The sequence below is a fragment of the Cyprinus carpio genome, chromosome A8 (assembly GCF_018340385.1).
Source record: "Cyprinus carpio isolate SPL01 chromosome A8, ASM1834038v1, whole genome shotgun sequence".
Taxonomy (NCBI): Eukaryota; Metazoa; Chordata; class Actinopteri; order Cypriniformes; family Cyprinidae; genus Cyprinus; species Cyprinus carpio.
The window spans coordinates 5,414,049-5,558,227 of NC_056579.1; the positions used below are offsets into that span (position 1 = coordinate 5,414,049).

General features: G+C 35.7%; 2 protein-coding genes and 1 pseudogene across 3 annotated transcripts; 2 read left to right on the forward strand and 1 right to left on the reverse strand.

Annotated features, from left to right (window-relative positions):
* Positions 1-13,935: 13,935 nt before the first annotated feature.
* LOC109071283 (potassium voltage-gated channel subfamily D member 1-like) lies at positions 13,936-68,408 on the forward strand. Its single transcript, XM_042761752.1, has 7 exons — positions 13,936-14,108; positions 15,037-16,852; positions 54,195-54,357; positions 56,270-56,353; positions 64,281-64,373; positions 64,503-64,741; positions 65,789-68,408. Exons 2-7 carry the CDS (start codon positions 15,738-15,740, stop codon positions 65,991-65,993), a joined length of 1,899 nt encoding a protein of 632 aa, XP_042617686.1. The 5' UTR covers positions 13,936-14,108; positions 15,037-15,737; the 3' UTR covers positions 65,994-68,408.
* An 8,672-nt stretch (positions 68,409-77,080) lies between these two features.
* LOC109071295 (scavenger receptor cysteine-rich type 1 protein M130-like) lies at positions 77,081-88,749 on the forward strand. Of its 2 annotated transcripts, none has more exons than XM_042761754.1 (17): positions 77,081-77,394; positions 77,528-77,635; positions 78,308-78,499; positions 78,782-78,973; positions 79,566-79,853; positions 79,940-80,260; positions 81,300-81,500; positions 81,655-81,966; positions 83,104-83,418; positions 83,536-83,835; positions 84,194-84,460; positions 84,798-85,082; positions 85,248-85,367; positions 85,585-85,665; positions 86,089-86,133; positions 86,687-86,839; positions 86,933-88,749. In XM_042761754.1, exons 1-17 carry the CDS (start codon positions 77,244-77,246, stop codon positions 87,136-87,138), a joined length of 3,537 nt encoding a protein of 1,178 aa, XP_042617688.1. In that variant the 5' UTR covers positions 77,081-77,243; the 3' UTR covers positions 87,139-88,749. The 2 variants fall into 2 exon arrangements, with proteins under 2 accessions (XP_042617688.1, XP_042617687.1); XM_042761753.1 differs by having other exon boundaries at positions 86,059-86,133; positions 86,933-88,748.
* Positions 88,750-95,806: 7,057 nt separating this feature from the next.
* On the reverse strand, positions 95,807-141,007 carry LOC109071307 (annotated as a pseudogene).
* Between the last annotated feature and the right edge of the window lie 3,172 nt (positions 141,008-144,179).

Sequence of the window (144,179 nt, forward strand, 5' to 3'; positions counted from 1 at the left end):
AAAGAGATGTTAGATGGATGTTGTGGTGCTCTTTTCCATAATGAAAGTGAATGAGGACAAGGCTCCCAAAATTACAAAAGGTACAACAGAACAACAACAAAAAAGAGTCCATATAAGTTTCACACTATATTTCACTTCTTCTAAAGCCATGCAGTAACCAAATGTCATTGGTTCTCGCATATCTTGAGATGTAGGTTTCACAGTACCAAACTTTCATGTATTGCCACACCATTACCATTTCACTGGTATTGGGGTATTCAAATTACCATGGCAAAACAATAAATTTTTATAAATATTAAATTTATTTTTATTTTTTTAGTTTATGTTATTTTTGTTTTAAATTTAATGTACTTTTTTATGCTTTAAATTAGTGTTTTAAAATAAATTTTATTTAAATTATTATTTAAAGTACTTGTTTTATGCTTTGAATTTCAGTATTTTAAATTTCATTTAATTGAATTTGTATGTTTTGAATGAATGAATGAATTTTTGACATCTTAATTTTAATTGAATTGAACTAAAATGAACTGAAGTGAATTGATTTTTTATACTTTGAATTTTTGTCATTTTTTTTTACATTTGAATTATTTTTATGCTTTGAATTTTTGATTTCATTTTATTTGATTTTTATGCTTTGAATTTCAGCCTTTTTAATTTGAATATAATTTAAATTTCAGTTTCTTTAATTTATTAAATTAAAATTAAATTAAGTAAAAAGATTTTAAAAGGCTGAAATTCAAAGTGTAAAAATAACTATTAAAAATTAAATTTAAAAATGATTATTTAAATGACTTATGGTTTGAATTTCATTTTTTATGACATATTTATGCTTTGAATTTCATGTTTGTATTGTTTTAGAAAACTTAAAATATAGTAACTAGTATAGTCCTACAGACTATAAGCATGGTGCTTTTTTTATCGACATTCTCAGTCCCCATTTACTTTGACTGTATGAATAGCAGCATGAATTAAAATGCTTATTTTGTGTTTCACAGAAGAAAGTAAGTTGTGCATGTTTTGAAGCAATGTTAGGGTAAGTAAATGATGACATCAAATAAAAAGTGTAAAAGAATAATACATTTTTGGGTGAACTCTGCATACATTTCAGTGTAAACCTCCACAATCGATGTCCTACAAATGAGTTGAGCAGTGATTTTGTTTGCTGTGCTCTCCTCCTTCGTCTTTGTGCTCTAGCAGGTGTAGTGTAAAGCTGTAAAAGGATGTATTGATTCTCCTCATCTGGATGTCAGTGTGTAAGAAAATCTGCCGGATGGAACACACAGCGTGTCATTGCAGCAGTGGGATAGGACACAGGAAAAGGAAGATCCTCTTAATTGAGATTGGATGAATCGAGGTACTGTAGGTTTAAATCTGTTCCTGGAGAACCATTTATCTGAGTCTAAATTGAGAAAAAAGATGAAATCTATCCTGAAACAGCCCCATTTTTGTGCAACTGATCCTATACGTCAGTCCAGAAGAGATAGTGGGAGGCTTTTTCTCTGGGTTTTGATATGAAGTCACACATAGACAGTGGTAATGAATGAAACCTTTGGTTGTGCTTAAAAGCCAGTAAGATAAGAGTTCAAAGTTCATTTCATATAAATCAAATGCACATTATCTTATACTGCTTTCTATTCAAAGCCAGATGTGGGATTTTCTTACTTGACTTCCAACCATATGGGTAAATCTCATAAACTCTGGGTCATATTTCAGCAAAATCATAAAAATAAATAAATGTACATAATCATTGTATTACATTGCATTATATGCCCACCCCCTCAAAAAATAAATAAATAAATTCCAGATTATTGATTATGAAACTAATCATTTAAATATCATCTTACTAAGATATATTATTGGGATCTAATTAGTGACGATTGATATTTTTATGCATTTTTTATTAGTTTGCTATACTGTTATAAAGATCTCATTGCTTTACATTACAAGCGATCTGAATTTCGTCTTATTTTTTTGTCTACATAAAAACCAGCATCTGCGTCAAAATGCATATTTCTGCTCTGTTTAGAACTCTGAATACATTTATTCCATATTCTCCTATAACATCCTATATGTGCCTTAAAAGCTTGATGTATCAAATATGATTCAATAGGTTCAATAAACTGTTCCATTTCAAAACGTTAGGTTTTTCTGACTATTATGTGTCAGGCTTCAGAGTATCAAAACATTGCTTTGACTACAGCTTTAAAATAATGTTTGTATAACGTTATAAAAAACATCTCACACAGCCTATTCAGTCAAAATACAGTACATTTTCCTGTTTCCTCCATGATCCAGATGTTGTTTTGTGTGTGGCTGTTGTGTGAATTTTAAAACTGCAGCCTGTCGGTTTGAACCAGGCCGCTGAAACAAAAAGCTGCCCGTACATTCATCGTCCAAAATGAATACCGACAATCTGATTCGGTTTAATCTCCGAAGCCCAAACCTACATGCTCTGTCAGCAGCTCTGGAGGTGTTAGTCTTTGAAACATCTCCTAATCCTCGCTTTTGTGCACCAGCATCGCAGCTGCCGGCGGTTAGCTGCTTATAGATGCCACTGCAAGGATGCTGCTGAATGTATTTCTTTCTCTTTCCAGTCCTTTGTGAAGGAAGGAGGGCCTCATCGTGGGATGGAATTTCAGCTCTTGGCTCGTCATCTCTGAAGTGGCCAGAGATTATCTGTTTGTTTGGGGTATTGATCCGTCACTTGAGCCTGCTTGTTGGAACTGTATACACGTTCAGATGGGACTTTCACCGGGGTTAAATTCAGACCTCCGAGGCCCCGCTGCTTAACTCTGAGCGACAGCATTTAGAACTTAATGACAAGCGTCTTAGAGTCCGTACGGGATGACTAATTCAACTCGATGGTCAGTTTTAACTCACAGAAGTGCCCTCTTCACTTCCCTTCTCCATGTGAGCTGTTCACCCTGTCCAATTCATTAGCCACTGTGGGTGCTTGTAAAACCGTGACCCATGATGCACCGGTGCAGAGCTTCTATTGATGGTGACAGTCCATTAAATTCTCCATCAAGGGCCAGTTCGATGCCCAGAAGTCCTCGGTTAATCATAGCACTGTCTGACCAGAGCAACCGGGCTCTGTTTACCTTTAAACCAAACAGTGTTTTGTTAGGGTGCAGAGCAATACTGTGCATTGACTCTAACTATTTTACAAATGCCAGTTGCATTGCAAAATTAGCTTCTTTATATGTTTTTCAATTAGGCTTTTTTAACTTTTTGACTTAGTTTAAATAACTAAAATGTCCATGTAACAAGAAGTGTAAGATTTGTTTTTAGAAAATGTATTGTTAATGCGAGTTTATTTTGTCTTATTGCACTGGCAGATTTTTGCACTTGTTTTACATATAAACAATGACAGAATTTACATTTTTGTGTGAACTAACCCTTTAAGCAATGTTGCTTCTCAAAAATGTTATTGCAGTATTATTTAGATACTATTATAGTATTTATTCATATTTTGAATGAGCTCTTATGTTTATTCTCTCAGTTTTTATTTTAATTTGAATTTAAAGTGATTTTAAAATGAAGATTTAATTTCCAAGGCAACATTTATATATATTTTTAAGTTTTATAAAATAAAAAATATTATGTTATTACAGCCTTTTCTGCTATTTCAGTTAACAAAACTGGTTTTAATAGTTTTAGCTGGGGTTTTAGTTAACATCCAGGTTTATTATTGTTCACTCAAACTAAAACTAAGACCATAGAAAAAAACTTGAAATAAATTTAAACTGAAATGAAATCATATTAAATATATATATATATATATATATATATATATATATATATATATATATATATATATATATATATATATATATATATTACATTTAGATATTTTAACTGGAAAATAGGACAAAATGCTATTTAAGAGTGTGATTTTTTTAAAATTGTGGCTTCTTCGTAGACTTGTTGCTGGTAATGTAGTACAAGACCTAATCTGTAGGCCTAGTCAGATTCCCATTTGGAAGCAATGAGTGAATTAACACTTCATGTTTTTATTACTTTTCTCTATACCAAAGTTACATTTTCAAATAAATAGCAGTTTACTTTTCTCATTATTTAATTGAAAGGGTTAGTTCACTCCAAAATGCAAATTCTGTCATTATTTACTCATTGTCATGTTGTTCTAAACTGGTTTTCAATATGTATCCATTGCTCTTGCCATGTAGTCAGAGTTTATCATGACTGTGGCTCAAAAAAACATTATAAAAGTGGTCAGTGTGACATGTTCCAAGTCCTCTGTAGTCATGAAATAGCTTTTGTTACTTGTATTAGGAATAATGCATGTCTTTTCTCCTAAAGGTGATGATGGGACAGGAATCTCTTTGTGCAACTGAAATTTGACCAGGCACTTACTCAAACAGTCATTATTTCTATTTAGTGATGCTTCAGTATTTCCTCTTTGGGCTCACACTGTGTGTCCCGGTTCAGTGGTACAGTGAAGATCCTTTTGACCAGATTCGACAAACACTAAATGCTTTTTGCATCAAGCAGCAGCAGTGGGAAATTAAATTGCGTTGTGGCAGTGGCGGCACACTCAGTCTGTGGCTCCATCCATTATCTATCATCTAACTGATGCTTAAGAAAAGCTGACATGCCACAGCCAGACATGATAATGAAAGAGATACGGGACCAGTGCTGACGAGGGGTCAGTGAACAGCCCTGAATCGGGTTCATATTGATTTCACAACGAGATCTGCCTTTTCATGCTACATTGTGCTGTCCTGATAAAGTTGATGCTGCATTTAGACAAAATGTCCAGTGCAAACAAATAAAGCTCATGATTCCCATTTCAGTCAGATGGATGGATGGATCAAGTCATGCTACTGATGCGCAATTGGATGCTTCAACCCCACTGACATTCATATAATAGGCATGTCTAAGACATTATTCCAAAACAAATCATGGCTTGACCAGAAACCGCTCTCAGATTACTAAGCCGTTTATACAGTCAAAGAAGCTGATATGTGAGCCACTATAATACTTGACCCAGTTTCCAATGGCAATATGAATACATGCACAAATTTTCCTGCATGCATTGTTGTGTCTGATTGCGTCAATTAAAGGTACTGCACGATCCAAAAGGACTGTGACCTGTTTAAAGAACTGCCATCTTTTTAAGCGTGTTTAAAGAAGAGCCCTCCATAAATATCCAGAGCTTTTGGTAAACATTTGTCAGAAACATTCAAGTAATTGGCCCTGAAACATCCTTACTGGCTGATGTCATGGGGTTGAATTAGCTTTATCATCTGTGGGGCCCTTAGAGTGGTTCATCTCGCAGATAGAAGTGGCTGTTTTTTATCTATTGCCCACTAACAGCCTTAAAAGCTGGCTTTCTCTAACAGAAGGTTTTTCTGTAGATTTCAAAATGATTATTTTTCAGTTAATGACTTTAGAATGTGGTTAGATTCTTGCTCGGTTTGGCAAGTCCTAGTTTAACTCTTTATGGTTTGATGTTGCCATACAGTATGTTTTCATTCTCTCTCTCCCTCCTTCTCTCTCTCTCTTTCTCTCTCTCTCTCTGTCTCTCACACACACACACACACACACACACACACACACACACACACACACACACACACACACACACACACACATTCTATTTGCAACATTGATAGATTAAAGTTTTTCACAGAGCAACTGTTTAAAGTTTTAAATTGAGAAAATATGAATGCTTTAAAACTGCAGTAATGCATTTCTGGTTTGTAATTTTTTATAGACGGTGACATTGATTATATTACTGCAGTTATTTATTTTGAATTGCTTATTGTAATATGATTGTATTTATGTATAAATGATTTCTGATTTATGTTTCATGTCTTTAGAAAAGGCCAGACGAGTTGCACAATGGATTTGAACAATGTGGATGAGTCAGGCTTTTAAGACCATTAACTGAAGATAATTGCTAATGATTCACTCAGTTTGAGTTTGTAGGAGTTCCAGATTCCAAGAGTTTTAAATATGTAAGTTGATAAACAAGTGTGAATTCACATGAGAGGAGAAAATAATACTTTTGAAGATTCACTTTGAATGCAGCTATGAAAGATATGTTTATAAAGTCAATCAATTGGGTCTCAACCTCGGATTTGTGATTGGTCAATACAATTTTCCGGTCAAGCTGATCTATATATGTATATGTATATAATAAAATTGATGACACAAAGTACATATAAAGAAAACATCTTTGTTTCTAACAACTCTGACCTATGTAAGCATTTTCTTCAGAATTAGTTAGGATGTCTGTTTCCCTCCCTCTACAGATGTAGAATAGTCCTCACCAAACTAAAAATGGAAGCAACAGGAAAAATAGCAGGACTTCACAGTGGACTACTACCCAACAGTCCATGCGGTAAATCGTAGACTCTGTGGAGGACGGTGAAGGCAGAGGCTGGTGTTTGGGACCAGGTAGGATATGTTTGACCTCCTACTACTGCAGAGTCAGTGCCAGGGCACCTCCAAATTTCTAGAAGGGGAAGTGGGTACACGGTAACTCATTTGCGAATGACTCCCCCTTAGCACCGGTCCTGTACTACCCTATATGTTCAGTCTTCACCTCCTATGCCAGATTTACCCAATCCCAAAGGTATTGGAAGTGTTCTTGGTCACTTTACATCCCACTTTCTGTCTAATTGGGCGTTTCATAGCTAGAATAAGCTGCAATATGGACCAGACCTCATATTTATATGATAATGATCCTCAAACAGCACTGTAGCCGCATTGATGTTTTGCTGTAGAGAATAAAAATGACAGAGGAGAAATATAGAGAGGGTAAATGAGAGTGGCCATTAAAAGAAGGAACTCTATGTGGTAATAGGGATCATTATAGAGTCATCATGAATAAATAATATTTCCTGTTTCTTTCCTTTATATTCAGCTATCTTTGTCTCTCTCTATCTCTCAGTCAATAATCGACTCAGCAGGGTTTCCTCTCGCTAGCTTTCAGTCCATCCTGGAAAGGGGGGCAAGGGTGGCGTAATTGAAATCCAATCAAGTTGATGAGTCAAGAGAGGAGAACTTGCATGAGAGAAACACTCCTTCGCATGAGAAAGAGATGGGGTTGATGGGAAAGCGGAGGGATTTTTCTCTAGAGTCAGTATAGAGGAGTATGTGTGTGTGTTTTGAACCTGCTAATGTACATCATTATAAAACATCTGAATCACTGGAGAAGAAATAACCCTTGTTCTCTTAGAAAGATCTGAACCATGGCAACTAGAACCAACATCTTTAGCAACTTAGTCTGTATACTAAGAATAAATGCGAAGGACAATAATGTCTTGTTTTTCTGCATTCTCTCTGAAGTTAATGTGCACATTTAGGCGAAAGAATGGAGCTAAAGTTTATAGAGTTTTACTTTCCTAAGTTTTGTTTTAATTTTCTCTGGTTGTTGTTTTTTTCTAAATTATCTTGTAGAGTTGCACTCAAAGCACTTTCCATTGCTTTACCATTAATAACGGAAATATTGCCATCAAATGTTATTAGGCAGGGAGCTTATCTGCACAGCCTTCTGTAAAATATCCCAGCATCCCAGAATGTACATCATCTCTTATGCTAGCTTATTACGCTTTGTTCATATTATGAGGTATCGTACAAAAATCACTATTGGTTTTTGCCAGCATATAAGTTAATGAATAATGATTTTATTTCAGATCCTCTGATCATACAAAGTTCAGTATTGCATTTTGCATGTATTGCATCGCACCTTGTGCTGCATACACTACTGTTAAAAAGTTTGGATGATAACTATTTATTATACTCACCAAGGCTGCATTTATTTGATCCAAAAACATAGTAAAAACAGTAACATTGTGAACATTTGTTACAACAAAATGAGAGTTTTCTATTCAAATATATTTGAAAATGTAATTCATTTTTTTGTGATGCAAAGCTGAATTTTCAGCATCATTACTCCAGTCTTCAGTGTCACGTGATCATTCAGAAATCATGCGTACATTAAAAAAACCCCTCAAATTATGTATCTTCTTTCCTATTATGTAATCTGAAGGAAGCACATGAAGACCAGAAAAGTGTAGCGATTTGGAGATTTGTCTTTTGATGGGAATATGAAAATAACCACATGGCAACTTGCTAAGAAAACACTTAGAACAGCTTAGCTACCACATGGCAACCACAAAGAACATGCTAGCATTGTGGTGAATTTTGGTAAACTGGTATTAGCTGGTTATGTCATCAAAATATAAAATAAAAATTATAGGAAAAATTGTGAAGGCATTATGCACTGTTTATAAGAGGCACATATTATTTATTATACTGTGAAGTATATTTACTGTATTTACATTTATTCATTTAGCAGACATAGTAAGGAAGTAGTAAGAAAACTTTTTAGTTAAAGCATTTTTTTAAATTAGTTACCATAATTTGAAAGTGTATCTAAAGAGAAAATTATTATTATTATTGCTATTATTATCAACAACAATAACAATAATGCATTTATTATTTGTATAATAATTTTAGATTTATATAATATGAAATGAGTATAAATAGATAAATGATAAAAATACATTAGAAAATACATTTTAAACAACTACGTAATTCTAAAAAATAATTGTAAATTATAATTTTATAGATGTACCTCTATTTTATAATGATGGTTTATATTAATGGTACATGGTGTATATTATAATGATAAATATATATATGTGTATGTGTGTGTGTGTATGCTAATTTATGTATATATATATATATATTCTGAAAGCTTCAATATGTTGTTATTTTTATGGATTTTTATTTAAAAACAATATTTTTTTTGCTGTTAATAAATAATAATGCTCTGTGCTTTAGCAAAGCTTCCTGTGACAAGCAAACAGTGCTTGTGTAAAGAGCCGGCCCTTGAATGAAGAGTCCCTTCAGAGAGGTAAAAATGTGACAAGCAAGCGAAAGTTTATGTGTTCCCCTGCACCCCAGAGTCCTCGGTGCCACCCATCGCTCATTCACAGCACATGATAACAGTCCCTGTAATAACATCTGCAGCAGGCCTGGTGCTTTTTATCTGCATAAAAGTGTGGACTACACACATCCATCAATTAGATGGATTTGGAGGGCAGAGAGAAACTCTCCAGCAGCATTGCAGCAGAGATTAAACTTTTATTCAAGATGCACTTTCATTTTATTGGTGGCTAAATTTATACTGCCGGTCAAACTCAGATTTGTATCTCTGTTTTAGTGCACAGATCATCATTACTAATTCTATTTACATAATATTGTATATGGTATAATAGTTCTAGCTGTGTGTTTTGAGTTATTTTTGTTTTAAATCATATAATGCCACAGCTTTCTAATGTCACATATGATGATACAGAAGAAATTCAAGTGAGTTTAGCAGTAACCAAGCAGGTATTTATTGACTTATGACTTACAAGAGTTTTAAGTTGAAAGCAAATTACATTTATACATAGGTTTACTGCTTTTAACCACTCATATATCACATTTATTCTTTTAGTCTTTATATAAATAATTGTAATAAATAAATAACAAAAACATATAAAACATTGTATCATAAGTGTTTGTCATACTGACCCATCTAAGATATGTTATATATTTATATGCTATAAGTTGAAAACTTAGATTTATACATACGTAGGTTTACTGCTTTCAACCACTTAATCACATGGCATTTTAATGTCACATTTTTATTCGTTTACTCTTTATATAAATGTAATAAATTAAAAATACCACATATAACATTACCATAAAAATCACACGCACAAAAATTATATAAACGTTTGTCTCATAGACTTATCTAAAATATTTCTAGGCTATAAATACATGAAATATTTTTGAGTCATTATACATTGAAAACAATTGACATTTATAAATTTGCTGCTTTTAATCGCTGTATCACATGCCATTTTATACAGTCACATTTTAATCTCTTTTAGTCTTTATATAAATAGTTGTAATAAAAAGACTATATAAAAGATTGTATCATAACTTTCATTGATTTAGATTGAATCCTTCTGAAGGCATAAAAATATCATTTAATGTGAGAATATTTCACTGGCTGTTTATCAAAGTGAAAAAGGATTTTTGCTGTGGGATTCTGGGTAATATACAAGCAGCACCAGTTCAGAATGACATAAATATATAGTCAAGTACGACTGTACCTTGTTTCAAAACACATTCCACTAACCAACACACTTCACTAGCATTCTTTAAGCTGTGTTTTATACTGGCGCTGCTTCTTGTCTCTGTTACTAATATTTATCTTGGCGACGGTGAGGACAGTCTGACTTTATAGGGTGAGTGTTGAATGTGTATTAGTGCTTGACTTCTGCAGTTGTCGCATAAATGGATCCAGTGTTGTGCTGGTTGTCTTCTCAAAGGACTAGTAGATTTAGAAGGCTGTGCTCTGAATTTTAAACACGTGCTGTCAAATGCTATCTCGACCACATTCCCAATCCCATATTCAGGGCTTTTAACTGTTAAGTTGGCAGAATTTTTACCCTTTCTGAGTTGCGAGCTTTCACATTTCATTTCTCAATAGTATCGTCACTGATGCTCTGACCGCCACACAAATATATTATGGACAGTAATCTGGATTTGGAGTATTTGCTTCCCAAAGTGCAATTTAGCTCGACCTTATAACCTTACCTGTGTAATATGTCGAACTTGTGCACATCCATTAATGATATGGATGATGTCTAAATTCTAATGTCCCTGAACTATTCCTGCACTTCATTGACATCCTATAAGGTATGAAAAATACACATTTACAACAAAGTAGCACCACACCTCTATAAAAGCTTTCCATGTTCATTTCAGAGCAGCCCTCGTATAAATGTTCTTATCACTCTGCTATGATACATTTTAGAGTGTGAGCTGCTGTTATATGTAGTTTGTAAGCCATAGTTATTGAAAAATGGGTGTTACTTAATTGCTTTAAAAAGTAATTTGCTTTGCAGTGGGTTTCAGAGAGATATATAAACATTTCAGTTGCATTCAGAATACATTTAGAGCACATTTGTTAGCGTCTTACAGTATTTTGGCCTCCATTGTGGAGTGAAGTATTGCAGTAAAGTGGAGAGACCTGGAGGAAAGCTTTTCCCCCATCTTCTTTAATCATTCATAGAAAGACTCCAGAAGTATGACGCAACGGCTCTCACTGTAATTCCAACCTCTCCAACAATAATTCATTTCTCTATGTGTGGAGCAACTAACTCAGTGTTGTGTTTTTGTTGTTTCTCTTATAAAGAAGAGAATGATAATAAATGATTGTGGATTGAATTGATAAAATTGATGGCTTTCTGTGGAACATGTAAGAAGGAATTTTGAAGTAAGTTGCAGTGAACCCAGCCTGTCAAGCTTCAAAAAGGACTAAAAGTGCATTGAATATATATTACATTTGAGACACATTTTCAATGAATAAAGACATAAATGTTGTTCTTATTTTCCCACAGAGCAATCAAATGAGTTCAGATAACTTGAACTTAAGTGCAAGAGTCATTTGGACCAATTATTGGTGTTGATGGAGTCCTTTTTTTTTTTTTTTTACTTAGATAAGCATTTCTACCAGAAATGTTCTACGGGTAAGACAGAAAGTAGAAGAGATTCATTTTTTGGTAAACTATTCATCCAATAAACTGTGACTGTAAATGCAGAGAAAATGGGTAATTAGATGTAAAAAATACACAAAACAAGCCCAGTTAATATAACATTGTCATTCATTAATATGACAGTGTGTTGAACGCATGAGCAATCTGTTTTCTTTAGTTAATGCAAACATTTGACTGTTTCAGAGACCATGAGACTGACAGGAAGTGGAAACTTGAAGATTTGGAAATTAAATCTACTCATCAAAATACAAACAAACCTGAGGTCCTGTTCATTTTCTTTTCTTTTTCATCTTTCATCCGGGTTTCGACCTCATTGCTTTCATAACACAGATGATTTTTCTAAAATCAGTGAATTATTGATGTTTTTGTACAGATCTGCTCTTGTACTCCGTGCACTACTGCTCTTCTGTTCTCGATGTGTCCCTACATGGAGCAAAATTTCATCAGTTAGTCTGTAATAATCTCATTCTGATGATGCACAATGTGCAAATCTAAACATCTAAATTAAAATAAAGAGTTGCAGCATATTTTGCAGTTATTTGTTACTCTTACTAAGACAGCATGCAACTATAATGCACGATAACACTAACACAGCTCTGTTCTCTTTATTTCTAAACTAACCTCTTGCATTCTTGACCTGTTTTGCTCCCAGGATTCCTTTGAAGACTCCAGCTGTAACACATCCATTGATTTGAGCATCCAGGAATCAATTCCGCCATCATCTTGGCTTACTTCACTCTATTCCAGTGTGCTGGAGTTCCTCTTATGTGAGACTGCCTATTTTTTCAACCTGTATATCGAAATTGCAATATTTCCACAGAATCAATCATTATGCCCTGAAAACTCAATCCTCATAACAAATGCTATCACTGGGAATTACAGTAGCAACTGTTTCTTTGCTCAAGTAGGCCAAGAGAGTGTTTCATTTTAAAGTAAGGTTTGATCGAAAGGATTGACATGCCAACAGAGTCTATAAATGCATCATGGAGGTGATGTGTATAATTTTTGCGCCACTAGTGGCTACAAATGGAATTGCACATCTTGTCAAGCTGTCCCCACCGTGACACTTCGCTGAGAAATTGAATGCCTGCTCTATAATTGAAACCAGACAATGTTTACGTGCATGCGTGTACAGTATGCCATTACATTAAATGGTTAATTCCACAGGGTAAACAGATATAAATATAAATACCAATGTGATCAAATCCCTCTATTTTAGGTGGAGCACAACAAGCCATCGGAGACCCCAGTCGCATGTGTGTTGCATTCGCATGACAGCAGTGGAAAGCACATTTGTTATAAATGCTACACGAATGAGTGTCAGGCTGCTGAATTCAGCCTTTGTCCTCATGAATAATACAGTATGTAGACTAAAGAACAGTTTGTGAATGTAAACTATAGTGGTTGGCTGATATGGGTTTTCAATGTATGTACACTTCTTGGCTGCTTTTGCTTTTTTTTAACAATTTGAACATTAGTTTTGAAATAATATATATGCCATTACAAACAATTTTGAAGCATTTCAGAAGCTTTCAAATAAGTGATTTTCAACCATTTTTGACAAGACGTTACCCCATTGTTTTCAAATAAGTGATTTGTGTGTGTGTTGTATAAACTGTTTTTATATATATACATATTATTGTAGTTTAGTCACAATAATTTGATACAATTTTAAGCTCTATTTTTTATGTGGTGTGTGTGTGTGTATATATATATATATATATATATGTTTTTTCCAAGGAACCCTGTTTTCTTCCTATATATATTATATATATATATATATATATATATATGTTTGTGTGTGTCTGTGTGTGTGTGTTTGTGTAGATGTGTGTTTAGTCACAATTAATTGATACAATTTTAAGCTCTATTTTTTAGAGCTTGGCAATCAAACTGTAAATAAGTAAGCAAATAAATAAACACAAATTAATTAATTATAATGTATATCCAATACCAATTCTCCTTACAGACTGCTTTCAGAAATGTGATGGCAGCAGTTGAGGAAACTGAAATAAGAATGAAATTCTAGTGCTACTCCCACTGCTGAGAGAGGTGGAGCAACATGAAACGATCTGTTGAAAGAGGAGAGGATGCGATGTGTCTGAATGCAGTAAGCTGCAACAAAGGGCACAAGTAGACTGTGTGATCTAGTATTGTCAGGTTGTGTGAAACCTGAGCTATTGCCTCGTTCTCTATGACCCATTGTAGGGCAGGATGCATTTGCAAGAGGTATTAAGCTTTAAATGGATGTGTATAAGTGTAGAGAGAGAGTGAGAGAGAGAAAGAGGGTGGGGAGGTTGAGCAAGCAAATGAGAGAGAGTGAAAGAGAGAGAGAGGCAGCGCACGAATGCAACAGAGCAGTGGATGAGAGGAGAGGGAGGCAAGGAGGACTAGGCGTTACGGTCACTCCTTCACAAGCTGCATGTGAGATGCCAGGACTGCTGCAGAGAGATTGCCTTTTTCTTTCTTTCATCAGCTTTCTGTCACATTGAACTCTTCCTCCTCTCATCTGTCTCAGAGGTAACAAGTCTTTAAAGATAAATCATTACTTATCATTACTGCTGGCAACTTGCTTGACTTTTTTATGTCATTTTATTTACAGCTCTCATTGATTTTGGGAGTCACTTTAGGGACGTGCAAATTTAGGAGCACCTATATTTGCGTTTGCACCCCTTTCTGACGTGTTTAAGTCAAAAAATAAGTTGGTTAATGTGTTGTGCTATAGAGCTGCATTAGTGCTAAAGTCCCATCATTTACTGTTCATCTTCTACGTGCATGGTCTTGCGCATGGTGCAGGAGGTGTAGAGTAATGCATTATTGATTTTTGATTGTGGGGGCATGTTGTATGCATTATGTTGGGACTGGGCTGGGTCACCTGTCCTCCAACAAGACCCTTAAGGGCAACCGTGTGGTTATGTGATGATACCCTAAAAAGTTTGTGTAGGTTTTCAATCTGATTCTGGATTAGGGAGGTTCTTCATACTGAGACATTTAGATGCAACAGGAAGTTGCATTAGCTTAGAAGTGGGGAAACACATTATTGATTGACTTTATACGTTGCATATTGATTTTTGTGAACCTGAACACACACACAAAAATCACAAAAAAAGTAGCCTGATTGCATTAAAAAATGATAGTTCTCTGTGCAAAGTATTTTTATTATCTATAAAGTAGCATAAATATATATGTATTTATATGCAATTTATGAATGTATTTATTATACTGTGTAGTATATTATACTATTTTATATATGTAAAATGTACTGGAACATGTTTTCTGTGTAGTGGAAAGTGTGAATGACTTTAGCGTGCGAGAGCTCTCATAAACAGACTGTGAAGCTTGTTTATTTTAACAGTCTCTGACGTAAAACAAGCTGGTGAAAGTAGCTACTGTATCCCATGTTGCTTTCAGATGTCATCTAAAGATTTGTTGTGTTGTTTCATGACAGGTGGATGAAGGAATGTCCATAAGTGAAGTCCAGGTGGCTGTGGTTCTGCATTTTTTTAAATCTTCTCAGCCTCTTGTGAGATTGAGTAGCCACTTGAAGCTTGAAGAAAGGAAAGAAAAATAAAGGCAAGAGTCTTGAAATTGAATAAAAAGGAGGGAGAAGCCTTCAAATGAAAGAATGGATGCAGTAGAGGAGAAATAGTCTTCTTGCTAACTTCAGAAAAGCCTCATCACAGACTAATAAAAATTTGAAACAGCACAGCAACAAATCAGTATTCTCCGGCAGAGCCTGCAAGAAATGGCCAAGAGGGTTAACCCTTTAAATGGCTGAAATGATTCTTTGAACAGCCACATTCTGCAAATTAAGACTTGAGCTAATGAATTTTAATGGGTCATTTCAGAATCTTTTTTGATATATGGAGATCCTGAGATTCAAATGGTTTTGACACTTTGACAGCCTCATGTTTTTGTAGCAGATAATGAAAACATTTGTCTACTTCAATTTACCTCACAGGATTCTTTCCTAGCATATTAAATGTGCAGACAAATCAAGGAACTAGTCTGAGATCCTCAGCTCGGATGATTAGGTTGGAAACACTCTTTCTGGTCCAAAAAGGTTCAGAAAAGCTTCTCAAGACTGACAGGCATTTCCTCCCACTGGTGTATTTGATTCGTTAACGGCATTTAGCCACCAAATTAAACATGGCTGCTGGAGTGGCAACATGGTTACCATTTGCCAGGGCAGCAGCCGTTGGCTGGCTTCCTCTGGCCAAGAAAACCATGCCCAAACCGCCCGTGGACAAAAAAAGCCGCAACGACGAAATCCTGTTCGTAAATGTGAGCGGCCTCCGCTTCCAGACATGGAAAAACACATTGGACCGCTATCCTGACACTCTGCTGGGCAGCTCGGAAAAGGAGTTTTTCTTCAACGAGGACACTCAGGAGTATTTCTTCGACAGGGACCCGGAGATGTTTCGGCACATTTTGAACTTCTACCGCACCGGCAAGCTTCACTACCCGAGGCAGGAGTGCATTCAGGCCTTCGATGAGGAGCTGGCGTTTTACGGCATCGTGCCGGACATTATTGGTGACTGCTGTATGGAAGAGTACAGGGATCGCAAGAAAGAGAACCAGGAACGTTTAGCCGAGGACACGGAGGCTGAGATGGCAACGGACACCCCTTTGCCACCGGACAGCACACATCGGGAACGTTTATGGCGTGCCTTTGAAAACCCCCATACGAGCACCATGGCTCTCGTTTTCTACTATGTCACAGGTTTCTTCATTGCCGTCTCGGTTATAGCAAACGTGGTGGAAACTGTCCCCTGCCGACCCCTCAAAGGCAGCAAGAAAGACTTGCCATGCGGCGAGAAGTACTCGTTGGCATTTTTCTGCATGGACACGGCCTGTGTCCTCATCTTTACATTTGAGTACCTCATGAGACTTTTCGCTGCGCCCAGCCGCTGCAAGTTCATGCGTTCGGTCATGAGTGTAATTGATGTCGTTGCCATCATGCCCTACTACATCGGCCTGGTCATGCCTGAGAACGAGGACGTGAGTGGCGCATTCGTCACGCTGAGGGTGTTCCGCGTCTTCCGGATCTTCAAGTTCTCGCGTCACTCTCAGGGCCTGCGAATCCTGGGTTATACTCTAAAGAGCTGTGCTTCCGAGTTGGGCTTCCTCCTGTTTTCCCTCACCATGGCCATCATCATATTTGCCACCGTCATGTTCTACGCCGAGAAAGGCACCAAGGGAACCAACTTCACCAGCATCCCAGCCTCCTTCTGGTACACCATAGTCACCATGACAACACTTGGGTAAGTCCATTCCCTTTTTATCTGCAGCTTGTGATGTTTTGAATATGCGACAGATTGGTCTTCTCTACACAGAGAGGTCTTCTATGACTGTCAACTGGCGTTTGTTTGGACTGCAGTGAAACTGGTTCCATGGTAGTATTTAAAAAGCAAAGGAAGGACTAGATGAGGTCCATTAAGAACTTTCTGGAAAATTCCCATGTGATCCAAACCACTTAGTGCTTCATTGCTCATTTATAATGCTGACAGTGTGCTTGTATATAAGTTCAAACAAAACTTTTGCAGTGAAGAATGAACAGGGTTATGTCTTAAAGTTATAGCAATTTTTTTTTAAAGTTTGATTAAACTGAACATTGATTTGCTTACCAGCATTCAAGTTTAGTATTGCAGCAGTCTTTTGTTAAGATGTCTTGTCTCACCAAAAACGTTATTATTATAATATATTTTAAAAAATTTATATATATATATATATATATATATATATAATTCTAAATAGTAAATAAATAAAACAAATACTTAATAATCTTTACAATTATTTCTATTATTTTTATGTATAAAATAAAAATAATGGTTCTTGAAACAGGGTGAGTTTTTTTCTGCTCACTTCCATTTAGGTAAGAAACCTGCCTATATGTTAAAAAATGCAAATTTTCAAGTTTAGTGAAACTTAAATCACCCCTGGCTATAAAACCAGTATATGTACCTTTGATTCCTCCAGTTATGCCATGAAACCTCTCTTACAGTTCTCTGTAGTGAGTCATTTACCTATAAACTGAGCTGTGAATGAGTTATGTTTCTACACAATAGTATTCAGCCACATCTCTGGCCATTGGTTTGCTGTCAGGCTTTAGGGAAGCAGAAATGACAGAGTCCAGTTTTCCCTTGATTATTGATACAGTTTAATCCCTCAGAGTGATGGATGAAGAATGGAACGCTGTGTCACTGCGGTCCAGAGCAGAGGATGAGGAGGATAGATGAAGCATAGTCATTTTATGTATATATGTGTGTGTTTCTCCAACTTTGTCCTGAAGCATTTGGTTGTTTTGCAAAATATCTCAATATGGTTTCTTTTTTCCATGTTGATGTTGGGTAGAAAACACCCACACAGATGCAATGAGAATAATTCAGATGTTACACAGTATTGTGATGTAGATTATAGCACATGTAGGCTGTGTTCCCAATGTCATACTGTCATACCATACTGCTATTTTTTCAGTATTTTGTAAGTATACTCCACAAAGTATGCCTGTTTTCTGTATGCATGGAACACCTGAATGAGCTGCTACATTTGGCAAAAAGCGCAGTATACACCCATAACAAACAGTGAAATACCATATCCCATCTATCTATCTATCTATCTATCTATCTATCTATCTATCTATCTATCTATCTATCTATCTATCTGATTTTGAGCTTCTCTGAGTCAGTATCTATCTATCTATCTATCTATCTATCTATCTATCTGTCTGTCTGTCTGTCTGTCTGTCTGTCTGTCTGTCTGTCTGTCTGTCTGTCCGTCCGTCCGTCCGTCCGTCCGTCCGTCCGTCCGTCCGTCCGTCCGTCTGTCTATCTATCTATCTAGTCACAGTTGCACTTTGTATCATAGTGACTTGGGGGTTATGATCCAAACTTGTATTTGTAATGTATATTGTTGCATACTTCATATGGTTTCACATACTATTTTTACTTGCAGCCAGTATACACTGGATACTTTGATGCACAACATTGTGTTTGTATTTGGTACAACCGCATTTCTGTTGCTCTTGGGAAGGGGGCGAATGATGATGGTCTGTAACAATAGTGGACAGGTTTAGCTATCACATTCACATTAGTGTTAATGACTTCTTCCTATGCATTATGTAAATGTAGGAAATAGCACCATATTACTCATAATATCTGAGCTTATCGTGCAAATGTCAGGAGCTGCGTATTAACTCTCCCAAGCAATACATCATCCTGCTTACATGATCATCGCACACACATGTATATTACCTGCTATCAGGTTTAAGCAGTTTTTCATCAAATGGCATGCACACTTCAAACATTAATCTTTCTGCAGGGATGTTGATCATAGGAAGATGGTGATTACTGAGCAGAGTTGTTGCTATCTAGAAGTCTACATATTTTATGTGAAATTGTGTACATATTGAACTGTCTATAAGATGATTTCTTCCACCTGTTATAGAAAGCTAAATATATAACCTGCATTATATTATTAGATTTGCTCACTTCATGAAGAGCAGCTCCAAACAAATGGTTCTCATTAACGTTAGCGGTTCAGACTTTGATCTATTATGGTTTCAGTCTATCTGTATATATGCAGTGATGCGGACTATTGTGTCTTGAAGGCATCTATATGTGCTTATTAGTAGTAATCTAGTAGTAGTTGCTATTGCTCATAGTTTGAACAAGTATTTAACCTTTGTCACACATCTTTCATGTGTGATGGTTCAAATTGTGTGGTTTGTTGACATATGGTGTGGTATTGTTTCTAAGTGATTCAGTTTTATGATATTCCCCCTGGCGAATGATCATATAGATCAAAATGTCCTGTAGATCTCATAGTAGTTTTGTTTAGGCAAGTGCAACTCACTAGTTTAGATGTGCAGCAGGGGTGTCCAACCTGGGTCCTGGAGGGCCAGTGTCCTGCTGAGTTTAGCTCCAACTTACCTCAACACACCTGCCTGGACGTTTTTAGTAAACTTGATTAGCAGCTTCAGGTGTTTTTAATGGGGCTGGAGCTAAACTTTGCAGGACAGTGGCCCTCCAGGAGCAGGACTGGATACCCCTGATGTACAATTATGATCAAGGATGCATTTAAACTGATTGACCTTAAAGGTGCATTAAGCAATTTCTGAGAAATGCTGCTGATATTTGAAATAGCTCAAATAATAGCTTGGAATAGCTTTATGGCTCCACCCCAAAACTCACATACTATGTAACACAGGTAACTCCCCCATCATGAGTTTTGCTTGAGGAATTTCTTATTTATTTCTTCTTATTTATTTATTTTTGCTTGAGGAATTTTTTTCTTTGTAAAAGTTTTTTTTGCATTTCAATTGCATTTCTTTTTTAAACTAACAAAACATACAAGCAAAAGAATTATATTATTTTTCACCCTCATGTTGTTCTAAAATCTATTTGATTTTTGTCAAATCACTGTAGCCGGCACGTTTGAATATGTGGTAATGCAAATGAGATTTGAGAACAAATTATGATGTAAAGGAAGTTTGTGTCTGGAGAATAAGTCTGTGACACCATCCAGCAACTTCAAAACCTAATCAGTGACATTTCACCCTCAAACTAATTACTTTTACATAGACCCGGCTATGTGACCATTCTATAGTCTCCAAAGAAAATCAAATCTGGAAGCAGTCATGTTGGAACAGCAAAAGTAATGTTCAGTTTTCAAATTCAGTAGTTTCTGTTTGCATTTATATGTTAATATGAAAAACAGAGCGAAAAGAAATATGGCATTATAAACCCTATAATCATATTTTCCAAATATAATTATGCACTTCTGTGGTTTGGAAATCCTGGGCAATGAAAAGGCAAATAACTCCATCAGGTTGCATGCTTCAGCGTGCATGTTAATGAATGTCTGAATTGAATAAATGAATACATTTGTGTGTGTTTCTAAAGATGCAGCACAGAGATCACCTGATCCAGTAATGTTTTATTCTGGGTTGGGTTGACTGGCCATGTTCCCTCTGGAGATAGCTAGTTAAACGCTCAGCTTTAGCCTTGATGTGCAGAAAGAAATGCATGTGTGCAGATCAAAGGAGCGAGCAAAGACTCTTTAGAGACTTTCAGTGAGTGCAAGTTTCGATTAGTCGGTCTGTGGTGGCAACCGAGTGGACTTTACATTACCAGGATTTAATATGAAACTTTACGCTTCCTCTCCTTTGACCTTGACAGGGCAGCATCTGGATGTCTGCTTTGTTCCATTTGGATACTGTGTTAAATGTTTAATGCACCCTCTAAGTTATTATTTAATACAACCTGGGAGAAAGCAGGATACAATAGCACAGTGTGAAAAATTACAGAACTGCTCGTAAACGAGGTGATCTTGGCAGAAGCAGTTAATGCTTTGAGTTTTTTAAAATATGCAGAAAATAAGAAGAAATTTAATTTGATCACCAACAGAATGCAGAATATAAATTTCAATCAGTAAAACTGTTGTTTTTAATTAAGCGTTGAGACAACTTAATTGAGGTTACGCCTACATTCTCCACTGGAATGCCACTCTCTCGAGAGTACATGTATGACAGTTAGTGACGTATGGCTTTTTTGTGCTCTGCATTTAACCCATCCAAGTGCAAGCACACAGTAGTGAACACACATACATACATACACACACACACACACCTGGAGCAGTGGGCAGCCATATTGCTGCGGTGCCCAGGGAGCAGGTGAGGGTTTGGTACCTTGCTCAAGGGTCTCACCTCAGTCGTGGTATGGAGGGTGGAAGAGAGCTCCCCCCACTTACAATGCCTGCCGAACCTGAGCCATGAACCCTCAATCTTTGGGTTACAAGTCCGACTTTCTAACCATTAGGCCACTGCCCCCAAGCAAGAGATTATGGTTTATGAAGTTGTAAATATGGATATTTTTCTTACACAAATGCATTGATTCGCTTCAGGAGGCCTTTATTAACCCCCCGGAGCCACGAGGAGCATTTTTTTATGATGGATGGACACAGTTTATTGGACTTCTGTTGGACTACTGAATATCACCACCCATTCGCTGCCATTATAAAGCTTGGAAGAGCCAGGACATTTTTTTAATATAACTCCAATTGTATTAGTCTAAAAGAAAAAAGTCATGTAAATCAAGGGGTAATTTTCATTTCTGGGTGAACTATCCCTTTAACTATAATAACCCTGACTGACTGACTGATTAATTAAAATAGATGCATTACCTGTGTTGAATTTCTTTGAATTGCATTTCCTTTTCATGTCATTCTAATGCAACACTTATCTGTATTATTTGTAGTCTTAGTATTATTATTATTATTTATTTATTTAGATAAATAAATATACATAATATTTTATAATTTACTATTATTATTTTTTTGGCCTTTCATTTCAAGGAAAGTGGAATGTAGACAAAATAGGAAAATAGGATGAGAGAAGGTGAATGGGACTGGGACATGACCCAGGTCAAACTTAAACTTGGGTCCCTGTGGGCGAGCAGGTCTTATGTCCTAACATGTGCACAGTGCACTGCACTGCAGCGCTGACACTAACAGTTATATTTTTTGCATAGAATATATACTACATTTAAACATTCTTATAGCTCTCAAAGTGAACATTAGGGAAGATATAGAATTGCATGTTTTTTCAATCAAAAATATGAAATTAAATATGTGTAATCTAAAACAATATTTACAGATTAATTGGTTTTCAAATGAGTTTCAGTCACTGTACCATGGTACAACCACAGTGTGTTTGTTAAATGTTTTTTGCTTGTTTCATCATTTATCATTAACAGATGTGATGGGCTGTTCAAAATTTTTCCAGTTGGGGAGTAGCGGTAATCTGTTCCTTTACAAGAGGACTAAACTTGTTGTCCCAAGGTGTCAGCTTCCCTCTCTAGAGTCCACACTCACCATCTGCTTTTGGCTTATATAAGTGTCTTGTGGGAAAAGTGTCGTCCTTGAACAATGCAAGACCCAAGAGACCTCACAGCAGCTTCGCTAAGCGCTAATGTCTGTGACAGAAACCACTCAACTTATCACTTCATTGAAGCTGTCAGGCTGCGTGATGGGATTGGGCCTCTTATTTTATTATTTTATTTTTTTTCTCCTCAGACTGATGACCTGTCAGAATTATGTATTAGTGATGTAATATGATTCTGGTCTTGGTTCAGTTCACATAATTCATCTCGTGCTGGTGGCAGCAGGAACCACATGTTTTTTTGGCATGTAAAGGTGGGCTGTGATTGGCTAGGGGATTTGACTGTGGCATAAGAGATAATGCTGGCTGAGCACAGATTGAATTCAGGTGTGGATATGGTGCAGTTCAATGAAGGATTTATAATTTTTACTCATTTTCACATGATGGGTCAGATGTCTTTTATGAGTGTGAGTCAAAGCATACCCTGGCAACCTTCCAGAACACCTTAGATACCACATAGTAACTCACTAAAAACTCCCAGAACAGCTTAGCTAAAATAACTAAACATAACTAAAAATATCCAGATCACCTTAGCAACCGCATAACAACACACAGTCACACCATTCCAGAATTGTTGCAGTTTTGCCCGAGGAATCACTATTCACATTTACTTCAGAAAAGTCACTTTTTTGCACTTTGTTAAAAACTTAAAGACCCCCTAAGGTAAATATCAAGTTTTTGAACTTGATTACATGTCTGCCTTGTGTTTTTAATATGCTTAAAGACAAACCATATGCAAATTCATCTGTCAGCACCATTGCGAGTATTTTCTCCTTAAAACTGCAGTTTACCAAAGACAATCTCAAAAAACGTGATTTGAAATCGCCCCTGTTTTCTGTTTGTAACCAATCACATCAAAATGCAGGGCGGGGCTTTTCATATTTGGTCAAAGGTTTCTATTTACAATGTGTTTTTGCAACGTTGAGTACTATAGTCAATCACAGACATGTCTGTTGATTTTTTTCTGAACACAACTGACAATCAGAGGCATTTAAAGTCAGTGCAAAGGCAATTCAAATAATTATTTCTAAACACATTATAAATGTTAGAAATATATTGCTGAAAACACGTTACTAAGACTGTGAACTATGTAGTATTGAATTGTGGAGTTACATTCACACTATAATAAGTAGAGCACATCAGTTTTTTGCCTGCTCACTCGTGTTATCATTACTACAGCCTACAGTTTGCTTGCTAGCTATACGTTTGTCACCTAAATTCATATTACCAAATATGTACCATTACATGGCTGTGCAAATCCAATTAAGCTGCTAGAGGGAGCATCCATTCAGGTTGTATCAGTATTTGACAGTTAAAAGAGAGATGGCAGCATTCATGTAAGTGGGCGTGGTTTCAACGGCAATGTCGAGAGCGGACACACCCTTAGTATTTGAGAGCAGAGAATACTGCTTATTTTTTCAATGAATATACAGAAATGCAAATGAGATTTGAGAGGTTCAGCGGAAGGGAAGATTTTACTTTTGGGTTCCTTCCTCACACAAATATGGCTTCAGAAGGCTTGGAATATAGCGCAAGTCTTGTATGAACTGCTTTTAAGGTCATTTAATGTTGCTTTTTTTTCTATTTTGACAGTATTCTTCCGCATTTACTTTTGTGTTTTGCAGAAAAAAAGAAAGGGTTTGAATCAGTGTGAGGATGAGTAAATGATGACAGAATTAAAATATTTGGCTGAACTCTACCTTTAACTTATTTCCTCCAGAGATAAGTCTGTTGACCTTTTTTTGATTTTGTTTTGTTTTTGACATTCTGTGTTTTATAATTTAGCGGGATGTCATATACTGATGGATGTTTAAGTAAATTTATTCAACCACTTAATCAAAGCAAATCAACTTCCTCCCTGCAAATGAATTTGAACTCCTCTGATCTGGAATAAATCCAATATCATCAGCTGCCTGCAGGCTCTTCCCGTCTGTAATTATGGTGTGCCTGTCAGGTGTCTTAGGCTATCTGACTCGTAGAGATTGCTCTTAAAAGCACAAGCAATGTCTGAAATGTTCTGCCAATTCCACCACACTTCCAGCTCCTGCATCTAGGTTAGATACTGTCAGCTTTTTAATGGCACAGTCTTTGTGTGATGTGTGTGGTTTCTGGTTAAAACTGTATGGCTGCAGTTCTCAAAATTTTTTAAATATTATACAGTTTGTATATTTGCAAAAGCTAACAAATGCACAATTGAGTAAGTCACAACAGCCCATCTGTTTTCCAGCCACTCATCTTGACATATTTTTGCCATTTCTTGTGTCTTTTTATGCTGTTTGTCTGTGATTCATAAACTCTAATGCTTTTTTTCATACTGCCAGTCCAATTTAGTCATCAAATCTAAACTTTGTGCAGTCAATTAAAATAAGTATATATAAGTATATATATATTAGACTAATTGGAGTCTGATATTCTGATTCAGATAAGTCTGATTTTTGAAAAACATAATTGTTATATAATTGTATAATTATTTATATTTTGCATTAATATTTATTCATGTTTTATCTTAAGAACTAATAAGATTTGATAAAGAAACTCCAAAAAGTCTGAACATTTAAATTTTAAATTTTCCCTCTCTCTCTCTCTCTCTCTCTCTCTCTCTCTCTCTCTCTCTCTCTCTCTCTCTCCAGGCTAATCAGATTTTGATTTAGACACTCCAAAGAAGTTTTTTTTTTTTTCTGCCTGTCTGAACAAAGCTTAAAGTACTTGTATTGAACCCTGTAGTTCACACTCATGCCAGCTTCCTGACAGTTCTCAGGGTCCAGACAATAACAGGCAATTCATAATCTTACAGGGAAAAGAGATCACACCTGGATTGGCTGCAGATAAAGGGATTTGTTGAGGTCTACAGAGTCATGTGGTGCCATATGATGGATTGGAGTGAAAATGCCTCTCAGCTGTATCCCATGGTGATTATTTGTCATTTCATTCAGATGTTTAAAATGATAAACAACTTTACGGCATAAGGAATAATGATTCAGTGAAATTTCAGAGGTCTGATTTTACCTTGCCTATGAGGTTGCAGGTTATCACATACATGAGAACAGAATATTAAATGTCAAAAGGTCATATGTAAATATCATATTTATTGTGCGGAGACAGCAGAGGTGATGACACAAGTGCAAATATCCTTGGCGTTAAGGTGCTGAGCATGTATTATCCTTGTAGTTTAGTAAATCTTAGGATAAGGGTCAGTGGTCAGGAAGAGGGAGATATTTTAAATCCATTTGACAGTAATAATAATAGCGGGCCCAGGACAGAGCCATGAGACACTCCCATCAGAACTAGCTTTGTGTCACAATACTGGGATTGAACGAAAGATCAAATAGACATTCCCATTGCCTTTCACGTGTTTTATGAAGGACAAGGGATAATGGAGAACTTTCTGAGTCATAGATTTATAGCTAACACATCATTCAGAAAGTCAACTCACGGTCAGGAAATCCAACTCTTTGAAGTTACAAGATGATTATATTTTTTCCCATGCATGTAATTCTCATCAGACACATCTATGAATGTGAAGGTTGGTTATGGTTACAGTGACCCAGATTAATCATCACAAGTATATAAACCATTAAAACTGTCATACCGAGAGGCATTGCTTAATCAAAGTGTTCGTAAGAAATGATAGCTCTTTACAAAATTTGTCTCTGTGGTGCAGTTGCAAAAATGCTCCCTCCTATTCTCCAGCACTCCTGACATGATTTGGCCAACTTACACCTCCCTCCTATCCAAAAATAATCATAGCTGCTCAGTCAGGTGGCCCCTGGCTGTGGTCCTTCTGTGTGCATGAGCCTGACCCATTTACCGCCTTTGTGGAGAAAAATGACAAAGCTGACATCATTTCCTCCCTTGCTTGTGCTTGTGGCGAGGTCCACACCTTTCCCATAGGAGCTTGAGGGAAAGGGAAGACTGCGGCACTAGACTGAAGTGCAGTATCAAGTTTGCATGTGCATCATAGAGTCTGTTGTTATGTTTGATTCTTAATGAGCCGCTTGCCTTCCAGGCAGGTCTTAATGTGTCATTGTACTGACAGATAAGAATTAACAATTCCAAACGTTCACTTAACAGGGTCATATGATGAATAATCAAATTTACCTTAATTATTATTTTGAGATAAAGCAAATATGATAAAAAAAGAATACCCATGAAGAATAAAAACAGGAATTGTTACTCATGCTTATGATTTGAGATGATTACAAGATAGTGCAAGCAATATTGTTCATATGTATAAGGTAGTAATTATAATGTAGATGTTTATGAATGAGTTTTTATGTTTTTTTTTATGATTTGTTGGTGAGGTCAGGATTCCGTAGATCTTCAGACTGGGATTGTTCGTCAGGTCATGTCTTTGAATCACTGAGCATATTTGCATGAAGAAAAGCTCTTACGCTCAAATGTGCTGGAAGGGAATCAATTGTCCTTGGACCGTTCCGCACACAAACCTGTGGGTCCCTGAAAGTACAAATCCATTTACGCGCTGAGAGCTGCATGTGCGCTGTGTGAAGGTGTGTATCCGCTGTGTATAAGTTTGAAAATGTGGTATGATAGTTTCCCGAACATGAGGCTCAAGTGAGAGCACTTGACAGAATATATGATGGATAATTGTCTAACTGAGAGATGCAGATGACTTCCTGTGTTTTTTTCTGTGTAGAAAATTGTTTTTGTCACACTTTATAAATTACCATGAGACGAGCGAATCACTCTATTCTAAATCAGACTAAGAAATAGAAATTTAATGCAAAATAAGATTTTAAACTCTTAAAGGGATATGGCCTAGTTCACCCCCCAAAAATTAATTATTTTTTCTCTCCTTTTGTGTTCCTCAGAAGAAAGTAAGTCATACAGGTTTGGAATGACATGAGGGTAAATGATGACAGGATTTTCATTTTTTTTCTGAACTATCCCTTTAATTTGTCATCACTTTGCCCAAAATCCTATACGTTTCATGGTTAAAGGTGTTCAATCCCTGAGAGCAAGAAACGACCCATGAATTATCACTACTGTGCACTTGAGGAAGTCACTTAACCCCAGGTTGCTCCAGGGGGATTGTCCTTTTTATAGGGGGATGTTAAATTCATTTTAGGTCAAGAGCTGAATTGGAAAAAATCACTTTATGTGGGCCAATTTTTTTGGACTAAAAAATTATAGTTTGGAAGACATTTCAAGACCCTGGTTGTCTGGTAACATTCTATGTCTAGTCTAGTCTAGTCTAGTCTAGTCTAGTCTAGTCTAGTCTAGTCTAGTCTAGTCCAGTCCAGTCCAGTCCAGTCCAGTCCAGTCTGGTTTATTAGCAAACCCAGTGTTCATCTCCCACTCCCATTTCTGTTCCTACTTTTTCTCTCATTATTAACTAGTCATTAATTTTCTCTCTGATAGTTAATCACGTTAATCATCTAGAGAACTGTTCATTGTTCATTGTGCTTTTGATTTATAGCCCACTAAACATGTCCAGTTCTGGGAGGGGAAATCAGAGCTCAATGTCACCTGTAAGAGAGCCACCTTTATATTGACTTTAATATGGTTTTTAATGTACATTCGGGCATTTCAATAGCATGTAATGTCAGAAAACAGTATAATTTTTTAAGAAGTCAAAAGATATTTCAGATTTTTTTTTTTTTACTTTATAGAGTACAGGACTAGTTGTCACATGGGCTGTTTCTCAGGAAAGTTTTGACTCAAAATATATACAGAACCGTAACAAAGAATTTTTATTTCATTTAATTTTTTTTTTTATTATTATTATTATTTTTTTTTTTATGAAGAATATGTTCAGGCAAGTGGCCACATATCTTTTATGTATTGTAATCTGAAGTATAATACATTAGCATTAATTTCTGCTGACCAAAAGAGTTTGATATTTTAATAAATTTCACATTTTGCCACTTTCACTGTAATAAATAAACAAAATAAATAAATAAATAAAATCTTGTATTACTTAAAGAATGAAATTGAAATTGTTTTAATTTATTTGATGAGTTAAAGTAATGGAAAAATATGCTGACAACTTATTGATCATATTTTTACAGTTTTTGTTTTTATATTTATTTTATTGTTTAATTTTGCTTAAAACTTTACAACAGCATGTTTAATGACAAATTGCCCCATTGAGTGAAGAAAAAAATCTGTGTATTAAATGAACCATAATCTAACTGTAAATTGAACGGGAATTGCTTATTTTAAGCTAATTTTTTGTGCATACAAAATAAATAAATAATTAAAAAATTAAAAAGACGTTGAAAAATAACCCCATCTGGAGAAATATTCACTAGAGGAAAAAGTGTGACAACCAGACCTGGTCTCCTCTATATCATAGCACCAACAGCCATAATTTTGCGAACAAAGATTTAGTGTTGACCTGATTATGCAACAATGTGTTATGAATTAAATATACCTTGAGAAATTTATATATTTGCTATATTTAGGTCTCATGAGCAACATGGTATTAGAAAAGAGAAAGAGTGCTTCTACATGTTCACTTCATCAGCTTTAAAACGGGGTGCACTTTATAATTTTAGCCCAAGAGCTCTCATTGTGTTCCAGAATGAGCAGACATCATTACTTTTTCCATGTTTGCATAGCAACATGGATTATCTGAGTATAAATTGTTCATGGTCTAATATGCTAAAAATGCTTAAGAGTTGAGTCTAACGGGCACATTGAGCTCTGGTCGCATGTGTGCAGTACATAGATCTTTAATTAGACGTTTCTACAGCTTCCAGTGTGGAGTCAAATTAAGTCCCTGCCAGTTCCCCTCATCCCAGAGACCATTATCACCTTTCTGCATGATTGGAAAAGACTTTTATTTACAGCCTCAGCTCTATCTGACGGTAATCATGACGAATGTCAGCTGTGCAACCTTTGTTATTTTGAGCGCATGTACGACTGGGCTGGACTGTGTTCCTATGTTCCTGGCCAGCCATGGCAGCTTTAATTTAAAGTGTTGATGCATGTTCTTGACTGTCTGCACAATAGCCAACATGTGTGCAGGGAGAAACCTGACAGATCCATGCATCGACAAAATAGCCTTTTTTTTATTTTGGCTTATATGCTTCTTTAGGTCCTACTGTAGCTTTCTATATCTGAAAACAGTCATATAATAAATTTATGTAGCATGTTAGGTCTCTTTCCCCCCACTTTTTAATGTTAAGATTTAATTTTCTTTTTATTTACTGCCTCTAAACCTCAAGGGAGTAGTTCACCCAATAATGAAAATTAGCTGAAAATTTACTCTCCCTCAAGCTATCCAGGATTTGGGTTTGAAGTTAAAAAGTCTTTATGATGGATTTGTTTATTACAAACACACAACATGTAGATTACTTATATTACTTGTGAATTATTTCAATTTTTTTTTTGTCAGATGTTTGGGCTCGCATCCTGATGGCACCCATTCATTGCAGAGGATTTAGTTCCATTGGTGAGAGAGTGATGCTAAATTTCTTCAAATCTATTTCCATGAAGTAACAAACTCATCTACATCCTAAATACCAAGGTTGGAAAATTCATCATTTCAATGCTTCAAAGCTTTTGAACAAAATAACTGAACAAACCTAACTTTTAATTGTTAAATTCAGATTTTTATATTTTTGGCAATTTATATTTTTAACTTTTAAAACCTTATTACATTTTTTTCTCCTGGACAAAAAAAGCTGGAACATTTCAATAGCTTTGGGTAAACAAGACTTTAAGGTGTGTGCATGTACTAAAATTGGATTAATTGAATCAGTTCAATTTGTACATTCCTGGACAGCACAATATGTTCACAATATATATTTGGACAAACACACACACTGTGGTGTGAAACAGGTCATACAAATTTCTTTTGCTACCGTACCTTTAAGACTTCTAGTTGTATATGACCCTTTGCATGTGACAAATGGTCAATTTCCTAATTAGGCATTGATGAACATGGGCTGTGACATCATTTTTTATGTGGTTTCCATAAATGAGAATAGACTGAGCTTTGTGTTATGAGCAACATGTATGTATGTTCAAGTAAAAACATATTTATTTTGTATGTACACCACAAGCAAATTTAAAGGAATATATACAGTCTATATATATGAAGAGTTCAGATGCAAAAGGCTATAAGTATAGGAGCCTGATAAAAATGCTTATTTTAGATTAAAATTTCCAGATAGTACTTAGAGGCTTTTGCATATGAAACTCTTGATACTGTTCTCCTGTTTGTGCACTGGGCTCATAAACTGAAGCACTGAGATTAGACTTAAGTGTAGCATATGGATCATACAGATGCAGTTATTAGCTGATGTTGGTTTTGTGCAGCTTTTTAATGGGGCAAGTGGTGTAAACAATCAACTATCAGGGGATGAAGGAAGAACATGAATTCCCAATCCATTCTCTTGTAATTTTAATGTACTTCCCATTAATAAATCATCACAAAATATCGCACATACTTGATGAGGTAAATCTAAAGCCAAGAGGCAGCTTTGTATGTGCTGAGTTTCGGTGAAGCCACTGTTCACATGTTTCTGAACTTGTTAATCATCGTCTTATCATTTCAAAACAATGTTTTCTGTACTTGATATGAAAAAAAAATTGTAGTGGGATGGGTAGATTTTTATGTATGAACAAGGCAGACAGTTGAGATTTTCAGATTTTGTATTCTTTGGTTAATAAAAAGTTAAATAGAAAAGCATTTTTTAAAATCTTTTATCTTTAAATATCTTTAATCTTTTAATATCTTTTATCTTTAAAAAAAACTTTAAATCTTTTGTAACAATATACACACCGCTCAAAAGTTTGGGATCAGTAAAATTATTTTTGAAAGAAACTAATACTTTTATTCAGCATGTATGTTTTAATTTGATAAAAAGTGATAGTAAAGACTTTAATAAATGCTGTTCATTTAACTTTTTATTCATCAAAGGATCCTGAAAAAGTATCACAGTTTCTAAAAAATATTAAGCAGCACAACTGTTTTCAACACTGATAATAAATCAGCATATCAGAGTGATTTCTAAAGGATCATATGACACTGAAGACTGGAGTAATGATGCTGAAAATTCAGCTTTTCATCACAGGATTAAATTATATTTTAAAGTACGTTAAACTAGAAAACCATTATTTTAAATTGTAATAATATTTCAAAATATTACAGTTTATTTCTGTATTTTTGATTAAATAAATGCAGTCTTGATGAGCATTAAAGACTTATATATATATATAAAAAAAAATCTTACTGATCCCAAACTTTTGAATGGCAGTGTAAATATAAAATACATAGTTAAAAAAAATTTAAAATTAAAATTTATATATATATATACATAAAGTGCTCATATAAAAATACTATTTCTACGAAATATATGTATATATTTCTTTGAAATAGTCTTTTCACAAAATTTCTTCATATCCTTGATTGCTTTGGTTTTTGTCTCTCTCTAAGAGTTCAAGCTCCTTTTAGTTCAGCATTTCTCTGGCCAAATCTTCAATAGAAGGACACTTTTTCACTCAATTAAATTTATGTCCATTCTTATATTACAGATGGATGGAGGTCTGATGACGGAATAGGGAATGAATTTTCATCTATTAAACTGAAACTGCAGGGTATGGAGTCTTTTCAGCTTGGCTGGGTTTGATAAATTTTGGAAGACTTGTTCAATATTTCATCTGTCTTGCGTCAACATTAAATCAGAATGGACCCTATTTACTTTCCAAACACTTGTTCCCAGTCTTACTGTCAATATGTCATTGGTGCATTTTATTCCAAAGAAATCTTAGTTTCTCAGGACAGGATGCTGCTCATCTAAAGGCACAATACCGCACATACTGTAGTTGAATAAATTATTAATATTATGCTTTTCACTACTGATTGAAATGTAAGTTTCTTTTTTATTAATACATTCCACTTTCTCCACCATATTGGCTTTGTTTTTTTACACTGAGCCCCGTTGCAATGCATTTTGGTATGTCATGCTGCCTTAGAATTTCATTAAAATAAGGGCTGCAATCAAAATCACACACTCTCTTGAGTTGGTACTTATTTTGAATAAGTAATTATTTCACGACTGGTAAAAAAAAATATGTTCTGTATGAATGTGTGTGGTATGAATATAATCTGTTACATTCACTTTGTTGTCATTATCACGTGACCTTCCAGCATCAGTTGTGTCGCTTCACTGGCATTCACAAATCCTCTCTTGTGGCCTCATGGGATAGTAAAATGTCCTTCTTATGCACACTTCAAAATCTCACTGGAAGATGTAGGTCGTCTGGGGACATACTACTCTTGCCATGCACTGTTTTTGACCTACTATATAGTAGGGAAGTATGTGATTTCAGATACAGCTGGGGTGTCATATGAGGCAGGATAATTAACATTTGAAACATTGTTTATGTCAGGAACACTCCCATGATGCCTGATAACTATGCAGGGTCATTATAGGTAACTAAAACCTTAAGTAAAACTAAAGCCATAAAAAAAAAAAAAAAACTTTTTTCATCACTTTCATCACTTCAGCTCAAATAAACAAAATAGAAAAAACTTTATTTCAGCTAGTTACCAAGGCAACATTTTTCACTGATTTTCTGACTGATGTACTAAAATAAATAAAAATAATAAAACGATAACAAAATGAATAAAAGCTATATAGACATGAAAACTAAATATGAGAAACATAAAATTATTTAAACTTTAAATTTTCAATGAAAACAGAAAATATAAATATAAAAAACTCTAATAGTATCTAAACAATGCTAAAATAACACTGATAGTATGCAGCACATCACGTTTTGCTAGTGTTCTTTAGATTTTCACTATATAATTTATACTGTCACTCCTTATTCCCATATCTCATAACCTAGCAGTTTTAAATCACACATTTGATATTTGTAGATTGCATAATAAAATCCCAGTGTTTTTGAAGAGCTCTTCTCTCTTGTTTCTGAGGCCTGCTTTCCGTTCGAGAATAAACCAAAGCTTTTTACTCTCTTTAGTTTTCTACACTGATGATGTTTGTGAACGGGTTGTCCGTTTAACCTGTGGATGCTGCATATATATCTCACGGACGAGGCCTTTCAGCACACTGGCAGCATCAGTGTTGGCTTTCCATTTATGGAGGTCTGCTGGAAGTCAGGCCTATGATTAGTTCTGTTTGTTTAGCTTCAAAGCTTTGATAAAAAAGGAAAGAATGTGAAACAGCAGATGGATCCTAATTGGTGCTCTGTCAAATGTCTCAATAGGTGGAATGCCAGCAGAGATCAGAAACAGGAGACTGAACCTGGCCCAAAAGCTTTTATAGTAAGTTACTATTTAATGCACACAGAATCCAAAAATAATGACCCCATGGGTGATTCTCCAGTTGTTTTCTGCTGACATAACTTATTCCCTGATGGTTTATTGATGTTGTGGGCACAGGAGCTGCTAAATAAACCCAGTGTCTATAAATAGCTTTAATTTCTGTTGTTCTCCCTGTGAAGAGATTAGGTTCGGAGCAGAACTATCATTTCTCACTTTCTCAGGTGCGTTTGATGCCTCTCTCTGCTGCAGTTGTCTCCGCCGGAGTCTAATCTTCCTGATCACATGATGCATGAAAACCAGTCAAAAACCTGTTTTTTCAGATTCTGACATCTCCATAGAACCGTATTCCCATCTGAAGCTCTCTGGTGAAACAGTGCAGCTGTAATTTGTTGATATCTGGAGTTTATTATGAATCCAAACTGTACGCTTTTCCAGATGCATTGTCTGTGAGTATGTTGTCCTGTTGTAACCTCAGTGTCTTTATAACAAATGAGCTTCACAGTTTATTTGACCTTCCTTGTTTCTGAAAATATGGGCAGAAAAAGAACAGCAGCACACTAGCATATTCACTTCACATGAACATTTTGCCAAATTTTGTGAAATTTTACTGGCCATAAATATTTACCACTGGCTTTGAAACTAGTTTTTGTCCCTGACATTGGACATTTTGCATTCAAGTTCCTAACAAAGTTAATGGGCAACGTTTATTTATGCACCAAAGCCATAATTCTCTTTCTCTGAGTGACTGTTTGCTTTGCATCCTCATTTTATTGTTTTGTTTTATTTTATTTTATTTTATTTTATTTTATTTTATGCATTCTGAGTGAAAAGCTGAGATTTTCAAAACCACAGATTTTCACTATTGTCTCTTGCATTTGACCCTACTGTAAATATTACATATTTCTTTTGGTGCATTTCACATATACTTTTCAGCACAACTGCATTAACATGATATGGTTTAATGAATATAAACATAAGATTTTATTGCAAAGCTTATTATGTCCTATTTAAGATATATGGATTGATTTAAGTACATGAATTCAATCCATGTTATGGGTGGGAAAAACTGTGAAGTAGCAGCATATAATTGCTTCTCTTGCCATATTGCCATTGGCAAATATTGCAAAAAATACAGCTTGGGAATCAGCTTTTAAAGCAACATTACCAGATATAAAAAATAAAATAGATCTGAGTGCACGGTTTGATAAGTGACATATGTGCTTCTCCACTCACCACTGAACTACATGATTATCATTTTCATATACCATGGAACTACCTAGGTTGCTTTAAAGAATATCCTGGTATTCCCTTCATCATAGTGTGCAAAAGCCAAGGTATTACCATTGTATCATCTCCAGCAAATCGATGGTGGGCTTTGGTAATTTTGTGCAGGTGTACTTTCTCCTGAAGTAGTGAAGTGTGGGGGTGCTTTGTTCCGATCACATGTGCGTCACCCAGAGGACTAGAGATACATCAGACAGGCAGCTGTGTACTGGCACCTCTGACTTTCTCTTTACTGGCCTATTCTTCCTATTAGCACGATCACAGAAGCACTTTTGAACATCAGCTTAATTTCCACTCTTCCTTCCTCTGATCCACAATCTCTCTCATCTGATCCTTCAAAACCCATTAGCTCATTCATAAGGGAAAACGTTGAGAAGATTTTCTTTTTCTGCTTAGCTAAGTAGTGGTCATTATTATGCTTTCTCAAACTTAAGTATTAAACTTTAGTGCATGACTTACCCAACACTTTTTTTTCCCCATTCATTTAATTTTCTTAATCTACATTATTGTCTTGTTTTCCAGTAAAACATATCTGAATATCTAAGATTCGTTTATTTGAAAAGCAAAAGTGTGAAAAACTTGTTTTGCATAAATAAAATAGTGATTATGTTTGGTTGGTTAGCACTAAAAACAATAAGCCACTATTCTGAAATCACATCTTATGCTGTAATTGTACAAAATATGTTCATGTTCTTTAAAGGATGTCTTGATATCACACCACACACCACACACAAATAACAATTAGGAAAAGTCTAATCATTCACATTTTCATACAGAACATGTAAAAAAAAAAAAAAAAAAAGTTGTAGTTACCATTGTATTTACCTGCAATTCCTCCTCAGGATTTATTTTTTTGCATCTTTTGGACCACCTTTGTTTCTTGCAACATTCTGTGATCATTTCTCTCTGCCGTTCCTGTTCTCCGGCACTCTTTCTCTGCTGTCCTCTGTGGTAGGTGTGATGGCTTCCGGGCCTGATTGAGCTCAGATAATGACTTCAGCTCTCGTCTCCACATACTGCCGTTTAACTGTGTCTTATCGACAGGCAGAGGTCAGTCACAGCCAGGGGAGACTTCCAAGACCATCGGAGAGACAGAAAGTGGACAGAAATGTTCAGGGCAAACACCCCTCACCGCTGAATAATTGCAGTCTCAGGGATGGACTGGATTTGCTCTGTTATGTAGAGATCCAAGAGATGACAAATAGACTCAGACAAGAAACTAGGGAGTAAGTTTTTAACCCTGTAAAGCCTGACATATGAAATAATAGCAGTCTGAGAAATACTTTATATTATACTTTTTATTTAATAAAAATTATAAACCACCAATCAGACCACAAAAGACATGCCGAAGATTATGTACAACATATTTTTCAGCAAAGTTTTGATTGTGTTGATAATTTAGATGCATTATAAATTCACATATCAAATATGATACCATATATGGCATTATAGGGTTTAAATGCTGTTGTCTTGATGAACCATAAGAACAGGTGTGTTGTAGGTTAACTTCCTAGACTAGAATGCCAGAACTTTAAGGATGTGGTTGGAATTCTGAGGATTTTTAGAATTCTGCTCAGATCCAATAATCTGTATATCTTTCATATTGTGTTTTGCTCTTAGTTATGGATTCCAAGGTTTGTCCTGATGGCTGATTGTTGGCCATTACGAGCACTAGCGCATTTTTGACATTGATGTATAGTTTTGTCCTGTCTGAACTCTTTACACTTTACACCCTGAAGGTAGTTTTAAAGAGTTACCACCTCAATGACGTACATAATGACTTATAGAGCTAAAAATAATGAAGATGCTCATTTCCAAGTTTTATAGAGAACATTTATGGGTTTGAGAAAAAAATAACTGGGATCAATTATGAGACTCAGACACCAGTGTTATTTTAGTATCATTCAAATACTATATTTAAATATTTGTAATTAGTTTTTAATTTTATTTATTTTGTTTTCATATTAATTAAAAATTTTAGTAATTTTGTTATTATTATTATTATTATTTTCTTTTTAATATGCCTTTATAAATGTATTTGCTTTAGTCGTTTTATTAGTATTTTAGTAAAGTTTAAGTAAAGAATAGGAAATGTTGCATTGGCAATTAGCTGAAATAAAATACATACATATTATTTATTAGTGCTGTCAAAATGAATGTTTTTTTTTTTCAGTTTAACACGTTAAAAATATTTAATGCAAACAGAGGGGCGGAGCTAGGGTTAACCACCCCACTCACAACTGCTGCTTCAGTCTCGTTTTTCTTGACAAGAATTGCATCTAAGTATCTAAGTGTTTGTTATATATGAGTCAGATTTAAGAACATGTTTCTGAAGTGCAGTGGTTTTCAAAACGGCCCTGGAGCAGCCCAGAACAGTCTCCCTCGTTCATCTTACACACCCGATTCAATTCCTCAGCGCATTAGTAGAGACTTTAAGAGCTGAAGTGGGTCAGGAAAGGTAAAGAGTTGTGAGAAAATATGATATGTTTCATGAAATGTAATGTCCCAAAAGTGTCCAAAGCACCTCCATGCTGGTGTGTTTAACTGAACATTAAAATTGGTATTGTGTATGTGAAAATATCTATATATATCAAAAGAAGTTCTTATTAATAATTTCAAATTTGAGTTATTTTGAGATTTTTTTTTTTTTGTCCATACAATGGAGGTCAATGGACTCTGATGTTGTTTGGTTCCTAGCATTCTTCAAAATATCATCTTATGTGTTCTGCAGTAGAAAGAAAGTCATAGGTTTGATGTAGATATGAGAGTTAGTAAATTTCACCCCCGGAAGATGATTTTAAATGCGAAAAAGTCTAATCTAAACCAAATGTGACTTCAACCGCGGGGCACCCCTCAGATCTGATTTGTGTTACCTCAGATTCAATTTGACCCTGTGCAACCCCCAAAACACGTTGATTTTAAGCATTTAATGCAGACTATCACTGGTGTATTTAGAACATTTACTGCTAAATTCAAATGCTTTGTCTGGCGCAATTCAGTGTTTTCAACCACATAAAATGTATTGTAGGTTTCAGACATTTCAATTAATAGCTAGAAAAAATTCATTTTTTTAAATAAATACACACTGATGTTTGTGAGTTTGTTAAATACACTGCTGTCTAAGGAAAGCGCCAATAATAATCCTTTCAATTCAAATCTGACGATGTGTTTTATCCATATAGGAACACGTTGTGTGTAGGTAACTGTAAAGTTAACTCTATTCTTCTCCTAGTTTAACGGTGAATTACAGTACTTTAATGTATTTCTGGAGAAATGGGTGAATTTACATTATGTTAACTAAAGATCCAAATCACCCCCACCCCCCTCGCGGACCACCCCCCCCCCATACCCCCCTCCCAGAATCAAGCCCCCCAGGTCGTGTGTCGTGGTGCCAGGACTGTGGCTAAACGTCTAACATGACGTGTAAATGCACATGTCGTGTTTTTCTTCGTAATATATGTTAACTGACCTTTGCTCCAAATAGCTTGTGGGAGAGGTCAGACAGCGGCTCTGCAGTTTCTCCAGCCGTCTGCTCCGGGCTGTTAGCCAAGCATTCGGCATCGTCTTGGGTTGCATTTTCCCCTCCTGAAACAGGGGTACAGTGAAGGGCAAGGCTAAAAGCCACACAAATATGGTTCTGCATTCTGTATCCTGTAATCCATTATTCATGGTTAGTGGTACACAAAGAAAATTCATCTGAGCTGTTATGAGGTGGAAGGGATTTTTGTGGAGTGGAGTGATTACTGGTGAAGCACAGGTAGAGATTCCATTATGCCTTGTCATCTACACGGCTTTCTGCTTCAAGACAGTTGGACAAGCCAGGCTAGATTTACTGAACGCAGCTGCCTGTTTACGGCTGATTTCTGTGATTCCTGTGAGGATAGACATCACTTTATTCAGTTAATTATTAGTAAAATAATTTAGAAAATGAGAATGAATTCTGAAGCGGTTTAGACAAATGTGCACCTTAAAAAACATTTATACTACCTTTGACAAATTTAAAAGGTAGTTGAGTGTAGTCCATTGAATTATTGAAAATGAATGTGCACTCAAGATACTAATGTGGCCATGATGTAAAAAGGAGTGGGCATTAAAGCTCTGGTGTGCATTCATTTTCAATAATTCAGTAGCACAGAGTCAGTTGTTCTGGTTGCCACATACACATGTCTATGTAATGGGTTTATCTCAAGAAATTTTTTCAGGTTTACATGCCTAAACTGCTGTTGTGTGTAGTTTAAAACATCTTTATTATTGCAGACCAGAATATCACAGAGAGGCTCTTTTGACTGTGGCACTTTATTATTTAATTTTTTTTTGTGTGTGTTTATGATTTTATTTAGCTTTACTGTAATTCTGCACCCAAGTGTTAAAGTTTTAATACAAGATGCACTTACTTGAAACAACACTGTGTAAGATATTAAAACTATTTAAGTTATTTAACTTTTTAATTATAAATAAATTAAAAACAAGTGAAAAAAAATTCTGCCATTGATGTGAGACAAAGTACAAAAAAAGTTGAATAAGACTAATTAAAAACATTATTACCATGCATTAGTTATTTAGGAAGATGAATAAGTTTCAGTGAAACATGAACAAAAATAGTTAGTGCACCTTTAATGGTAGCTAAAGGATGAATAGTTGAGACAATATGTTTCTGCACCACAAACATAACCAATTCTAAAGGTAAAATAATTAGTTTTTTTTTTTTTTTTAACTGTCTATAAAATGTCATTCACTAAGAGATACTTTAATTCTGTCACTGAATGCCAATTAGCTCTTCCCATGCACTCACAGAAGTCTTGAATGACAGTTTTACAGGCCCAACCGCCAACATATGCTGTAAATAGATGTCTATGAATCACTAACATCTTCGAGCGTTTCCTGTTACCTCATTCTAAGTTTCTTTAGCTCTGCTCACGCAAAACCTCACCAATAATATGTCAAAGTTCTTCCTTGCCTTTTTTGCGCTCGATTAAAGTGGGATTTCAACAATCCCCTTCAATCTCATAATATGTAAAACCATGGAGAACTTCCTCCTCCTGCTTATCATTTGGCTCAGGGGCGTATTGTTCCACCTCACACAGTTCCGGCAATAATACATATCTCTAGCGCATATCACTTTCTTCTTATTAGATAAGGGAGCTTCATATTCCTCCTCCTGCCAGTATCTCTAAGCAGAGTGAGTTCTTCCCAGATGTCAGCTGTCCTACAGGTAACATTTAGCTAGCAAAACTCACAAAACTCTGTATTGACTCATCCATTTCCCTCTGTAAAGATGTCAGTGGTTGGTGATGCATGTAATTTTATGGCTATAGAAATAAAACACTTTATAATAGTGTACACTAGTGTTCATTAGCAAAGTCTCCACTGCTTGCACACTTCTCAGAAATGATCAAATATATGCAAATGATAAACATTCCAACATAAATTATTTTAAAGTATATTAAAGTAGAAAACCTGTTATTTGAAATTGTAATAATATTTCACAATATTAGTGTTTTTACTGTATTTTTATCATCAAATAAATGCAGCCATGAGCATAAGAAACTTCTTTAAAAAACATTATAAATCTTACTGAACTCAAATTTTGAACGGTAGTGTTTATGTAATTCTTTGTAATTATTATTTATATTTTTATTATTTCATTTTTATGTTAATTTATTTATTTATTTTTTTATTATGTTTATTTTTTATTTTTTTTTGCAGCATACAGGAGTTTGGGGTCGAAAGAAGGCTGCATTCATTTGATCCAAAAATACCGTAAAAACAGTAGTATTGTGAAATAAGTTCTAATATGTTGATTTGGTGTTTAAGAAACAATTATTATTTTATTATTATTATTATGTTGAAAACAGTGCATAATATTTTTGTGGTTTTTTTCCTTTTTTAGAATTCTTTGATTAATATAAAGTTCAAAAGTATTCAAATAGAAATCTTTTTAACATTATGAATGTCTTTACTGTCACTTTTGATCAATTTAATGCATCCTTGCTGAATAAAAAAATTAATTTCATTTAAATAAATAAAACTTACAGACTTTTGAACAGCATAAACTGTAAAGTCTGGGTTATGAAACCAGTTGCAAACCACTCATCTAGACTTTTACAAAATGATCATAATTTATTTGATTAGGGATCATCTGACAAATCAGAAAATATGGATTTGCAAATGCCACTGAGACATTCCTGTTTATCAAAGCTGGGTTTCTCTACTAATTTTTTTGTATCTCCCTGTTTTGAAGATATTTTGAAATGGTTCATTCGTGATTTGTGCGGTAGACAAGAAACATGAGGCTTAGTTGCCAAGGCTGCGTGGTCTAGGAGGGTGGATGATAAATATAGCTCTCAGTCCAATAGGGATGACATCTGACCCCAAACTCCTGGCTCATCGTGCTCAGCCTTGCCGAACAGCGCTGCATAGCTGGCTAATTGAATGTTAACAGTGGCTTTTCACACCAGCAAGGCAAGAGATCTAAACCTGAAGCATGCAGAGAAAAACGGATTGGTTTAATGTAATCTCCTGGAGGGTGTTTTTCCTGTCACACTCGACTGGTGTAATCCAGTGTTTGGTTTCCTTTCTTCCAGAGCCAAAATTGCAAATGAAAGTGCAAAATAGTCACACGCTTAAAAGAGTGTTTTTAACCAGTGATGCTGCCTCTAAATATCTGCAGCATATTTTTTTTTTTTCTTGTATGCTGCACATATTGAGCATTCACACTTTTGGTGTTAAAGTAAACGTGGGTGTTTTTACCAGATGGATTTAATCTGGTGCTGCACATTGTACTTTGGTGTTCGATCAACAAATGTAGGATGCAGAAAATGCTAATTCAGGCATCACTATTGCTCAAAGTGAACAAAGCTCTGAACCTGAGAATTTAACTTCTGTGTGTAACTTCTGTTCTGCACCGTTTGTGCTACAGACATGAATGGTACATTATGAGTGTGAATTTGAATTGACCACAATAACACTGAATGGGAATTTACAATCGAATGACAGAAAGAAGAATCTGTCTGTCCATCCCTGTCTAATCTATCTTTCATTATCTATCTATCTGTCATTCTTTCTATTGTCCTGTCATTCTGTCGTTCCTTCAATATTTCCCAATTAACACTCCCATCGCTTTACATTGACAGACCTGAGGCAAATCTAGAATCCAGAATATCATAGTCTTGGTGGTTGGCTCTGTTGACTTCTCCTGGGCCAGTTTTTTGACTCTCTTGACTCCTTTCCTCTGCTTGAAGTTATTCTAGTCCTTTCAATCAGTTGCTTTAGAAATGGAGTTAGATCTCTCGTTAATGAATTTCTATTGACTGCCCGTGTTCTCTGCCAATTGGAGCTCTTTTTTTTTCATGAACAAGGGAGACGGACTGATTTGCTCTAGATTAGAGATCTAACTCCATTTCATGCCCCAGACGGTCAAGTAAAGACAGACAGTATTTTACTTTGAATGGTTTTGTACCTGTTTGTTATTATCTGGGGATCTCATCTTCAAGAATTATTTGACTTTTCCTTCAGAGACAAATGCAAAGGTCTTCTTCTTGCACAGAGCAAAACACAACCTATTACTGCAGAGATGAGCTGTGATACTTGTCTGGGTGTTGCTGCTGTTGAGCTGGTGTATTTGGAAAGGTTAGTTGTCTCTTAGAAGAGATATGGTTGCTTTTAAAGCCGTAGAATGACAGTGAGCACTAAATTATGTGCTTTTTTTGTTGGGGTCAAGGTTTTATTGTCTGCAGCTCTGGTAAACCAGGTACAACATGTGCAATTGAAAGTCTTAAAATCCCCATAAGATTGGAGTTTTGAGGATTTTTATAGGCTATCTATATGCTAGTGTACTTCTAAGCGTTGATAAAATTAGGTTTTAGCAGATAAATTAATTTCTCTTAGAGGAAAACTAAATTTAAAATAAGAATGATATTTATAAAATATATCTTAATACAAAGTTTTATATATATATATATATATATATATAAGTAGTATAGTATATATATGATTATTATATTTAAGGATTTTTAAATCGGATAAGTGTTTTATGCTCATCAAGGCTGCAGTTATTTAATGAAAAATACATTAAAATTGAAAAATTTTAACAATTTAATATAATGGTTTTCTATTTTAATATACTTTAAAATATAATCTATTTTTGTGGTGGCAAAGCTAAATGTTCATCCACCATTACTCCAGTTTTCAGTGTCACATGATCCTTCAGAAATCATTCTAATATGCTGATTTATTATCAATATTGGAAACAGTTGTGCTGCTTAATATTTTTTAAGCATTTATATATATAAAGAACAGCATTTATTCAAATTAGAAATCTTTTGTAACAATATAATTCATTACTATCACCTTTTATCAATTTAATATATCCTTGCTGAAAAAAAGTAACATTTCTTTAAAAATAAATAAACAAACAAACAAATAAATAAATAAATAAATATGAGTCCCAAACGGACAGGCACAATTCAGGAGAAAGATACACACTCACACACAGACACACACAAATTTCGAATGCTTATTAATGCCTATAGAAGCATGAAGTTTATTATTAAGAAGTGGAAGGCATTTGGTACAACACAGACCCTTCCTGGATCAGGACGTGGCTTTAAACTGGATGAAAGAGTCAGGAGGAAACTGGTCAGAGAGGCGACCAAGAGGCCTACAGCAACTCTGAAGCAGTTGCAGGAATACAGTATATGACAAAGAGTGGTCATTGTGTGCATTTGACAACAGTATCACAAATTCTCCACTAATGTGGCTTGTATGGGAGGATTGCAAGAAAAATCCACTCCGCAAGAAAGGCCACAAGCAGTCAGACTGAGCTTTGCCAAAACGCACCATGAAGATTACGAGGCAGATGAGACTAAAATTGAATTATTTGGCCTCAACACCAAACGATATGTCTGGCGGAAATCCAATAAAGCTCACCATCCAAATAACAGCATTCCTCCAGTAAAGAGATGAGTAATATCCTGTTCTGGGGTGTTTCTCTGCAGCAGGGACCAGCACACTTGTCAGGACAGAAGGAAAAATGGATGGGGCCAAATACTGTCAAATTCTTGAGAAAAACCTGCTGTCTTCTGCCAGAAAGTAGTCAGTGGGAAGAAGAACCTTTCAACATGACAATGACCCAAAAGCACACAGCAAAACTGAGCACACAGTGGTTGAAGGAGAAAAAGCTGAATGTCCTTGCATGGCCTCATCAGAGCCCAGTCTTAAACCTCATTGAAAACCTGTGGAATGACTTGGAGACTGCAGTCCACAAACGCTCACCATCAAATTGAACTGAACTTGAGCAGTTGTACAAAGAAGAGTGTGCAAGAGTATTGCAGTCTAAATGTGCAAAGTTAGTAGAGATAGAGACATATCCCAACAGACTAAAGGCTGTAATTAAAGCAAAAGGTGGTTCAACAAAATACTGACACAAGGGGGTGATCCTCAGTGGTTCTGTGTTTTTTTTTTTTCATGACATTTTGGTGTTATATCTTTCACTTAGATGTTATAACCAGCACTGAGTAAATATAGCTGGATAAAACAAAAATTGTGGCCTTCTTCATTTCAGGGAGCAAAGAAATGTGATTATTTTAAAGGGGGTGATTCTTTTCTATATCCACTGTATGTATGTACAGTATGTATATATATGTATATGCAAAATTATAGAATATTTGTCTATATAATATACAAAACTACCTCACAAAACTTTAAAACTACCTTTATATAAAAAAAAAAACTACCTGAGATTTTTTTTTTTTTTACACTCCCAATCCATCCAGCCAATTGACCCAACCAACTCCTGATTTTTAGCTTGCTCTCTATTTTGATCTGTTTATGACCACTGTTAGATACAAGCGTAACAGCATATACACATGTGAACATTGAAGCAGGTGGATGTTCACCATCATTCTGGTTTAATGTTTTCATTCAGCCTGCATCAGCGTGATGCTGGGCACAAACTCGTAAATCTGGAGCTGAATGTGAGATACGTGGACATAATCACTTGAATTTCTCTGTATTTTGCGGGAAGACATATATCCCGGTTGGCACAGCTGAATGCACTCGGCCAGAAACAGTTTCAGAATGAGCATCAAGCCACTATCGGAGACCCAGAACATCCACCCTATCATTACCACAAAGAATTACAGTGTTGGAGTCAGTCTGCCTCCAGGACATTACAACTGTGAAGTTAACCCACATAGACCAGCTGTATTGTACTTCTTATAATGCACTACCTGACAAAATTTGGTACATGCTTGACGAAACTTAGCTTTCTTGTGGTCTTAAGAACAGCTTATGCTTATGCTAGTTTTGTGGACAAATATAAATCGTGCCTATGTATGAATTTCAGTGAACCTGTTTTTAGTGGCCTTTTGTTTTGGAAAGGAAAATGGTCCAGAGCACAACAACTCCTTCTATTTCATAAGCTAGCCTCTTTTTTTATTATTATTATTAAAAATAGTTTTTGAAATGGATAAGTTGGACTGGATAAGTAAAACAAGTGGCCGGCAAACAGGTATGGAAGCGTATTCTTCCTCAGTTTAGTGAGATTAATCTTAATGTGAGATTAAGTTGTAATTTGAACACAGTTCAAAGTTAAAGTTGGAGCTGTGAGAAATACCGTTCAGATAAAATGGCTTAGTGATGAGATATAAAAATTCCAAATTAAGAGCAATAAAGTTATAATATGAAATATTTGAAATGAAATGGCTCTATTAGTGAGAGGTGAAGTCATATTGTGAGTTCTAAAGTCACATTGTGTGAGATTTAAATCAAAACTGTGAGACATAAAGTAAAAATTGTAAGATATAATGTCACAATGATGAAATAAATTTGCAGTTGTGAGAAATAAGATGTAGATTATCACGTCTCCATTCTGAGATAAAGTCATTATTGAGGGATATAATGCTAATCATGAGAAATATTATTCAGATATGATACTTCTCAATTATAAGATGTAAAGTTCCAAGTAACAGCTTTAAAGTTAATTGTAATATTAATTGTAATATTGTCAAGTTTTAAAATATGAAATAGTTAATAATTATCAGATTTAAACTCATTGTCAGTTATGAGTTAAAGTTTATTGTGATATTGGTTGTGATATTGTCAAGTTTTAAAGTCACAATTATGAGAAATAAAGTTGCAATTGTGAGAAATAAGATTTAGAGAAGATAGGTCTTAATTATGAGAAGATTATAATAAATAGATATAAAATATGTATATGTCTCAATTATAGGATCTAGAGTCCTAATTGAGAGATATATTGCTACAATTATGAGAAATAAAACATTTTTCTTTTCTCTGCATTGGGAATGGGATTGTTTAAATTACCATTTAAAAAGCATTCTCATTAAGGTAGTCCACGTTTTTGAATGGCAGTTTATGTGTCTTCACAATATCCATTATTCATGATGCAATAATCCAGTCAATATCCTTGACTGGTTCTAACTCTAGACTGGGTTCCCAAAATATCATTTCTTTTCTCTGAAATATATGTACTGATGCGGTTACATGGCTTAAATAATCATACAGACAATAGCTACATGATATAGCGCAGAACACTCGATCATCTCAGGTTTATCCAAAGGTTATGGCGATCTGTCCCTACGGTGAATGATACAGGGCTTTATGAGTGTTTAGCATGCTCACGGTGACCAGGTGTTGCTAAGCAGAGATGATTAATGATATTAGCACACTGTGTGGAAACTTCAACACCTCATTTAATTTTCAACACACGCTGACAGTTGCCCATTCATAATTGAATCAGTAATTACTTAACTGTGATTAAATCTGAGTGGGAAGGATTTGAGAGATCGGCTTTTGAACGGGAATGTTTGGCATGTCAAGTGGCAATTTTGGACACGTCAGTTGCTTAAAGAGAGTGTGTCAGCTGTGGAACACTAAAGTGCTCGATAATTAGGACTGTCAGGCGTAATCGTTGGCCGAGTCAAAACACATTCATTTCTGTTTTGCTCGGGTTAGCTGTTAGGCCTTACAGCTGATGTATTCAGTCGTGAAGTGAACTAAATGAAGTGTTATGTTTAATCAGAGAGTGTTTCAGAGTTTACGGTACACACACATCCCGCGAACGCTGAGTTTGTAATTGTAGGCGGACTCCTCATGAATATTTGATGTACATTTAAAATGTCTGTGTCAGGCTAACATGGTCTGTGCTTTGTCAACATGGATGCTATCTTGCTGAGAAAAACTTGTTGTGCGGTTGCCATCATATTCATTATTTGATGTTTATGTATTGACTAGGGCAGTGGTTCCCAATCCTGGTCCTGGAGAACCCCCAACACTGCACATTTAAGATGTTTTCTAATCAAGCACACCTGATTCAACCCAATCAGCTCATTAGTAAAGACTCCAAGATCTCAAATGTGTGTTTCAGATAAAAGAGACACCAAAAACGTGCAGTGTTGGGGGTTCTCCTGGACCAGGGTTGGGAACCACTGGCCTAGGGTATGAAAACATCAAAGATGTGTGAGAGTTGACTTGTGGTTGTAAGATCTGGTACAGGAATCTGGTACAGGAGAAAGTCATGGATTTTTTTGAAAGTAACATTTTTATAGCAAATATACAATATGGTTAATGTTTTTCTTTTTATTTTTTGTTTAATATGCTGCTGTTTAACAGTTTGGAGTAAGAATCAAGACATTTATAACAGTAAAGGTGTTTAAATTGTTACAAAAGATTTCTATTTTGAATAAATGCTGTTCTTTTAAACTTTCTATTCATAAATGTAGGCGTTCTCAACCCTGGACCTCGATGTCTACTTTCCTGCAGAGTTTACCTCCAATCCTAATCAAACAATCCTGAACAAGCTAATCAAGATCTTCAGGATTGCTAGAAAGTTATGGGCAGGTGAGTTTGATCAAGGTTGAAGGTAAACTCTGCAGGAAAGTGGATCTAGAGGGCCAGAGTTAAGAACCCCTGCACTAAAGAATCCTGTTTTTTTTTTTTTTATGGTTTTCACAAAAATACAAAGATGCACAACATTGATATTAATAAGAAATGTTTCTTAAAGGGTTACTCCACCCCAAAATGAAAATTTTGTCATTAATTACTTACCCCCATGTCGTTCCAAACCCATAAAGGCTTCGTTCATCTTTGGAACACAATTTTAGATATTTTGGATGAAAACAGGGAGGTTTGTGACTGTCTCATAGACTACCAAGTAAAATACAATGTCAAGGTCAAGAAAAGTATGAAAAGCATTGTCAGAATAGTCCATCTGCCATCAGTGATTCAACCGTAACGTTATGAAGTTTTTTGGATACTTTTTGTACACGAAGAAAACAAAAATAACGACTTTATTCAATAATTCCTCTCCTCTGTGTCTCTCCAAATGACACAGAAGAGAGTACGCCGCCTGCGTACAGTTCAGAATTGCCAAAATGGCACTACGCTGATTTGGAGAGACACAGAGGAGAGGAATTGTTGAATAAAGTCATTATTTTTGTTTTCTTCGTGTACACAAAGTATTCTCATCGCTTCATAATGTTACGGTTCCACCACTAATGGCAGATGGACTATTCTGATGATGCTTTGCAGACTTTCCTGGACCTTGACACTGTTATTTATTTGGCAGTCTATGGGAGAGTCTAACGTTTTCATCCATAATATCTTAAATTGTGTTCCGAAGATGAACGAAGCTTTTACGGTTTTGGAACGACATGGGGGTAAGTGATTAATGACAAAATTTTCATTTTGAGGTGGACTATCCCTTTAAGCAGCAAATCAGCATATTAAATGATCATGTGACACTGAAGACTTGAGTAATATCTATAAACAAGGACTAATATGTATAGCATCTTTCCCTTCTCAGATTATATAATCTTTTCATGCAAAAAGGATAACTGGATGCCATTTATTAGATTATAAACTTGTTGGTTTAAAGATGCAAGACATTTTTAGCTTGAGTTATTTTTTTCCTGGTAGTTGTCATGGATACGACACCTAGTGGTGTGGAGGCAGCATCACCCAAAAACAAAGTTTTTAGTTTGTAGCCGTTTGTAGAAATGCACATTTTGTTATTTGAAGTCATTTTAATTGTCCAGTTTCAAATAGCAAAAATGGACCTTTTACATGCTGCATATCTTACATATCATATGATTTTACAGGACCTATTCATTTCGTTTTGTAAAACCTTTTTAATAAGGAACAAATTACTGAGTGCAGATAAACTCGTTAATTTCGTTTTGTAAAACCTTTTTTTTTTTTTTTTTTTTTTTGCAGTGATGCTATTGAAGGAGCTTTTTTGTTTCCCCAAAGAATCTTTCAGTGAACAGTTCTTACAAGACCTTTTTATTCTGAGCTTAAAATACATTTTAATAACATACGGTAAATAATATTTTCAACTATAAAGAAGAAAAGGTTCCATGGATGTTAAAGGTTCTTCACTGAACCATAGATGACAATAAAAAACCTTTATTTTTTTAATTGTGTGGAAGATAGATTTTGGGTTGTGTAGAGGAACTATTTTTTAACTGTTCTTTAGATGTTCAGTTTTTTGTTGGTGTAATGGTTTTTAAGAACCTTTTTTTTTATTGGTGTTTTGATTGTTTTTTTAGGTTTATTAATTGTATATTAGTTGCCAATAAAGAACCTTCATTTTTAAGAGTGTACTGTTTTCTTAAATAGCATGCATGCATGCATGCAGTATACGGTATATGCTATGCTGCAAGCAGTACATTAGCAGTCATTTCTACACATTGCCCTTGTGTTTATGTGATGGTGTACTCGTCATGCTGTGAAGGATTCTAGGATGACGTGCTCCTAATTGTGATTGTACAACCGCTGCTATTCATAGCTGAATTTTGCTAAGTTTAAAGTGATATTGTGTTTCAGTGCCAGGGAAACAGGATTGTATCAGATTTGCAGGGCAAAAATAGACATGTTTGAGGAAGCTGTATTTTGGGCTCTCTAAATTCTGTCCTCCTGTACCTAATCGTCCTTTTTATCTCCAGCAAGATTTCCGCGAGAAAGAGAGAGAGAGTGTAAGCGGTGATGTCCTGGCACTGGAGCCTCAGGAGGGGAGGAAAAACTCAGCATCAGCAGTCGTGAAAACAGCTGTTTGCTGTTTTTCCTCTGATCTTTTCCATGCTGTTGCTGTTTAATCTTTCGTCCTGTTTCTGCTCGATGTTCTCCATGAACTTCTGGCAAACCTCCTTGACCCCTTTCCAGACCGTCATCTAGGCCAGGCAGCCTCGTTCTTGCCCAGGGGACATCTGTCTAAGACTTTCTATAATGGGAAAATTAAAGGGAAAGTGAGCTCTCCTGGATAATGTCTGAACGATATGCACAAATTTATGCTGCCTAGTAAAAAAAAGTGATGCTGCCTTGTTACATTTCCTTATCCTTTTCGGAGCAAATTTTACTGTTTGTGTAGCAGTTTTATGGTTTCATGTTTCAAACCAAACTTATCAGCATCCTCCTCATGTAGATAATGAGGCTTTTGCTCTTGCAACTGTTTTTTCTTTCTTTCTCACTAACTGCTGATCACTGCTTTATAACTGAATAACACTAATAAACAGCAGAATGAACGAGAAACTAAGAACCATTGGAGAGATAATAGGCATTGTCATCAAACAAATCTGCTTCATGCCCTCCTTGTGCACCTGGGGTCTGCCAGTGCCAAAATGTGGACATTTACCAGTGGGCTGGGTCGATGTGGATCAGTCCCGGAAGCACGGTTTGTCCTGAGGGGCTGACAAATAAGGGATGATGGAAAGGGTTTGTGGGTAGGGTGTGTGTGTTTGAGTCTCTCATCTGATCAGGCTCTTATGAGAAATCCCATATCAGTCTGATATGTCAATAAAACATTATAGAGAGTCATGATAGAGATAATGTACAATGTTTTGATCATCATGAGAACTGATGTGTTTTGGCAATTTTTTAATTTAACACAAGCCACATTGAGAGAAATGTTTTCTATGTAATACATTAACATAATTAGTAAAATGTAACATTTTATTTATGAATATTTAATTCATAATTAAAGTTCTTTATTATAAATTTTAATTAAGAATGTATTTATTATTTGTCATATTTATATGGAGCCCCTAATGAGACATGGTGATAGAAAAAAATATATATTACAAGGGAGGAAGACATATATTTCAGTACTTTTGCATTTTCTCAATGTTTTGCATTCCTCCAAGAAACTTCACAAAACCTTTATTATCCTTCTTCTGTGAAACACTAAAGGACATTTTTGATCTTGGAGATGCTTTGTTCATGCAGCAAAAAGATTAATAAGTAAGATTTTTTTTTTCTAAAAATAATCATCATTAGTTGAATTTATTTAAATTTACATTTAATTATTAATTAACATTTTATTATTATTATTATTATTATTTTATTATTATTATTATTATTATTATTATTATTATTATTATTATTATTATATTTAAATGGAGCTCCTCATGGGGCATGGTGATGAAAAAAAAATTATAAGAGAGCAAAAAAAAAGTTTAAATGTTTTTGCTAATATTTTGCATTTCCCAAGTAATTTTGCATTTGCTTACAAAAACTTTATTTTACTTCTGTGTAAGAAGTAGTAAAATAAAGAAAGTGTTTTTGCTCATGCAATAAAAGTGGGTGATTTTTGTGAAAGGGTTGAATTGTAATTGGTGACATGACATAGTATGTCATTTAGCAATTTTTAAATTTAAAACAAACATGAATGTTTTAAGCAATAAATAAGCATAATCAAAAATGTCATTTTATTAACTTTATTATTTTATTTAATTATTGTATTTATGTATATATTTATTTCCGTAACGGACAACCTTGAGTGGCTTATACAGCACTCCTGTAGCTCAAACAGTGAATCATGATGCTAGCAACACCATGGGTTAGATTGCCAGGGAATGTTCAGACAGTTCAGACAGTTTCAGTCTGGTGATGCTGTAGACAGGATACAAGTGCAGAACATCAACACTGCTGTAAAAACAAATATTGGTTTAATTTACGCCACCTGCAGATCGGTCTCCTGTGAAGGGATGGACCATGATGTGAATTTGAATGTGCCTTATGATGATTGCATTTTCTCTCTCTCTTGTTGTGTTGTCAGTGGCTAATCCTAAATGCAGAGTGCGCCTCAGAGAAATGTTTATTGCACCAGGAACCTTTCAAAAACATCAGAGAATGCAATTTCAAAAGTGTCGCTGTCTGCATGTAAAGGTGTAAATAATTGTTCATTGGCTGTTTCATGCTTCACTGTCCAAAAACTATATTCTGCTTTGGATGTTATTGGTGTAGTTGGCTGCACTTTTTGCATATTTTTCTCCGTTTGAGTTATAAAAGAGCTTGATGTACCTGCTTTAAAAAATATATAGTAACTTTCAGAACTCTGATCTTCCTTTCTAGTCAAGAATGAGCATTTATTGAATCTAAATGGCAAAAAAGTATTTTTTTCTCTTTCTCTGTTTTCTTTTCTATCAAGAATGACTTGATTAGACTTGTCCAATTTTAACCATACTTAGAACAGCCTGAAAAGCCCCCCCCCCCCCTTTTTGTCAGAGAAAAAAAAAGTTTAATTATATGTCATATATAATCAAGTCAAAATAAGTCATTAAGGAAAAGGGTTGCCTCAGATTTATTTCAGAAAGTAATGAACAATTTATTTTAATAAAATAAATTTATATAAATATTTTCTTAATATAATATTTTATACATATTTTTTTTAAATGTGAAAATAAAAACATTTTTAAGTAAATCCTAACAATAACTCCTACTGTTTCACATACATTAATTTTACACATGCACACAGACATTATGTGTGTGTGTCTGTGTGTGTGTGTGTGTGTGTGTAGCAACAAAAATGTAATCTTTGCAAAAGCCTAGAAACACCTATGTTCTAATTCTTATGAATTATGTTGTAGTTTAACTCTTTATTTGACTGTTAAATTTCCATTTGTCATTGACTAATATAACTTTATAAATATACTGTATTATTATATTAACTTTATTTTATTCTCTTTATATTGCATTTAAACAATAATATATACGACGGCGTTTTAGTGCCACATTAAAACATTTTTTTTCAATCTTAGATTACAAGATTAAAAGCATAATATTTTGAGAAAAAAGTCAAAACTATGAGCATAAAGTCAAAGCAATACGAGAATAAAGTCAAAATATTTTGAGAATAAAGTCATAATATAAAGTCAAAATTACAATACTTTATTTTCATTATTTTGACATTATTCTCAAAATATTTTGACTTTATTCACTTAATTTCGACTTTATTCTCAAAATATTTGACTTTATTCTTATAATTTTGACTTTAATCTTGTAATCTTCTTCTTCTTCTTCTTCTTCTTCTTATTATTATTATTAACATGGCAGTAAAACGCCATTGTAAATATGAGTGGTATGTAGTTGTGAATTTAGCGAATGTAGTGTATTTTTATACAAATTTTTTTTTAGCAGTCAGATCTAATAATGGCCAGGAAAGTAAAAAGAAAATCACAGTTGTTGGAAATGCAAAGTCAAACTGAGTGTGATGCATTGTGGAATATAGTATTTCACAATCTGTACACCTTCACTAATGTCATCCAGGAATTGCATGCATATAGAAAATGTGCATATTGTGCACAGTATGCATACTGTAAAAAATCATATGAGTAATATCATACTATGCCATTCCAAACATACTTATAGTGTTTCCACGCAGACATTTATGAGTTACATCTTAACCATGACCACCCTTGTATATGAGTTAAACCTCATGCAATGTGTAGGTGGACAGCGGTGATTATGGCTGCTGCAGTACTGCGGTGTGTGTGAGTGTTTATGAGAAGCACGTCACCTTTATAGTGTTCTACAATTCTTTGATGGTATATTCTGCTAATAAACATGGGTAATGGGTTGTGTTAGGGGTCTTTTTGAGCCCCAAGGGCATCAGAGATGAGCTTTGAAGCCTTGCAAATTGATATACGCATGCACTTTTCCAAACTAATTTACACAGTTACATTAAATGCGACTGCAAAATAGATTCTGAGCAAGCACTGGTCATTAAATCAGCATAATCATATTCACACAAACTGCCATTCTCTTTCTCACACACACACACATATTGAGTTGTTAAGTGTCTGACTGACGTTGGTGTTTGTTGCAGGTATGGAGACATGGTTCCAAACACCATCGCCGGAAAGATCTTCGGCTCTATCTGCTCTCTCAGTGGCGTGCTGGTTATCGCCCTCCCTGTACCTGTCATCGTGTCCAACTTCAGCCGAATCTACCATCAGAACCAGAGAGCTGACAAGATGCGAGCCCAGCAGGTACTAAAGAACCTCTTCATCTCAATCTAGATTTGTTCCGGGTATGCTTATGGTTTTAGTTCATCCACAAATAAGTCATTGCCAAATAAGTTTTTCTATTAGAAATATGTCATGGCAAATCTAGAGTCAAGTCAAGTCACGTTTATTTATATAGCACTTTATGCAATACAGATTGTGTCAAAGCAGCTTTACAGTGTCAAACACGAAAACAGTTTGTCAATAATGCAAGAGGACAATAACAAAACAGTACAATTTTCAGTTAAAGTCAGTTAATTGATAATTCAGTGATGTCTTCATCCAGTTCAGATCCCTTCCAACAGACAAAACGAGGATGGTGTGGTGTGGAAGACTAGAAAATGATCCGAGATATCATCACTCTGCTGCAGAATTTCAATGTCATTAGCATCAATTCAGTGTGACAGTATTAAATCTAAACTATGATTATGACAATGAGTAGGTCCTGGCACGTGTTGTCTAACCCCATTAGAGTTTAGAATATCTTTGAATTCTGATTGCAATGCGAATATTACAATCACAAAAAAAAAAAAAAAAAAAAAAACACCTTATCTGCAGCCAGCACTAACTCAGATAGAAAATCACCAAATTCTTTTATACATTTTTATGGTGCCCTGGGGGCCTGTATACAGTAGCCAGTACAAACGATTTATCATTAACACTTATTTCTCTAAATAATTTTATATGAACCACCATTACTTCAAATAACTTGATTACTTGATTGGATGCTTTGTTTTAACCTGTTAACTTTTTTGATTTTAGGGTTAAGGTTTTTAATTTTATTTATCACAGCCTGAAAATGAGACACTTTGTGAAATGTTTTTGCCTAAGAAAGAATGTAATATTTCGGTTTAGTCATTTAATTTTCCAGTCATTAAGTGAAATGGTTGACTCAAATGTATTTTGTAAAAAATCAACCTTTTAAAATATTTGGATTAAATATGTTCATATTTTCAAAATATTAAAATTTTGTAAAACAAATGTATTTTTTTATTGTATTGTATATATTATAATACATACTATTATATATATTATACACATTATAAATATATTAATTATGGTATATAAAGAGATTATATTATAACAAATATAACAATCAAAAGAAAATATATAATTAAAAAATACAAATGAAAACAAAACATTTCAGTACGTTTTAAAAGGTTTATTATTTACTAAATAAATTGTAGCCATCACTTTCACTTAATGACTGAAAAATTAAATGATTAGGCTAAATAACTTAATTCTTTCTGACAAAAAATAAATTCTCACATTTCACTGCTGGTTATATATGCTCTATATAATCGTGTATGTGACGAATAAAAATCTTGAATCTTGTATATATATTGTTTTTTGTTTCGGGTTGTGATATTTAATTTTGATTAAGATGAATTTTGGAATAAAATAAATCATGCTGTTTCAAAAGAAATCTATAGGACACACACACACACACCCACACACGCACACACACACACACACACACACACACACATACACACATCCACACACACACACACACACACACACACACACACATATATATATATATATATATATAAATTTATATAATACTTCAATTCTATAGTAAAAAAAACAAAAAACATTTGATTGTTATATTTCCATTTGTCATTGATTATCAATGTGGGTTGTCTGCTAAAGATTAACTGGTTAAAAATAAATAAATAAATAATGTTGTCAGAGCGTTTGTTTTTGATGCAATGAACTGTCTCGAGTTTAACCAATTAATGCATCCCTTTTCTCGTTCTTCTTTGCAATAGTAACCAAAAGGCCAAAAATAGCATTAAGCAATCCTTGATGTAAATGAACAGCATCACTAGTATCATTACTACTCTGAGTTGCTGACAGGATCGATTCAAATAAATTCTCTTTTATTTTACAGAAAGTCCGTCTTGCCAGGATTCGCTTGGCCAAGAAGGGAACCACCAATGCCTTCCTACAATACAAAGAAGAAGGAGGATTTCATGTGAGACTTTTTCATGAGTAGTTTTGCTTTTCATTAAGGCATGTGTTTGTGACCCATATGACTTTCTTGCTTCAAAACAAAAGGGGGAGGACAGCAGTGATTATTGATTACTGTCTTGCTCCAAAGAACCCAAAATACCATAAAAGTAGTCAGTGCAAACTGTGGCTTTGTGTCTGTTATGCTCACTAAGGCTGCGTGTATTTGATACAAATTATACTGTTGTGAAAAAAAAAAAAAAAAAAAAAAAAAACTACAATTTAAAAGAAGTTAGATGATTAAGAAACATTTATTATTATTATCAATGTTGAAAGCAGTTGTAATGCTTAATATTTTTGTGGGAACTGATTTTTTTCTTCTTTAAGGAACAGAAATGTAAAAGAACAGCATTTATTTGACACAGAAATGTTACTTGTGTAACATTATAAATGTCAGTTTTGATTAATTTAATGCAGCCTTGCTGAATAAAACTATTCAATTCTATTCAACTTTTGAACCACAGTATACACACACTAAAATTAAAATCTGTCTGTTGTACATCATTAAAGTAAATTTGTATATAAATAAACAGACCAGGGTAGAATAAAATTTCAGTCTGTTCCAAAACACAAAGCTATCATATAACTTCCAAATCAGTACACAAATCATATGGACTACTTTTATGATACTTTTATGTCCTTTTTGGAGCACCCATCGTTTGTTTAAATTCTTCACAATATCTCTTTTTATGTTCATTGTAAGAAAGAAAATCATACAAGTTTGGTACAATGTGAGGGTGAGTAAATGACATACCTTTCATTTTGGTGTGAACTATATTTGTAACTATATTTAACTAACAATATATTTAAATTATCTGTAGACCTGAAGTCTTTATCAGTCTCCCAGGCTGCTTCACAGGATTTGACAAAGTTTGCCTGACATCAAATCTCTAAAAGATACACAGAGTTTTGTAACATAAGGGGAATCTTTCAGCACAGACATTAAACATCTGACTGTGAGTCTAGGGAGAAATAGACAGTAATGTTTGTGTGTATTCTGGGAAGTCGTATTGTTGAGAAGAAATCATTAAGTGTTCTCTCAACTACAGTTAGTACTGTGTCTGCTTACACAGAGTGTAATAGATGCTGTAATAATTCTCCAGCAGAAATTATTGAAATGGGATCTGCCATAATAAGATGGTTTTCTGTTTAAAGACTAACATGAGCATCTCGCTTGACAGCAATTTTAAGAATGAAAACCATCAAAACAATTCATGCACATTTCTAGCCAAGTTGGTGAAGCTTTTAATCTTAAATGCACACATTTTGTTCAATAGATACTCAAAGGGACAGTTTGTGCATGTTCCAACTTTCACAGCTCAGAACTGCAACAGAAATCTAATTTCTCAGATTTAAAAAGCATAAAACTATAAAAGTTTAATACAACACATTAAATCACAGTCAAACCCAGCAACAAGATCATCTCAGCTCCAGCATAGAAGTATTCATATTCACAGCATGACACAAAGGGTCATTAAAGTACAGCACACCAGCTCATAAAGAGTACAGTATATTATTTGGCTGCCAGCGTGCTGCTAAGCACAGAACAGATTTCTGAGATATTAATGATCATACAGTCTTTTCGATCTCATCAAGCAGTTTTACAGTATGTGTAAAGGTCAGTCATTTGGCCTCTGAGAATGTGTCAGTCCCACAAGTGCCTTGCAATAACAGCTTTTTCATATGGCTGCTGACATTCAGAGTCAGCTAAATGCGGTTTCAGGGCTGTGCCCAGGGCGCCGCATCCTTGCTGTGAGGAAATAGCAATTAACAACATAGGGAATGTAGGACAGGTGATGCTGGACAGGTGGGATGCACGGCAGTAATTACAGCGACCCTTTAAGGCGAGTCGGTTCACTTGACACTCATCTTGGTAAAACCCCCAGGAAGCTTTTTTTCAAGGGGTCAGGTTCAGGTTAGCATGGTTCGGTTAGCCTCCTGCTGGTAGATGCCGTAACTACACCATCTGGAGGCCCGTAAGAACCAAAGATCCAGGAAAATGTAGCTTTGACCTGGTCCTCCTTCTTGGGTCGTTTCATGATGTGCTTTACCTCATGAAGTCATTTATCACAGTATGATTCAGCTGATATTTCAGATTTTTTTTCTCTTTCCAGCATGTGGGTATGCTGAAAGAAAAGCATTTACTCACCTTCATGTCATTGAGGAAACTTTATGACTTTTTTCCTTCTGCTGAATAGAAAATATATGTATATTTTTTTAAGAATGTTGATAACCGTTTCGGTTTGCATTGACTTCCATAGTATTTTTGGTTCATACAGTCGAAGTCAATGGGAACCAAAACTGCTACCAACATTCTGCAAAATATCATCTTTTGTGTTCATGTATGCATTTATTTTCTTCTGCTGAACAAAAAATATATTTTGAAGAATGTCAACAGCCAAACAATTTCGGTTTTGTATTTTTTTTTTTACCAACATTCTTCAGAATATCTTATTTTGTGTTCCTGTATGCATTTATTTCTTCTGCTGAATACAGAAATGGATATTTTGAAGAATTTTGACAATCAAACAGTTTTGGTTCCCGTTGACATCCATAGTATTTTCAGTCCATACAATGGAAGTCAATGGGGACTGAAAATGTTTTGTTATCATCATTCTTCAAAATGTCTTCTTTTGTGTTCCTGTATGCAATTTTTTTTTTTCTGCTGAACAAACAAGACAATATTTTGAAGAATTTTGGTAACCAAACAATTTTGGTTCCCATTCCATAGTATTTTTTTGTCCATACAATGGAAGTAAATGGGAACTGAAACTGTGGAGTTACCAACATTCTTCAAAATTTCTTCTTTTATGTTCCACAAAAGAAAGAAAGTCTTACAGGTTTGGAATGACTTGAGTGGAATAAATGATGACAGAATTTTGCCGTGAAGTATCTCTTAAACATTCTCAAATAGCATTTTCTCTGCTGCATTAAGTGATATTAAGTACAATGATTATTCCAATGGAAACAATCTCTTGCCCTTTTCCAATCACTGCCTTCATGAGGAAGCCCTGGTTATCATTATTCTGTGGTAATTGCCATTGCAGGGAAAACAAACCTGTTTAAATGTCTGTTTCTCTTTGTGGTTTTATGTAATTATTGCACTCGTTGCAGTTCCTCAAACTCTTGGGTGTGTTTACTGTGCATGTCGTTGATTGTGTTGCTCTTGTAATACATTCTGAATATAGAGTCTACGGTTAAAGGCGGAAAATGAAGATATACAGTGTAAATAACAGCGTATGGATTTTCCCATTTGTTTAACACAAATTCAAATTTGCTTAAAGACTAAAAAAGTATCAAAGCAAGTATATATCATATATCAAATATCTAAACTTTCTTAAATCAAGATAAAGATAACATTTTCATAAAACAAGAAAAAAAAATGTGCAATAAGGAAATGTGTTTGTATCATATACATACAGTACCTGTAAATGCTTTTAATGTGCATTTGTTGGGGATTGTTTAAGTATGCACTTTGCACAATAGTGGTGTTGTCTTAGTAAGAACCTCTAATAAAACAAGTTTAACCTTAAAAGTACTATTTACTTATAGGTATTTATAATCAATTTATTTAAAGCTAGGTATAAGTGGGATAGTTCACCCAAAAAGAAAAGTTCTGTCATTACTTACCCTCATTTTGTTCCAAATGTGTACACTTTTATTTAATGTGTTATTGTCCAAGCTGTTTTTCCATAAAATCAAAGTCAATGTTGACCACTTCTGTCAGATAACTAATCTAGATACCTTATTTTATGTTCTACTGTTTCTTGAAAGTAAGATTTACAACTAGCAGGATTTTTTGAAGTATGTTGTGGCGTGTCTGTCTTGAAATCCTATCTGCCGCAGACTCATGGCCTGTCAGTTTATAAGATGATAACTACAGGGATTAAAGCAGAGCTCTGTTCCATCAACACACCTTTTCCCACTGCTGAAATCCATCTTCACCATGCAGGAAAAGTAGCTGTATTCAAAGCGGGGCAAAAAAACATAGCATTTTTCATCTACTCTGAAACCTTATTTTAAAACAATGTTATTTTACTATTATTGAGGTACTATCATAGCTTTTGTTTGTTGTTTGAGCTGGCACGGTGCTGCTTTGTGTACAGAAATTCACCAACAGAATTTCTGCTGTTCCTCAAGTGCCACCTCCTGTCAAAGAATGAACTTGCATTTCAGCATCACAGATCAAAGAAAAAATCTGATGATCTTTTACATGGCGAACGCGCAGTGTTATAAAACACTGAACTGGTCGATGGAAAATAAGCTAATGTGCGCTCTAAAATCTAAACCATTCGGATAATAAGATATCTAGAATTATTCTCATATTTTGAAGTGCCCATGATACAATACTGTTCATGTTCATTACCATTGTTACACTGGCACAGCGCATCATCAAAGAGCACACAAAATGCCGAATTAAACAGATAAGACACGATCCAGCAACTGCCATTTCAATTTTCAAAATGCACCCTTATCTTGCTCACTTTCTTTTATCTTTTTCCACCTCTCTTCACCAGTTGTATAGTGCCACCTCTTCATTATCAAACACACATGACTGATAAATGGAAACTTCATCAAAATTATTATTACCAAGCATTACTGTCTGACATGAGGGCCCCCTGGTAGCCACGGGGCCCTATGCAACAGCTTATACCGCTTATTAGGTGATTTCAGTGATTCAAAGCAAGAGAGAGAGATTCAATCTGCATCTTTACTAATGCAGCAGGTAGAGTTCTTCAGAATCTTCTCAGGTAGTGAAACCCACAATAATCCAATATTTACAATCCCCGAGTGAGGGGTATTTTTTTCATCGTGGATCTATAAACCCATTACTAACAGGCCTGCAGTGCTATTTATAACTCTTCAGCCTATTCTGGCTTTGAATTTCTACTTAGGTCTTACTTTTGTGTCTGCACACCGTCATTCAGCACTCAAGAGTCTTTGCTAAGGTCATTAGCAAATGTTTGTGTGCTTTATGTATGATTTACCTGTTATAAATTATAAATTATACTTGCCTTAGTAAGTGGCACTGAATTTAATAGTGCATTTTCAATAACAACAACAATAATAATTATAATAATGTATGGACTGAAATGTTCAAAATTATAGAACAAAAATAATCCTTCATGCAAAATAGTATTTTATTTAGTTGTGCTTAATAAGTATTATCATTATTATTATTAACAATAATTAATATAAAGTTAATAAATACAATAATAATAATTAAGTACAATTTATTATGATTATTATTAGTATTATTATTAATCATAATTATACTTGCATTAGTAAGGACCACTAAATATAGTATTTTATTTTCTTTATTAATAATACTAATAAATTTTAAATAGCATTATTAAACTTAATCCTGTATTTATGTAACTCATCATGCACCATTTGACTTTGACCAGTAAGCAACCACTCATCAACAACCAAGCAACTACCCTGAATATTCCAGCATCGTCATCATCATTAAAAAATCATTTTTAAAAAGTTATGATTTTTGTTATGATTTACAAAAGACAGTGGGCTGCTAGGTTTCTTGATCCTATCTAACCCTGGAGCTTTTAGAATCCTGCATTTTAACACATAGGTTTTTCTTTTTTCTTTTTTTTCTTTTTTTTTTTTTACACCAGTACAGCCTGTATAGATGCTAATCATGGGTAGTTTTTTCCATCCAATGGCTGTATCTCTTGTCTCCACTGAGAAAATTGTGTCGTTAATGTGACGTCCCTATCAGCGCTTTTTTAACAATGGAATTGTCAGTGATTGATGGTTTAATACCCTCTGAGGTTCCTCCGCAGGGAGGCAAATCTCCTTTCCTGATGGAGTGTTCAGGAAGAGAGTATTACTGCCTGTGTATTTGACTGAAATGTATTTATTTGGAATTTATTGCTGCCGTACCTGTGATTCACTTTGGGTTCCTCGGTCAAACAGGAAATAGGTTAAGACAAATTGAGATTCTTTAATTTTCTCATTTCACACTGCACCGAAGGACGTATCGCATTCGGCATGTTGCTCTCTTGTTGTTGTGTGTCAAGATAACGTAGTGGATCCTTTATTGAAACAGCTCTCTAGAATTTGTTTGCTCACACACTTGTGCTTTGGGGCATTTTTAAATGTAGTTCCCGTGTTGGATTATATGGGAGTGAAATGCTTTGTATTATGATCCTGGTTGTCTCAGTTCCAGATCCGTCCTGTTGGGCCACAAAAGGATTGAAGCATTTTAGTTTTTCCATCTAAGAAGAGGAATTGCTTTTTGCTCCCACTCGTGTCCTACATGATCAAACTTTCTCAGATGTTTTCGCCGGTGTAGCTGCATTCTGCTCGGCACTTTTAGTTTAGTAAAAACAAACCTAATAGTGTTTCGGTCCAGTTATTGGTGATCTTATCTGTCCCGGCTCCCTAAGTCATCCTTGGTTTCGGCTGATGGGTCATTTCTTGCGCGGCAGACAGAGCTGTCCTTGCTCCTTCCTGGCTGTCAAAGTCACTCCGAATGACCCGTCTTCTCTTTTCTCGATAAGATCGGCTGCTTTTAAAGGCCTCCGATGGGCTGCTTCTAGATGGCGGCCAGAATAGCGATAAACCACCTTGACTTGGGCTACAAAGTGCTCGGGGGCCAGATGGTATCGGGAAGCATAAAAGGGAGACGCTGGGACTGTTTCTTGAGAGGCTTGTACTTTGGGACATGACATCCTTGCTTGTGATCGTTTTACAACGAGAGGTTAAAGAGGTTACCGGATACGAGCGCGTGGCATCAAGGGCAGCGGTCTGTCTCGAGAGGTAGTTGTGTGGTGAAGCAAGGTCAAATCACAGGTGACATAAGGGCAATGATGCTTTTAACCCTCAGTGAGCCAGTGCAATGTTGAAAGTAGTTAAATTATGTATTTTTTCCAGTAATTCTGGGATAAAACTACACAGAACAGCAACTCACGTTCTGAAATGTATCATAGCAACAAGATTGGCAGGAACAGAATTTGAATCTCCCAGCATACCAAAGTCACACAACATGGTCACTGACTACTCACTACATTGCTGACTGTTCTTCATCATATTAGGCACGTCTTTCATGTACATATTTTATCTGTTTTTGTTGTTGTTGTTTTTTACTGTAGTAACCTTTTTTCTCAGTGATGTTGTGTGGTGGTTTCAGATCTAGTTTAAAAACCACTAAAATAAATCGGAAATCAGAGAGAAATTTACAGATACATATCTGTAAATAAAATTACCAATATCACACACACACACACACACACACACACACACACACACACACACACACACACACACACACACACACACACACACCTTTCAAAAGTAGCCAACACGATTTTTAAGAAAGTAATACTTTTATTCAGCAAGGATGCATTCAGTTGATACAAATTATTTAAAAAGACAGCAAATACACTTAGAATATTACTAAAGATTTATATTTCAAATAAATGTTGTTCTTTTGAACTTATATTAAAATATATATTTAAATTGAATACAGAATACTATTTAAACAGTTATTGTAAATTGTAATATCTATCTATCTATCTATCTATCTATCTATCTATCTATCTATCTATCTATCTATCTATCTATCTATCTATCTATCTATCTATCTATCTATCTATCTATCTATCTATCTATCTATCTATCTATCTATCTATCTATCAATCTATCTATAGCCATAATAAATTGGAGATGACAGTGAACAAAATGTTTAGTGAACTTTTGTTCTTTAACAGAAATAAACCTAAAGTCATGTGGATGCTCTGAAGGCTGTAAATAGTTGTGGTCTCTTTAAATAGATTTGTGTCCACTTTAGATTGATGTTTTAAGGTGAGTTGCTAAAGACATGAGCTTATGGATCGTCCTAAATAAACTCTTGTGGTGTTTTTATCTTTCAGGATCGGGACAGTGACAACGCTTTATGTCTGAAGAACAGATCTTCCTTTGAGCACCAACACCATCACCTGCTGCATTGTCTGGAAAAGACAACAGTAAGTACAACTCAGTCTGTCACTGTACACAAAAAATGATACATTTCGTGTTCAGAATATCCTACATGCTCCTTCAAGTGCATGATCCAGAAAGTTTCATGAAGCATTTCCTCCTGTAATGTCCAACAGAATCATGAGTTCACAGACGAGCTGACGTTCAGTGAGATGTGTATGACTGAGTCAATGGGCTATCGTACCAGTCGCAGCACTTCCATCTCTAGCCAGCAGGGGATGTCGACATCCTGCTGCCCACGCAGGGCCAAGAGAAGAGCCATCCGCCTCGCCAACTCCACCGTATCCGTCAGCCGGGGCAGCGTCCAGGAGCTGGACACTCTGCAAGTGCACAAAACCTCTTCCGGACACCAAAGGTCCGACATCACACAGACCCCGATGATATATGTCATTATTCACTCTAAAAATCAGTTAAAGAACATAAAGAAGCCATTATGCATTTTTGCATTATTTTTATTACAATTAAATTCTATAAAAAAAAGTTCTCATTACTGTAATAGAACATGGAGAATTAACCAGTCCAGAATGAATTCAATTTTTACTAATGCTATACTTCCAGTCATTTATAGTGATTTATCCTTTATGTAGATATATAATTTAGAATTATATAAATACATAATTATGAACTAAATAAATAATCATTTAGATTATGAAATAATAAAATAAAATTATAATATATATATATATATATATATATATATATATATATATATATATATATATATATATATATATAATTAAAAATAATTAAATAATTATTATAAATATTATTTTAATAATTTATAATTAGAAATAATTCTAATTATTTCAAATAAAATGTATTATATATATTTATATTTAATTTATATATAAATAATTATTTAATTTTCATATTTATTCATACAGTCATAAATATGACATTTGTTTTGAATTCATGTTTTATGCAAAATAGTTCATTCCTTTCCTATTATGACATTAATAATATTTCTTAAAAAATTTTCCTCAGATTTCTAAAACTTGTTGTAAAGATGATAAATAATTAGTTTTTCTTTTCTTTTCTTTTTTTTTGTCATAGAACATAATTTATATAATAATGAAGTTGGCAATACTTAATACAAAATTAATAATAAATTTAAAAAAAAATCTACATTGATGAGTAAAGCTTGTTAGACTAATATCACTGCTTATTTTTCTAAAATTTTTATATAAATGACTACAACACAAATTGCGGTTGAAAAATAACTTCTGTAACAATTAAGATGATATTCTACCTAACCTATAACTTTTTTCTTGTGAATGTATTTCTGAATGTATGTACATATGTGTGTGTGTGTGTGTGTGTGTGTGTGTGTGTGTGTGTGTGTGTGTGTGTGTGTGTGTGTGTGTGTGTGTGTGTGTGCGCGCGCACATGTGCATCCAAACAGCCGCTCCAGTCTCAACGCCCGGACTGAAGACCTCAAGCTTAACTGTGATGATAGGGATTTCACAGCGGCTATAATCAGCATACCCACCCCACCCGCCAACACCCCTGATGAGAGTCTGCCGCCCTCTCCTGCCATTCCCGGAATCTTACGCAACTCTCGCACTAGTTTCTACACCCATGAGACAGTGAAGATCTCTTCCTTATAACTGCCACAAGCACACAAGCATCCCCAAATTGCACAACGGAAAGAAAGTGATGGGGGCTTCTCCCAGGAAAGATCACAAATGCCACAGAAAAGACAAAGTGCATCTTGTAACGAATCTGCTTCATTCCAAAATCGACAATTCGACGTGGACTCGCATGAGCTGACGTGTTTTTGTGACCCCAGACAATTCACATAGACTGATTGTCCATGCTTGGGGGAGATTGAAAAGATGAACTCAATAGCATTTTACGATAAATCAGCAGTTATAGTGGCACAGAAGGCCTTTTACTTTTAAAGATATGCAATGTTTCAACAAGCAGGAATTATGCCTATACATCCACTGCGTAATACAGTTGCAGGAGAGATTACAAATGTGGAAATTATCATAAAGTACATCGATATATTGAACCCGTAGATCTTTGCAGGGAAAAATACAATTACATAAACAATGGCCGAGATAAAGGAGGTGGTGTATATGTATCAATATTTGTATCATACGTCTTAAGATCACATGCATCTTCAAAACCCCATAAAAAAGATGAGATTTCTGACCCAAACATGCATGTTGTTGTATAGTAGATACCATGGCAGAGAATGGAGCCGCCAACATGCTACTCTCACATACTTTTGCATGGTACTTCTTTTACCTCCTTTTCGTTTGTCTTATTTTCTTTCTTGACATTGATGAAAAAAAGATGATATTTACAGAGTATTAATGATCAAACGTGCTGCTCCAGAAGTGCACATTAGAAAAAAAGAACGATAAACATAAAAAAAAAAACATTCAGGCATGTTCTTTGCAAAAATCTGAGGTTGGACTAGTGCGGCAATGTATGTGTGTGTGTGTGTGTGATGGGTGACTGGGAAGGACTTGTGTTATTTGATCACAGATATGCATGGATACCGTTGTAGGTATTTTTATGTGTTTTCTCCCATGGGAAAATGAAAGGTTTCTATAGCATTTTAAAGCAAATGGAGGGCGTTTACCACTGTCATCGAGTTTTATTGGAGTAATTAGAGTCACTTCAACTTATTTTTCATTTGGCTTAGTAATTAAGTGTAACCTTTAAAACCTAGCTAGCTATTTTTATACAATAGCTTATGCATCGAACACAGCTATGTAAGGGTCCAGTGAACCACTTCTCTAATTTGTTTTAAAGCTCATCTGTTAATGTTTATTTAAATATCATAAGCAGCAGTGAGACAGGCAATAATAGTGTAATTATTTTTTACTACAGAACAGAAGTGAAAGATACAATTATATATGGAAATTAGTACAAAAAAGGAGGAATGCAAATTTGCACTTGACTGTGATGAAAAATATATTTGTTACTCTGTTTACAAGCATTGTTCCTTAGTTATTTTTACGTTCGTTTTGGTTCTGTCTGTTTCTCTCTCTCTCTCTCTCTCTCTCTCTCTTTCAAGCTTCATAAAGCAGTGTGAAGTGGTAAATTTAGTATTTGGTCAGGCACCTGCTCATTTTAAGGAGGGGGTGTTGGATGAAACAGCTTCCTGTAGGAGATTAAAGAGTTAGATATCAAAAGCACAGAGGTGTAAAGACTATTCCACAAATAAAGTGAAAAGAACTCAGAAAACACGGTGTCTGTTGGCTCTCTATCACGTCTAAAGATACGATTCAGTTATTTTGTTTGATACAGGTATTTAATATCAACAGTGGCCCCAAAAATGTCTGAAAGTCATCCGTTTATGGTCTTTTCATCAAATGTGCTGACACCTTCTGATGTTTATAGTGCTAATCTTGAACGCAATAGTTCAGATGTTCATTTAAAAGTAACAGTTTTCTTGTTTTCTCCTGAGGGAGCACTGTGTAATTGGCTATCAATTTGCATAATGTTAGAATTTACCATTAAATCAAGAGAATTTAGCTGAGCGTAATTACCCACACTGCAGCCAATGATTTACTGTTAAGTCAACATGAAATGGCATTTAACACCCATTTAACTTCTAAAATATGATATTTCAGAGAGGAACAGAATATTCCAATGCTAAAAAAAAGTAGGGCGAGGCTTGACTTTATCTTCTGGGAATTAATGAATTAAATGTGGTGAGAAAATGGAAGATGTTTTTACGTTGACTTTAGAGTTGCGATGAAATGTAAGTATCAAAAGATCTTTTCTTCCATATTGTGATGCACATTCGATTGTAATGGATTATTAGTGGAAAAGAAAAATGATGGTTGGGGACTTAATTCTTTGCATTTGTTGTTGATTGGATTTTGAGATGTAGGCATTGCACTCAAAAATCGAGGCAGATAAACAGGACTTTGCAGGGGCTGGATTTAAACTTTTTTTTTTTTTGACTGACCAAATGATTGAAGCCCCCCCCCCCACCATAATGGACCCTTTTCACAGGCTATGATAATGCGTTTCAACGGTCATCGCCATCGTAAATTGTGCAAAGTTTTTTTTTTTTATTTTATAAATTTTTTTTTTTTTATTTTGTTTTTTTTGCAATTTAACAAAAAAAAATAAAAATAAAAGTAAAAAATAACAACAAACAAACAAAAAAACTGGTTATGTTCTTTTAACAATTTCTATGACAATTTCCACTTCTGAGAAACCTGGAAATGTGAAAGGGGTTCATTAGAAATGGTCAAAGCGTCCCTCCCAATATCTGAAATTCTTGCACCGCTCTGCTGCACTCCATTATTCACTGTGTGTTCTGTTTGTTGTTAGGATGACAAAAAGGTTTAAAATTTACATTTTTAGGCTGGTTTGCCTCAGTGGTCTAATGCCGCATTCGAGATGAGGTCAGAAGTGGGAACATCCGAATTGAAATGTTGATCTATACTGACATCATGGTGGCGTCACATTAGAAATTGAACGTCTCGAGAAAGTGTGTCTGGCATATGTCTGGAGCTTTTTTTTTTTTTTTACCATAATGTGTTTTAAGGTTGCATTTTGCATATCATAATGTTCATTTATTCTATTTTTTTAGATTGATGGGATGTGGCAAAGGCTGAGTTCACTGGGATTGCATAGCAGACCAACTTTGGAAGGATTTAATTTGTCTGAGATGTATATGTGTGTGTTTAAGTTCAAGATTTCTGTTCTTCATGTATGTCATGCCTTCTCCATATTTGCAAATAAAACTTCAACACAAAATCATTGGCTTTTCATTAAAAATGAAACCGCAATCATGACTCATTTTTCATGGTCTTATTTTGGCTCCTATAGAATTATCATAAAAATGTAAATATTTAGAGTTAGAGTAACCTTCTAAATTAGCAGGTTTGCTTATTTTAAAAATTGATTGATTATTTTAGCCAAGTATCATTTAAAGCTTGTAAGACTAAACCATCATGAAACTATTGCAGGGTTTACCATCCGAACTTGGAAAGGTCCGCTAGCCGCTGTGGGCTCCAATACTGGCGTGAAATGTGGGGCATGTGTGGGCGGGGCCTGAGTAGGACAGCCCAAAGTTTGGTTTGAGTCCCCATTAATTGTCCTAAGCAGCATCCCAGCTGAAAATGTGTACCTAGGGCCCCAGTAGACCTCACAGTATGCCCAAACATTTCTTATCGTCTCAAAAACAGTTATGCTGCTTCATTTGTGGAAACAGTGATACATTTTTCAGGTCACTTTGAATAGAGCTTTTAAAAGAGCATCATTTTGTTTAAAATAGGATTTTTGTCCACCAGTGTAAAAGTTTTTACTGTCACTTTTTATCAATTTAATGCGCCGTTGCTGAATACAAGTAATTTCTTAAAGTAATGTAATGAATCCCAGATGAAAATGGCTTATTATTGTAATACAGTAAGTAAGTAAGTAATACAGGTTTGAAACAACATAGAGTGAGTAAATGATGACAGAACAGTATATTAATGGTTCAAAACTCAAGTTGAAAAAAAAATATTTAGTATATGGTATAATATCTGAGAATGGAAAAGGGAGAAAAAAGAAAAACTGTATCAGTCAAATAGCCTATTACATAGGTGTGTATGAATAAACATGCAGATTAACTATACAGTCAAGAGAAATCATAATTACATAAGTTACCTTAAAGGTGACATATTATGTCCCTTTTTACATTATGTAATATAAGTCTCTGGTGTCCCCAGAATGTGTCTGTAAAGTTTCAGCTCAAAATACCCCACAGAGCATTTATTATATCATTTTGAAAAAGCCTGTTTTGAGTGGATGCAGAAACACACTGTTTTTCGGGCCTGTCTCTTTAAGTGCAAATGGACTGCTGCTCCCCGCCCCTTTTTCCAGAATAGAGCTGAGTCATTACAGCTCGGACCTGCTAAAAAACATTTGTTTTGGTTCTGATTATCATGTTTATCCCGCTGAAATCATGCGTTTTAAAACATATGAGTTTAAACTTCTGATATACGCTTTTTTGAGTGCACACATCTGAAGCACATGGACAGAAAAAGGCTGTCACAGCATGTGAGTACTAAACTAAGTTCTTATTCACACACACAAGTTTACGTTAAAAACACACGAGTTACAAAAACAGTCCGTTATGTCTGTAAAGGTTTTAGATCTGTGTGGCAGCAGCAATATACAGTAAATAAATCAATAATTCCACTGTTCTCTTGTCTCCTCTGAGGCTGGGACTCTAAAGGCCCCGATATACTTCAAACGAAGTTCGTTTTGGGGCAAAAAGAAGTTCAAAAAGGCTGAGTGACAGTATACTGTTAACGAACTTTCCGACACCCCCGCACTGCTGGAGGCGGGGTGTAGATTAATGTAAACGTGTCACGACGCTCGCGTGTATTCCCTAAACAAAACATGAAATGAAATGAAGAAGTGTAGGCAATCTAAGTGTGAGAAGGGGCTCAATGGTCCGAATATTATAGACAAAAGAATAATGATTAGCAGCAGTTCAGAGTCAAGTATCATGTTTGCAATACAAAAGAACCATTCCATAATCAGTCCTTTATGGGAAGTGTGAATGGCTCATAGTTTGAAAACTTTAGCATGATGTGGGAAAAAATATTGGAATCAGTTTGTTGCTTTATTTTATTAGTGTTCATTTATTTTTATTAAACTGGATAAATTGTTTTGATAAAAACAAAGGTTTATTATTGTGTATTCGTTTGGCATTTCATTTACTGTATACCATTTAAATCCGCTTATTGAAAGAACAACAGCAGCAGTATGGTGTAACATTTATTTGAAACATGTATTTGGTACTTGCTACCTTATATCTTTACTCTTTCCTTTCATTCTTTTCATGGCTTTGGAAAACTTGTCTTGGATGTTTCTCTGCTTCTCTTTTTGCATAACTCCAGGTCGTCGACACCAAGCTTCGTTTTAGGAATGAAATACCTCACCAAGGGAGCGAAATCAGACGTGCTTGTTTTCTCAGATACTTGCAGAAAAAGGCTTACCAAAACAAAGTTACTGGGTTAATCTTTTTCACGTTTCCTTGGTTGGTAGATGCACCAGGGACCTGATTACAGCACTAAAAAACTGGAAAAGTCAGATTCTCATGATATGTCACCTTTGATATTATTTCCTGGGCTATATTTTTACATTCACTATATATTTTCATAATTGATTGTTAAATTATCTTATTACATCTGACAGTTTCTTTTTGACATCATCTTTTTGTGTACATACAGTAGTTTATGCTAATGACTGTGGGGCCCATGTGGGTTTAGTGTGGGTTTGCTCTGCCCACACTGTCCCACAGAAAACCCGCAGTGGGCCTGGTGGGCATGTCTGCTGGACAACTGCTCCCCGGGTGCCGCAGCAGTATGGTTGCCCACTGCTCCGGGTGTGTGTTCACGGTGTGTGTGTGTGCTCACTACTGTGTGTGTGCACTTGGATGGGTTAAATGCAGAACACAAATTCTGAGTATGGGTTGGGTTATTTGGAGAAAATTTATTTTGATTATGGTTTTTTTTGTTTTTTTATTAAAGGTTCTGTTTTTAATATTTGATTTTTTGTATTGTCTGGAATTTGTTGTTTTTTACACAACTATGTTTTGAGAGGTGTATAAAGACCTTACTTAATGAACCATTATGTTTTTATTACCTTAGATTGAGCAATTTCTAGCTACATACACAGCGGATCCCCTTACATGGAAGTCACCACCATGTTTCTACGGTAGCCCTAAATGGACAAACTGCTCTACCATTCAAATATTGACCTCATGATGTCACCATGACACAACGAGAGCATTTCGTGTTTTTGTGTCACTTACAACCCTTGGATTGCAAGTCCGACTCTCTAACCATTAGGCCACGACTTCCCCACGTATAATGTTTTTAAGTTCGACACGAGGTAGCTCCATGCTATGCTCATTGGAGGCAGTGACACCAAATGACCCGTCTCTTCTCGCTGAATTCGGGGTTGATTGATCTGCCTCGAGTTCACAGGTCGGATGTCCAACTTCTAGACCTTATGCTGCATTCCAGGCAGGTTTTTGAGCCTGTAAATCACGACTTCAGACCACGACTCACGACTTTGTAGCGCTCCAGGCAAGTCAGCGCCATATTTCTTGAGCACAAGGAATTGTAGCTAGATTATTAATTTTACTGCAACGTTATATTGTCCTAAAGTCTATTTCTCACCATATACCACTCGCATAGACACCGCATCCATAGGCAATATTATCCTTAATGGCTGCCATTGATGTTTCGCGGGCTTTGTGACGTCAGAGCTCGGAACTGGGAGTACATCGATCTAGTACGAGTTCATGGGTGGGAAGTCATGGGTTTGACTGCCGTTCCGGTGCACTTTCACGGGTAGAAGGTTGGAAAAACACCGGTTACGGGTTGCCTGGAACGCGGCATTATTTCCAAGTATGAGAAGGTGGGAAAATCCGAATTTCGAGTTGTCTGGAATGCAACATAAGGTAAGGTAGGATGAAAGTAGCAAAACATTCAATTTTTGACAACTGTTTTATGATAGAAATGTTAAAATACTAGTATTGCGAACGTTACTTGACTTGTTTTTTTTTTTTCAGACATGGCCGTTTTGAATTGAATGTATTGTATTAACATTGTATTAATAAAATAAAAAGACATTCGCTGAAACATTTTTCAAAACATCTTCCACAGACAGAAGTCGTGCAGGTTTGGACCGACATGAAGGAAAAAATTACGAAATAATTTTAATTTTGCGGTTAACTATCCCTTTAAGTTTCTTGCCATCAAGTTATCTTTTCCTTTTTCCCTCTACATTTTAAGAATCCTTTAAGATAACTAATTATCGTTTCATCTTCAGCTCTAAAATGAACAACCCACAGATCAGCATCTACAGAGAGAGGCCACAGAAGGGTCTCTCTTTCTATTTCCTGTCTGTTTCCATATATGTATATCCTTATATGTATATTCTTGCTTCTCATTTTCTCTCAAGACTGCTTGCAAGAACACTTAACAGAAATACACTAAAATAGTACAAAATAATCACTGTTTTCTTCAGCTTTCATATGTTTGCTGTGAATGAGTCATATGGCATGCGAAAGACTTGAAATGTTTAGGCCTACGCAACCTTGACCTCCAGCCAGAGATGCACTAATGGCAGGTCGTGCGCAAGAGAACAAGATCCGTCTTGATGTTAAACAGTTAAAGGAAAAGTTCAGTTCACCCAAAAGTTTAACATTTGTCATTACTTATCCACACGTATGTAAACTTGTACACATGTGAACCAGTGCCAATTATGCAATCATGCAAGGTGAATAGAATACAAAAAAAGTAACTAATAAATATCCCCATTCCCCAGTTGAATGATTACATTAAGAATTGCAAACATTTTTTACATTTTTTTTTTTTTTTTGTGCAGGAGAAAAATCTCACTTTAAGAAAACAGTGTTTAGAGATATGCATTAATTGAAATCTACAGATACAAACATGAAGTGCTATTAAAGAAACACATTAAAGTGTATTTTAGATATTTTCTTTCCACTAGTCTGCAAAATTACTTTATGCAAATCAAAAAAGCCCCAAATCTCAAAATCAAGAGGTGCAAAAAAAAAAAAAAAAAAAAAAAAAAAACAGTGTTTTTGCCTGTAGTGTCTCACCTTAAATCTGGACGTGAATGAGATTGCAGAGAGGACAAGATTATCAATAAATAATGGCTTAAACGACATACAAAGCATATTTTATCAAATGAAATGTGGATGAATGGTCTCCGGTGAAGAAAAGTAACAGCATGTTGAAAAAAAAAAATGATGTGACATCACGGAGCCCTTAAAAGCAGGTACAGCATTTGGCCTGTCCCTCTCTTCTGTCCTCTTTTCTGCCATCATGTGGTTCCTGCTCCTGTATTTGCAAATATCAGCTATTCAAGGCAAGTGAAACTGTATTTAATAACTAAAACAAATTCCATATTCTGACTCTGTTTACATGCACTGTGTTCCATTCTGCTGTTAATGGGGCATTTAACAGATGCAATTATATTATTACGGCACATGTGTGTTTAATGTTGGACCAAAAGTAGTCAGAGACAACTGATGGAAATGCTTATAATTTGCTTTATTTAGTAATTCAGTGCAATATTTTTATTATATAAAAATATTTAATAAAAGACTTTTCATTCAAATATATATATATATATATATATATATATATATATATATATATATATATATATATATATATATATATATATATATATATATATTTGAATGAAAAGTAGCTTAATATGTGAGGCAGCTGAAGCTGATAGTAATAAAAAAAGATGATGATGATTATGACAATATTCTCCAGCTTGATTTCAGATGTTCAAAAGAGCATCTTGTATATCAAAGGAACAAACAAAAATAAATAAATGATCATCTATGGCATAATTAATGGCCAGTCGGTCACGTATAACTATTCCTTGTTTTAACCTTTTCAAATTCCTGTAACTGTATTTAAAGGAAATTAACTTTAATTGAAATGAATATATATAATTTTAATATTATTAGTCTGTAGCCAGTAAATCTTGCCAAAGATCATCATGAAAATGCACTTACTGACCAGGGCTGAGTTTCCCAAAAGCTTCGTAAGCCTAAGAAGTTCGTAAAAACGATCGTACGACTGATCTTAATATTAGGCTACGGTCTGTTTCCCAAAAGCATCGTTACTTAAATAGCACTTGAAAATCGTCGTAGATGTACGAGTGCTCTGGAGTAATCGTAAAGCCCTAAGTGCATCGTAACAAGACCGATTTATGCGGTCATCTGCAGGACAATCGGCAGATTACACCTTTAACTTTATTTAAGTGCTTTATTCATGTGATTATATTTACATTTGAATTTATAAATGAAATAATTAAAAGGGCAGAAAACAACAACAACAACAAAAAATACAAATACAAATCTAAATTAAATGACTGAACAAAAAAATGTAGGAAACATGCTTCAAAGACTGGGAAAAATAGTGATAAACTAAAAAAAATAAATAAATCAAAAAACTGTCATTGACTTACTGACGTGCAGCCATCTTGGGCAGCATTAGGTTAACATTTCAGTAAACGAGCGTGTAGCCTACAATTACGAGCCGTTCTATAAGGTGACATTTCAGCACTTGACGAACGGATAGCGACTCCTAAGTAGCACTTAAAGCACGGCTACATGCGACTGTGTTAAGTGCATTTTTGGGAAACGCAGGTGAAACAGTAATGAACGTTCGTAAATTTACTCTAGAAAACGCTCTTAAGCGCTAAGATCAATCGTTATCGGGAAACCCGGCCCAGTATGTTTTTACAACTAGACTACCTTAAAAATGCTTTAGTTATTTAAGGAATCTTGTTTTGGACATATATTGCATACAGAGAAATTATATATATATATATATATATATATATATATATATATATATATATATATATATATATATATATATACTATATATATAAATCAATTTTATAATTATAACATCAGATAAATAAATATATATAAATTATAAAATAAATTATAAAATAAATTATATATATATATAAAATCTTCGGGTGCTGTTTAAGAATACAGTTTTAGTGTCATACACATTTATTTATTTAGCTGTTTGATTACTAGCGCTTCTATCAGGCACTTGAGAATAATTTGAATGTGTTAAATTCAAAAAGAAATTTGAAATGAATGAACATTAATTAATGAATAAATTAATAAATAAAAACGTTATTATTTAAAATATCTTGAAATATGTCTCCATCTTAATTAATATAATTAATAATTAATTAATAAATAATTAATAATTAATTTGCAACTGGACAAAACTAACTAGTTTTGGTTATTTAGTATTAACACATGCATACTATAGCATATAAATACATCTTTCATACTTTTTTTTCTTTGTCTCCTCTAACTATAATATAAATTAACAGATTTAATACTGCAAAATCAAAGCCAGTTGCATTCATTCTAAATGAAAACTGCTACAGTGATTAATATATTTTAGTACATGATAATGCATCTTTGTGGTATAAAATATGTGTTTAATTAATTAATATATTTAATCTACTTAGTGGAATGAAAATGGTAGGGATACATTTATGCATATTAAAACACATGACATGAGTTTTGAGTCCATTTTCAGATGTAGATGATCGGTGCAATAATTTTTTAATTAATTTTCTAGACATAAAGAGACCAAAACCAAGATCATGCTGTGGTTTGTATGTCAAGCAAATGTTCTTCACAACCCTGTGTGGAATGGCACGGTTATACCTGTTAACTTACTGATGCTTATGTGTAATGGTTTTATCTCAGAATCTGCTTAAACATGCAACTCGTCAGAATTTCAGAGCTGAAAACCACAGGCAGATAAGAGACCACAGCAGTTTCTGCAGAACTCTGTTCTCAGAACTCAGCCACATTTTCCAATGACCATATAAGGTTAAAAGAGATACCTTGACCCTGATAATATTATATCTTTTAATTTATAAATATAACTTCTGTACTCTTTATATGTTATTGGATGTTTTTTTGTTTTTATTTATGACAGCATAAATTCAAGGTCTGATAAAAGTAATGATGTGCTGTACTCCTTATATTGCATTCAAAAGATGTGTAGCTATTTCAAAATAAATTATTTTTGGTGGAAAAAAGATGGTTAATTATTAGTAAAATTGAATTGAATGTTATTTTCAATTTAATTAATTTCCTTTTTTTTTTTTTTTTTGCAGGTCTCAATGTGACTTTACGTAGCTCTATAAGCCCTTGTATAGGCCGGCTGGAAGTGTACAAAAATAATCAGTGGGGCTTAGTGTGTCATCACGGGTGGATAAAAGAAAATGGAGAGGTTGTGTGTAGATCATTAGGGTGTGGAAATCATAGGCGCTCTGATAAAGAAATGACCGTCTACAAACATCCACCTCCACCCCAAAAATATTTAATGGAACACGTGAACTGCACATCTAAAGAAGAAAGCATTTGGAAATGCCCAATTGTTGAAGCAGATGAAACAGCCTGCACAAATGATTTTGTTGCTGTTGAATGCTCTGGTAGGTAATATTCTTTTAACTGAAAAAAAAAAACATACAAAAAAAACAAAAACAATTATATTTGTATTGAGGTCATCTTTAGTGTCCAGATGAGAATCAATACATATTATTGATGCCAGGCTTTTCACCATAGGAACAGTTAGACTGAGTTTGAATCTGAATGAACAGTATAATAAATGTGCTGGCGTGGTGGAGTTCTCAACGCCTGACGGCATCATCGGGGTCTGTAATGATAAATGGGGTAAGTGGACAAAAACAAGTACTGTGTATTAGTTTATTTTCTATTTCTAAATCATCACTGACCAAAATATGACGAAAAAAAAAAGTCTGAATGGCATTGCATCAGATAAACAAACAAAAAACATGTCATCTAAACTAACTAATGAACTTTTCTAAACCATTTTTGCAATGACTTTTAATCAAATGATCAGCTTTCCTCAAGTTCACAGAACTTGTTTTTTCTTCCCAAGCATCCAAACTTTTTTGACTACATTTTGAGCAGTGTTTGCATTTTTTTAAACCCAATGTATATATTTTTAAATATATAAATTATTAATAATGATTAATATATAATTATATATTCGTGTAAAATTTGTATTTATTAATTAGTAAATGTTACATTAATACAAATGCCGAAATACCCAGATTGATAAGGTCATATGTTTTCTACATACAGTATTCTATTAGAAATAATGTGTTTAGTGTTAATAAATTGTATGTGCATGCAAATGATAGAACTAACGGCACTTTTCTGAGCCATTTTTGCAATGATTTTTATTCAGCTGGTCATTTAGTGGATATTCTCAAGGTTTTCTTTATCTTTTTTTCCCCCAAGTTGCCAAAAACTTTTTTGAGCAGTGTGTATAGATGTATTGTCTTTGTTGTTATGTATTTATTTTTTAACTTTGGCCAGATAAAATCAAAGCAAATAAGATATGTCAGGAGCTTGGTTGTGGAGATCATTTTTACATCCCCAAGCCTGGAATATTCAAAGAACAACAGAGCAAACAAAATGTATTGCTTAATTGTGTTGGCAATGAGAAGTTCTCTTGGCAATGTATGGAGAGGTCAGACTGCAAGGAGCGAGCCAGTGTGATCTGCACCAGTAAGTGTATACTATTATTAAACAGCTCTATGGAGTACTTTGCTCTGATTGGTCAGCTGCAGCATTCTAATATTCTAATATTCACCATCATCTAGCAATGTTATGTACCAGTCCATAAATGCATGTTTGTGGTGTAAATGTAATGGTACTGGAATCGCCTCCAAATCATACAATACTTCTGTAAATGCTTTAAACTTTCTATTTAGTTTCCTATTTTTTCTATTGTTTGTGTAAAGTGAGAGGTAAAATTCACATTTACACAGAAATGCTTGTATTACACAGACCACGAGAGGTTCCGTCTACAAAATGGCAGCCATCTTTGCTCTGGGTTGGTGGAGAAGTACAGTGTCACAAAAAGCTCAGAGGTTCTTCAGCAGACAAACGTGATGCCTGAAGACATCTGTTCACAACTGAACTGTGGTTCCAATGGAAATTTCACAAACCATAATGGAACTAACATACTGACGTGCTCAGGTAATACTGAGTTTCTTGCTTTGAATAATATTACTTTGATAATGATAAATATTAATCTTTATGAATAGATTCCATATATTAATAAATCTGTAATTATTAATAAATAAACGTTGCATGAATGCAAATTAAGTTGAATATGTTTTACTGTGTGTTGAAATTTCACAAAAGGATTATTATTATTATTTGTATATTTATTATATTTATGTACGTATATTGTGGTATAGATTACATAGATAATAAAGACAATCACTTAACTTTATTTTTAAATTATGATTATAAGTTGTATTTTATTGTTTGCGAAATTTTAATATTTTCCTAGTCTCACAAGAAGTGCAAAACACAGTGGTAGAAATAGGCCAAAAAAGACATCATTCTGATTTACGAAAAATATATAATATAATAAATAAATTCACTGATTTTTTTTAGAGTTTTTGAAAGTCTGATGATAATGTCAGCATCACATATTTATTCTTATCTTACAAAAGTTTTATTAATAACTGCAAATATTTTTATTAGAATGTATTAGAATTTAGTCCTTTTTTATTTGTTTGTTCATTAGGAATTGTAACAATTTCATTTGCTGTATTCACAGACACCGTCAAACTCCGCAACTTCACCAAAAAGTGTTTTGGAGCTGTTTCCGTTGATGTGAATGGCACTAATTATAGAGTGTGCTACAGAGATCTGACTTTGTCCCTTAGAATGGGGGCAGTGGTCTGTCGAGAGCTTGGCTGTGGCAAGGTGCTTCACGTGCAAGAGAACCAATTCTTAAATGATTTGATGATTAATGTTGAGTGCCAGGGTGACGAGAAGTCACTGTGGCATTGTCTAGTAAATCGTGAGACAAAACAATGCATGGGAACCAAAGTTATATGTTCAGGTAACTAAAACAGCTTTGCAACTACTTATAACGAACCCGGAACAACCAGGAAAATGACCAAGTTTTTTTTATACTGTATATGACAGACAGCTTGGATGTACATCTGAGTGATGGTCTGGGTCGCTGTTCTGGACGTGTAGAGGTGCAGTGGGAGGGCTCATGGTGGACCATTGGCTCTGGCTGGACCACTGAGAATTCAGACGTGGTGTGTCAACATCTCAGTTGCGGTACATCTAACAGAACAACTACAAAACATTTCATACCAGTAAATCAGCAGCAACTGAAATCGTCAAAAAATTGTAAAAGCTCTTCAGCAAAGCTCCATGAGTGTTTTGTTGAAACCTCCACTGAGCCTCCTTTCAAGCCATCAAGCCAAAAAGAGCAAGACACAAATATAATTTGCAAAAGTAAGATATAATATAATATAATTAATAATATAATATTATATTATATAATATGCACTACTGGTCAGAAGTTCATAGTAAGTGACATTTTTAATGCTTTTGAAAAAAGTCTCTTATGCTCACAAAGATATGATCAAAATACAGTATGTTTTGTATTATTGAATAATTTTGTAATTTGGATCTAGATTACAATTTTTTTTATTTGATTACGTTTTAAAATGTAATTTATTACTGTGATGTAAAGCTGAATTTTCAGCATCATTACTCCAGTCTTCAGTGTCACATGATCCTTCAGAAATTATTCTAATATGCTGATTTGCTGCTCAAGAGCATTTGTTATTATTATCAATGTTTAAAACCGTTGTGCTGCTTAAATATATATATATATATAAATAATTTTTTTTTTTTTTGGGGGGGGGGGGGAATTGTGATACACTACCATACCAAAAAAAAAAAAAGAACGCTTTTATTCATCAAGGACACATTAAACCGATCAAATGTGATTTAAAAATGCAATTTTTTTTTTTCTATTCATCAAAGAATCCTGAAAAAGTTGAAACTAAACTACAACAACAACAAACATTTTCAACACTAATGATAATAAGAACCATTAATACTAATTAAGCACCAAATCATTATATGATTTCTGAAGGATCATGTGACATTGAAGACTGGAGTAATGGCTGATTTGCATCACAGGAATAAATAACATTTTAAAATATATTCAAATAGAAATGTTATTTAACATTGCAATAAAACATTTAATATTTTTACTGTTTTACTGTATTTTTATAAAAAACAGCATTGGTGAGCATAAGAAACGTCTTTCTAAAATATCTTAATTATTCCAATTGACCTGTGATGTAATATAATACCAATATTGTTTTATTGTAACTTTAAACTTTTTTATTTTCATAGTTTTTAACATGCTTTGCAAGATCCCAATAGTTGTTAGTTTTGTTTATTGAGTAAATACCTCTAAGGTGTCACTCTGATTACTCTACACAGTCAGTAACCACAAATCCTTTATATGTGTTCTCAGAGGAAGAACTTTTGTCCTTTGAAGGTGATTTGCCCTGCCAGGGAAGAGTACGCATCGAGTCAATTGATGGTGAGACCCGCTGGCTGCTAATGGGAGAAAACAACACAAAAGCCAGCAACATATGCCATGTAATGCAGTGTGGATCTCTGAAATCATTTGTTCCGGCGCAAAACATGACACATGCCAATGTCACATGTTCAGGTACAGGACATGTGACACCACAATGCCTCATTGTTTTTAACTTATTATCTAACTGTAATTTCCTGCAAGCTTGTTATTATCTTCTGCAAGACATAATGTAGCTTTGTCAGTGATGTGTATAAAATGCATGTATTCCTTTTGATGCCTCCTGTAGGATCAGTGAGTGTGAAGCTTTCAAAAGGTTGCTGGGGAACGGTGGAGGTCTGCAGAGAGGAGCAAGTAGGGGAGCGCGAGTGTGGAGAGATTTGTAGCTACACTTGGAGAACAAAAGAGGACTCCAATATGATCTGTGGGAACCTGGGCTGTGGAACACCAATTCCGGGCCAATTAACACATCAGATAAATAGTCCAAATGTGAGCTACTATAGTGTGTACTGCTCAGAAAATGTGAAACATATGAGCATGTGCAACTTTATTCCCAAGAAAAACTTTATCTGCAACATCCCAGCCCAAGTGATATGCACAGGTAATGTAAAGAGTTGCTTTATTCACGGACAGAAGTTTATGTTAACTCATGCTTTATTTATCAGAATTTTGGGCTTGTCACACATAAAACTGTTAAGGTTTAAAATGTGTTGTTTTTATTTTGTATTTTTTATTATTTTATTAATCCTGAGGACTATACTTGTGAACCCTGGGTTAACGTTATTATTTGCATGTTTAAAAGGTTAAATGTTGATTGGACAAATACAGCATGTTATGAACATGCAACCTGTGTGAAAATGTGAATGCTTGAAAATCTCACCACATAAATCTAATTTGTCTCCTAAAATGTACCACAAAAAAACATAAAAATAAAACAAAAGAATTCCTCCAGTTTGTCTTAAATAGACAATATGGACCAACATTTTGCAATCAGACGCTGAAACTAAACAGTGTGGCAAATGTTATTTAGTTTATGATTGATTGTCAAAAGATAACCTTACCCTTTCTACAGGATTACAAACGTGAAATGTTGAATAACCCAGAAATAAAATGGGCCTTAAAGGAATAGATAAACGAAAAATTTAAAAATAAATAAATAAATAAATAAATTTTAATTTTGAACATTTAAAAAAAGAAAATGTACTCACCCTCAGGCCATCCATGATAAAGATGAATTTGTTTTTTCATGGGAACAATTTTGGAGAAATGTAGCATTACATCACTTGCTCACCAATGGATCCTCTGCAGTGAATGGGTGCCGTCAGACTGAGAGTCCAAGCAACTGATAAAAACATCACAATAATCCACTAGTAATCCTAAAGACTCCAGTACATTCATTAAAATCTTAAGAGGTGAAAAGCCTGTGTGTTTTTAAAGAAACAAATCTATCATTTAAGAAGTTTTTTACTTCAAACCATTGCTACTATCCTCTGTCCAGAAATATTGCTTTCTCCAGTGGTTGTCTTGTCTGAATCAGGAGAGAAATATGCACTGATTAAACACTGTCAAGCAAAAACAGTTTCTACGTTTCTCGAAATCTGATCCAATGAAAAAACAAACTCATCAACATCTTAGATGACCCGAGGATGATTAAATTCTCAGCAAATTAAAATTTTTGGGTGAACCAATCAATGCAAACTGCCGTTTAATACCCATTTATTTGATACACTCTTCATAGACAGCATCAAAGTTAGACTGGAGGATCCGAGAGACAAATGCGCTGGAAAAGTGTCGCTGCTTTACGCTGGGCAGTGGATACCTGTCTGCCAAGACAATAATAATGAAGCACTTAAAACTGCAATCTGCAGGGAACTGAATTGTGGGGACAGTCTGCAGGGAAATGACCATCTTAGATTGACATTGCATGACGAGTCCCAAATCCCAGGACTATCGGGAATTAAATGTCAGGATCAAGCCAACTCTGTTTCTAAATGTGACCTCAGGAATGTTTCATTGAAAAACAAATGTACTTTTATGTATATAAAATGCACAGGTATTTATCATGTTTGATACTTCTTACTGAAAAAAGTGCAGACATTTGTCTCTAGGTCAAGGGTGTTGTTTCTTGTCTGACCTTTGACCTTGGCCATTTCTGCCATTCATGTGACAGATTGGGAACGATTGCTCCTCTATAAGAAGGAAGGTGAATGCAGTGGTCCAGTATATGGTTTTAGAAATGGAAAAACACAGCTCGTCAGAGAACAGGAATGGGGCCTCAAGGAAGGACAAAAGCTGTGCGAGTATCTGCAGTGTGGAAACTACACATCACACTCCACACGTGACATACACGATAATACTACAGAGTGGTGGAATAAGACCTATAATTGCTCAGGGACGGAGAACATGTTGGAGTGCGAGAGCCGCGATCAGCCCGTCCAGGGTCAGCGGCAGTTAAGCATCCAATGTGACCGTACGTTATAATTAAAGTAATAAACTGTTACTTGTTGAGATGAGTGTTTTCTTAGCATCAGTGATACATTCTAAGCTAAAATTATTTAAATGTCAAATATATATATATATATATATATATATATACAAGTAATTTTCCAGAATCCTCTAATTTACCCAAAAGTGTTTAAAACAGACCAGAGCAGTTTGCTCATTCCAATTCAAGATCCTGTAGGCAGGCCAAAGAACTAAAATGAATAGGAATCGCTTCTTAAATTCTTTTGATTTTACCAATCCTGCTATACAAAATATTACACAAAGGGCAATACTTGACTCACAGAAAAAGAAATATTTGTTTGTCTGTTTTCACTCTTTTCCAGGTAAACCTCCAGCCATTACGCTCTCAAATAATTGCACAGGCAAGGTGCTCATAAATAAGGAGCATGTTAGTGCATCTCAGTGGCTTGATAAGATGTCGGACAATTTATGTAACAACCTCGGCTGTGGTAATGCCATCCAACACTGGAGCGTTAAAACAGACACAAAAAAATGCTGGCATTTCAGTTGCACAGGATTGGAGACATCGGTGTGGCAGTGTGGCTCTAAGAAGGACAACTGTGAGAACATCCTCTCTGTGGCCTGTAAAAGTGAGTCATACACATAATACTGGGCTGTATTAGGACTGTTATCGTGGGTGAATATTGAATTGATGCTGAAATGTAGGCCAGTTTCTGATTTAAACACCCCATACAATTAAAATTGGAGTTTTGTGGCTGTCGATTTCTGTTTGCTCATACTGTACACTGGTGGTCAGAAGTTTGGAATAATTAAGATTTATTTAGTTTTTTTCATGTGTATATGCTTGTATAGTACTTCAGGTTTTGCAGATATATGCAAGTTTTTAAACATTAAAAAGATTAGTGAAATGTACAGAATATATCTAAGTTTTTTAAATTTATTTTTTTATTTAAATTTGTATTGCAGATAGTGTTAAATTCAGCTCCACTGAGAAGTGTGGCGGTAAGCTTGGGATCAAGTATAAAGGGCAATGGGAATATGTCTGCGGAAAACTGACTGACACTGATGCTGGGAAGGTTTGCAATGTGCTCCAGTGCAAAGATAATCAAGAACTGCTGAATGAACAGGAAATAGTCAAGGAAATAAAGGTGAACATTAAATGTCCAGAAAGCCACCAGAACATTTTTCAGTGTGTGAACCTTCTCAAAAATCCTGAATGCAGTCTTGGATATGCTGACATCAAATGTGAAGGTAAAGAACACAGATACCATACACTTTAATATAGGAAAATCATTTTTATTGTTTTAGGATTTGTTTTGCCACTGCTTGCTTTCTTGCATGAAGTTAAATAGCTGTGGTTTTGCTTGATTAAAGGTTAATAATCTAACCTGTGAAACTGTACCATTAAAATTGCAGGTTATAGTCCAAAAGTAGGTATTTCTTCAGTGCGTCTGGTATTGGGTCTATTAGGAGGCATGCTGGGGTTGCTGATTTTGTTTTTGATGATCAGAAATCGGAAACGCCTACTTTTAGCTTGTGAGTATCACTTACACTATACAGAAAGACATCATTCTGATTTTCAGACAAAAAATGTTTTTTTTACATAATAGAGTTACATAGTGATATTTGAAGGGCCTTCATCTTTTTAACCTTTTGAGGGCAGTGTTTCCCACTCCTTGTCTCACTACAGCTCAAACAATAGCAAATAGAAGCAATAGAAAGCATACTTTTCTACCTGTTTCTTTTTTGGCAGTAAGTCATTACAGAAATAAGAATGGCAAAGACATGAACACTGATATGAATGAAATGGATAAGATGGATGCAGAGAACAGAGGTATACAGTATCATTTTATAATTATTACTTTGAACATTGTGAATATTGAGACACAAGCTAATGCTTTCCTTAATTGCTAATTATTATTACTATTTATTTTTATTTTTTTACTTTTGCAACTATTAAGACAAAATCATTCACACACACATATACACATATACACATACATACATATACATACATACACACACACACACACACACACACACACACACACACACACACACACACACACACACACACACACACACACACACACACACACACATATATAGGAAGATGTACAAAAATCAATAAACTATATGTGTAAATAATGTTATAAAACAAAAATATTCATTTTTATTATTAATATATTTATAAAATATTTAAGCGAAGATATTTATTATTTTTCAGATTTGTCTGAACAAAATGCATTGTTTTTAGATAATGATGAGTATGAGGATGTGGATTCTCTCATGGAGAAGTCAGGTGAGATATTCAAATATTAGTCTTATAATAGCAGGTCATTTTTAATTGTCAGTTTCATTCATTTAAACACATAATGTGTCAATCAATCAATCAATCAATCAATCAATCAATCAATCAATCAATCTTTTACTTAGTCTGTTCATTTTAGTCATTTATTTATTAGTTTGTTGCCTACCTGCCTGCCTACACATCCGTTTGTCCATCCAGAAGTTCTTTAATTATAATATATAAATATACTATACTATACTATACTATACTATACTATACTATACTATACTATACTAAGTAAACTATAAAATAAGTTTCAACAAATTTTTATCAATAAAATTACTGATTCTTTTTTATGTTTCATAATCTAAATTGTTATGTTGATTAATTGAAGAAACATGCTATTTCAGTCAGAGTAAAATAAATATTAGTGACACTGACTAAATGTAAAGGGCACATTCACACTCTAAAAGAAAAAAAATGAATTTATAATGTATAAATAAATTAATAGATACAAATGTATGTGTATTTATATGTGTAAGAATAAATTTGGTTTCTCCAACAGGAGAGGAGGATGAAGATGACAGAAAGAGAGATTCTTCTGGTACAGAATATGATGACATTGAGGGACAAGCAAATGGAATCTCTCCTTCTCAAACCCACCATGATGACAATGTCAACCTCCCTCTCCTGCCCAAGAGACCCGAGAACATTCTTGGTATGGCACTCAAATTCACACCACACTGTGTGTGTGTGTGTGTGTGTACCCTTATGGAAATGGAGCTGACCTTTTCCTTTGTGCTCTCATCAGATCAGGACACCTATGAAGTGGAGAAAGAGAAAGAGGAGGACTATGATGATGTCATACCTATCGAGCCTGCAGCCAATGAAAATGCAGGGACGACAGGGACACAAGCACATGTAGATGTAGACGTGGATGAAGGTGCAGATTCAGAAGCAGGTCCAGGTGCCGAGGCTGTACTGGTGACCACAGAGGTAGAAGTTCACACTCAGTGAGAGTAATGAAGCAGCCACGTGACCAAATTGTCTTTTAAGTTAATGTTAATAAGAGATAAGATTCTTTTTCAAAGAAGTAGAATACTGGGAAGATTATACGGATAATAAATGCTGATGCTAACTCTCAAGATTTATCTCAAGATGTATAGTATAAAAGAATGGACATACAGGCAAAACTGATTTGGAATAACAAAATCTTTAATTAATTATCTTCACAGCAGAGTATGACTTGATAAAAAGAGCCAGTCAAATTTTATGTAATTATTTATGTTTTGATGTGTAGTTGTTTTGAAATTGTTTTGATCTGTTTTCTTCTGTTTTGCTTCATTTGTTTTTAGTCTGTTAAAGCTCATGAGCAGGCCCACATGAACTCAGCAAAAACCTTGAAATTTAAATTTAATATAGGCTATCCTGTTCGTTTGATTTGGTAATATCTTTGAAAATTCTACAAGGTCAATGCTTTTAAAATGTTTAAGATCTGAAGTTCATTTAATGGAATGATTCACCCAAAAACTAAAATTAGATGAAAATTTCCAATTTGCTGAAAAGCTTGTTCAGTACAGATTTGGAGAAATTTAGCATTACATAATTTGCTCACCAGTGGATCCTCTGAAGTGAATGGGTGCCGTCAGAGTCCAAACAGCTGATAAAAACATCACAATAATGCACACCACTCCAGTCCATCAATTAACATTTTGTGAAGTGAATAGCTGCGTGTTTTAAGAAACAAATCCATTATTAAGACATTTTTAACATTAAACCGTTGCTTCTGACTAAAAATAAGTCCATAATCCACTAACATATTTGAACTGTTTGGAATGTTTTTCTTGTAAACAGTGCTTGATCTGTACACATTTTCACTGGATAAAGTAATATTATGGATAGAGGACTCATGTTTTAGCTGGAAGCAACAGTTTGAAGTTAAAAACATCTTTATGGATTTGTTTCTCTGTTTCTGGACTGGTGTAGTGTGGATTAGTTGTAATTTATTGTTAAGTTTATATCAGCTGTTTGGACTCTCATTCTGACGGCACCCATTCACTGCAGAGGATCCATTGGTGAGCAAGTGATGTAGTGCTAAACTTCTCCAGATCTGTTCCCATGAAGAAACTATTCCTATTTTACACTATGTAAGAGCAGTGGGATATCCATTTAGTTTCCATCCATTTTCTGGGTCAATAACAAGGCAAACATTATCATGTAAAAATACATTTAGTTATGCAAAAAGCAAATGGAGCAAATGAATTAATCTGTAATCAATAGTTTCCTTAATGCTCCATGATAGTACTAAAAAATTTAAAATGATGCTCTCAAAGTCACAAAAAATGAAAACCTACATTAGGTGCTATTTTGGCAAAAACTATACGCAGTATAATTTATTTGCGCTGACTCATGAGCATGTGTATTAATTTTACTAAACTATCACTTTTTTTTAAGAGATGTTACTTATTTTTAAATTGATTATAGTTTTTAATACAATTTTACAAATTTACATTTTGAATGATTAAACCATAAACTCAAATAATGCATTGTTTAGAATTTTTGCAGGCATTTTGTTTGATCTGCCTTTTGTTTTTCTTTTTTTTTTAAATTGCTTTTATAGATATTTCCATATTAAGATTTATTTCACATTAAAGTAATTGATACTTCTGACTCTTTTGTATACTTTTATGAAATTGAATGTCGTCAGTTTCATGTATCTCAGTAAATCTCAGAAGAGCTGGAGGTGAAAGGGTGTCAGTGGAGACATGCTCTGGTGCTGTGTGTTAAACTGTATCGTTCTATAACACCTATAGTTTGATTCACAGCACAAGAGTTTGCTCTCTATGCTTCATCAGTAATTATCCTTCTAATTGCAAACATGTCTGATTACATTTGACATCTGCTCACACATGCTCACATTTAAACTCAGTAACAGCTGCTGTGTACTATAACTAGTAGTACTAGTGTTACTGTATTTTGGTGACGTCTTCCTGTGACCGGTGAAGTTCACATGTCATCTGCTTTACCCTGAGGGACTCGTTTGTAAGTGGTTTGTATAAACAGAACATGGTTCTTTTGAAGAGAGCTGACCGTGTGTCTTTAGGGGCCGGAATCTCTGAACACAACGTTCCAAAATTCAAATGAGGATTATCCAGGATTTATTAAACATTCTCTACAGTTCCACAAAGAGCTTTTTTAACACAGTCTGCTTAAAAAGATTATTCCAGCCAGTGCTGATTTTAACTAATGAATGTGATGCCCCGTTCCCCCAATTAAATCATGGGTGGACATTTTTGTCTTTTGTTTATATTGTTGTTTTGAAAAAAAAAAAAAAAACCTTTTTAGCAGCTGGTTTGCTGAAGTAGTTCAGGTAACATCACAAAGATGCTCCCAAAACTAGCAAGTTCATCAGTTTGCAGGCAAGCTCTGAGAGCATGATTGTAGACAATGTATCTTAATCTGGTGCAATCTTTTGTATCGTCTAGTGTTCTTTTTCTTCATTTTTTACGTTTTTTAATTTATATTTTTTGTATCAGGTCTAACTGTCACAATGTGTTTTCTGAAGCATTCTATAATGGGCCTCATTTGCATGTTTCTGCTGGAAAGCATGACAGTGAATGAAGAGCACTTCAGCATTTCAAAAAAAAAAAAAATACTACTTATTACAGAAATATGTGAAAAGGATGAATGAATGTAATGTTTTTTGCAAACTTAATTGCATATATATACACACACACACACACACACACACACCCACACCCACACACACACCCACACACACACACACACACATATATATGTGTATATATATATATAATAGATATATATACATATATACACATATATACATATTATATATATAATATATAGAAGATTAAGTATATATATATATTAGAAATTAAATGAAAAAGAGTTCAAATTTATATTAAATGCAATTATTTTAGCTTCAAAAGTGCTTTTGTGAACCCCTTAAGAAGGTTTTAGCACATCTTTACATGTCATTTCATAATTAGGTCCATGAAATTTGAATGTACTGAAAGGCATTTATAGTACACTAAAATATAGGGCTGGGTTCTGACACAAATCAAATTTTCACAATTCGAATCTGATTTGATTCGATTATTTAGGATATACATCAGGTACAGTACATGGCAAATTTTCTCAAAGGAAAAAAAATTCTCAAATAATGATGTAAAATCTATGAGAGTCTGTTGGTACTACATTACTATAACATTGAAGATTAAAATTTACTGATTTGTATACAAACACTTCAATTACACTTAGTGAAGTTTTTATAATAATGTTATAACTATACATGAACATAGGGCTAATTATATTTAGCAAATTCTCCTCTTTAGAGGTCTTTTCTAGCTGATTAACGGGTTTATGGTCACTAAATAGTTTTTTTTTTTTTTTTGAGGTAAATGTGACATTACCTGACATATGGTTTACAAGCTGTTACGTCTTTCGGCGGTTGAAACAATGATTGAGAGATAACATGGGGCAGCCGCAGGATATGGATTTCGTTAAGTTGCGCTCTCTCTTTTAACATACCCTCATGCATGTTTATTTCATTTTTTTTTTTTTTTTTTTTTACGGAGCCCCTCCTAAGGGACATGATGGGAGGAAATTTTATTATTTTATTTTTTTTTCAATCTTTGCCACTAATACAATTTTTCTAAAAAAAAAAAAAAAACCTCTCTCAAAAAAAAATCAGTCTTTCTCAAAACTTTTGTGTTTCCCCGTGAAACTTTGCGTTCTCTCACAAAAACGTTTTTCTAAAATATACTTTAATGTCACTTCTATTGATATTTGTATGTCACATTTATAAACAGTAAAACAGTATATTTTCAAATATACATATTTGTAATCATGAAGTTGTAATTTTTTGCACATTTAAACAAAATCTCTCTGCCAGTTATAAATTATAATCTTTATAATCCTGTAAAGATTTCTGTTTAACTCTTTCATTAATTGTTTATAAGCATATTAAAAGTATTTTCTAAACATCATAAACAGCCTACATGCATAATATTGAGTAGTGACCCTCAGAAATGTAACAGCCTTATCAAGCTGTCATCTCCTATGATACTTTGCTCAGTGTTTCCATGAGTCTAGACACACAACTGCGCTGTACTGTGAGAGCAGAAATAACCTGCACAAACATGCCTGTGGATTGCTGATATAAGAAGCTGTTGGCTGTGAGATTGTGATTTTTCCATAACAGCAAAGATTTATTAGCAGTATGCTACATGAGCTACTGGCAGGAACACGGGACCCTCTCGGTTCCTCAGCCCTCCATTCATGACATCTGTTCCTCAAAGCCTTATGGGATACTGGACAGAGTGATGTCATGTGAAGGGGAAGTCATAATCAGTTTTGATTTTTCCACATTATATGACAAAATGTGATTTGCTGGACCTCTCGAATGTGAAAGCAAATATGTTGTGAGATGCCGTATATACAATTTTTCTAAAAAATAAAAAATTCAAATTGAAAAATATATAAATAATTTAATTAAGGGAAACATATATCTACTTCATAAATGCAGTAGGATTCATTTTTGAAATTGTGAAATATTACCATTTTTAACAACTTTCTAATTTGTTTTAAAAATATTTTAAAATGTAATTTATTCCTGTGATGCAAAGCTGAATTTTCAGCATCATAACTCCAGTCTTCAGTGTCACACGATCCTTCAGAAATCATGCTGATTTGATGCTCAGGAAATGTTTATTATTATTATCAATGTTGAAAACAGCTGAGCTGCTTCATTTGTTTGTAGAAACAGTGATACATTTTTTTTTCAGGACTTTAAAATAACATTTATTAAAAATGTGTTTATTCGCTTAATTTAATGCATCCTTGCTAAATAAAAATATATTTAAAAAAAAGTTTAAAATAACATTTATTTAAAATTTAAATATATTATAAATGTCTTTATTGTCTTTTTTCTAATGTAATAAGTAATATAATAATAATAATAGTTATATATATAATATATATATATATATATATATATATATATATATAATATATATATATATATATATATATATATATATTACGATATATATATATAACATAGTCATACTGAATATATATTGCAATGCATAATCCAGAAGCATTTTTGCTTTTTCTGAAAGAGGTACTTTTTTGATACATTACGTTAAAACTTTAGAAACATTGGTAATTGCCTACAGCAATATTACAGCAGTGAATATATCATATACTTTCTGTTGCATTTATGGGAGAAAAATATAGCTGTAAAACATAGTTGTGACTGGTTTTATTGTAGCTACTGTGGTGTATTTTAGTGTCATCGTAAAACACATAAAAGTCAAGTTGTCGAGTCTGTCAACAATGTCCGGGAGTTCAAAGAGAATTTTCTACATACGTTGCATGACAGTTAGTTTAAAGCACTAAAACAGGTTCACATGTGCTTGTGTGAGTTGCATTACATGTTACAGAAATGATCTGAGTGGCATTTATTGGATATATCAGGCAATTAGTGACTCATATTTATGCAGTGCAGGGTGATGACTTCATTTCCATTCTAGCAGGTGTCAGAGTTCCAGGAACTGACACTGTACCAACATGTTTACTAGCCTTGTAGCTCTAATGGCCCCCCAAAAAGGTATATAGACACTTAAAATGTCTGAATATGATTGCATTATTTGAGAATTTGAAACCGAGTGCTCTCTTCACTAACTTTTCACCATTTTTGCCCAATGTTTTGGACATTTTAAGTGGATGTATGAAGTCAGTTCACCTTGAGTCCACACAAGTGTAGTTCATTATATAAAGTTTCCCGTTTCCACAAAGTGACCAGTTAAAGGGCTGATATTGCTGTACACTTTGTAAAAAGATTCTGGCTTAAAGTAACAACCGAAACAGATTATGAGTCATTGCTTAGGAGCCAAGCTTCAGTGAAAGCTGTTAAACCCTTTACCCCATGATGGGCTTTTGGCTGCCTTAGAGGATTTAGTAATGAGGCCTTTGATTGGAGCAGCTCATAGGGACTGCGGTAACATTATCCTGGTTAGAGTAATGCTCTAAATATGCTGCAAAGTGAATGTAGCTGCTGGGCTCAGAACTGCTGTCAAATCACCAGCGTGACGACACCCTACTGGGACAGTTTCTCTAGAGCTGGGCCTAAACAAACACCAGCCCAGAATCCATCAATACCGCACCAGCTGCACCAGATGCCAGGGGATCTCTGAATGTTCAACAGAGAAGGTTTTAGTGTTTGTATGTAATAAATTACTGGGGTTACAAGCAAAGGCCACCAGTGACTTGGAAGCAATTTCAAAGCACATTTGGACATGATAATATCTATATATTTGTCTAAAAGAACAGGAGGTTTATGTAATGAAGTTTTAAAAGAAAATTTGGGGGGAGCTTGTTTATTTGATCCTGTCAGTCATATTTCAAGGATATACACCGTAAGTAGCCACTTACCTCACACCAGCATGTCCACCTTTATTTTTAAACACTAGTATAATATATTATTACGAATTATCTATTTATTTTTCCTTCTTTAGTCAAGCAGTCAAGTTTAGTAGCTCTGTGCTCATGCTCATCCATTATGAGCACATCAAATCAATTTTTTGGGTGAACTATCCCTTTAAAGCTTTAAAATCTGTGTCAATCATTTTTGACATATATTGAGAACAAATAAATGAAAAGGTTTCATGATTATATTTTACATACTAATGTTAGTCAACACTTTCTCAAGCACTAGATTTATCCTTAGAGAATGCAGGACAAGCTTTAATAGTATCATGGTCAGATCATAAGCACACAGCAAACAAGACAGTTGATATGGAAAATATACACATTTTATACAAAACATATTTCAATAAACTTGGAGAAAAACATTATTAAAATACAACAGTAGTTTAACCCTCATCTACATGACAGTTATAGGGAAAGTATGTCTGGCTGTCTTCTGTGTATTTTCATACACTGGACCCTCATTTCTGCTAGAAACAGAAGTGATTTGCAAATCATAAAATAATACAATATGGATCATTGCTGAAAATGTCTGTTATTTTGGGTGGAGGTAGAGGATTGAATATGTGCGTGTGCATACAGTATTTGATATCAGAGACAAAGGGCAGGAGATGCTCAATATGACAGTTGTAGTCCTGCAGTTAAAAGAGACAAAAGAGGCACTGCCTGTTTATTTACTCTATGTATGGTCCAGCCTAAAAAGTAAAGACATTTTAGCTAAAGAAGCAAATTTTATGATTTGTAATTTATATGTATTATAATCAGTGTTGGGCAAAGTTACTTTTAAAAGTAATGCCTTACAATATTGCGTTACTCCCTAAAAAAGTAACTAATTACGTTACTTGGTTACTTTTTATGGAAAGTAATGTGTTACTTTTACGTTACTTTTTAAATATGAGCAGGGATTGATTGTTTTTAATATAAGAAGTTCTATTTATAGAAAATGTAAAAGCCCTTTCACACCAAAAAGTGTAATGAATAAACCTCAGGCTGAAGGAAAAGTAAATTCACGTCTGTACAGTAGAACACAGGAGAAGAAGGTTCAATTGTTAGTTTATCTAAAGTCATTTTTGATTATTAGTATGGTTGAACTGGATCATTAAAGGTCAGCAGCAAAGACACTGTTAATAAAATGGGAATAGATACATTTGTGTTATTTAATATATTTTAGTTATTGCAGGTTTGCGTCATATTCTGAGTTTGCATTTCACTGTTTTGATTAATTTTTGATGAATACTAAATCTGTTTTGTTTTTTGTGTTTTTTTTGTGAGTGGGATGAATTAATGCACATTCACATTTAGTCTAGAACTACAGTAACATCATGTTCACACAGCGCACAACAACGCCTCCATACTTCCGATTTCTCCCAATATGGGAACAGGAGGCTTGTCAGATCAAAAAATGGGAAATACAAAGTAACTGGCGTTTACTTTTTTTTTGAAAAAGTAACTCAGATTATTTTCTTGTAAATTAAAAAGTAATGCGTTACTTTACTAGTTACTTGAAAAAAGTAATCTGATTACGTAACTCGCGTTACTTGTAATGCATTACCCCCAACACTGATTATAATATGTAGATTTGATCAGATTAGATTTTTTTTTTTTTTTTTTGGCATTTTTGGCATTTTTGTATACATTATGCAATATTTGTTTTTACTACACTATACTTTTTACACCATCAAAATTGACTTTTAACAACTAATTATATATTTTAAAACTGTAAGTGCATTACCATCGTAAGTGCAACACATTTTGTTTTTTGATTTTTTAAAAAAGTGAATTATTTAAAAAGGTTTTTTATTTTATTTTTTTTTATTATTTTTTACTTTTTTTTATTGTAGCATGCCGCAATTGCTGTTGATGAAGTATAAATTGTTGATGAAGTATAATATTGACCCACAAATGAGTGTCTTCCTTAATACTTTTTAAGATATCAACACCTCTAATAATATAAATTAATTTCACCAACCAGCTCTCTGCATTGTTAATACTTTTTTAGTTTTTAAGATAATACTATTAGTATTCATTTATTTTGCTGCCTCTGCAGGGACTCGGTGTGGACTTGCTGATTTCCTGATTTTCTCATTTTCTTCCAGTTGTCCGTGATTTGCTTTCGCTCAGTATTTAGCTTTTAACACGTAACCTTTGACCTCTCCACTTCTGAGCTGTGTTACTGGGTTACAGCCATCCTCCTGAACATCTGCATGCACACAGGCGTGAATCTTTTCCACTGAGATGGCACGGGGGTGTTCTTCGGTGATCTGTGCCAGTCTGCAAACTCCTCGTAGAAATCGTCGCTGTCGTTGCAGCGCTCCCAGGGGAAGAAACCCGTGAGGATACAGAAAAGAACACTTCAAATGAGGGGGGGCACAGGTGTCCAGAGTGGGGAGCGGAGGGAACTTCCAACCTCCTTCTGTCTGACCTGCCTCCAAGACAATGGGGTCCTTGCACAGCTCCGTAGCCATAACGCGCGTGGCCCGAAGAACGGATGAAGGTTCCTCGTCGCTGTTGCGCCCAAAGTCCAGCCATTTGACCGCACCGTCACTGGGGTGTCCAGCACAGTACTTCTCAGCTTGATATCGCGGTGGAACCAGACCCCACGCTGGGGTAATGAACTCTAGAGCACAAGAGATCTGAACCGCACAGCGCTTCACTGCACATTCAGGGATGCCCAAATGGAAGAGAAATGAAATTATGTTTAGTTTAGTTGTTTTGTAAAAAATATTGCATAATGTACGCAAAAATGGCAAAAAAAAAGTAAATAATTAAAAAAAAACCCTCCTATAATCTCCTGAGACCCAGGGGAAAAAAAGTTTTGTAATTTTTTCATTTATAATTTATATATATATCACGACACGCACACAAACAGGTAGATCCAATTGCAGTATGTTTTATTAGGATATCCAATCCTCATTATCATCCATGCCAAGGTCACAATCCAGGTAACAGTCCAGCACAAGAAACATAAACACACCAAGAACCACGACAAACCATGGGTTGACATTCAACAAGGCGTCCGTAAATAATGACGACAACAACCAGGTAAATTTGTCACCAGGTGCAAACAATGTAGGTGTTGACGCGAACACAATAACAGTGATGAACAGATAGGCTAGTGGGAAATGTAGTTCTGACGAGGTGACAATAGGGGGTGAACCTCTAGTGGGCCACCCAGGGATCACCGAACCTCACAGAACCGTGACATACCCCCCCCCCATCTAAGGAGCGCTTTCCAATGCTCCTCAGAACAAAATAAACAAAACAAAGACCCATGAGGATGTGCATGTGGAGGCAGAACCGGGAGGGATAGGCGGGCCAGTGCCCCCGTGTGGGGAACTGGGACCCGCAAGCGATGCTCCCCTGGTATCCCAGGTGGCTTGGACATAGTTCATGGTGCCGTGGTGGACCCGAAAGAGCAGGGACCACGAGGACCATCAGTTCAGGTGGCCACGGTGGAACCCGAAAGTTCAGGGGACCCGCGGGGCCAGCGTTCAGGTTGACCGTGGTCAATCCATTCTCGTTGTGCAGACGCCAGGCGGAATCGCCATTTGTTGGCCCGAATGGAACCTGCCAATCGGGTAGCCAGTAGGAGCAGCTGTGGCGATGGCCAGTCACGGCATTGGGAGCGCATCGGGAACGGCCTCAACAGGCGCACCGCCTCGTGAAGGCCGTGGCACGGGTATCGCATCCGAACCATCTCGGGCCCCGCATCGGCCTCCGGAACAGCATCGGGCCCGCCTCTGAATGCCTCAGGAACGGCCTCGACAATGCCAAACCGCCTCGTGAACGACTCTGCATCGGGCACCAGCCCGGACCGGTCTCAGGAACGCATCGCCCCTGCCTCTTCATCGGGCACCCGCCCGGCCCCGAACCATCTCGTGCCCCGCCCCGTCCATCCGTAAGCACTGGGCCCGCCCCGGCCGTCCGGAACCTCTCCGGGCACCGCCCCGGCCTCCGGAACCATCTCGGGCACCGCCTCGGTCTCCGAACAACATCGCCACAGCGCCCCGGCCACCGTAACCATCTCCGGACACCGCCCAACCCTCCGGAAACCTCGATCGGGCAAACGCCCTCCTCGGCACTGCACCGGCCCGACCTCCGAACCACATGGCCCCGACGCGCCTCCATAACGGCATCGGGCACCTCCTCTACCTCCAAACGCATCGGGCACCGCCTTGACCTCCATAACGGACATCGTGCACCCGCCTTGACCTCCAGATGGCATCGGGCACCGCTTCGGCATTAGGCCCGCGTCGGGAACCTTGCACTTTCCACCTGGACACTACAGCGGCCTGCTCGGGAACGTCCTCCTGGACTGCAGGCGGTCCTGCCGGTAAACGTCTCCTGGACAGCAGCGGCCTGCTGCCGGAACGTTTCCTCCTGGACGGCAGCGGCCTGCCGGGAACGTCCTCCTGGACTGCAGGCCTGCCTCGGGAACGTCTCCGGCTTTGAGGAACGGATAATCCAAGTCTCATTATCAGCCAGGCAAAGGTCACAATCCAGGTAAGCAGTCCAGAAACAAGAAACATAAACAACATCCAAGAACCACAACAAACCAGGGTGACATTCAACAAGGACTCCGTAATAATGACAGAAACAACCAGGGTATTTATAGACAGGTGCAAACAAGGTAAGTGGTGACAGCTGAACACAATAAACAGTGATGAACAGATAAGGCTAGTGGGAAATGTAGTTCTGACGAAGGTGACAATAAGGGGAAGTGAGACCTCTAGTGGCCACCCAGGGAGACACAGAACAGACACCGTGACAATATATATATAAATTATAAATGAAAAAATATTACAAAACTTTTTTATATATTTATATATTTATTTATATATATATATAATGTTTGGAGCATAGAATATACCAGTCATTTTTTTTTTCAATAACTTGTCATCTGTAAAATGGGTATGAGAATAATGTTAATTTTAGAAATAATATATTAAATTCAATAATATATCCTAAATAAAAACGAATAAAGAGTTAAAACTAATAATACAATGAATAATGTATTTATTTATTTATTTTTTAATGTTAGCAAACAATTATTAACATAAATGGGCCAAAATGCTCAGTAATTTAGTAACTGTTTAAAAGATCCAACAGTTTGATACTGACACTTTGCTTATGTGCAGGCACAAAATTCTGATAAGTTCAAATATAAGGTTGCATGAGTTTAGGAGCCCCTGTGGAGTTATTGCCACTTTAAATCTTTCCAGGCTTCAGTCCGTCTGGATTAAGGTTTCACTCTTTATGCTGAAGTAACAGAGACTCATGTGGTGACAGAGAAAAACAGCTGCTCTGCTCTTTTACTCACACATTACACCCTCCAAGATTTCCTGAGAGGATATGTGAACATTACCAAAATATGTCAAGCGTACGTCCTACTCCTTATTCAGTACGAAAAGCATGTGAACATGCCTAGCGTGTGAACGGCCTGTAGTACATAGCAGTGCAGGGCAGGCCTGGAGTGACTTGAAGGATCTGGAGCTTTATTAGTCACATACTGAACAAGTGTTTACTTCAACTACGGGCACTTTGATATGCTAGACATAATACAATAAATTTAAACACACTTTTCTCACTATAGTTTCTTCCATTTGTATACTAATAATGTCCAGCAGCAAATATGCATGTATCTGATTCAACCAATGTCACATTCACAATTCCATCATATCAAAATATGGAGGCACTCTGCGTTTGATGGCATTGTTATTTATTTATTTATTTATTTTTAAAAGCCTTCTTTAAAACCCTATCCGTTTGCAGCATTTCTCACAGCGAGTGTCATGGCAGACATCCAAAATCCACTATAATTTTATAAATAATATTGTTTTTGTGTCACGGAATGTAGTTTTAAGAGTTTTTTAGGATGTAGTCGTTTAGACTTCAAATATGCTGTTTGTAAATAAATATAACATATATTTGAAAATTTACTTCAACGTTTTTGGAGATGTGAGCTCCAGGGCATCAGCGGACGTTCAGCTATTCAACAATTCTTCTCCCCCGAGTTACGTCTTTCACCATTTTAGATAGTATCACAACACAAACACACACTCTCCCCTAAGCGTAAAAAATGCTGATTATGCAGATTACGTTCATGCGCTCACTTTCTCCCCCGAACGTAAACAACGCTGATTACGTCGATTATACTCTTGGGTACTCTCCAAAAGTAACTCGGCGGAAGTAACTCGGGGGAGAAAAATTGTTAAATTATGTTATTTTTATTTTCTTTGCACTCCAAAAGTATTCTCGTAGCTACACAAAACTGAAGTTGAGCCACTGATGTCACATGGACTGTTTTACTGATGTCCTTACTACATTTCTGGACCTGAGAACATTACAGTTACGTTGCTGTCTATGGAGGGTCTGAAAGCTCTCACATTTCATCAAAAATATCTTAATTTGTATTCCGAAGATGAACAAAGGTCTTATAGGTTTGGAACAACATGAGGGTGATTAATTAATGACAGAATTTTCATTTTGGGGTGAATTAACCTTTTAACAGATGAAAGGATAGTACGACAAAGATATCGTTTTCCTCAGTGGATATTCAAACTCATGTATTATGCTGAATATGAGACTGCACTAAAGAATGAATGCTGTATCAGACGCAGGTAATCACACTCGCTCAGTCCATCTCTCTCTCATACTCAAGTCTACATAATATACAGCTTTTAATACAGTGATACACTAAGCTTTTAAAGAAGCAACTCAACATTACTTTGTTACTAGTTCTAAAGTGACGTTTTCAAATTAGTAATGGAAACTTGGGCTCAGCTGTTAAACTCCGTGAATCTGTGGCAGAAGGAAGTAGCTCCGCACAAAAGAGGGTTTATAAAGACACTACTGTCTTTTTTATTTACACACTTTATGCTGTCAAACTGTTGTACAAACGCAATATCACATGTAGGCCTAGCTGTCAAAATGGCTGTATCTCAGCACCACTTGGCCTGTGGTCTCGTACCTACGGCCGAATCACAACTGTGCTGATATACTACCATGACACTCTGCTACTCGTGTGATATTGCTTTTTTGTGTGTTTGGTTGTATGTGTATATGTATATATATATATATATATATATGTGTGTGTGTGTGTGTGTGTGTGTGTGTGTGTGTGTGTGTGTGTGTTTATTTATACATACATACACATGACTTTTAGGCAGAACATCAAACCTCCACCTATTTTGTTGCTCTGCAGCCTGAAAGAAGAAGGACACAGTTTTTGTTTTATCCAGCTGTATTTACTCAGTGAAACTTATAACATCCAAGGGAAAGATATATAAAAAATAAATAAATAAAAAGTTGGAAAAAGGATCACCCCCTCCTAAAAATGACCTGTAAACTCTAGCTAAACATCAAGTCCTTGGCAGTGCAACTGAAGCAAACAATCTACTATGGGTGGCAAGGCACTGTCAAAAGATCTCCGGCAGTGGTGGACAGGCACAAGTCAGGAGATGGATGCAAAAAAAAAAAAAAAAAAAAAAGGCATTCAAATCAATGCCTAGAAGCACAATATTAAGAAGTGAAATGTATTTGGTACAACACAGTTCCTCCCTGGATCAGGACATCACTCCAAACAGGATGAAAGAGCCAGGAGGAAACTGGTCAGAGAGGTTCTCTGAGGCAACTCTGAAGCAGTAGGAATTTATGACAAAGAGTGGTCATTATGTGCATGTGACAACAATATCACAAATTCTCCACAAATGTGGCTTGAATGGGAGGGTTGCGAGAAAAAAGCCACTCCTCAAGAAACGCCACATGAAGTCACGACTGAGCTTTGCCAAATGTTTCCTTGAAGATTCTGGGGCATATGAGACTAAAATTGAATTATTTGGCCTCAACACCAAACGATATGTCTGGTGGAAATCCAATACAGCTCACCATCCAAATAACAGCATTCCTCCAGTAAAGCATGGAGGTGGTAATATCCTGTTCTGGGGTGTTCCTTTGCAGCAGGGCCTGGAGCACTTGTCAGGACAGAAGGAAAAATGGATGGGGCAAAATACTGTCAAATTCTTAAGTAAAGTCTTCTGCCAGAAAGTTATCAATGGGAAGAAGGTTTACCTTTCAACATGACAATGACCCAAAAGCACACAGCAAAACTGAGCACACAGTGGTTGAAGGAGAGGCTGAATGTCCTTGCATGACCTAGTCAGAGCCCAGTATTAAACCCCACTGAAAACCTGTGGAATGACTTGAAGACTGCAGTCCACAAACACTCACCATCAAATTGAACTGAACTTAAGCAGTTGTGCAAAGAAGAGTGTGCAAATATTTCAAAGTCTAGATGAGCTAAGTTAGTAGAGACAGATACATATCCCAGCAGACTAAAGGATGTAATTAAAGCAAAAGGTGGTTCAACAAAATACTGACACAAGGGGGTGATCCTTTTTCCAACTCAGTGATTCTGTTTTTTGATTGTATTTTTCCTGACATGTTGGTGTTATCCTTTCACTTGGATGTTATAAAATGCACTGAGTAGCTGGATAAAAACAAAAACTGTGTCCATCTTCATTTCATGCTTCAAAGCAACAAAATATGATTACTTTAAAGGGGGGGATTATTTTCTATACCCACTGTATATATGAACATTTCTTGATCAAAACAAGACAAGCTTGGCCTCTTAGGACTTCAGTATAAAAAATACACAGATAAATAATGTGCATAATTTGACAAATTAAGGAAAACAAAATATATACACAATACAATATAAAATGCAATTGAAAAGTAGCAAAAACAATTAATGAAGGCATTGTAAAACAGTTTTAGTGTTTGTGAGTTTTAATAAAAAACAACCTCTGGGACCTTAAAGTGCCCATATAATTGAATAAAGACTCTGCATCTGTGAATTTGCAGTGCTTTAGTACAACTACATGTGAATGAAGGGAAAGATCTCTCATGATGTTTGAGTACCAACCCGTGGCTGGATGATGGCAAACAGGTCCCGTCCTGTGACAAGCTCCTGGGCGAATCCGTAGTGCTCGTTGGACTGGAAGGCAATTCCAAACAATCCCACAATGCAGGGGTGGCAAGACAGATGTAAGGAGATGCAGTATTCTCTCAGGAAGCCCTGCAGTTTGGTCGAGGCCTTGGGCAGCACTTTCAGAGCCATTGGAGTCCCTGTGACACAATCAGCAGTGAAAAAGAAACCAGATCAGAGGACGTTCGGTCTTCCTAAAAGGTGCTCTGGAGACACATAACATGACGTACAGTCTTAAGTTTGTAGTGGAAAGTATTTTCACAGCTGTTTGAATAATATCTTGGCATTATGATCTGTGGGAGTGTTAAAGAGCAGGTAGTGTTTCGTTTTAATAGCAGTATCTCATTGCTGCACTGGTCAAACCGTCCCCTGCAATACTGTTACACACACTATGGTAATGAATGATTCCCACGTTTGTGTAAGTATGTACATTATATACAGTATACAGTATATACTGTATGCTACTCAAAAAAATACATGGTATTATTATTACATCCAAAGAACCATACTAATAGCTTATATATATATATATATATATATATATATATATATATATACACAGGTCCTTCTCAAAAAAATAGCATATTGTGATAAAAGTTCATTATTTCCCATAATGTAATGATAAAAATTAAACTTTCATATATTTTAGATTCATTGCACACCAACTGAAATATTTCAGGTCTTTTATTGTTTTAATACTGATGATTTTGGCATACAGCTCATGAAAACCCAAAATTCCTATCTCAAAAAATTAGCATATCATGAAAAGGTTCTCTAAACGAGCTATTAACCTAATCATCTGAATCAACTAATTAACTCTAAACACCTGCAAAAGATTCCTGAGGCTTTTAAAAACTCCCAGCCTGGTTCATTACTCAAAAACCGCAACCATGGGTAAGACTGCCGACCTGACTGCTGTCCAGAAGGCCATCATTGACACCCTCAAGCGAGAGGGTAAGACACAGAAAGAAATTTCTGAACGAATAGGCTGTTCCCAGAGTGCTGTATCAAGGCACCTCAGTGGGAAGTCTGTGGGAAGGAAAAAGTGTGGCACAAAAAACGCTGCACAACGAGAAGAGGTGACCGGACCCTGAGGAAGATTGTGGAGAAGGACCGATTCCAGACCTTGGGGGATCTGCGGAAGCAGTGAACTGAGTCTGGAGTAGAAACATCCAGAGCCACCGTGCACAGGCGTGTGCTTTTGAACCAGAGACAGCGGCAGAAGCGCCTGACCTGGGCTACAGAGAAGCAGCACTGGACTGTTGCTCAGTGGTCCAAAGTACTTTTTTCGGATGAAAGCAAATTTTGCATGTCATTTGGAAATCAAGGTGCCAGAGTCTGGAGGAAGACTGGGGAGAAGGAAATGCCAAAATGCCTGAAGTCCAGTGTCAAGTACCCACAGTCAGTGATGGTCTGGGGTGCCATGTCAGCTGCTGGTGTTGGTCCACTGTGTTTTATCAAGGGCAGGGTCAATGCAGCTAGCTATCAGGAGATTTTGGAGCACTTCATGCTTCCATCTGCTGAAAAGCTTTATGGAGATGAAGATTTAGTTTTTCAGCACGACCTGGCACCTGCTCACAGTGCCAAAACCACTGGTAAATGGTTTACTGACCATGGTATTACTGTGCTCAATTGGCCTGCCAACTCTCCTGACCTGAACCCCATAGAGAATCTGTGGGATATTGTGAAGAGAAAGTTGAGAGACGCAAGACCCAACACTCTGGATGAGCTTAAGGCCGCTATCGAAGCATCCTGGGCCTCCATAACACCTCAGCAGTGCCACAGGCTGATTGCCTCCATGCCACGCCGCATTGAAGCAGTCATTTCTGCAAAAGGATTCCCGACCAAGTATTGAGTGCATAACTGAACATAATTATTTGAAGGTTGACTTTTTTTGTATTAAAAACACTTTTCTTTTATTGGTCGGATGAAATATGCTAATTTGTTTGAGATAGGAATTTTGGGTTTTCATGAGCTGTATGCCAAAATCATCAGTATTAAAACAATAAAAGACCTGAAATATTTCAGTTGGTGTGCAATGGATCTTAAATATATGAAAGTTTAATTTTTATCATTACATTATGGAAAATAATGAACTTTTATCACAATATGCTAATTTTTTTGAGAAGGACCTGTATATATATATATATATATATATATATATATATATATATATATATATATATATATATATATATATATATATATAATTATGGTTTATCATTTCAAACAGTATTGCTCGGCATTACCATGGATATGTATAGATACATATTGATGGCCATTACAGGCCTGATGTGTTCAAAAGATCATCTTATGCATGACCCTCTGCTCACAAGTGCAGTAGGTCATCATGGTGTATGCATACAGAAATTCACATGCTGTGCACAGTAAACACTATAAAAATGGACCAGTAGTCATAGTAGTGATGTATTGTGTTATTCCTATCATATTAAACCTTATTAATTTGTCTTGGTTTAAAATCAACCATGAAAAGGAAACGTGCGCCCAAAAGTAAGAGACCCCTTATAGACCACATTTCCTCACACAGCAGCTGTGATATTCTTTCACAAAAGACGTCAAGCAAGTTAAGTATTATCAAAGTGGGATAAATGTGATATGGTACTGTTATATAGTTTCAGTTTTCATTTTATGAGTAGAACACGTTTTGTGCACTGTAATGGACTATTAGAAGCTTTCAAAATATACAGGTAAAATCCAAAAAATAATTTCAACTTTCAAATCAATAGACCTATTTAATGTTTGGTCAGTGTAATCCTTTCAGTATGATAAAAGATACCAAAGAGGTTAATTAAAATGATGTTGTTTTAATGAAGAAAAAGAGAAAGTTGAAATTACTGAACACAGTCACTTACTAAACATAGTCACGTATATGTATTTTTTTTTTTTTAGAAAATTGTAGAGCTTGCTGCACTTGCTTGTACAAAACAAAATGAGTGGTTTCCTAAGACTAAGACAGTCAAGTGTCTGGCTGACGTACCCTTGCAGCGGTGGGTGACCAGCAGCACACGGCCATACTTGCCACGGCCAATCTCTTTAATGATGTTGAAATGTTCTTTAATCTCGAGCTGACATAAGCTCTGAGATGTCAACTCCATCAGCTCGTCTATCAGACTGCTGCCCTCCTCCACTGAGCCCAGTTCAATCATTGCTCTGCCTGTCCTGGGGATAAAAAAAGGGGAAAAAATATTCATCAAACTCTGTTCCATTTAGAGTGTGTAAACATTCACAAAATAATAAATGCCAAGTACATTTCTGAAAACTGGTCAATGTTTTAGCATATTACCTTAAAAAAAGTACACTTTACATTACTGATGCCATGTTGCAGTGTAATATTTAAGTTTAAGTATTAAAATTTATTTACAGGTACAATAAGTATAACATTGTAAAGCATCTCCAAAATCTATGCTGCATAGAGTATCCAAAGTATAACGTATTATCAAAAATGTAGTCTAGTTTAAATATATACATACAGAAACCTATAAAACTAGAAATGACATCACAGGGAGAGACTGTGAAGGAATTTCAGCAGGCCCAAAATAAAATCAAATATAATATTTCTATTAAAAGCAAGAAAAAAAAAAAAGGCAGCTGCATTTTAAACTGAAAAATGTAAGAGTTTTCCTTTTTATCATCTTGAAGAAACATACATGTAATGGGCCCTAATACAAAACATTATTGTTATTATTATTATTTACAAAACAGCAATTCTAAATAAATAATTAAAAATAATACAGATGTTATTACATTATTAGCTTTCCAAATGATTGTATTGTGCATGCAATGGCTGGGTGATTCTATTTGTCACTGAGCAATCAACACATTCCTCCTCAACACTCGCTACATACATTCCTTCTCTTGTAAAGCTCCAGCGCTTTCTGTACTCCGATACTCTGTGTGCATACAAAACGTGTGTACAACACAGAATGTATGTGTGGCGTGTGAGTTTATTAGTGTGCGATTATGAGCTCTTCCTTTCTTTTCAGCTTCCTAATTTAAGCAGGTTTTTGTAAGTTACACTACATGACTGTTTGTTATTCCAATGAAAAATAATAATACTTGTATGTTTACTGAATAGAAAAAAAAAAATGAAAACACGATTCCATGTATGATGCTATTAATTTCTTTGCTTTTTAACCTTTTTTAAAGCTATATGTTTCAAGGTAAATTACCAGTTATTAATTAAAACTTATTTGGTAATAAATTAATCAATCAATCACATGATATTTATTTATTTATTTATTAGAAACCATTTCAAGTAATTTAAAATTTCAGAGTCAAAATTAACAAAAATGCAGTTTTCCATTTAAATCATCAATGTCTTCAACTGCATTGTAAAATTATAAAAGCGATGCAAATGTTCGCAGACTAGCATAAAAACAGTGTTTATATGCATGCACGATAATGCACAGAATTTAACTATTGACAAATCTGCCATTGTTAGTCTCTCTCTTAATGTCTCTCTCTTAGCCCTTCTCTCACCTCTCTGCAGCTGTGCATAGGATCAGAGCACCCAGACGTGCAGCAATAGCAGCAGTCGATGCCGATGCAGAGTCCTGGGAGTGAGGACTCCTGTTCTAACAAGGGCTTTGAGCTCTTGGAAAGCTTTATATGGATGAAGCACCCACTCTGGGAAGAGTTACACTTCTGTGGTGTTGACTCCACCCGCATGCAGCACACATAAACACATGTTGACTCACATATATCAGACACATAAAGCTGAGACTTGATATCATATATCCCCAGATATGTTATGTACATTCAGACTTAAACTGAGTTGGCCTAGTTACAATGAAAACACTGGATACATAACTTCAGAATTGGCTTTTTAGATGGAGAGAATTTAATAATAAGACAACTTAACATACAGTATACTTTTGTATTATGAATATGGTCACATATGTGCGCTTATGCATGTATGCACTGTGTCTATCTTTTTAAAGAACAATTTAGCATTCTGATCAAAGGTGACATACTCTCACAGCCCCATCAGATTCTATTCTTATCACCATTCAGCAGTGCTTTTATCAAATAGAAATAGTGTTATGTATAAGAACACCATGACACAACCAAAAAATGCTCTGATTAGTTTGTAGTTAATGAATAGATTCAATAAACAGAAATAAATGTTTTACAAGAAATTAAAATGTTTTTTTTTAATTAAATTCCTTATAATATGTCTATAAAATAATCTCAGTTTTATCAATTTTACAAATAATTTTTTTTATGATTATCAGTGTTTTTTTGCCTTAGATTTTCACAATTTTCACTAAGAAACTGCTAGTGAATTTCACAACTACAAAGAAACAGCAAATTACATATTGATTAAACGTGAAATTTTGAAGTAGAAAAACTAAAATAGTATTTCCTTGTAAAGTGCACTTCACAATTTTATTTACACATGATTTAAAATCATTTTTAACAATGTAGGTTGAAGGGGTTGATTTTTATTAAAACCATTTTTTTTTTCTTTTCTTTTTGTCAGTTCATTTAAAAGTGCTCTTGGAAACATTTTAGCATACTTTCATCATTATTTTATAATTCTTTCCCCTTTTCCTGTATGTTTCCTGGGACTTGTGTCCCAGATCCAGACTTTCAATCCTATTTCACTGTTGATTAAAGGCCATGAGCAGGAAGGTCATCGGTTCTTACTTAATCAGTCATATCAGTGACCACCTTGACACTGAGTTATGTCATGGTGGATGAGCTCTCTTAGACACTGGGACAGCATTAAGGGCGCCAGTGTCTTGAGAGGCCAGCAGGACTGGAATTACAGTTCACTGTGGACAGACGCTCAGCCAAACCCTGCTGCTGCATATTTCATATTCCAAAATATTCATCACATGCAAAATACTACTCTTCTTCAGTGACCTAGAATGTGCTTAGCAAATTAAGAAGAAAAACAGTGACGTGACATACAGCCAAGTATGGTGACCCATACTCAGAATTCGTGCTCTGCATTTAACCCATCCAAAGTGCATACACACAGCAGTGAACACACACACACCGTGAACACATACCCTGAGCAGTGGGCAGCCATTTATGTTGCGGTGCCCACGGAGCAGTTGGGGGTTCGGTGCCTTGCTCAAGGGCACCTCAGTCGTGGTATTGCCAGCCCAAAACTTGAACCCACAACCTTAGGGTTAGGAGACAAACTCTCTAACCATTAGGCCACGACTTCCCCTAAACAAAAGCAGTCCACAAAATTACTGTAATGGTTTCACTGAGATAATCACTGACTGGATTTGAAAGCAATCACAGTGAAGTGTGGGAGTGATTTAGAGTGATTTTGTTTCCCACTGGTGTGAATAACGTGAGTGGATCACGGGTTCCTTACCACCTGCTGTCACAGAATAGATTCACTTGAACACTATAATCAGATTACATATCGAGTTCTAGACTGTATGCCACTGTTTTGTGTCACTCATTTGGCATTTGCACTCACATTTATATTGTAAATTACACCGCCATAGTCGAGAAAGGAATTCTGCTTTTGAAGATCATCAAAATGCTGTTCATTTGTAGATGCACATATTCTTTTAATGTTTTTGGACACTTAAAATAAATGTTCTGGGTTTTTGAAGTTCCTTCAAAAGCATTTGAGGCATTATAATGTTGATGACCAAAATAATGAAAAACAATAATAAAAAAAAAAATAATAATAAAATAACTAACTAACAAAAAAACAAAACAAAACAAAAAAGAACAGAGATTGAAGTAATGGTAAGGCCCTTATAATTGGGGAAGTATTTGGAGGATTTGAAAAGAATACTGTAGATGTTAAGATTCATATCGATCCATATTGGCCTAGAAAATCACAACTTTTCATTTTTCACCGGTCTTAGTACACAATGTAACTACAGAAGAGTCAAGTTTTAAATAGGAAAAATATAGAAACTCTTCGGTCATATTTGAGAGAGATGCTAACGGTCTAATCAGATTCAATTATCTATGCTAAGCTGAGCTAAAAGTGCTACCGCCAGACCCAGAGATTGGGTGAATGGATTCGAAAATGGTAAAATCAACTGTGTAACTCTAGGGGAGTTGGAAAATGAGCCTATTTTCAAAAAAGTGGAGTGTTCCTTTAATGTAAGGGGAAGGTCTTGTTAGAATGCATGCATAGACTGTTAAAGAGTTGGATTCTCATGCTAAACATGGCCAAAGTTTAAAAAAAAAAAAATGATTTGGACGTAGGATGGAGTATTTCTGTGCTAAAGACGCTTCAAATAGGTTTCGGACAGTCTTTTGTGAGTAGGGGCCTGTATGACGTCATGAAGAGCGCACGCACACAGCAAACAGAGCAACAAGAGCAAAAGCAGCCCGGTGTGCTTCATTCGGTTACAGAAGTCGGCGGCGGCGCTGCACATTTGTTTGTTCCTGTCATTTCGGTGACGACTGTTTTATAAACAAGGTCAAGTTCGACGCTGGATTTGCAAATTGTTTGATACTGAGAGATGGGGTGGTCCCAGCGATAAAAGATCCTGGTCACTAATCGGAACCGCAGGACAGTAAATAAAACTGCATCAAATTTCTGTGTTTTGTAAGTATTTTAATTTTTGGGTGAACTATCCCTTTAACTTTTACTGAATCTGGAATATTCCTTTAGGTTACACTTAAGTATATACTGTAAATAGCCGTTGCTTGAAACTAACAAACAGACAGGAACATAAAAATGCATGATAGATATCATTGCAAGTGTAAATTATTTCATTGTGTGACCCGGCCTGGGGTCTTTATACCAGAGAGTAGTTTGGGACAAGACACAAGTTTTATTTTAGATGAGATGTGTTTTGATCCAGAAATGCTATAGAAGGTGCAGACAGCCTCGTAAGATATCATTTCAGATGCCAGCGGATCCTCTGTGTGTGCATGTGTGTGTGAGCGTCTGTCCTCTCGGGTGATGAATTAGGGGGCAGGAGGTCTCTGTGGAGAACACTTTTAGAAGCGGTGGATTCAATAGGTGCTATTCTTACAGGCTAATTACTCTCACTGGCAAACATTCTTTGATACAGAGCTTAGGCTGGATTTTGAGTTGGACTGTAAAGCGTGGTGAAGACAGATGAATTTGACACTAATGAACAAGGTGCTTTCCATACCATCACCACATGTGATTGTGGTTGAGATATGTGCCGAGTGGCCTTCATCTTATGAACATTTACCATCATCCTTGCATTATAATCATATGATGAGACTTTTTTTTTTTTTTTTTTTTTTTGCTGGATAGGTTTCTTGTGTATGTTTTGGAGATAAAAGAGATTAAATGAACAATGAAATTTAAATGTTTTATAGTCCTTGATTTATGCTTATATTACCGTCAAAAGTTTGGGCCAGTAAGATTTTTATAAAAATTTATACTTTTAATCAGCAAGTACACATTAAATTGCTCAAAAGTCACAGTAAGGACATTTATAATGTTACAAAATATCACTATTTCAAATAAATGCCGTTCTTTTAAACCTTATATTCATCAAAGAAAAAAACTTGCAGACTCCAAACTTTTGTATGGTAGTGTGTGAGTGTGTATGTTTGTATACACATACTGTTAATGTGGTATTTTGTGGTATGACAAAATGGTTTACCATGGTTAAAAAAAAATGGTTTACAGAAAAGAAACTGTTTGTTATGAAAAGCAGTAGCTTAAACACATTCTGAAATCCTAGTCAGAAAAACAAGGTGTGACCTTAGTCCCCTAATTAATAACAATATAATGAAATTAGTGGTGAATATTTGTACATTATTGTGACCTAGGATCATGCTTAGTTAATGAACCTTGGACAGAAATCAACTAAAGATCTGAACTGAACATTCAGTCACAGACACTGTACACCACACAACTTGATATGAGGAGCGTCTGGAGGAGAGAGATTCTCTCCAGTGTTAAGTGTTGAGAATTGTGAGGCACGAGCTCCTCGCTGCCAAGCCCAGCGGGAGAATGCTGACTATGATGTAGTAGGGTAGCAGCAGGATTATGCAAAGCCAGAAAGGTGACAAGAATGTCTGAATCTTCCCATATCTTCCTATCTGTCTCACGCTTACACTCAGACGGACACCAAATCCACCACCCTAGTTTTTAGCGGGCAAGATACGAAGTGTTTTGTCAACAAAGAGCATGGCAGCAGAGTGTTGTCTTCCAGAGAGTATGAGAGAGGGCTTTAAATCAAACCCAGGCATGGTGTGATAGTACAGACAGCAGCTCTCGCTTCCAAAACAGTCAGGGAATGTCGATCTCCCGCTAGTCATCAGAACAAACAAAGAGGCAGTAATGTGAGCCAAACAATGTGTGTTAATGTTCACCCTCTATGCCCTGTGATTCCTCCTGCAGGCTTCTGTGCATTCTCATGACGGCTGTTACATAAAGAATACAGCTCAAGTCATTTTGAACAGTAAGTTACAAGCTTCTGTGCATTCTCATGGTTCTTAAAATTTTATAAATAAAAGACACAGTTATACAGTGAAAACAGTAAAAGGATATTTGTTTGAGGTGTCTGTGTGTTGTGTATTGTTTTTATATTTTTTTCATTTTTTTATTTTTATATTTGTTATTGTTTATGTACTTTAGATTATTTTATGTTACATTTATGTTGTTTAGTTAATGTTTATTGCTTTAGTTATGGTCTCTGTCTCCACATGTTTCATACATTATCATGGAGTCCACATTTAATGAACTTTTATTTTTACCTTTTATTTTACCACCTGTATTAATATGTTACATTCAGTATTATACAGCTGTGGTCAAAAGTCTTACATGCACTTTGCAGTATCTGTAAATTATTTGACCAAAATAAGAGAGATCATACAAAATGCATGTTATTTTATTACTGACCTGAGTAAGATATTTCACATAAAAGACGTTTACATATAGTCCACAAGAGGAAATAATAGTTGAATTTATAAAAATTACCCCGTTCAAAAGTTTACATATGCTTAATTGATTCTTAATACTGTTGTTACCTGGATGATCCACAGCTGTTATTTTGTTATGAGTCCCTTGTTTGTCCTGTTAACACTTCAGAAAAATTCAATTGCATTAAGAGCCAGGGGTGTAAACTTTTGAACACAATGAAGATGTGTACATGTGTACTGTACATTTTTGCCTAAATATCATATATATATATATAAATTTACTGCCCTTCAGAAGCTACAGAAGATACTTACATCTTTTCCAGAAGACAAAATAAGTTCAATTTATCCTGATCTTCAAATTCAAAAAGTTTTCAACAAAAAAAGTTTTCTGTAGCTTCTGAAGGGCAGTACTATGTGATTTTTAGGCAAAAATGTACACATGCACACATCTTCATTCTCTTCCTCACTACCAGAGAACTCCCTCATCTGAGTTTGCAACTAATTCACATGATGAACATTTGACAGATTTCATTTTCTTATTGCAAAATATAATTTCATATTTTTCTTTTGATTTGGTGGTGAAATAAGACTTGTCACATTTCAAGGCACAAGATCTCTTAAAGTAGATGTCCTGTAATCCTATTTTAGTTTGGACTGTTGCTGTTGCTGTTGTACTGTGTTTTTGAGCTCCACTGAAATATTATTATTATTTTTTCGTATTTATTTTTACATAAGTACAGAATTCTAAAGAACTTGATATCTGTGATGACAGTCCTGACCATTTGATCCATAAGTGACTCCCGCAGCTCTGCTGAATATTTATAGCATGCGTCCTGTGAATGTTATGAGTGTGGGTAATGAAGTGTGAAGATCCGTGTGCGATGACAGCAGGAGTACAAAAGGACAGCCCACATTATTAAACTGAGCAGTGTATCTTCAGCAAAACCTGCATTTGCTCAAATATTTGCTCATGATGGTTTGGATGACTTTAAGATGTCCTGATAGTCACAACCTTTCCAGTGACAGCGTGAGGGAGTGTATAGTGCAGTGTACAGCACAAAGTTACTGTACAATAGTATATGACTGTGTAGTTTACTTTGCATTTTTCTGTGGAACATAAATTAGCCAATTTAATAATAATTTGAAATACATAACATAATAAAATAATTAACACAGACAGCTTAATGATAAATCAACAGTCTGTGTATGAAATACATAACATAATATATATATATATATATTTTTTTACTTTGAAGATTCATATTTGGACAAATATTGTCCAAATATGTATGTTGTATGGATTTTTCCTTTACACACATTTTGTCCTTTTAATAGATATGTTTCATACAGGCCTGCGTTTAGTTTACGTTTATAAGTTTGATCATTTTATATGAAATATGCAGTGCAGATATATAGGCTATGTCAGATGTAAATCCAGTTTATATTTAAAATATATTTATAACTTGCCAGTATGGCTGTAAAAGTCCATTGTAATCTGTCCTCTATCAGTCATGGGAATGGATAATAGTGGTAATCATAAGTCATAGAGGTTGGTGATCTTTAGTTAGTTTTATATTTAGTTGGAAATGTGCTGGCAGAGAGAGATCAGTGATGTGCATGCCTTGTCTTGTGACCGGACCCTCTGGAGACCCATGAGTGACCGGAAAATAGATTTAAGTTTGTATCAGCTTTCACTATATTATAAAAAACGAGTTAACGATCTGTGAAAATTATCATTAAAGGTCAAGCCTATTACATGTTTAACAAGCACTTTTTATAGGCAGCATGGATTGGGAAAAAGTATAATTATAATAATGTTAAGCATCCATCATTTCTAACTGCCCGTGTTGGTGTTTCATGAACAACAGCTTTAAATGCAGTACAAACGACAATAACGTCACCTGGTGGTAGAATGTGAGAATATCACCTAAATATGTTAACTTTTTATTTATTTTTAATCTTGCCTTATTTCTTGCCGGAAGAAAGCTTTCAGATCACTGATAATCAAATTATCACATTTTCACGTGTTGCCACTACTTTCTTCAAATTCAACCAAATATTTTAATTAGAGTTAAATCTGGAGTCTGAACAGGCCACTCATCCTCTGACTGATCCCTGAACTAAGCAGAAGTAGATTTGGATGAAAGTCTGTTGATCCTCAGCTTCAGTCTCTGCACCAAAGGCATCACAGTTCTTGCCAAAATGGCCTGATACTTCAAAACATCCCTGATGTCCTTCATACAGTCATGATTTTCACTTCCTGAAACAGTAAAGTACCGCCATAGCAGGACTGGTCCACTTCCAAGTTTGACAATGGAGATGGTGTTCTCTTGTTTATAAGTTTTGCCTTTTTTGCACCAGACATACCGCTGATCCATGGGTCCACTCCATTAAACACTCTTCCAGAACTCCACAGGTCTACTCAAATTAATTTTTTGTTCTTCTTTGTCAAGATTGGCATTCTGCAAGATGCCCCAAAACAAAGGCCATACTTGTCCAATGTCTAGTGTTCATTTTATACTCTGCATTGTAATGTGTTTCCTCCTTCCATCGGGTCATCATGCAAGTCTTTGGCTGTACACTGCAGGTTTTTCTCAGTTGCTCTGATCAAATTTATTATGATATTGTGGTTTTTCTTCAACACCCTCAAAGGTTTTCTAGTACAATACCTTTTGAGCTTAGGATTAAAGCTGCCAGCTGTGTCTCTAGGAACTTAATGTCTTGGAAATCTTCATGTAGCCTTAGAGTTTCTAATGTAATAAAACTCTTTCTTCTATAGCTTTTGAGAGAGCTCTGTTGAATTTGCATATTTAGTGTTCACATCAGCACATGTGTGGGCTGTTACACATACAAGTTTTGTGTAACAGCCTAAGATAATTTTTTTTTATTATTATTATTATTTTTATTTTAGAGTTTTTAAAGTCTTAATTGTGTTTTAAGACAAATTTGTTCCCCCACCATACAAAAAAAAAAAAAAAAAAAAAGAAAAGAAAAAAAAAATGCTGAATGCAATGCTGAATAGGGGTTGGATAATTATGACAGCTGTGTTGTTTAAAAACAGTTACATTATATATTGATACTATCACTTTTAATATGCAAGTAAACTGTTATAGATGCATTTTTTTATATAAAATCCTGGATCTTCAGAAAAGCTTGTATTTGTAAGTACTACAGTCTCTGAGGGGTTGAATAATTTCACGCACACACGCACGCACGCACGCACACACACTTGCACACGCACACACACACACACACACACACACACACACACATAGACACAAATCTTTTGTCAAGAAAGTATGTGATGTTTAAGATGTTAAGTATTTAAAATCGTCGAGTCTGAAAAATTGCTTTTAAGTTGTTTTCTTTCTTTGATTCATATATGTTAGTTTTATATATTTATTTATTTATTTTCCTACAGACCTACACTATTCAAACAGCAGTTCTTCACACTCCAGTTCAGTAGGTGGCAGAAATGCACATTATGTTGGTTTGCCAACCAACTTAAAATAGAAAAGCAGGTGTCCTACGGCAAAAAGTGCGCAAGGTGAATCTCCAGGAACAGAATTGAGCACCCCTGCTGTTTTTACAGGAACAGCTACCACAAAATAACCTGAAGATGAGTGTTTTGATCAGTGATGTATCATGGATGATATTTAGGCAATTAACCACTTTTAAGCTTACTAGCTTAAATTACTGACCTTTTAAGCTTACTGGCTTACTAGCGCATGCCATTCTTTATACATTTTGTGTGTGTGTGTGTGTGTGTGTGTGTGTGTGTGTGTGTGTGTGTGTGTGTGTGTGTGTGTGTGTGTGTGTGTGTGTGTGTGTGTGTGTGTGTGTGTGTGTGTGTGTGTGTTTGTTTATGCCACTTAACCCTGCCTTAGATGGTGGAGAAAAACAATGCACCATTTCAGGCCTCTTCTCTTCCTCTCTCTTATGGGCCAGGCACCACTAAATGCTGACATTTCAAAAAGAGGAAGCCCATACAGTGAAAGCTTACATGATATCGGGAAAGTGAAATTTGAAAGTTTCGGTTGCGCAGAAAGAAGAAGTTTACCAGCCTCTTACTGGAAAAGACCCCCCCGACTCCACCCCGACTTTAGTTCCACATATTTGGCCAAAAAAAAAAAAAAGAAATTAAAAATTGGCTGTATTTACACCACCGGACGGGAAATAAGAGGTGAGGTCAGAAATGACACTGGATGAGTGAATTCACTTGTTATTGCCAACAGTTCTGAACACCATTTGGGCTGCACTCTGTCCTCTTTTGTTTGGCTGTGATTGCTTAACTTATTCCAGTCAATCTAATTCCTGTTAAAGTTTATTCCACAATCGTTTCCATTTATTCATTTGGCAGACACTTTTAGAATTTCAAAATGCATAAAAGGTGTTCAATGTACAGTATTTTTTTTGTCTGCATGCAGTAGGTGTTCTTTGAATCAAGCCCTTGGTGTTGCTAGCATAGATTTGTAAATATAATATACACATATATTTTATGCTCATAAAGAGAGAAATGGCATGCTATTTTGATTCATGTGTTTTATATGTGAAGTTTATATTTGGTTATTATGATTTAGTTTACTTTAGCCCCAAATTAATATTGTCATTATTTACTCACCCTTATGTCAGATAGTAGCAAAAAGTAAAATTTCAGTTTGCTCTTCACAAAAAGCTCCAAGACTTAAATAAGCAGAATTAAATAAGAAATACAGTGCATGAGACATACTACATTTAAAGTGTTTTTATGCTCAGCAGATCCTGCAAAAATATCTTCTTTCAACAAAGAACATAATGGCACATGCATTTGGAAGAACGAGAGGGTGAGTAAATTATGCTATTTTTATTTATTTATTTATTTTAATGGGTGAAATATCCCTTTTACAGTATTTATTGTTTGTTAATAAAAATGTTAGCTGCCAAAAAAAACCATCAAATTTATTATATCAGCATTTTATTACATAATTAATTTATTAATTTAACAATTAATGATGCTTTTTATGATGGTAACATGATTTAATCATTACATTTTTTAGAAAAAAACTTAAAATATATTGAAATTAATGCTTAAAACAAGAAAATTAAGAAAATAAACTTGTGTTCTCTATGTTGGATTTATCTGAAATCAAGACTAATGTAAATATACTGTGTCTTGTTTAAAGGATGTTAGGATATTGCAAGACAAAACTACTTAAGAAGATTTATTTATTTATTTATTTTCAGTTAAATTCAGTGATTAAGCTCTTTAGCTTTCCTGTGGGAATGATGCATTTGAACTGAAGCAGGTATTGCCAGCAGGGAGCGCTATATGACAGCTAAAACACATCTTGTGATACTAATAATAAGAAACTTGGCCCTTATATTTATACAACAATCCTGGCTCTAACAATTTCCTTAGTCAAATTATTACTCATCAAATTTCAAGCCTCATGAGTGCATGGACTTTCCGTTCAATGTCGGTGACCTTTCCCGAATATTTCATATTTTTCTAGTAATGTTTATGTCCACCCTCCCTCACTCTGCTGTACATCATTGCCCGTGGCCCCTGTTGTTTTTAAAGAGTGTAATATCCCTCTGCTGACACACAGATTCTGTGGAATTACCCGGGAATTCTCCTTCCTGTCCAACAGAGTATGACTGTGTTTTGTTCCGAGAACTACTTGACAGCGTTTTCTTTTGTGGAATTTATAGGGATTTTGGCCATCTGGGATGATGGACCATTGAATATATTTGGGGAATTCACTATTTATACACCTTGCTGTCCGCTTTTGTCAGGCATGTTGTATTTATTTGATTATTTATTTATTTTGTATTGACTGGTTCATCCTGTAGCAAAGGGCTGAAATGCTCTTGTGATGCCAGACTGGAGTAAATGGTTCTCATGGTAACAGAAGAGTCTGGCTGCCACCCAAACCCTGCGCTGTGCTGGAACAGACAGAGCATTCTGGCATATAATACATCAAAACTACCACCATCACCTTACCTAACCCTGCCTTCCACTCCCACACACACACGTTTAAGAGGGCAGAGTAACTGCATCAATGTGTTATATTTGGAAATAGTATCCATCACCATTCAAGCATTTTATAATCACTTCAAGGATGTTAGAGCAGTGATTCTCAACTGGTTTTGCTTCAGGATGTAGATTTTACATTTGAAATCAATGATTAATAGAATTGTTTATTGTACAAAATTGAAGACATGTCTTTAAAATCACTTTGATAACTATAGGAACAGTTAAAATGATAACTATAGGAACAGTTAAAAGGAACAGCGTTTATTTAAAATAGAATTTTAATGTAACAATTTACACATCTTTACTGTCACTTTTGATCAATTGAATGGATCCTTGCTGAATAAAAGTATTCATTTTTGAAATTTTGAACAGTAGTGTATATACCAGTTAAATTTAATTGTGCTTTTTTATTTACATTAACTTTCATCATCATCTAACACTAAGTTTAAGACATTTAACAGTGATGTTAAATGAAATCTCTTAATTTTTGTTAAATGTTACAATGTTAAATGTTTTTTTTTTAGGATTCCAATTTAGTATTATTTCCCCTGCTGCCTGCAACACTGCTTTATAGCATTATCTCCATGGATCTTCAAGCAGCCATCGGTGATGCAGTATGATGTTTAGCCCACATGACCGCTGTAGTTAGTCATCATAAGCCGGTGGATAACTCTTTGAACGACAAGTACTATAATCATTCTGTGATCATCACATGAACAAAACACTCTGTAATTTGGAAAAAAGCTGTTTGTTGCCAGTAATTCCAAGCATGTTATTCCTGTTGAGGAAGTTCTGAGAAACAGGCCATTGTGTTCCTCAGCTGATTGATAGATGGCGCCGTACAGCGAATGAACTCTGTGCCTCCTTGGCAAACCAACACAGTACAGGTCATGTGAATCTGGCTCCATCTCAAAGCGCTTTGAATTTATTATTCAGTGTGCAGCTACAAATATTTTTGTTTTGTTTTATTTGTTCTGTGCTGAAAAGGATGCTGGTGAGAAGGAAGTGAGGTATTTAATCCATGCATTGTTTCATGTTAGTATTGTTTATAACATTTCCACATTACCTAATAAGGCCTGTTTCCTGTGCTGCAAAATGATGACAAAATGCATCTTGCAATTCATTAATAAGATGATCATTTTTTGTTTTGTTTTGTTTTTGTTAAAGACATCTATGAATATCTTTGTGAAGGTGTTGAAGTGGTTGATGTGTCAATACCTCTTGCCCTTTAAGAAGCCCTTTGGCTTTGACCATGTTAGGGTTCATGAGGAAGGTCAAGTCTTTTTCAGATGTTAAAAGTGGTAAAGCGTCAGTTTCCTTTAAGAGTTCCTTTCATATCTCACCTCAGTCGGTCTGTGTTATCTTTTAATACCTCATGAGATCTCACTTCATTATGTGGCTCTCTGGAATACTTGATTCCGATTGGACAGTGGCAGCATTCTGTTGTGTTTTGTAATGGTTATTCAGAATTAAAGAATTGACTTCCTTTCAATTAATGAGTCCTGGACATTTGACACAGGAAGTTGGAATTAGATTTTGGAATTGGGAAGCTGAAGTTGGAATTTGGATTGGATTGACAGAGGATTTGTAATTCAGAGAAAGTGAATTACAATGGTAATAATTATGCATATTAAAATATATGAAATTGAACTATAATGATAATGCATGTGTGTGTGTGTGTGTGTGTGTGTGTATGTATTATTATTTAGAGATTTTATCTGTTACAAAGTATATAAACTAAATACATTCTCTATACATTATCAACTGTTACAGTCATATGAATTTCTTTGAATTTCAGTTTAATTTAAATTGAATTGCAATTCTGTATTCTGTTTGTGTACCCGGTTCAAATTTGAAAGTCATTCTCAATGAATTTTGAATGTTGCACAAACTGGTATAAGTTAGCAACACTAACTACTATGGGCGGAGCTTGAACAATTATTGTGCTATTGTTTTCACTTTCTTCACACATCATTTTGACTATTTTTTTTTTCCTGTTGACTGAAATAAATATTTCATGCCCATTTATTTATTTATTTTTTTGGTAAGTTGCAATGTATAGTTAGCTGCTTTTTATTGCAAAATAAATCCAGTTTATGATGATCAGAACATAGAAGCATAGAACATAAACTGAACAATTATATGTTTCAAGATGCTGTTAAATCCATCTACCTCAATTTTCTTTAGTCTAGCATTGATTCTTCATGACACATTTGTTCTTAGTGGAAAGGCGTCTTAAAGACAACCATGGATTTATGAAGACAAAAGGCTACAGGAGGTGCTCTGTAACCTATTGGTTCCAGGAACAGCCTCCCTAAACTCTCTCTGTGACCCCAATTTCATCCTATGTCCATGCTCTCTTTGGACGCCCCAGTCACCCGTAATTGGTTTTGATGGGTCTGTGTTTCGCAGTGTGTGTGAGCGCGCTGTCTTTGGTGTACCATGTACATGAGGTTCATGGGAAGAAGCTAGCAAAGCCCAGCCCAAATCTGAACTCCCCCCTCTTCTTGTCTCCTCCTCTCCAATCTAGATCCATTGGCTGGGATCTCTACGGCGGAATGCTGCTGGGACCCCCTTCTAACCTCCCCCCAACCCTCCCCTTGAGTGCACCCACCCATTAGGAATTCCAGCAGGGCATTGTGGGTGGGATGAATGGGGTCAGAGCCAAGGAATGAAGTAGGAAGTTTTCACAAGAGTTTAGCCTTTATTTTGCATGGCTTTGTTTTGTTTTATCTGAAGCTTGGAAAAGTGCCCTGACTACTGATTCAAATACGGCTAACAATATTTAACATACTTATATTTTATATGTTTCAGTGTCTTTATCTATCTATCTATCGTTCTATCTATCGTTCTATCTATCGTTCTATCATTCTATCTATCTATCGTTCTATCTATCATTCTATCTATCGTTCTATTGTTATATCGTTCATTCTATCTAACGTTCTATCCTTCTGTCTGTCTGTCTGTCTGTCTGTCTATCTATCTGTCCTTCTATCTATTGTTCTATCTAATGTTCTATCTGACATTCTATCTATCATTCTATCTATCCTTCTATCTGTCTGTCTGTCTATCTATATATCATTCTATAGTTCTATAGTTCTATCTATCTTTCTAGCATTATAACTCTCGTTATATCATTCAGTTTCTCTGCCATCTATCTATCTATCTATCTATCTATCTATCTATCTATCTATCTATCTATCTATCTATCTATCTATCTATCTATCTATCTATCTATCTATCTGACCAACTAAGACCAGCAAACTAGATTAATCTGGTTTAACTTGGACTTGTTGGACAAGTTTAGAGAGAATTGGTTGCATTGCTATCTCCTAGTACTACTACATATTATTTGGGAAAGAGCATATCTACTATGTTATGGCCTATTTAATTGTGTTTGTAACTACAAAGGCCTAGCTCTACACACCCATTACAATAGTACATGTAACTTGAAAATACAACCTTAATTTAATTCTGTAAATCATTTTAGGCATATCCAATTCCTAAATTAGTTTACCTTTAATAAAGCAGTTTAAGGGAGTTTATTGGCGCCACTGTCCTTCTGGGGGCATCGAGTTCAACTGATGCAAAGCATCTGTACAATCTAATAAAGAAAGAAAGAAAAAAACTGGCATTCATTTATTGTGTGATGTATTTGTGCAAGTGAATGAGCGTAGACTGGTCGGTGTGTTTTCGTCTCACACTGAGGCAGAGGGTTGTGTTCTGTGTGTGGCGCGGGACCCTCGTCCTTTAGGATGCTTTTGTGTGGGCCTCCAAATAGGCCAAGTTCACAGAGACACAAAAGCGGGGAAGAGAACCGGAGGGAGTGGGGTGACGGGGCAGCTATCAAAGGATATCAGCTCATTCTTATAGCCGCTGCTCACTAATGCATTGTGATTTGTATAGCGGAGCAGGTGAATGAAATGGAGACTTGTAAAAAAGATGAAAAACTGTATTTGATAATGCATTTCAGGCCTTGTGGATTTCCACATGCTTTTGAAATGAGTGAATGGGGAATTGGTTCTGTAAATTTTGAGATATAAAGATCATTTGTTTGGTTTTAAAGGGTTAGTTCACCCAAAAATGAAAATTCTGTCATCAATTACTCACCCTCATGCCGTTCCAAACCCGTAAGACCTCCATTGATTATCAGAACACAAATTAAGATATTTTTGATGGAATCTGAGAGCTCTCTGACCCTCCCCCAGACAGCAAGGGTTCTTACACGATCGATGTCCAGAAACATAGCAAGGAGATCGGTAAAATAATCTGTGTGACATCAGGGGTTCAACCGTAATTTTACGAAGCTACGAGAATACTTTTTGTGCAAAAAAAATAAAAATAACGCTATATTCAACAATTCGTCTCCGTGTCACCCTTACGCCATTTTGGAGAATATCCACTGAACGCAGACAGTGTATTCTATGTTGTTTGTGCTTTGATTTGAACTAAAAAAAACACCGTATCTGTGTGGAGCGGCTGACACAGAACAACATACGCTGTTTGTGTTCAGTGGATACGCTTCAAAAAGGGAGGTAGGGTGAAGACGAATAGTTGAATAAAGTCGTTATTTTTTTTATTTTGTGCACAAAAAGAATTCTCGTAGCTTTGTAAAATTACGGTTAAATCCCTGATGTTACATGGATTATTTTACCGATCTCCTTGCTATGTTTCTGGATGTTGATCGTGTAAGGACCCTTGCTGTCTGTGGGAGGGTCAGAGAGCTCTCAGATTCCATCAAAAATATCTTAATTTGTGTTTTCCGAAGATGAATGGAGGTGTTACGGGTTTGGAACGGCATGAGGGTGAGTAATTAATGACAGAATTTTCATTTTTGGGTGAACTATCCCTTTAAGAAATAAGTCATTTCTGAGTTTTTAGAAAGACTGAGAAATCATAAAAGTGCTGTAAATATATTTCATCCATATATAATAAGTGTATTAGCAGATAAAGTGCTTGCTTTTCAAACTCAATCTGCTTTTTTCATCCGCTTTTCTTCCCAGACAGACATGTATCTCTCTCTTATTCTGTTTGGGAGTGGGTGAAGAGAGCAAGAGGGACCCTAAATCAAATAAACATCATAGCCCGATTGCTTCATCTCTGTTTTCCAAGAAAACCAGACATCCAGGCTGAGAATAAACTCTATTTGCATTGTCTCTTCCGGCTGTGGATCTCTAAGTGTCTTTTATTGAATCTGGTCTCATTAGAGAGCCGGACCAGCAGAAATGATGCTGCTGAAGACAGCACTCAGCTATAGCACTTATTTCCAGAGAGATATATATAAACACTACACTGTGTTTTGGATCCATAATGGCTTCCTTCCCCCTCTTGTGTGTCTTGTTGCTACAAACTCTGTTGTTTTTTGGCACTGATCTTGCGGGCTCATTAATTACGGATCAGATGGTGGTGTCGTGCATCCTGATTTAGTCATAATGACTAAGTTTTTTTCATTGTGATGGGAGGAGAGATCTGCTTTGTGATCTCTATCCACACTATTGATGGCCTGTGTTGCTACTACAATACCAAAATGTATAATTATCCCTCTGATTAGCATATAACAAACACCTTCCTGTAAATGTACCATAGAAACCAGTTGTGCTGTAGTTAATTTCCACAATAAAACTGTGTATTAATAAAATATAACAGATTTTGAAAGCTTGGTTTGTTTGTTTATTATGGTTTTACAGTTGTAACAATCAGCCAATCAAAATTTATTTACAGTACATAGCACCTGTCAATCAAATCTAATTCAAAATGCTTTACACAAAAGGTAGTACAGTAACAACCCATTATGTTTATAGTTAATAATAGTAAAATATAAAAATCGTATATAGTACAATTTAAGTAATATATTAATGAAAAAATATATAAAACAATAGGATAAACATTAATAGAATAAAATGATTATCAACAGTTATTTTACTAACTAGTTTGGCAGGTTACCACCATGGTCACTTTTTGTGAGGTTAGTACAATTGTACATTTGTTGGTTTAAATGAAACTCTTGGGAATTAATGTTTTAACACGTAGACACAATATAGTCCAGTCCAAAGAAAGATACAATTTCTGATATTTCTTAGCCATATTGTTAATGGAAAGAATGTAACTGGAAAGAACTGTAAGCTAAACTTGGCATCTAATAAGGACAAATATGCTTCATTTCAGCCTCCAAACAGCAAAAAGGAGGCTGAACCACCTGCCAGCATTGTCTGTTTCCATGCAGTGAGAGGGAGCAGAGCATGCTGGGAGGTGGGATGGTGGGGAGGTTTGGTTCTCACAGGCTTCACTCTGACAATTCCCGCCAAACCCCCTGAACATATATATATACGTGTGTGTGTGTGTGTGTGTGTGTGTGTGTGTGCGTGTGTATACCCTAGCAAACAAGCATAAACTACACAGAGCACCCTAGCAATGCCATAACCACCCAGTATACTGTAGCAACTGTTAAGAATACTCTAGCAATGCCCTAGAAGCACTCATAATACCCTAGCAACACCCTAGCAACTGTTTAGAATACCCTAGCAATGCCCTAGAAGCACCCATAATACCCTAGCAACACCCTAGAAAGCATCTAGAACACCCTAGCAACTGATTAGAATGCCCTAGCAATGCCCTAGAAGCACCCATAATACCCTAGCAACACCCTAGCAACTGATTAGAATGCCCTAGCAATGCCCTAGAAGCACCCATAATACCCTAGCAATGCCCTAGAAGCACCCATAATACCCTAGCAACACCCTAGCAACTGATTAGAATGCCCTAGCAATGCCCTAGAAGCACCCATAATACCCTAGCAACACCCTAGAAAGCATCTAGAACACCCTAGCAACTGATTAGAATTCCCTAGCAATGCCCTAGAAGCACCCATAATACCCTAGCAACACCCTAGAAAGCATCTAGAACACCCTAGCAACTGATTAGAATGCTCTAGCAATGCCCTAGAAGCACCCATAATACCCTAGCAACACCCTAGCAACTGATTAGAATGCCCTAGCAATGCCCTAGAAGCACCCATAATACCCTAGCAATGCCCTAGAAGCACCCATAATACCCTAGCAACACCCTAGCAACTGATTAGAATGCCCTAGCAATGCCCTAGAAGCACCCATAATACCCTAGCACACACCCTAGAAAGCATCTAGAACACCCTAGCAACTGATTAGAGATTCCCTAGCAATGCCCTAGAAGCACCCATAATACCCTAGCAACACCCTAGAAAGCATCTAGAACACCCTAGCAACTGATTAGAATGCCCTAGCAATGCCCTAGAAGCACTCATAATACCCTAGCAACACCCTAGCAACTAATTAGAATGCCCTAGCAATGCCCTAGAAGCACCCATAATACCCTAGCAACACCCTAGAAAGCATCTAGAACACCCTAGCAACTGATTAGAATGCCCTAGCAATGCCCTAGAAGCACTCATAATACCCTAGCAACACCCTAGCAACTGATTAGAATGCCCTAGCAATGCCCTAGAAGCACCCATAATACCCTAGCAACACCCTAGAAAGCATCTAGAACACCCTAGCAACTGATTAGAATGCCCTAGCAATGCCCTAGAAGCACTCATAATACCCTAGCAACACCCTAGAAAGCATCTAGAACACCCTAGCAACTGATTAGAATGCCCTAGCAATGCCCTAGAAGCACCCATAATACCCTAGCAACACCCTAGAAAGCATCTAGAACACCCTAGCAACTGATTAGAATGCCCTAGCAATGCCCTAGAAGCACCCATAATACCCTAGCAACACCCTAGCAACTGATTAGAATTCCCTAGCAATGCCCTAGAAGCACCCATAATACCCTAGCAACACCCTAGAAAGCATCTAGAACACCCTAGCAACTGATTAGAATGCCCTAGCAATGCCCTAGAAGCACTCATAATACCCTAGCAACACCCTAGCAACTGATTAGAATGCCCTAGCAATGCCCTAGAAGCACCCATAATACCCTACCAACACCCTAGAAAGCATCTAGAACTCCTGAGCAACCACCTAGAACACCTTAATGTCCTAGAACCATCCAGACTTTTTTCATATGAAACGTTTTATAGATTGTTTTCCATTCTCCTCCTCAAATAGGCTCATCTGCTTTCCAAAATGTATCTTCCTCACCAACAATCCTATTTGTGGAGTCAGACCTTTTGAAGAACTCTCTTAAAAAGCCTATTTAAAGGTCTGAGCAACATATTGTGCGGCGAGAGATCAGAGAGTGAGACTCAAAAGACAGAGGAAGAAAAAGAGTGAGCGTTCGGGGTCATACATCACTTAACTTGTCACATTAACTTGTAAGAATGTGAATGTGGAGTGCTTAACCTGTAGTTGAGGATCACTGGCTCTCATCACAATAGTTTAAATCAGCACTGGACAATGCCAGGGTCTCACAGAGGACAGGAGATGGGCCGTGGCCGTTACCTCTTCCATTCTCTCTCTGTCTCCACATGCGATCTCCTTTATGGTCCCCTGTGGCGATACCCCCATGCATCACTGCACAATATTTCCCTCATTATTTTTCAGTTCCACAATTGATCACTTTCTCTTGTCTAATGAGCTTCTTGTTGGTGCCCCAGTAATTCAAGACATTTACATTTTTGAATCCCGGTAAATTGACTTTAATGAAACCTATTTATTGCTTCACTTCCATGGCACATTTTTTTTTACATAAAGTATTAGTATATATTAGTATTTAATTGGGCACAACAAGGGAAAAAAAGTAGTTCATTCAGTTTTAATGGAATGCTTTATGAGTGAATTGGTGCCATTGGTCACATGACTCATATTTAAATGACTTTATATTACATTTATTCTCATTACAGCCATACCAGTATGAAAATACCAAAGTTTTTGATTTCTGTATGATTATCAAAATTTACCAGCTTTACCATCTTAAAAAAAAAACACACACACAACTATACATCTCCTAAGCAACCACCTAGAACACTTTAAAAATGTATTTGGAGCATCTTAACTTCTGTATAGAAACACCATAGAAACCATCTAGAAAAAAAGAAAAACCATCTAGAAAAATCATCCATCCATCATCCAATCTCCAAAAACCATCTGTTCATTTAAACCATCCAAATTTAAACAACACCTTTTCTTCCATGGAAGAAGTCGTGATACAGGTTTATAAGGTCATAAAAGAAAGTAAATAACGACATGGAAAGACTACTGCAAACATCTATAATTTATAATGGGGTTCATATGTTACTTATAAAACAATAATTTTAACAATACATAGCCATAAAAAGGCGTTTTTTTATTGTCTTAAATATATTTCACAGCTTCCCAATTAACTATTTACTGGAGCATTTTCTCATTGGTTTGGTGTCACAATTACTGAAATTTTTCCAGTCCTCTGTATTATTTTTTTGTGACTATGACAAGAATGTATGTTTAATCTGTCTAATTTTACTTTTTTTTTTTTCTTGAGGCATCCTCACACCCTTTGCATGTGCATGTGTGCTCATACAGAGAACACTAATGATTTTCGCTCCTTGTCCCCATGCACTTCCCAAACCCTGATCCCAGAGCAATAATGAGCTGCTGTGTCTCTGTGTGTGTGTGTCTTTAGGGGGAAGGGATCTTGTTCCTGTTATTGTTAACTACGGTCGTCCCCATTGAACCCATTAGCTCAGTCCATATCAGTCATGTTTTTGAGATTTGGTCTCCAAAAAAGGTTTCTGGGGCTCTGATTCTGAATAGATCCTTCATTAAAGGCAACATATTTAAAGGTTGCGGATTGTCTTGGGATTTCCACCAAACTGTCAGCGGGCCACCCTGATGTCAAGAGTTGTGTCACATGGGACTTGTGAAAATAGATCTAATCTCATATTTCATATCAGCGGCATGCAGAAATGCCCCAGTTCAAAACAGAGATCTGTGTGGCATGTGATTTCCTTCACAATTAGAGCAGTGTTGTAGATTATCGGATTTTGACTAATGAGAAATCCTCACGTGGGAATATCACCATCAAACATATAAGAGATAAGAGCAGCTGCTAAACAACACACACGTTGCAATCACATGCATGCGATCTGTTGTGAGTAAGTGAGTGTTTGACAGGCTGCAGGGTATCACCGCTAACACATGTGCCGTATCGTCCCGTGGGAAGTGGGTGGTCATGTGCTCTAGAGGAAAAGGCCTTCAGTTGTGATTCAAGGAATCGGAGTAAGGCTAATAGGTTTGCAAAAGACCTGTGGGCTACAGTATTCATAGCGTCACCCTCATCAATTTACAATTTCCCTCATGCTTAACCTTTACAAAATAAGCCATGTGATGTGTGCACTCGTGCATGTGAGCTTGTGTGCGTAAGTGTGTATGAAAGCGTGGGTGGATTTAAAAAGTTTGCTGTCGCATAACAAATTAAATATATCATGACATATAGTCCATTTATTCATGATGACATAGGCTTTGCTCCAAAACTTGCCAGTGTAAATGACATTCCAAGGCTTCTTAGACACACTACTGATGCAAAAGACTGATCAAATATGGCAAAAATAATTTACTTAATTAGTATTTGTGTCTTGTTTTCCAGTGAAAAATTTGCTCTAGGTATTGTGTGAGATTTTACAATGAATTTAGTTTTTATTTCAAATTGAGTTTAACTAAAAATGATAAAGTTAATAATAAGATAAAAAAAGTTCTCAAACTTAAAAACAAGTCTTGTCTACAACAAGTCTACAATATTGTAGATATCTAAAATATAACACTTCATATTTATTGAATTGTTGTTTAAAATCACATTTGCACTTGTGGACAAAAACAGCTTCATGTGATATTGCTCTAGCTGCTCTAGTGAGCAAGTCAGCTCACTAGAATTCGGCTCAGGACTTTAGCCTGTGATCATAATATATCTGAGATCTTGTTCATCTTGTTTCTACATTAGTCACGCACTATTGCACAACCAGGAAGCGACATCAATTTAACATTTGTCCCCTCCAGTGTCATTGCCCTGTGACCTACTTTGTCTGTCTTTCTGTCACTTAACACCTGTTCATCTTCCCAGGATCCTTTGCTCCTTTTCACCTTTTGGTGTCTGACATACTTCCACCTGCTTGGGCCTGTCGTACTCGATAAAACAATACAGATTTGTTAGCCCACACCTGTACCGCTCCACCTGTTCAGAGTCCACCATGACTAAACCTTACTGACTTATCTGTTTCACAACTGTCATGACCACAAAGTCATGGGCCACAAAATGCCTTTGTAAACGTCTATAAAAGTCTGTTTTCTGCCTATGAGCTGCTGATCTTAACGCAGATCAGCAGCAGAGGGCCAGTTCAGGCTTGGGGAGCCGGGCATCCATCATCAGCCATGTCATTAATCCTTATTAGATTGCAGTTGATGGCGTGGCACTAGATCTGGATTCCATTATATTGAGCAGGAAATTTACAGCACGTCTGATTGCAGGTGTAACACACAGTAGCAGCTGGAAGAAGCGGGACTGCTTAATGCTTTAATGCTCATCCGGGAGGGGCGGCAAGGGGTAATTATCATTGACAGCAGCTTCTTGTGTTGTTATGGGCAATGGGAATGAGGAAAGAAGATAATTGTATAATAAAGACTATTTCTAATATGAGTGTCAAGAGAGTTATGGATTCAAACCCCCAAAGAAGGGTTTTTGACCCATAAATTAAAATTCTGTCATTATTTTTCACCTTCAATTTGTTGAAAATCTATATGACTGACTTTTCTCCATGGAACAAAAAGGAGATTGTGGAATATTCAAGCTGGTCTTTTACATTTAATGTAAAACGATATGGAGTGTTGTTGTCCATCTTGTAAAGTAAAATGACAGAAAATATCTTAAAAGATTAAAGCACATTAATGCTCTTTTTTAAGTTTTGTAATATGGAAAAGAGCATCAAAAATGTAACTTCCAGAAATGGGTTTGGAACTATATGAGGGTGAGTAAAGGATAATTATACTTATAAGAAACTTATAGAAAGTACAACAGAATTAGTGTTGTTAGCGTTAACTAAAACTCTTAAAATTGTTTTTTATAATTGACCAAACTGAAAAAAAATATTACATTCAAAATTTAAAATGAAAATTAAAAATGTTCCCTCGGCAACTAACTGAAATAAAATGTGTAAGTTCAAGCACTAAAATGACCAAAACTAAATATTACTAACTATAAAAATAAATTAAAGCTAAACCGAAATGTAAATAATAATAATTAAAAAAAAATACAATATATATATATATATATATATATATATATATATATATATATATATATATATATATATATATATATATATATATATATAAAATGGCAAAATAACATAAAATTACTGAAACTTAAAACTATCCAAATCATTGCAAATTACCATGTTTTTTTGTTTGTTTGTTTGTTTGTTTGTTTTGTTTTGCCAAATTATAATAATAATCAATATAATCAATTGACTGTAATAAAAAAACAAGGGCGCTCCACAAATGTGCTTTTTGTTTAATACTTATTAAGTTAAAACCAGGGATAATAAGTCATCCGCAGTAATGACATGATAAATGTCTCAAAGAGTGCAGACCTTCTTTGTTTGTTTTTTTAACTTACAACTAAAATTAGACTTAAGAGGAGACACTGCAAGCAAAAACACAAGTTTTTTCATGCACCTGTCAATTTTTAGATTTTGGGCTTTTTGGCTTTTCATAAAGTGTTTTTTTCAGACTTATGGAAAGAAAACATCCAAAAGACACTGTTAAGTGGTCCTTTTATAGCCCTTTATCTATTTGTGTCAATAGATTTCAATTACAATACCTATTTTTAAAGGCCATTTTCTCAAAATGAGTTTTTTTTCTCCAACACTGAGCCATAAATCTCCACTTCAGTAGCACTTACAGTACACACCAAACTTTACATTTTTATTCCTGTCTATATTCTGAAGGTTTTTACAGAGGTTTTTACATTTGTTCATATATCATTTTCTTGATCATATACAACATTTTATTCCCCCAAAATTGTGAAAATATATTGTTTTCTAGCTGTTCAAAGTATTTTCTGACAAAAAGAGATACCCAGAATTCCCTCTGTAAAAACATTTGACTCTAATATATCAAAAAAATTCAACAAGAATTTTGAAACTGACTTCATCCAGTGTTCAGATTTTTGTACTATAAATGTATGCAAATTAGCACATATTTCATCAAATAATGACTCATTTGCATATTTAAACATAACATTTTAGAAAACTTGTAATACAAAAACTGTTTGCAATTATCAATGTAATCAATCAACTTGGTAAGTAAGGTGATAACTATTAGTTTTTTTTTTTTACCCTATTCACCTTCAGTGTCTCACCTTAAATGAAATAAAACTGAAAATATAAAAATGAATGTCAATTAAAAATATTAATGAAAACTATAATAGTATATAAATAATATTAACATAACACTGCACAGTATGATCACAAAAAACACAGAAAATATTTTTTGGACACTACCATGATGCACAGCTGTAATTGTTTTGGCAGGCTACGGTGAATCCAAAGTGCCATGCCGAGAAATCAGGTGGACAGTGGCTAATGAGAATCACTGGTCACGTGATCCGCAGGGATGGCCCATACTGCACCGGAGACACCCAGGCAGGTGTTAGGAGTCACGTTGCTATGGAAACTGAGAGATGACACCTCCAGAGTTCTGTCAGTGCAGGATTAGCCTCATGCGGGCGCTAACAAACCAACAGCATCTCGACACAAATTAGACTGGAATGATCCAGCCCCCTCTGACGCCAGCAAAGGAGAAGAACATGCACATGTTTACATTCCAGGCGTTTGATTACGTCTTATCAGTACAAGATAACACTGAAGTTCATGGTATAGTTGCAGCAGGGCTGCCTTGTAGAAATTTAAAAATATAGTAGGGCTGTCAGTTTAACACATTTATTTATAATTAATTATTTATGGAAAAATAATGCAATTAAAATATTTTGACGCAATTAACGGACCTGCCCCACCCCAAAACTGCAAGTCATCTTACATTCCATTCAGTTGACTGTTGACAAACATGATGCAGGGCAACAACTATTTAGTCCATAAATGTAGTTATGTGCCCCTGAAATTCAAGGTATTGAAAAAATGCCGCTGTACGAGTTCTTGTCTCATATTTATATCGATCACATGAGCAGCAAGAGCAATATCACATGAGTGCTGTTTTTGTCCCGAATAGCATGAGTGCAAATGTGATTTTATACAACCGTTCAGTAAATACGAAGTTAATATTGTGTTATATTATATTGTCTCTTTTTACTCAGTTTTACTGCCACAAATATTACCTATTAAAACCACAGCAGAACTGTTGTGCATCTCCAAGCAACACAATTACGGAATGAATCCACATATTGAACAAATCAGTTGATTCAGTGATTCAGTGGCCAATTCATAAAGAAAGCCATTTACTTAATTCCTGAATGAATCAGCAGAATGAACAAATTGAAATAGTGAATAACTCAATGACTTATTAAAATATTTGGAATTGAGCACAGATCTAGATATTACAGTTCTGGTGAAGATCTAACAAGATGAATCAATTCTTACAAAAGTTATTCAGTCAAGATCAGTGAGTGATTTTTCTTTTTCTTTTGTTCTATGATTAACATTGATAGCACAGACAGCAGCAGGAATAGACTGCTGTCACTTTAAGACCTGATGCATGAATCAAATATACTGTTACACATGATTTTTTTATTTCAAAATTTGTGTGTCTTTACAAATCCAAAGTTCTTGGAAATTCAGAAGGGGTTCTAAAATGGAACCAATCCTACTGGTATTTTAAAATATTTTTTAATTAAAGTTTCTTCCTTTTCTATCTTAAAGTATCTGTATTTTGGATTCCTGAGTTTGCTGAGGTTCTTAGTAGGTTCTTAGTTCAACACATATTTGATCTTTAATTCTATAATTAGTTTGCTAAACCTATCTGGCTTCATACTAACATTTTAGAAGCTGTCGACACTTGCTACAGTAACAGTATACAGCATTGACGTGGACAGAGCAGTGATCTCTAAATCAGTATTTGCAAAAATAATCCGCATGGGACTCCAGCGTTTCTGTGACAGCTATTCTGTAATCATCCGACCTCACAATGGAATCACAGGACAGCCTGGAGTCACACATGATTTTATCTAAGACAGAAGGCTTCACTTGTCCCTCACGCCAAGTTCCCGATCTTCACATTCCAGCGTCGCATTCCCCCAGTCACAGGCTTGCGGTCCCTGATTTGAGTTGTTCTGGTGCACAGGCCCCCTGCGCTGAGAGTCTAATGTCGGGTCTAGCATAAGGCCCTGTTCACTTTGGCCATATAAGGATCCTTTGAGATCTCTTGTTAGCTGTGTTATTCTTAGTCTGTTTTCAGTGTGAAATAATGACATCGCCTGGAAGACTTGCCATGAATGGAGCTGGAAGCGATGTGGAAAACACTTTCCTGGTTTACACTTTGATATCGAGGAACTGAGCAGCTGGTTCTAGTTGTGTTATTGTTATTGGAAGTCCGTTGTGTTAGTCAGAACTGCATGTTTCTGAAAAACATTAATCACGGGTGTTACTGTGACAAATCAGCCTTTAAATGAGTCACTTCTGGAGGAATTATGTTATCTTTTTGAGATATTCAGAAAGTTCTTTGTACTAGGAAAACAGTACAGTTAGTTTTAGAGGTTAAAGTCAACATGAATTTCTATTTGCAACCTATTTTATGTTTGTAATTTGAAGCATTTCCAATTAAAACAGTATATTCAATGAGAAAAATGGTAAGCCAAACTGTGTGCGTGGATGCTAAAACGATGCTAAAGCTTTTATACAATAATCTGTGCAGTCAAAATAATGTCAGAGGAAACCTTTACAAGAGGAAAAGTAGACCTGACAGAAAACATGCTGAACAACCAAAGTTCTGTTAATTAATTAAATGTAAAGTGGCCATTTCATAACAAAACTTTGTTTTATTTTATTATTACGTTTGATAGTTTTATATATATTCACTACCCCTCAAAACTTTTATGCTCATCAAAGCTGTATTTATTTGATCAAAAATACAGTTAAGACAATAATATTGTAAAATATTATTACAGTTTTCTAATTGAATATTTAAAAAAATAATAATAATAATAATTTATTCCTGCGATGCAAAGCTGAATTTTCAGCATCATTACTCCAGTCTTCAGTGTCACATTAACGTTCAGAAATCTTTCTAAAATGCTGATTTGCTGCTCAAGAAGCTTTTATTATTGTGGAAACTGTGATGCATTTTTTAAAGATTTTTTGTTGTTGTTGTTGAATCGAAACCATTTATTTGACATACAAATCTTTTGTAACATCATCTTTACTGTCACCTTTAGTGTCGGCTTTGCCAGTATTTCTTTAGAGGGTGGGGTTTTGGAGAGAAGCTGTGTGTTTTTTGTTTGCAAAATGTTACAATTAATGACAATAAATTGCATACAGCACCTTTAATATTGTTTGAGCAATATTAAATGTTTGTTTAGGCAAAGGTTTAACAGGGAAGATAGCTAGAGATGTGCATGCTGATTTATTCCCAGGTTTCTTCTACATTTTTTGTGTGTAGGAATGTCAGACGAAGTAGACACTAGCTGTCTCAGCAATCATAAGCGATTCCAAACATTTGCCCACTTCATCTTAACTGCTATCCATTTGTGAGACAATTACCATGCCTTATTCTCATCTCTTTAACACGCTGAACATCAGTCACATCTGTTTGGAATAAAATCTGTAATCTACTTTAGCATCACAGACATAATGTTAGCTGTGTAATAGTGTTTGCTTTAGACCAGCGTGGATCATGTATTATTAAACAATCCTTTTTCTCTACCTAATTACCCCCCTTCTTTCCTTCCTGCATGCCCATTTCCCTGTCCCCTCCCCCACCAAATGTCATCGCCAGCGCTACTGCTGATATCACAGGACAGGACAGTGTGATTGACAGTCGCACTTCAATTCGGCTCGCCATGGCAACACCTGTCGCATTTGAATAATGTGTGTTCGATATGTCGGGATTAACAGCCCTAAATGTCATTCAGCATTAAAGTCTGCAGGAATTCCCTGCATTTGACAGCCATCACTGCTGGTGCTTTTCCACCAGGGCTGGTCGTCTTATGTACAACTAGCATGGTCAAGTGTGAAATAGATTTGATATGTGAACCCATCACCCCTCCAAACACACATGCATCGCTCCCCTGAGAGTGTTCCCTGGCAGCTGTCATTACACTAAGGTGTAAGGTCTCCCTCTAAAGTGGACCATGCGGAGTAAGAGCGCAGTGGGCTGTAACACTAGCTAGTGCTCGCGGCTAACAGCTGTCGGTGCCCAGGTTGCCTTACACGCAAACATAACTATACATAACTGGGTGTATCGAATCACTCTGCTATTTTTAATGCAGTGGTAACCTCATTCCACAAGGGAGTTGGGCTAATTTGACAGAAAATGGCGCCTATAACCTACAATTTGTAAATTAATTATTGCTCATTTTGTTTTCCAGTCTAAAAAATGTACGAATGTGAGGTGACTGAGAGAGCTCAACGCACTGCAAATGAAAAAACACATGCAAATTAAGAAAACATCTTCATCAGTTTGACAATACATGTGCTTCAAATACTGACAACACAACCAAATACAGAAACGCTCTGCAAATACAGAAAAGTGTTTCAAATACTGACAACACAACCAAATACAGAAACGCTCTGCAAATACAGAAAAGTGTTTCAAATACTGACAACACAACCAAATACAGAAACGCTCTGCAAATACAGAAAAGTGCTACAAATACTGACAACACAACCAAATACAGAAACGCTCTGCAAATACAGAAAAGTGTTTCAAATACTGACAACACAACCAAATACAGAAACGCTCTGCAAATACAGAAAAGTGCTACAAATACTGACAACACAACCAAATACAGAAACGCTCTGCAAATACAGAAAAGTGCTACAAATACTGACAACACAACCAAATACGGAAACGCTCTGCAAATACAGAAAAGTGTTTCAAATACTGACAGCACAACCAAATACGGAAACGCTCTGCAAATACAGAAAAGTGCTACAAATACTGACAACACAACCAAATACAGAAACGCTCTGCAAATACAGAAAAGTGCTACAAATACTGACAACACAACCAAATACGGAAACGCTCTGCAAATACAGAAAAGTGTTTCAAATACTGACAACACAACCAAATACAGAAACGCTCTGCAAATACAGAAAAGTGCTACAAATACTGACAACACAACCAAATACAGAAACAACAACACAAGCACAGTTTTACTATACATCATGGTTAAACTATGGTTAGTGTAGCAAAACCATGGTTAATTTGTGTTTAACCTTGGTTTAACTATAGTAACCACGTTTTTTAAGTTTAAATTTGAGGTTAATTTTCATAAAGGTTCTGTTGTGGTCTGTGCTACTTGCAACGCGTTTCTGTATTTGGTTGTTTTGTGAGTATTTGCAGCCCGTTTCAGTATTTTGAGTATTTGCAGCACGTGTTGTCAAACTGTTGAAGATGTTTACTTAATTTGCTGTTGCTTTTACTGTGTTTTCTTAAGTTGCAGCATGTTGAATGTGCAAAAGAGCAAAACAAAACAAAGATAAGCAATAATATAAATAATAGAAATTAAAAATCATTCTTGTCCTTTAATATTTATTTATTCATTTTTTTAATTATTACATTTTTGTTAAGTGCCTAAAAACCCATTGTCCCCATACATCTTTTTATTTATTTATTTGTTTGTTTGGTTGTTTGATTTTGTGAGGTGCCTTAAAAATCCTTGTGCCCTAAATCTGGAACTCTATTTTTTATTCCTATATATATTTATTTTTTGTTTATTTCATTAAAGTGTTTGTTTATTTCTTCCTTTCTTTCTTCACACTTTCCTTTCTTACTTCCTTCCTTCCTTCATCCCACAAGGAAATTGGGTTGATTTGACAAAAAATGGCACATATCCAAGATTTGTCGTTAGTGTTACTTGCAGCTTCTTGGCTAATACAGTATAAGATGTGTAGCTAGTGTAGCACTACGGATGTTTCATTTATGGCAGATGTGAGACAGAGGGCTGATTTTCATGGGTTGTGGCTGTGTGTGGGAGGAGGGGAGACCCACCGCATGTCTCCTGCTCATGTGGGGAAGCCCACACGACCCCTCCCCCTCCTGTCCACCACTGCAGCAGGTCCCACCCACTCTGCATCCAATAGCAGCCTGTGTTTGAAGTGTAGACGTTGGATGGCTGCAGCTAGTAGATGTGTGTGTATGTATGGATGGGGTGTGGTGACGTGTGAAGAGAGAGATAGAAATGCATACACATATGTAAGCGAAAATACACATTACAAACATGTAAGACCTCTCTGCACTTCAAGGCAGATTGCAATCCCATCTCGCAAAACACTTCAGGTGGTTTGAGGCACATTTCAGATGCAACTAAAAAAGTGTAAATGCATCTGGTTGTTAAACAACACATTTTCAATTTTACCACAGCGCCACTGCAACACCCATTTCCACAGATACGACCCACTGTAGATGAACGTCTCTCTACAGCAAGCAGACATGCAAACTGCCACAAATAAGCTGAATAATCAGCGCTGCATCAAGGGGCTCAAAGCACATTCATCATCATTATAAGAAGTGAGATTAGTGATGACGTGCTTTCTCCCCTATTAGAGCAGGAATTGAAGATCGTATTTTGAGGAGACACATATATATTGCCAGTTGTAAATGGAACAGCTTTAACAAATCATAGCTATCTGATCAGTAAAAGAGCGTGCGGTCACAAGTGCATGTGCCTGGTTACAGAACAATTTCACTGCATCATTAGTGAAGTGCAGATGTGTAACCAGTGACTCGAAAGCACCACCGTAAGAAAAACAGCAAGCATGTGAATGAGAGACTTGCAAGATTTGCAAGTCATTACTTGTACAAATAATTGCAAGTGTTTTAATAATATTTTGATACAAATATTTAATTCGATAAAATAATTTCAATAGTAATAATTGAAATATTTTTCTTTTAATTTAATATTGTGAATATACATTGCTTAACGCACATACTGTATTTTGACAAATTATATTTTTGTCCTGTTCATTGATATTGATATATCCCTGCAGTTTTGAAAGTGAATACCGCACATAGAAATCAAATTTAAAGTAATTAGTGAAGAATTTAAACATTAAAATTGTTTAATGTTTTAACAAATTTTAACAAATATATGTATTTCCATGGATCTGACTGGGTGGGCAAGCAGTCAACCCTGATATGAAAACAACTCATAATTCCCAATAGCCCAATTATGGATCCACAACGTAAACTTCCCATATTCTTGCCAAGATTTGCATCACCTTATTGCAAGCGAAAGCACATTAAAACGTTTTATTTAGTTCTGGGTTTGTTTTCTAGTAAATGTGTAAAATGATAAACTGTTTACCTTAATATACAATGCAAGTCTCCTTGGATAAAAGCATCTGGCAAGTGCATGAAAATGTAAATCTTTGATTTGGTTGTTTGGTGTGTATATGCCTGCTTTGAAGATTCATGGTGTTGAAAATATACTTAACATAAAAACAATTTTGCAACACATTTTAGCTTCCATAATGTGAAAACTGCTAGAAAGTGCATAGGCTTAAATTTAACCTATTAATAATTCAAATAAAAGTTATTACAATAAGATTCTGAAAACAAAAATGCTCTTAAACATACATAAGTCCAACAATATTTATTAGTATGTAAATTATGTAAATTTTTTGTTTAGTACCGAATCAACTTAAAAAATGTATTCACTGCAGCATGACGAAGGTGGGCTATATCCAGCTTCAGGTCAAAGGTCATGGGGATAATTAGTGACCCAGAGGGCTTCAGAGTCAGAATGTGTCATAGAGTGTGAGCATGTGACTGGTGACGAGGGTTTCTTTCACAGAAAGCTGGGGTTAGGGGGTTTGTCATCTATCACATGTGATCGTATCAGTAATGGCAGCAAGGCCAGTAGTTCACCAAATGCACATAATTGTCATTGGCCAGTGGTGTCATTATTCTTTAAGCTCTGAGTGCTGCACAACCAGCCCTGTGTTGGATTGGTTTACTGGGGTAAATACTGAGTAGTAAGTCACAAAAGGCCATGCAGTCATGTGAGTTTAGTATAGTTAAGTTTCAGTACAATCATAGATGTGGATATGTTCAGTGTTTAAGCTTTAAACACACCTCAGATTTTAGCATGAGATGAATACTGTATACTTATAGTTTGCATTTTATAATGTGCATTATCTATCATATACAATTATGGTGACAAACATGTCCCACTGCATTTTCTGTCATAAAACAGAAATAATTTAACAGTGTTGTTTTGTGTGTGTGTGTTTTTTTTTTTTTGGGATTTAATAAGTGCCTAGAAACATATTGGCCCTTTCATTATTTTATTATTTTGCTCCTTTTGTTTTCCAGTGTTAAGAATTACAAGGCCTAACAAATTAATAAAGGTGCTAAAAAATTAAAATAAAAATAAAAGAAGGAATGCTAGGATTTTTTATTTATTTATTTATTTTTTTTTTTTTGCTTTTGTCAAGAGCCTGAAAAAAAAAAAATAGTTTGGGCACTTTATTTATTTTGCAGTTGCCAATTTGTTTCTTGGGGTTAATAATTAGTGCAAGGTCTAACAAATGTTTACAAGTATTTTGATAACACAAAGAAAAGTATTTTTAAAAGTCAGAGTAAGAACAGATTGTTCAAATGTGCGTGTGGTGATTTTCCCACCATGTTGAAGTAATTATACGTACATTTAACTTACATAGTTAAATTTACATTTAATTTACAATTAACTTACATATATTAATTAAAAATATTTACTGTTTGACTTTGACACACCTGATTGGCTATCATAATATAAAATATTCACTCATTGCTCAATAATATTAATCATAATTTCTTTGGTACTCATAAATGTAAAAAAAAAAAATTTATACGTTGTACTTTTTTATTGCCATGCACTCAGAATAAGAACATGTCCAAATATGGGCAAACGGCAATGTTGTTGTTTTGAGTCGTGGTGATGATAGTAGACTCTTCCTTCCTGATTGGCTGTCTGGATGTTCTCTCACTCTCATACACTCTCTCACGCGCTCATGAATCAGACTGCAGAGCATTTACCTGTATTTAGGCTGGCGTATGCGTCACACAGTAGTCTAGAACTCTCCATATTTGCGTCACAAGCTCACTGCTGCTCAAGAGGAAGTGTTTTTTTCTGTGACATAGACAGGTTTTATAATCAGTCCTTTTGCTCCTCTGCAGTGCCGCCAACCCCCCTCTGCACTGGCACAGAAATGACTAGAAGGCTGTTCTGTGCTGCTGCTGTCCTCTTCCCGCTCTAGAGGAACATCACGCGCTTGTGACGGCAGCATCTTTTACGTCATGTTCCTCTCCACGACATCACCTTTACAAAAGACTCAAGGCTATGTGATTGTGGTTTCTTATGCAGGTATTCTTTCTCTGTGTCCATTCATGCTGAGGTTCTGAGTGTGTGGATGCGCTTTCTCACACGTAACATACACTGCAGTGCCTGAGTTATGTGCAGAGCAGCAGGGAGCGGTTGTTCACGTCAAGGGAGCTGTGTTCCTGCGCTTACGTTCACGCACCATGCCAAAGCCTGAGTTCACACACGCAAAGCTTAAGCACGACTTGCATTCATCAGCGATCCTCCATGCCAGGGTTTTGTGTTCCTCCGTCTACTCTCCAAAAAGCAGATCATCTTGAGGGCTCACTGCCAGTAGCTCTTTATTAGTTGCGCTTGCAGTAATTGCGCAATGGTTCTTGTTATTGAAAACGGTTTTAAAAGTGCAAGTTATCATCTCCATGTGAACTACAAAAATGCAAATCCAACACAACATACCTGTCTCATTCGGCACAAATCCAAATGTGTGCTTGACATTAAAGGGGTCATATGATGTTGCTTAAAAGAACATTATTTTGTATATTCAAGTCAAGTCAAGTCAGGTCTGCTTTATTGTCAATTCTTCCACATGTACACTACATACATACAGAGAATTGAAATTGCGTTACTCTCAGACCCTTGGTGCATACAGATAACACTAACAGTAGAACATTAAATACAGATAATAAAATATAAAGTACAACTATGCAAATATACAAATAGGTCATGTAAAAAGAAAGATAAGTAAAGCAGCACAAGGCACATGGCAGATTGAGTGCAAACCAGTGAAGTAAACAGTGCAGATATAATGATTGTAGTGCAAAAGAGCTTATTCAGTCTAATTAAAATGTAAAAAATCTCAGAGAGCAGTTCTTTATTTAAACTGACAGAAGAGGTAGTTGAATGAGGTCAGGAACTGCTGAATGAGGTAGTGAGCAGACCAATGCTGTACAAAGTGTCTGGTGCAGGTCCCAGTGTGTTAATGGGAGCTGGGGGAGGGATGGGGGGACTGAGGATCAGAATTCAGTGGGGGGGGGTGGGTTCAGCTTCCTAACAGCCTGATGAATGAAGCTGTCCTTCAGTCTGCTGGTCCTGGCCTGGAGACTCCGCAGTCTCCTCACTGATGGCAGCAGACTGAAGAAGCTGTGTGATGGGTGAGTGGGATCACCTGCGATGCAGAGGGCTTTACAGGTGAGACGGGTTCCATAAATTTCCTGGAGGGAGGGGAGGGAGACACCAACAATCTTCTCAGCTGCTCTCACTATGCGTTGCAGGACGCCATACCACACAGTGATGCAGCTAGTCAGGATGCTCTCGATGGTGCCTCTGTAGAAGGTGCACATGATGGGGGCCGGGGCTCTGGCTCTTCTCAGTTTGCGGAGGAAGTAGAGACACTGCTGTGATTTCTTGCCAGTGCTGCGGTGTTGTCGGTCCAGGAGAGGTCCTCTGAGATGTGCACACCCAGGAACTTGGTGCTGCTCACTCTCTCCACAGTTGCACCGTTGAGGAGCATGCTGAATGTGCACTCTCCTGAAGTCAACAATAATCTCCTTCATCTTCTCCACGTACAGAGAGAGATTGTTGTCACTGCACCACCCGGCCAGGCACCTCACCTCACTCCTGTTGTTTATCTCATATCTGTTGCTAATGAAACCCACCACAGTCGTGTCATCCGCAAACTTAATAAAGAGGTTGGAGTTATGTGAAGGTGTGCAGTCGTGGGTCAGCAGAGTGAAGAGGAGGGGGCTCAGCACACATCCTTGGGGGGCCCCAGTGTTCAGTGTGATGGTGCTGGATGTGTTGCTGCCGACCCGTGCTGCCTGAGGTTTTCCAGTCAGAAAGTCTAACAGCCAGTTGCACAGCGAAGTGTTGAGCCCCTGCTGGACCAGTTTGTTAATGAGCTGTTGAGGGATGATTGTGTTGAATGCTGAACTGATGAACAGCATTCTGATGTATGAGTCTTTTTTTCTGTAGATGTGTGAGTGCTGAGTGGAGGGTAGTGGCGATCGCACCATCGGTTGAGCGTTTGGACCGATATGCAAACTGGAAGGGGTCCAGGGAGGGGGGAGGGCAGACTTGATGTGGTACATGACTAGCCGTTCAATGCACTTCATGAGAATAGGGGTAAGTGCAACTGGATGGTAGTCATTGAAGCAGGATTTTGCTGTCACAGGTCCGCGTTGGGGGCTTGTAGCCGTAATGGTCTGTATCCCCTGCCACAGGCTCCGTGTGTCTCTGCTGTCACTGAATCGATGGGCTATCCTCCTGGAGTACTGTCTCTTAGCGTTCATTATCAGCGTGGATTTGCGCAGCTTGTCAGTTAACAACAGCTCTGTGTAGTAACAGCTGCTTTATGTGAAATCACGCACCTGATGGAATTTACTGCTGATTAGAGAACCAGCTTTACTGACAAGATGCGCATTAATTATTGGACGATATTTATCATGCACCCCTAGTTTTTACCTCTTGTTGGAAATTTAATATGTTGGTGTATTTTTGGGAACACACTCTTTAAGTCTGCGTGGTTGAAATCTCCATCCAAGATGAGAAAAGCATCAGGGTGGGCTGTCTGCTACTCACTGATGTAATGGTACAGTTCATTCAGTGCCTCACTCCTGTTGTTGATGTTGGATCAGGGAGGAATTTAAACAGCAACAAGCAGTATGGCTGTATATTCCCTTGGTATATAGAACGGCCGGCACTTCATAAACTCCACCAGGGGTGAGCAGTGTTTGCAGACCACAACAGCATCGCAGCACCACACATCACTGATGTAAACACAAAGCCTGCCGCCACGTGATTTACCTGCCGCGACGAGGACTCTGCCCGCTCGATAGCATGTCAGCTGATCGAGCTGAATGGTCCATTCTGGAACGCTGTTGCTGAGCCATATTTCCGTGAACACATAAATACAAGTTATGAGCGTACAAGTTAATACGAGTTGAGCGTAGTAATTGGATGTAGTCCAGTTTATTGTCCAAAGAGCGTATGTTAGCCAGTACGATGGTGGGGATAGCTGGCATGTGTGGGTTAGATGTTAGCCTAGCCCGGATACCTCCGCGTTTCTGCTTCCTCTCACGCCGCTTGTGGCGCCTCCACTGTGGGCGAGACGCAGCAGTGGGGGTTGGTGATGGTGAAGGCCTCTGGAGCAGACAGAGATCCCGCAGCTCTTTGGCGTGTGTGGAGTTCAACTTTAAAAAAGTGGTTCTGCTGACATCGAGCATAAACTCACGACTGTATGCGCGCTTAAAGACAGGTACACGC

Coding starts and splice junctions, on each gene's coding strand:
- LOC109071295 (XM_042761753.1), top strand. CDS start 77,244: ATGACCGTCTACAAACATCCACCTCCACCCCAAAAATATTTAATGGAA. Junction 77,636..78,307: donor GGTCTGTAATGATAAATGGG/GTAAGTGGACAA, acceptor AACTTTGGCCAG/ATAAAATCAAAGCAAATAAG. Junction 86,134..86,686: donor TTCTCTCATGGAGAAGTCAG/GTGAGATATTCA, acceptor TTTCTCCAACAG/GAGAGGAGGATGAAGATGAC.
- LOC109071283 (XM_042761752.1), top strand. CDS start 15,738: ATGGCTGCTGGAGTGGCAACATGGTTACCATTTGCCAGGGCAGCAGCC. Junction 16,853..54,194: donor GTCACCATGACAACACTTGG/GTAAGTCCATTC, acceptor TGTTTGTTGCAG/GTATGGAGACATGGTTCCAA. Junction 64,374..64,502: donor ATTGTCTGGAAAAGACAACA/GTAAGTACAACT, acceptor AATGTCCAACAG/AATCATGAGTTCACAGACGA.